The sequence below is a fragment of the Dermacentor andersoni genome, unplaced genomic scaffold, assembly GCF_023375885.2.
Source record: "Dermacentor andersoni unplaced genomic scaffold, qqDerAnde1_hic_scaffold ctg00000040.1, whole genome shotgun sequence".
Classification (NCBI taxonomy): Eukaryota; Metazoa; Arthropoda; class Arachnida; order Ixodida; family Ixodidae; genus Dermacentor; species Dermacentor andersoni.
The window spans coordinates 520,169-657,475 of NW_027314753.1; positions in this window are offsets into that span (position 1 = coordinate 520,169).

A 137,307-nucleotide genomic window follows, 5' to 3' on the forward strand; every position below is an offset into this window, starting at 1 on the left:
TTAGGTTAGGTGTTAGAAGTTAGATTAGATTAGATGTTAAGTTAGATGTTAGATGTTAGATTAGATTAGATGTTAGGTTAGGTTAGGTTAGGATTAGATGTTACGTTAGATGTTAGATGTTAGATTAGATTAGATGTTAGGTTAGGATAGGTTAGGTTAGGTTGGGTTAGGTTAGGTTAGGTTAGGTTAGGTTAGGTTAGGTTGTTAGGTTAGGTTAGGTTAGGTTAGGTTAGGTTAGGTTAGGTTAGGTCAGGTCAGGTCAGGTCAGGTCAGGTTAGGTTAGGTTAGGTTAGGTTAGGTTAGATTAGGTTAGGTTAGGTTAGGTTAGGTTAGGTGAGGTTAGGTTAGGTTAGGTCAGGTCAGGTCAGGTCAGGTCAGGTCAGGTCAGGTTAGGTTAGGTTAGGTTAGGTTAGATTAGGTTAGGTTAGGTTAGGTTAGGTTAGGTTAGGTGTTAGATGTTAGATTAAATTAGATGTTAAGTTAGATGTTAGATGTTAGATTAGATTAGATGTTAGGTTAGGTTAGGTTAGGTTAGGTTAGGTTAGGTGTTAGATGCTAGATTAGATTAGATGTTAAGTTAGATGTTAGATGTTAGATTAGATTAGATGTTAGGTTAGGTTAGGTTAGGTTAGTTTAGGTTAGGTTAGGTTAGGTTAGGTTAGGTTAGGTTAGGGTAGGTTAGGTTAGGTTAGGTTAGGTTAGGTTAGGTTAGGTTAGGTTAGCTAAGGTTAGGTTAGGTTAGGTTAGGTTAGGTTAGGTTAGGTTAGGTGTTAGAAGTTAGATTAGATTAGATGTTAAGTTAGATGTTAGATGTTAGATTAGATTAGATGTTAGGTTAGGTTAGGTTAGGATTAGATGTTACGTTAGATGTTAGATGTTAGATTAGATTAGATGTTAGGTTAGGATAGGTTAGGTTAGGTTGGGTTAGGTTAGGTTAGGTTAGGTTAGGTGAGGTGAGGTTAGGTTAGGTTAGGTTAGGTTAGGTTATGTTAGGTTAGGTTAGGTTAGGTTAGATGTTAGATGTTAGATTATATTAAATGGGAAGTTAGATGTTCGATGTTAGACTAGATTAGACGTTAGGTTAGGTTAGGTTAGGTTAGGTTAGGTTAAGTTAGGTTAGGTTAGGTTAGGATTAGATGTTAGGTTAGATGTTAGATGTTAGATTAGATTAGATGTTAGGTTAGGTCAGGTTAGGTTGCGTTAGGTTAGGTTAGGTTAGGTTAGGTGAGGTGAGGTTAGGTTAGGTTAGGTTAGGTTAGGTTAGGTTAGGTTAGGTTAGATGTTAGATGTTAGATCATATTAGATGGGAAGTTAGATGTTCGATGTTAGACTAGATTAGACGTTAGGTTAGGTTAGGTTAGGTTGTTAGGTTAGGTTAGGTTAGGTTAGGTTAGGTTAGGTTAGGTTAGGTCAGGTCAGGTCAGGTCAGGTCAGGTCAGGTTAGGTTAGGTTAGGTTAGGTTAGGTTAGATTAGGTTAGGTTAGGTTAGGTTAGGTTAGGTTAGGTGAGGTTAGGTTAGGTTAGGTCAGGTCAGGTCAGGTCAGGTCAGGTCAGGTCAGGTTAGGTTAGGTTAGGTTAGGTTAGATTAGGTTAGGTTAGGTTAGGTTAGGTTAGGTGTTAGATGTTAGATTAAATTAGATGTTAAGTTAGATGTTAGATGTTAGATTAGATTAGATGTTAGGTTAGGTTAGGTTAGGTTAGGTTAGGTTAGGTGTTAGATGCTAGATTAGATTAGATGTTAAGTTAGATGTTAGATGTTAGATTAGATTAGATGTTAGGTTAGGTTAGGTTAGGTTAGTTTAGGATTAGATGTTACGTTAGATGTTAGATGTTAGATTAGATTAGATGTTAGGTTAGGTTAGGTTAGGTTAGGTTGATTTAAGTTAGGTTAGGTTAGGTGAGGTGAGGTGAGGTGAGGTGAGGTGAGGTTAGGTTAGGTTAGGTTATGTTAGGTTAGGTTAGGTTAGGTTAGATGTTAGATGTTAGAATATGATAAATGGGAAGTTAGATGTTCGATGTTAGACTAGATTAGACGTTAGGTTAGATTAGGTTAGGTTAGGTTGTTAGGTTAGGTTAGGTTAGGTTAGGTGAGGTGAGGTTAGGTTAGGTTAGGTTAGGTTAGGTTAGGTCAGGTCAGGTCAGGTCAGGTCAGGTCAGGTCAGGTCAGGTCAGGTCAGGTTAGATTAGGTTAGCTTAGGTTAGGTTAGGTTAGGTTAGGTTAGGTTAGGTTAGGTTAGTTTAGGTTAGGTTAGGTTAGGTCAGGTCAGGTCAGGTCAGGTCAGGTCAGGTCAGGTTAGGTTGGTTAGGTTAGGTTAGGTTAGGTTAGGTTAGGCTAGGTTAGGTGTTAGATGTTAGATTAAATTAGATGTTAAGTTAGATGTTCGATGTTAGACTAGATTAGACGTTAGGTTAGGTTAGGTTAGGTTAGGTTAGGTTAGGTTAAGTTAGGTTAGGTTAGGTTAGGATTAGATGTTAGGTTAGATGTTAGATGTTAGATTAGATTAGATGTTAGGTTAGGTCAGGTTAGGTTGGGTTAGGTTAGGTTAGGTTAGGTTAGGTGAGGTGAGGTTAGGTTAGGATAGGTTATGTTAGGTTAGGTTAGGTTAGGTTAGATGTTAGATGTTAGATCATATTAGATGGGAAGTTAGATGTTCGATGTTAGACTAGATTAGACGTTAGGTTAGGTTAGGTTAGGTTGTTAGGTTAGGTTAGGTTAGGTTAAGTTAGGTTAGATTAGGTTAGGTTAGGTTAGGTTAGGTTAGGTTAGGTTAGGTCAGGTCAGGTCAGGTCAGGTCAGGTCAGGTCAGGTTAGGTTAGGTTAGGTTAGGTTAGGTTAGGTTAGGTTAGGTTAGGTTAGGTGTTAGATGTTAGATTAAATTAGATGTTAAGTTAGATGTTAGATGTTAGATTAGATTAGATGTTGGGTTAGGTTAGGTTAGGTTAGGTTAGGTTAGGTTAGGTTAGGTTGGGTTAGGTTAGGTTAGGATTAGATGTTACGTTAAATGTTAGATGTTAGATTAGATTAGATGTTAGGTTAGGTTAGGTTAGGTTAGGTTGATTTAAGTTAGGTTAGGTTAGGTGAGGTGAGGTGAGGTGAGGTTAGGTTAGGTTAGGTTAGGTTATGTTAGGTTAGGTTAGGTTAGGTTGGGTTAGATGTTAGATGTTAGAATATGATAAATGGGAAGTTAGATGTTCGATGTTAGACTAGATTAGACGTTAGGTTAGATTAGGTTAGGTTAGGTTAGGTTAGATGTTAGATGTTAGATTATATTAAATGGGAAGTTAGATGTTCGATGTTAGACTAGATTAGACGTTAGGTTAGGTTAGGTTAGGTTGTTAGGTTTGTTTAGGTTAGGTTAGGTTAGGTTAGGTTAGGTTAGGTTAGGTTAGGTTAGGTTAGGTCAGGTCAGGTCAGGTCAGGTCAGGTCAGGTCAGGTAAGATTAGGTTAGGTTAGGTTAGGTTAGGTTAGGTTAGGTTAGGTTAGGTTAGGTTAGGTCAGGTCAGGTCAGGTCAGGTCAGGTCAGGTTAGGTTGGTTAGGTTAGGTTAGGTTAGGTTAGGTTAGGTTAGGTTAGGTTAGATGTTAGATGTTAGATTATATTAAAAGGGAAGTTAGATGTTCGATGTTAGACTAGATTAGACGTTAGGTTAGGTTAGGTTAGGTTAGGTTAGGTTAAGTTAGGTTAGGTTAGGTTAGGATTAGATGTTAGGTTAGATGTTAGATGTTAGATTAGATTAGATGTTAGGTTAGGTTAGGTTAGGTTGGGTTAGGTTAGGTTAGGTTAGGTTAGGTGAGGTGAGGTTAGGTTAGGTTAGGTTTGGTTAGGTTATGTTAGGTTAGGTTAGGTTAGGTTAGGTTAGATGTTAGATGTTAGATTATATTAGATGGGAAGTTAGATGTTCGATGTTAGACTAGATTAGACGTTAGGTTAGGTTAGGTTAGGTTGTTAGGTTAGGTTAGGTTAGGTTAGGTTAGGTTAGGTTAGGTCAGGTCAGGTCAGGTCAGGTCAGGTCAGGTCAGGTCAGGTTAGGTTAGGTTAGGTTAGGTAAGGTTAGGTTAGGTTAGGTTAGGTCAGGTCAGATCAGGTCAGGTCAGGTCAGGTCAGGTCAGGTCAGGTTAGGTTAGGTTAGGTTAGGTTAGGTTAGGTTAGGTTAGGTGTTAGATGTTAGAATAAATTAGATGTTAAGTTAGATGTTAGATGTTAGATTAGATTAGATGTTAGGTTAGGTTAGGTTAGGTTAGGTTAGGTGTTAGATGCTAGATTAGATTAGATGTTAAGTTAGATGTTAGATGTTAGATTAGATTAGATGTTAGGTTAGGTTAGGTTAGGTTAGTTTAGGATTAGATGTTACGTTAGATGTTAGATGTTAGATTAGATTAGATGTTAGGTTAGGTTAGGTTAGGTTAGGTTGATTTAAGTTAGGTTAGGTGAGGTGAGGTAAGGTCAGGTTAGGTTAGGTTAGGTTATGTTAGGTTAGGTTAGGTTAGATGTTAGATGTTAGAATATGATAAATGGGAAGTTAGATGTTCGATGTTAGACTAGATTAGACGTTAGGTTAGATTAGGTTAGGTTAGGTTGTTAGGTTAGGTTAGGTTAGGTTAGGTGAGGTGAGGTTAGGTCAGGTTAGGTTAGGTTAGGTTATGTTAGGTTAGGTTAGGTTAGGTTAGGTTAGATGTTAGATGTTAGATTATATTAAATGGGAAGTTAGATGTTCGATGTTAGACTAGATTAGACGTTAGGTTAGGTTAGGTTAGGTTAGGTTAGGTTAGGTTGGGTTAGGTTAGGTTAGGTTAGGTTAGGTTAGGTTAGGATTAGATGTTAGGTTAGATGTTAGATGTTAGATTAGATTAGATGTTAGGTTAGGTTAGGTTAGGTGAGGTGAGGTTAGGTTAGGTTAGGTTAGGTTAGATGTTAGATGTTAGATTATATTAGATGGGAAGTTAGATGTTCGATGTTAGACTAGATTAGACGTTAGGTTAGGTTAGGTTAGGTTAGGTTAGGTTAGGTTAGGTTAGTTTAGGTTAGGTTAGGTTAGGTTAGGTTAGGTTAGGGTAGGTTAGGTTAGGTTAGGTTAGGTTAGGTTAGCTAAGGTTAGGTTAGGTTAGGTTAGGTTAGGTTAGGTTAGGTTAGGTGTTAGAAGTTAGATTAGATTAGATGTTAAGTTAGATGTTAGATGTTAGATTAGATTAGATGTTAGGTTAGGTTAGGTTAGGATTAGATGTTACGTTAGATGTTAGATGTTAGATTAGATTAGATGTTAGGTTAGGTTAGGTTAGGTTAGGTTGGGTTAGGTTAGGTTAGGTTAGGTTAGGTGAGGTGAGGTTAGGTTAGGTTAGGTTAGGTTATGTTAGGTTAGGTTAGGTTAGGTTAGATGTTAGATGTTAGATTATATTAAATGGGAAGTTAGATGTTCGATGTTAGACTAGATTAGACGTTAGGTTAGGTTAGGTTAGGTTAGGTTAGGTTAAGTTAGGTTAGGTTAGGTTAGGATTAGATGTTAGGTTAGATGTTAGATGTTAGATTAGATTAGATGTTAGGTTAGGTCAGGTTAGGTTGGGTTAGGTTAGGTTAGGTTAGGTTAGGTGAGGTGAGGTTAGGTTAGGTTAGGTTAGGTTAGGTTAGATGTTAGATGTTAGATCATATTAGATGGGAAGTTAGATGTTCGATGTTAGACTAGATTAGACGTTAGGTTAGGTTAGGTTAGGTTGTTAGGTTAGGTTAGGTTAGGTTAGGTTAGGTTAGGTTAGGTTAGGTCAGGTCAGGTCAGGTCAGGTCAGGTCAGGTCAGGTTAGGTTAGGTTAGGTTAGATTAGGTTAGGTTAGGTTAGGTTAGGTTAGGTTAGGTTAGGTTAGGTCAGGTCAGGTCAGGTCAGGTCAGGTCAGGTCAGGTCAGGTTAGGTTAGGTTAGGTTAGGTTAGGTTAGGTTAGGTTAGGTTAGGTTAGGTTAGGTTAGGTCAGGTCAGGTCAGGTCAGGTCAGGTCAGGTCAGGTAAGATTAGGTTAGGTTAGGTTAGGTTAGGTTAGGTTAGGTTAGGTTAGGTTAGGTTAGGTTAGGTCAGGTCAGGTCAGGTCAGGTCAGGTCAGGTTAGGTTGGTTAGGTTAGGTTAGGTTAGGTTAGGTTAGGTTAGGTTAGGTTAGATGTTAGATGTTAGATTATATTAAAAGGGAAGTTAGATGTTCGATGTTAGACTAGATTAGACGTTAGGTTAGGTTAGGTTAGGTTAGGTTAGGTTAGGTTAAGTTAGGTTAGGTTAGGTTAGGATTAGATGTTAGGTTAGATGTTAGATGTTAGATTAGATTAGATGTTAGGTTAGGTTAGGTTAGGTTGGGTTAGGTTAGGTTAGGTTAGGTTAGGTTAGGTGAGGTGAGGTTAGGTTAGGTTAGGTTAGGTTATGTTAGGTTAGGTTAGGTTAGGTTAGGTTAGATGTTAGATGTTAGATTATATTAGATGGGAAGTTAGATGTTCGATGTTAGACTAGATTAGACGTTAGGTTAGGTTAGGTTAGGTTGTTAGGTTAGGTTAGGTTAGGTTAGGTTAGGTTAGGTTAGGTCAGGTCAGGTCAGGTCAGGTCAGGTCAGGTCAGGTCAGGTTTGGTTAGGTTAGGTTAGGTTAGGTTAGGTTAGGTTAGGTCAGGTCAGGTCAGGTCAGGTCAGGTCAGGTCAGGTCAGGTCAGGTTAGGTTAGGTTAGGTTAGGTTAGGTTAGGTTAGGTTAGGTTAGGTGTTAGATGCTAGATTAGATTAGATGTTAAGTTAGATGTTAGATGTTAGATTAGATTAGATGTTAGGTTAGGTTAGGTTAGGTTAGTTTAGGATTAGATGTTACGTTAGATGTTAGATGTTAGATTAGATTAGATGTTAGGTTAGGTTAGGTTAGGTTAGGTTGATTTAAGTTAGGTTAGGTGAGGTGAGGTGAGGTTAGGTGAGGTTAGGTTAGGTTAGGTTATGTTAGGTTAGGTTAGGTTAGATGTTAGATGTTAGAATATGATAAATGGGAAGTTAGATGTTCGATGTTAGACTAGATTAGACGTTAGGTTAGATTAGGTTAGGTTAGGTTGTTAGGTTAGGTTAGGTGAGGTGAGGTTAGGTCAGGTTAGGTTAGGTTAGGTTATGTTAGGTTAGGTTAGGTTAGGTTAGGTTAGATGTTAGATGTTAGATTATATTAAATGGGAAGTTAGATGTTCGATGTTAGACTAGATTAGACGTTAGGTTAGGTTAGGTTAGGTTAGGTTAGGATTAGATGTTAGGTTAGATGTTAGATGTTAGATTAGATTAGATGTTAGGTTAGGTTAGGTTAGGTGAGGTGAGGTTAGGTTAGGTTAGGTTAGGTTAGATGTTAGATGTTAGATTATATTAGATGGGAAGTTAGATGTTCGATGTTAGACTAGATTAGACGTTAGGTTAGGTTAGGTTAGGTTAGGTTAGGTTAGTTTAGGTTAGGTTAGGTTAGGTTAGGTTAGGTTAGGGTAGGTTAGGTTAGGTTAGGTTAGGTTAGGTTAGGTTAGCTAAGGTTAGGTTAGGTTAGGTTAGGTTAGGTTAGGTTAGGTTAGGTTAGGTGTTAGAAGTTAGATTAGATTAGATGTTAAGTTAGATGTTAGATGTTAGATTAGATTAGATGTTAGGTTAGGTTAGGTTAGGATTAGATGTTACGTTAGATGTTAGATTAGATTAGATGTTAGGTTAGGTTAGGTTAGGTTAGGTTGGGTTAGGTTAGGTTAGGTTAGGTTAGGTGAGGTGAGGTTAGGTTAGGTTAGGTTAGGTTAGGTTATGTTAGGTTAGGTTAGGTTAGGTTAGATGTTAGATGTTAGATTATATTAAATGGGAAGTTAGATGTTCGATGTTAGACTAGATTAGACGTTAGGTTAGGTTAGGTTAGGTTAGGTTAAGTTAGGTTAGGTTAGGTTAGGATTAGATGTTAGGTTAGATGTTAGATGTTAGATTAGATTAGATGTTAGGTTAGGTCAGGTTAGGTTGGGTTAGGTTAGGTTAGGTTAGGTTAGGTGAGGTGAGGTGAGGTTAGGTTAGGTTAGGTTAGGTTAGGTTAGGTTAGGTTAGATGTTAGATGTTAGATCATATTAGATGGGAAGTTAGATGTTCGATGTTAGACTAGATTAGACGTTAGGTTAGGTTAGGTTAGGTTGTTAGGTTAGGTTAGGTTAGGTTAGGTTAGGTTAGGTTAGGTTAGGTTAGGTCAGGTCAGGTCAGGTCAGGTCAGGTCAGGTTAGGTTAGGTTAGGTTAGGTTAGATTAGGTTAGGTTAGGTTAGGTTAGGTTAGGTTAGGTTAGGTTAGGTTAGGTCAGGTCAGGTCAGGTCAGGTCAGGTCAGGTCAGGTCAGGTTAGGTTAGGTTAGGTTAGGTTAGGTTAGGTTAGGTGTTAGATGTTAGATTAAATTAGATGTTAAGTTAGATGTTAGATGTTAGATTAGATTAGATGTTAGGTTAGGTTAGGTTAGGTTAGGTTAGGTTAGGTGTTAGATGCTAGATTAGATTAGATGTTAAGTTAGATGTTAGATGTTAGATTAGATTAGATGTTAGGTTAGGTTAGGTTAGGTTAGTTTAGGATTAGATGTTACGTTAGATGTTAGATGTTAGATTAGATTAGATGTTAGGTTAGGTTAGGTTAGGTTAGGTTGATTTAAGTTAGGTTAGGTTAGGTGAGGTGAGGTGAGGTGAGGTTAGGTTAGGTTAGGTTATGTTAGGTTAGGTTAGGTTAGATGTTAGATGTTAGAATATGATAAATGGGAAGTTAGATGTTCGATGTTAGACTAGATTAGACGTTAGGTTAGATTAGGTTAGGTTAGGTTGTTAGGTTAGGTTAGGTTAGGTTAGGTGAGGTGAGGTTAGGTCAGGTTAGGTTAGGTTAGGTTATGTTAGGTTAGGTTAGGTTAGGTTAGGTTAGATGTTAGATGTTAGATTATATTAAATGGGAAGTTAGATGTTCGATGTTAGACTAGATTAGACGTTAGGTTAGGTTAGGTTAGGTTAGGTTAGGTTAGGTTGGGTTAGGTTAGGTTAGGTTAGGTTAGGTTAGGATTAGATGTTAGGTTAGATGTTAGATGTTAGATTAGATTAGATGTTAGGTTAGGTTAGGTTAGGTGAGGTGAGGTTAGGTTAGGTTAGGTTAGGTTAGATGTTAGATGTTAGATTATATTAGATGGGAAGTTAGATGTTCGATGTTAGACTAGATTAGACGTTAGGTTAGGTTAGGTTAGGTTAGGTTAGGTTAGGTTAGGTTAGTTTAGGTTAGGTTAGGTTAGGTTAGGTTAGGTTAGGTTAGGGTAGGTTAGGTTAGGTTAGGTTAGGTTAGGTTAGGTTAGGTTAGGTTAGCTAAGGTTAGGTTAGGTTAGGTTAGGTTAGGTTAGGTTAGGTGTTAGAAGTTAGATTAGATTAGATGTTAAGTTAGATGTTAGATGTTAGATTAGATTAGATGTTAGGTTAGGTTAGGTTAGGATTAGATGTTACGTTAGATGTTAGATGTTAGATTAGATTAGATGTTAGGTTAGGTTAGGTTAGGTTGTTAGGTTAGGTTAGGTTAGGTTAGGTTAGGTTAGGTTAGGTCAGGTCAGGTCAGGTCAGGTCAGGTCAGGTTAGGTTAGGTTAGGTTAGGTTAGGTTAGATTAGGTTAGGTTAGGTTAGGTTAGGTTAGGTTAGGTTAGGTTAGGTTAGGTTAGGTCAGGTCAGGTCAGGTCAGGTCAGGTCAGGTCAGGTCAGGTCAGGTCAGGTTAGGTTAGGTTAGGTTAGGTTAGGTTAGGTTATGTTAGGTTAGGTTAGGTTAGGTTAGATGTTAGATGTTAGATTATATTAAATGGGAAGTTAGATGTTCGATGTTAGACTAGATTAGACGTTAGGTTAGGTTAGGTTAGGTTAGGTTAAGTTAGGTTAGGTTAGGTTAGGATTAGATGTTAGGTTAGATGTTAGATGTTAGATTAGATTAGATGTTAGGTTAGGTCAGGTTAGGTTGGGTTAGGTTAGGTTAGGTTAGGTTAGGTGAGGTTAGGTTAGGTTAGGTTAGGTTAGGTTAGGTTAGATGTTAGATGTTAGATCATATTAGATGGGAAGTTAGATGTTCGATGTTAGACTAGATTAGACGTTAGGTTAGGTTAGGTTAGGTTGTTAGGTTAGGTTAGGTTAGGTTAGGTTAGGTTAGGTTAGGTCAGGTCAGGTCAGGTTAGGTTAGGTTAGGTTAGGTTAGGTTAGATTAGGTTAGGTTAGGTTAGGTTAGGTTAGGTTAGGTTAGGTTAGGTTAGGTTAGGTCAGGTCAGGTCAGGTCAGGTCAGGTCAGGTCAGGTCAGGTTAGGTTAGGTTAGGTTAGGTTAGGTTAGGTTAGGTTAGGTTAGGTTAGGTTAGGTGTTAGATGTTAGATTAAATTAGATGTTAAGTTAGATGTTAGATGTTAGATTAGATTAGATGTTAGGTTAGGTTAGGTTAGGTTAGGTGTTAGATGCTAGATTAGATTAGATGTTAAGTTAGATGTTAGATGTTAGATTAGATTAGATGTTAGGTTAGGTTAGGTTAGGTTAGGTTGATTTAAGTTAGGTTAGGTTAGGTGAGGTGAGGTGAGGTGAGGTTAGGTTAGGTTAGGTTATGTTAGGTTAGGTTAGGTTAGGTTAGGTTAGATGTTAGATGTTAGAATATGATAAATGGGAAGTTAGATGTTCGATGTTAGACTAGATTAGACGTTAGGTTAGATTAGGTTAGGTTAGGTTGTTAGGTTAGGTTAGGTTAGGTTAGGTGAGGTGAGGTTAGGTTAGGTTAGGTTAGGTTAGGTCAGGTCAGGTCAGGTCAGGTCAGGTCAGGTCAGGTCAGGTCAGGTTAGATTAGGTTAGCTTAGGTTAGGTTAGGTTAGGTTAGGTTAGGTTAGGTTAGGTTAGGTTAGGTTAGGTTAGGTTAGGTCAGGTCAGGTCAGGTCAGGTCAGGTCAGGTTAGGTTGGTTAGGTTAGGTTAGGTTAGGTTAGGTTAGGTTAGGTTAGGTGTTAGATGTTAGATTAAATTAGATGTTAAGTTAGATGTTCGATGTTAGACTAGATTAGACGTTAGGTTAGGTTAGGTTAGGTTAGGTTAGGTTAGGTTAAGTTAGGTTAGGTTAGGTTAGGATTAGATGTTAGGCTAGATGTTAGATGTTAGATTAGATTAGATGTTAGGTTAGGTCAGGTTAGGTTGGGTTAGGTTAGGTTAGGTTAGGTTAGGTGAGGTGAGGTTAGGTTAGGTTAGGTTATGTTAGGTTAGGTTAGGTTAGGTTAGATGTTAGATGTTAGATCATATTAGATGGGAAGTTAGATGTTCGATGTTAGACTAGATTAGACGTTAGGTTAGGTTAGGTTAGGTTGTTAGGTTAGGTTAGGTTAGGTTAGGTTAGGTTAGATTAGGTTAGGTTAGGTTAGGTTAGGTTAGGTTAGGTCAGGTCAGGTCAGGTCAGGTCAGGTCAGGTCAGGTTAGGTTAGGTTAGGTTAGGTTAGGTTAGGTTAGGTGTTAGATGTTAGATTAAATTAGATGTTAAGTTAGATGTTAGATGTTAGATTAGATTAGATGTTAGGTTAGGTTAGGTTAGGTTAGGTTAGGTTAGGTTAGGTTAGGTTAGGTTAGGTTAGGATTAGATGTTACGTTAGATGTTAGATGTTAGATTAGATTAGATGTTAGGTTAGGTTAGGTTAGGTTAGGTTAGGTTGATTTAAGTTAGGTTAGGTTAGGTGAGGTGAGGTGAGGTGAGGTTAGGTTAGGTTAGGTTATGTTAGGTTAGGTTAGGTTAGGTTAGGTTAGGTTAGGTTAGGTTAGGTTAGGTTAGGTTAGGTTAGGTTAGGTTAGGTTAGGTTAGGTTAGGTTAGGTTAGGTTAGGTTAGGTTAGGTTAGGTTAGGTTATGTTAGGTTAGGTAAGGTTAGGTTAGGTTAGATGTTAGATGTTAGATTATATTAAATGGGAAGTTAGATGTTCGATGTTAGACTAGATTAGACGTTAGGTTAGGTTAGGTTAGGTTGTTAGGTTTGTTTAGGTTAGGTTAGGTTAGGTTAGGTTAGGTTAGGTTAGGTTAGGTTAGGTCAGGTCAGGTCAGGTCAGGTCAGGTCAGGTAAGATTAGGTTAGGTTAGGTTAGGTTAGGTTAGGTTAGGTTAGGTTAGGTCAGGTCAGGTCAGGTCAGGTCAGGTCAGGTTAGGTTGGTTAGGTTAGGTTAGGTTAGGTTAGGTTAGGTTAGGTTAGATGTTAGATGTTAGATTATATTAAAAGGGAAGTTAGATGTTCGATGTTAGACTAGATTAGACGTTAGGTTAGGTTAGGTTAGGTTAAGTTAGGTTAGGTTAGGTTAGGATTAGATGTTAGGTTAGATGTTAGATGTTAGATTAGATTAGATGTTAGGTTAGGTTAGGTTAGGTTGGGTTAGGTTAGGTTAGGTTAGGTTAGGTGAGGTGAGGTTAGGTTAGGTTAGGTTAGGTTAGGTTAGGTTATGTTAGGTTAGGTTAGGTTAGGTTAGGTTAGATGTTAGATGTTAGATTATATTAGATGGGAAGTTAGATGTTCGATGTTAGACTAGATTAGACGTTAGGTTAGGTTAGGTTAGGTTGTTAGGTTTGTTTAGGTTAGGTTAGGTTAGGTTAGGTTAGGTTAGGTTAGGTTAGGTTAGGTTAGGTTAGGTTAGGTTAGGTTAGGTCAGGTCAGGTCAGGTCAGGTAAGATTAGGTTAGGTTAGGTTAGGTTAGGTTAGGTTAGGTTAGGTTAGGTTAGGTTAGGTTAGGTCAGGTCAGGTCAGGTCAGGTCAGGTCAGGTTAGGTTGGTTAGGTTAGGTTAGGTTAGGTTAGGTTAGGTTAGGTTAGGTTACATGTTAGATGTTAGATTATATTAGATGGGAAGTTAGATGTTCGATGTTAGACTAGATTAGACGTTAGGTTAGGTTAGGTTAGGTTGTTAGGTTAGGTTAGGTTAGGTTAGGTCAGGTCAGGTCAGGTCAGGTCAGGTCAGGTCAGGTTAGGTTAGGTTAGGTTAGGTTAGGTTAGGTTAGGTCAGGTCAGGTCAGGGCAGGTCAGGTCAGGTCAGGTCAGGTTAGGTTAGGTTAGGTTAGGTTAGGTTAGGTTAGGTGTTAGATGTTAGAATAAATTAGATGTTATGTTAGATGTTAGATGTTAGATTAGATTAGATGTTAGGTTAGGTTAGGTTAGGTTAGGTTAGGTGTTAGATGCTAGGTTAGATTAGATGTTAAGTTAGATGTTAGATGTTAGATTAGATAAGATGTTAGGTTAGGTTAGGTTAGGTTAGTTTAGGATTAGATGTTACGTTAGATGTTAGATGTTAGATTAGATTAGATGTTAGGTTAGGTTAGGTTAGGTTAGGTTGATTTAAGTTAGGTTAGGTGAGGTGAGGTGAGGTTAGGTTAGGTTAGGTTATGTTAGGTTAGGTTAGGATAGATGTTAGATGTTAGAATATGATAAATGGGATGTTAGATGTTCGATGTTAGACTAGATTAGACGTTAGGTTAGATTAGGTTAGGTTAGGTTGTTAGGTTAGGTTAGGTTAGGTTAGGTGAGGTGAGGTTAGGTCAGGTTAGGTTAGGTTAGGTTATGTTAGGTTAGGTTAGGTTAGGTTAGGTTAGATGTTAGATGTTAGATTATATTAAATGGGAAGTTAGATGTTCGATGTTAGACTAGATTAGACGTTAGGTTAGGTTAGGTTAGGTTAGGTTAGGTTAGGTTGGGTTAGGTTAGGTTAGGTTAGGTTAGGTTAGGATTAGATGTTAGGTTAGATGTTAGATGTTAGATTAGATTAGATGTTAGGTTAGGTTAGGTTAGGTGAGGTGAGGTTAGGTTAGGTTAGGTTAGGTTAGATGTTAGATGTTAGATTATATTAGATGGGAAGTTAGATGTTCGATGTTAGACTAGATTAGACGTTAGGTTAGGTTAGGTTAGGTTAGGTTAGGTTAGGTTAGGTTAGGTTAGTTTAGGTTAGGTTAGGTTAGGTTAGGTTAGGTTAGGGTAGGTTAGGTTAGGTTAGGTTAGGTTAGGTTAGGTTAGGTTAGCTAAGGTTAGGTTAGGTTAGGTTAGGTTAGGTTAGGTGTTAGAAGTTAGATTAGATTAGATGTTAAGTTAGATGTTAGATGTTAGATTAGATTAGATGTTAGGTTAGGTTAGGTTAGGATTAGATGTTACGTTAGATGTTAGATGTTAGATTAGATTAGATGTTAGGTTAGGTTAGGTTAGGTTAGGTTGGGTTAGGTTAGGTTAGGTTAGGTTAGGTGAGGTGAGGTTAGGTTAGGTTAGGTTAGGTTAGGTTATGTTAGGTTAGGTTAGGTTAGGTTAGATGTTAGATGTTAGATTATATTAAATGGGAAGTTAGATGTTCGATGTTAGACTAGATTAGACGTTAGGTTAGGTTAGGTTAGGTTAGGTTAGGTTAAGTTAGGTTAGGTTAGGTTAGGATTAGATGTTAGGTTAGATGTTAGATGTTAGATTAGATTAGATGTTAGGTTAGGTCAGGTTAGGTTGGGTTAGGTTAGGTTAGGTTAGGTTAGGTGAGGTGAGGTTAGGTTAGGTTAGGTTAGGTTAGGTTAGGTTAGGTTGATTTAAGTTAGGTTAGGTTAGGTGAGGTGAGGTGAGGTTAGGTTAGGTTAGGTTATGTTAGGTTAGGTTAGGTTAGGTTAGGTTAGATGTTAGATGTTAGAATATGATAAATGGGAAGTTAGATGTTCGATGTTAGACTAGATTAGACGTTAGGTTAGATTAGGTTAGGTTAGGTTGTTAGGTTAGGTTAGGTTAGGTTAGGTGAGGTGAGGTTAGGTTAGGTTAGGTTAGGTTAGGTTAGGTTAGGTTAGGTCAGGTCAGGTCAGGTCAGGTCAGGTCAGGTTAGGTTAGGTTAGGTTAGGTTAGGTTAGGTTAGGTGTTAGATGTTAGAATAAATTAGATGTTAAGTTAGATGTTAGATGTTAGATTAGATTAGATGTTAGGTTAGGTTAGGTTAGGTGTTAGATGCTAGATTAGATTAGATGTTAAGTTAGATGTTAGATGTTAGATTAGATTAGATGTTAGGTTAGGTTAGGTTAGTTTAGGATTAGATGTTACGTTAGATGTTAGATGTTAGATTAGATTAGATGTTAGGTTAGGTTAGGTTAGGTTAGGTTGATTTAAGTTAGGTTAGGTGAGGTGAGGTGAGGTGAGGTTAGGTTAGGTTAGGTTATGTTAGGTTAGGTTAGGTTAGATGTTAGATGTTAGAATATGATAAATGGGAAGTTAGATGTTCGATGTTAGACTAGATTAGACGTTAGGTTAGATTAGGTTAGGTTAGGTTGTTAGGTTAGGTTAGGTGAGGTGAGGTTAGGTCAGGTTAGATTAGGTTAGGTTATGTTAGGTTAGGTTAGGTTAGGTTAGGTTAGGTTAGGTTAGGTTAGGTTAGGTTAGGTTAGGTTAGGATTAGATGTTAGGTTAGATGTTAGATGTTAGATTAGATTAGATGTTAGGTTAGGTTAGGTTAGGTGAGGTGAGGTTAGGTTAGGTTAGGTTAGGTTAGATGTTAGATGTTAGATTATATTAGATGGGAAGTTAGATGTTCGATGTTAGACTAGATTAGACGTTAGGTTAGGTTAGGTTAGGTTAGGTTAGGTTAGGTTAGTTTAGGTTAGGTTAGGTTAGGTTCTGTTAGGTTAGGTTAGGTTAGGATTAGATGTTAGGTTAGATGTTAGATGTTAGATTAGATTAGATGTTAGGTTAGGTTAGGTTAGGTTAGGTGAGGTGAGGTTAGGTTAGGTTAGGTTAGGTTAGATGTTAGATGTTAGATTATATTAGATGGCAAGTTAGATGTTCGATGTTAGACTAGATTAGACGTTAGGTTAGGTTAGGTTAGGTTAGGTTAGGTTAGGTTAGGTTAGGTTAGTTTAGGTTAGGTTAGGTTAGGTTAGGTTAGGTTAGGTTAGGTTAGGTTAGGTTAGGTTAGCTAAGGTTAGGTTAGGTTAGGTTAGGTTAGGTTAGGTTAGGTGTTAGAAGTTAGATTAGATTAGATGTTACGTTAGATGTTAGATGTTAGATTAGATTAGATGTTAGGTTAGGTTAGGTTAGGTTAGGTTGGGTTAGGTTAGGTTAGGTTAGGTTAGGTGAGGTGAGGTTAGGTTAGGTTAGGTTAGGTTAGGTTATGTTAGGTTAGGTTAGGTTAGGTTAGATGTTAGATGTTAGATTATATTAAATGGGAAGTTAGATGTTCGATGTTAGACTAGATTAGACGTTAGGTTAGGTTAGGTTAGGTTAGGTTAGGTTAGGTTAGGTTAGGATTAGATGTTAGGTTAGATGTTAGATGTTAGATTAGATTAGATGTTAGGTTAGGTCAGGTTAGGTTGGGTTAGGTTAGGTTAGGTTAGGTTAGGTGAGGTTAGGTTAGGTTAGGTTAGGTTAGGTTATATGTTAGATGTTAGATCATATTAGATGGGAAGTTAGATGTTCGATGTTAGACTAGATTAGACGTTAGGTTAGGTTAGGTTAGGTTGTTAGGTTAGGTTAGGTTAGGTTAGGTTAGGTTAGGTTAGGTTAGGTTAGGTCAGGTCAGGTCAGGTCAGGTCAGGTCAGGTTAGGTTAGGTTAGGTTAGGTTAGGTTAGATTAGGTTAGGTTAGGTTAGGTTAGGTTAGGTCAGGTCAGGTCAGGTCAGGTCAGGTCAGGTCAGGTTAGGTTAGGTTAGGTTAGGTTAGGTTAGGTTAGGTTAGGTTAGGTTAGGTTAGGTGTTAGATGTTAGATTAAATTAGATGTTAAGTTAGATGTTAGATGTTAGATTAGATTAGATGTTAGGTTAGGTTAGGTTAGGTTAGGTTAGGTTAGGTGTTAGATGCTAGATTAGATTAGATGTTAAGTTAGATGTTAGATGTTAGATTAGATTAGATGTTAGGTTAGGTTAGGTTAGTTTAGGATTAGATGTTACGTTAGATGTTAGATGTTAGATTAGATTAGATGTTAGGTTAGGTTAGGTTAGGTTAGGTTGATTTAAGTTAGGTTAGGTTAGGTGAGGTGAGGTGAGGTGAGGTTAGGTTAGGTTAGGTTATGTTAGGTTAGGTTAGGTTAGGTTAGGTTAGATGTTAGATGTTAGAATATGATAAATGGGAAGTTAGATGTTCGATGTTAGACTAGATTAGACGTTAGGTTAGATTAGGTTAGGTTAGGTTGTTAGGTTAGGTTAGGTTAGGTTAGGTGAGGTGAGGTTAGGTTAGGTTAGGTTAGGTTAGGTTAGGTTAGGTCAGGTCAGGTCAGGTCAGGTCAGGTCAGGTCAGGTCAGGTCAGGTCAGGTCAGGTCAGGTCAGGTCAGGTCAGGTTAGGTTAGGTTAGGTTAGGTTAGGTTAGGTTAGGTTAGGTGTTAGATGTTAGATTAAATTAGATGTTAAGTTAGATGTTAGATGTTAGATTAGATTAGATGTTAGGTTAGGTTAGGTTAGGTTAGGTTAGGTTAGGTTAGGTTAGGTTAGGTTAGGATTAGATGTTACGTTAGATGTTAGATGTTAGATTAGATTAGATGTTAGGTTAGGTTAGGTTAGGTTAGGTTGATTTAAGTTAGGTTAGGTTAGGTGAGGTGAGGTGAGGTGAGGTTAGGTTAGGTTAGGTTATGTTAGGTTAGGTTAGGTTAGGTTAGGTTAGATGTTAGATGTTAGAATATGATAAATGGGAAGTTAGATGTTCGATGTTAGACTAGATTAGACGTTAGGTTAGATTAGGTTAGGTTAGGTTGTTAGGTTAGGTTAGGTTAGGTTAGGTGAGGTGAGGTTAGGTCAGGTTAGGCTAGGTTAGGTTATGTTAGGTTAGGTTAGGTTAGGTTAGGTTAGGTTATGTTAGGTTAGGTTAGGATAGATGTTAGATGTTAGAATATGATAAATGGGATGTTAGATGTTCGATGTTAGACTAGATTAGACGTTAGGTTAGATTAGGTTAGGTTAGGTTGTTAGGTTAGGTTAGGTTAGGTTAGGTGAGGTGAGGTTAGGTCAGGTTAGGTTAGGTTAGGTTATGTTAGGTTAGGTTAGGTTAGGTTAGGTTAGATGTTAGATGTTAGATTATATTAAATGGGAAGTTAGATGTTCGATGTTAGACTAGATTAGACGTTAGGTTAGGTTAGGTTAGGTTAGGTTAGGTTAGGTTGGGTTAGGTTAGGTTAGGTTAGGTTAGGTTAGGATTAGATGTTAGGTTAGATGTTAGATGTTAGATTAGATTAGATGTTAGGTTAGGTTAGGTTAAGTGAGGTGAGGTTAGGTTAGGTTAGGTTAGGTTAGATGTTAGATGTTAGATTATATTAGATGGGAAGTTAGATGTTCGATGTTAGACTAGATTAGACGTTAGGTTAGGTTAGGTTAGGTTAGGTTAGGTTAGGTTAGGTTAGGTTAGTTTAGGTTAGGTTAGGTTAGGTTAGGTTAGGTTAGGGTAGGTTAGGTTAGGTTAGGTTAGGTTAGGTTAGGTTAGGTTAGCTAAGGTTAGGTTAGGTTAGGTTAGGTTAGGTTAGGTTAGGTGTTAGAAGTTAGATTAGATTAGATGTTAAGTTAGATGTTAGATGTTAGATTAGATTAGATGTTAGGTTAGGTTAGGTTAGGATTAGATGTTACGTTAGATGTTAGATGTTAGATTAGATTAGATGTTAGGTTAGGTTAGGTTAGGTTAGGTTGGGTTAGGTTAGGTTAGGTTAGGTTAGGTGAGGTGAGGTTAGGTTAGGTTAGGTTAGGTTAGGTTATGTTAGGTTAGGTTAGGTTAGGTTAGATGTTAGATGTTAGATTATATTAAATGGGAAGTTAGATGTTCGATGTTAGACTAGATTAGACGTTAGGTTAGGTTAGGTTAGGTTAGGTTAGGTTAAGTTAGGTTAGGTTAGGTTAGGATTAGATGTTAGGTTAGATGTTAGATGTTAGATTAGATTAGATGTTAGGTTAGGTCAGGTTAGGTTGGGTTAGGTTAGGTTAGGTTAGGTTAGGTGAGGTGAGGTTAGGTTAGGTTAGGTTAGGTTAGGTTAGGTTAGGTTGATTTAAGTTAGGTTAGGTTAGGTGAGGTGAGGTGAGGTTAGGTTAGGTTAGGTTATGTTAGGTTAGGTTAGGTTAGGTTAGGTTAGATGTTAGATGTTAGAATATGATAAATGGGAAGTTAGATGTTCGATGTTAGACTAGATTAGACGTTAGGTTAGATTAGGTTAGGTTAGGTTGTTAGGTTAGGTTAGGTTAGGTTAGGTGAGGTGAGGTTAGGTTAGGTTAGGTTAGGTTAGGTTAGGTTAGGTTAGGTCAGGTCAGGTCAGGTCAGGTCAGGTCAGGTCAGGTCAGGTTAGGTTAGGTTAGGTTAGGTTAGGTTAGGTTAGGTGTTAGATGTTAGAATAAATTAGATGTTAAGTTAGATGTTAGATGTTAGATTAGATTAGATGTTAGGTTAGGTTAGGTTAGGTGTTAGATGCTAGATTAGATTAGATGTTAAGTTAGATGTTAGATTAGATTAGATGTTAGGTTAGGTTAGGTTAGGTTAGTTTAGGATTAGATGTTACGTTAGATGTTAGATGTTAGATTAGATTAGATGTTAGGTTAGGTTAGGTTAGGTTAGGTTGATTTAAGTTAGGTTAGGTGAGGTGAGGTGAGGTGAGGTTAGGTTAGGTTAGGTTATGTTAGGTTAGGTTAGGTTAGATGTTAGATGTTAGAATATGATAAATGGGAAGTTAGATGTTCGATGTTAGACTAGATTAGACGTTAGGTTAGATTAGGTTAGGTTAGGTTGTTAGGTTAGGTTAGGTGAGGTGAGGTTAGGTCAGGTTAGGTTAGGTTAGGTTATGTTAGGTTAGGTTAGGTTAGGTTAGGTTAGGTTAGGTTAGGTTAGGTTAGGTTAGGTTAGGTTAGGTTAGGTTAGGTTAGGATTAGATGTTAGGTTAGATGTTAGATGTTAGATTAGATTAGATGTTAGGTTAGGTTAGGTTAGGTGAGGTGAGGTTAGGTTAGGTTAGGTTAGGTTAGATGTTAGATGTTAGATTATATTAGATGGGAAGTTAGATGTTCGATGTTAGACTAGATTAGACGTTAGGTTAGGTTAGGTTAGGTTAGGTTAGGTTAGGTTAGTTTAGGTTAGGTTAGGTTAGGTTCTGTTAGGTTAGGTTAGGTTAGGATTAGATGTTAGGTTAGACGTTAGATGTTAGATTAGATTAGATGTTAGGTTAGGTTAGGTTAGGTTAGGTTAGGTGAGGTGAGGTTAGGTTAGGTTAGGTTAGGTTAGATGTTAGATGTTAGATTATATTAGATGGCAAGTTAGATGTTCGATGTTAGACTAGATTAGACGTTAGGTTAGGTTAGGTTAGGTTAGGTTAGGTTAGGTTAGGTTAGGTTAGTTTAGGTTAGGTTAGGTTAGGTTAGGTTAGGTTAGGTCAGGTCAGGTCAGGTCAGGTCAGGTCAGGTTAGGTTAGGTTAGGTTAGGTTAGGTTAGATTAGGTTAGGTTAGGTTAGGTTAGGTTAGGTCAGGTCAGGTCAGGTCAGGTCAGGTCAGGTCAGGTCAGGTTAGGTTAGGTTAGGTTAGGTTAGGTTAGGTTAGGTTAGGTTAGGTTAGGTTAGGTGTTAGATGTTAGATTAAATTAGATGTTAAGTTAGATGTTAGATGTTAGATTAGATTAGATGTTAGGTTAGGTTAGGTTAGGTTAGGTTAGGTTAGGTGTTAGATGCTAGATTAGATTAGATGTTAAGTTAGATGTTAGATGTTAGATTAGATTAGATGTTAGGTTAGGTTAGGTTAGTTTAGGATTAGATGTTACGTTAGATGTTAGATGTTAGATTAGATTAGATGTTAGGTTAGGTTAGGTTAGGTTAGGTTGATTTAAGTTAGGTTAGGTTAGGTGAGGTGAGGTGAGGTGAGGTTAGGTTAGGTTAGGTTATGTTAGGTTAGGTTAGGTTAGGTTAGGTTAGATGTTAGATGTTAGAATATGATAAATGGGAAGTTAGATGTTCGATGTTAGACTAGATTAGACGTTAGGTTAGATTAGGTTAGGTTAGGTTGTTAGGTTAGGTTAGGTTAGGTTAGGTGAGGTGAGGTTAGGTTAGGTTAGGTTAGGTTAGGTTAGGTTAGGTCAGGTCAGGTCAGGTCAGGTCAGGTCAGGTCAGGTCAGGTCAGGTCAGGTTAGGTTAGGTTAGGTTAGGTTAGGTTAGATTAGGTTAGGTTAGGTTAGGTTAGGTTAGGTCAGGTCAGGTCAGGTCAGGTCAGGTCAGGTCAGGTCAGGTTAGGTTAGGTTAGGTTAGGTTAGGTTAGGTTAGGTTAGGTTAGGTTAGGTTAGGTGTTAGATGTTAGATTAAATTAGATGTTAAGTTAGATGTTAGATGTTAGATTAGATTAGATGTTAGGTTAGGTTAGGTTAGGTTAGGTTAGGTTAGGTGTTAGATGCTAGATTAGATTAGATGTTAAGTTAGATGTTAGATGTTAGATTAGATTAGATGTTAGGTTAGGTTAGGTTAGTTTAGGATTAGATGTTACGTTAGATGTTAGATGTTAGATTAGATTAGATGTTAGGTTAGGTTAGGTTAGGTTAGGTTGATTTAAGTTAGGTTAGGTTAGGTGAGGTGAGGTGAGGTGAGGTTAGGTTAGGTTAGGTTATGTTAGGTTAGGTTAGGTTAGGTTAGGTTAGATGTTAGATGTTAGAATATGATAAATGGGAAGTTAGATGTTCGATGTTAGACTAGATTAGACGTTAGGTTAGATTAGGTTAGGTTAGGTTGTTAGGTTAGGTTAGGTTAGGTTAGGTGAGGTGAGGTTAGGTTAGGTTAGGTTAGGTTAGGTTAGGTTAGGTCAGGTCAGGTCAGGTCAGGTCAGGTCAGGTCAGGTCAGGTCAGGTCAGGTCAGGTCAGGTTAGGTTAGGTTAGGTTAGGTTAGGTTAGGTTAGGTGTTAGATGTTAGATTAAATTAGATGTTAAGTTAGATGTTAGATGTTAGATTAGATTAGATGTTAGGTTAGGTTAGGTTAGGTTAGGTTAGGTTAGGTTAGGTTAGGTTAGGTTAGGTTAGGATTAGATGTTACGTTAGATGTTAGATGTTAGATTAGATTAGATGTTAGGTTAGGTTAGGTTAGGTTAGGTTGATTTAAGTTAGGTTAGGTTAGGTGAGGTGAGGTGAGGTGAGGTTAGGTTAGGTTAGGTTATGTTAGGTTAGGTTAGGTTAGGTTAGGTTAGATGTTAGATGTTAGAATATGATAAATGGGAAGTTAGATGTTCGATGTTAGACTAGATTAGACGTTAGGTTAGATTAGGTTAGGTTAGGTTGTTAGGTTAGGTTAGGTTAGGTTAGGTGAGGTGAGGTTAGGTCAGGTTAGGCTAGGTTAGGTTATGTTAGGTTAGGTTAGGTTAGGTTAGGTTAGATGTTAGATGTTAGATTATATTAAATGGGAAGTTAGATGTTCGATGTTAGACTAGATTAGACGTTAGGTTAGGTTAGGTTGTTAGGTTTGTTTAGGTTAGGTTAGGTTAGGTTAGGTTAGGTTAGGTTAGGTCAGGTCAGGTCAGGTCAGGTCAGGTCAGGTTAGGTTGGTTAGGTTAGGTTAGGTTAGGTTAGGTTAGGTTAGATGTTAGATGTTAGATTATATTAAAAGGGAAGTTAGATGTTCGATGTTAGACTAGATTAGACGTTAGGTTAGGTTAGGTTAGGTTAGGTTAGGTTAAGTTAGGTTAGGTTAGGTTAGGATTAGATGTTAGGTTAGATGTTAGATGTTAGATTAGATTAGATGTTAGGTTAGGTTAGGTTAGGTTGGGTTAGGTTAGGTTAGGTTAGGTTAGGTGAGGTGAGGTTAGGTTAGGTTAGGTTAGGTTAGGTGAGGTGAGGTTAGGTTAGGTTAGGTTAGGTTAGATGTTAGATGTTAGATTATATTAGATGGGAAGTTAGATGTTCGATGTTAGACTAGATTAGACGTTAGGTTAGGTTAGGTTAGGTTGTTAGGTGTGTTTAGGTTAGGTTAGGTTAGGTTAGGTTAGGTTAGGTTAGGTTAGGTCAGGTCAGGTCAGGTCAGGTCAGGTCAGGTCAGGTAAGATTAGGTTAGGTTAGGTTAGGTTAGGTTAGGTTAGGTCAGGTCAGGTCAGGTCAGGTCAGGTCAGGTTAGGTTGGTTAGGTTAGGTTAGGTTAGGTTAAGTTAGGTTAGATGTTAGATGTTAGATTATATTAAAAGGGAAGTTAGATGTTCGATGTTAGACTAGATTAGACGTTAGGTTAGGTTAGGTTAGGTTAGGTTAGGTTAAGTTAGGTTAGGTTAGGTTAGGATTAGATGTTAGGTTAGATGTTAGATGTTAGATTAGATTAGATGTTAGGTTAGGTTAGGTTAGGTTGGGTTAGGTTAGGTTAGGTTAGGTGAGGTGAGGTTAGGTTAGGTTAGGTTAGGTTATGTTAGGTTAGGTTAGGTTAGGTTAGGTTAGATGTTAGATGTTAGATTATATTAGATGGGAAGTTAGATGTTCGATGTTACACTAGATTAGACGTTAGGTTAGGTTAGGTTAGGTTGTTAGGTTAGGTTAGGTTAGGTTAGGTTAGGTTAGGTTAGGTCAGGTCAGGTCAGGTCAGGTCAGGTCAGGTCAGGTCAGGTCAGGTTAGGTTAGGTTAGGTTAGGTTAGGTTAGGTTAGGTTAGGTTAGGTCAGGTCAGGTCAGGTCAGGTCAGGTCAGGTCAGGTCAGGTTAGGTTAGGTTAGGTTAGGTGTTAGATGTTAGAATAAATTAGATGTTAAGTTAGATGTTAGATGTTAGATTAGATTAGATGTTAGGTTAGGTTAGGTTAGGTTAGGTTAGGTGTTAGATGCTAGATTAGATTAGATGTTAAGTTAGATGTTAGATGTTAGATTAGATTAGATGTTAGGTTAGGTTACGTTAGGTTAGTTTAGGATTAGATGTTACGTTAGATGTTAGATTAGATTAGATGTTAGGTTAGGTTAGGTTAGGTTAGGTTGATTTAAGTTTGGTTAGGTGAGGTGAGGTGAGGTTAGGTTAGGTTAGGTTATGTTAGGTTAGGTTAGGTTAGATGTTAGATGTTAGAATATGATAAATGGGATGTTAGATGTTCGATATTAGACTAGATTAGACGTTAGGTTAGATTAGGTTAGGTTAGGTTGTTAGGTTAGGTTAGGTTAGGTTAGGTGAGGTGAGGTTAGGTCAGGTTAGGTTAGGTTAGGTTATGTTAGGTTATGTTAGGTTAGGTTAGATGTTAGATGTTAGATTATATTAAATGGGAAGTTAGATGTTCGATGTTAGACTAGATTAGACGTTAGGTTAGGTTAGGTTAGGTTAGGTTAGGTTAGGTTGGGTTAGGTTAGGTTAGGTTAGGTTAGGTTAGGATTAGATGTTAGGTTAGATGTTAGATGTTAGATTAGATTAGATGTTAGGTTAGGTTAGGTTAGGTGAGGTGAGGTTAGGTTAGGTTAGGTTAGGTTAGATGTTAGATTTTAGATTATATTAGATGGGAAGTTAGATGTTCGATGTTAGACTAGATTAGACGTTAGGTTAGGTTAGGTTAGGTTAGGCTAGGTTAGGTTAGGTTAGGTTAGTTTAGGTTAGGTTAGGTTAGGTTAGGTTAGGGTAGGTTAGGTTAGGTTAGGTTAGGTTAGGTTAGGTTAGGTTAGCTAAGGTTAGGATAGGTTAGGTTAGGTTAGGTTAGGTTAGGTTAGGTGTTAGAAGTTAGATTAGATTAGATGTTAAGTTAGATGTTAGATGTTAGATTAGATTAGATGTTAGGTTAGGTTAGGTTAGGTTAGGTTGGGTTAGGTTAGGTTAGGTTAGGTTAGGTGAGGTGAGGTTAGGTTAGGTTAGGTTAGGTTATGTTAGGTTAGGTTAGGTTAGGTTAGATGTTAGATGTTAGATTATATTAAATGGGAAGTTAGATGTTCGATGTTAGACTAGATTAGACGTTAGGTTAGGTTAGGTTAGGTTAGGTTATGTTAAGTTAGGTTAGGTTAGGTTAGGATTAGATGTTAGGTTAGATGTTAGATGTTAGATTAGATTAGATGTTAGGTTAGGTCAGGTTAGGTTGGGTTAGGTTAGGTTAGGTTAGGTTAGGTGAGGTGAGGTTAGGTTAGGTTAGGTTAGGTTAGGTTAGATGTTAGATCATATTAGATGGGAAGTTAGATGTTCGATGTTAGACTAGATTAGACGTTAGGTTAGGTTAGGTTAGGTTGTTAGGTTAGGTTAGGTTAGGTTAGGTTAGGTTAGGTTAGGTTAGGTTAGGTTAGGTCAGGTCAGGTCAGGTCAGGTCAGGTCAGGTCAGGTCAGGTTAGGTTAGGTTAGGTTAGGTTAGGTTAGATTAGGTTAGGTTAGGTTAGGTTAGGTTAGGTTAGGTCAGGTCAGGTCAGGTCAGGTCAGGTCAGGTCAGGTTAGGTTAGGTTAGGTTAGGTTAGGTTAGGTTAGGTTAGGTTAGGTGTTAGATGTTAGATTAAATTAGATGTTAAGTTAGATGTTAGATTAGATTAGATGTTAGGTTAGGTTAGGTTAGGTGTTAGATGCTAGATTAGATTAGATGTTAAGTTAGATGTTAGATGTTAGATTAGATTAGATGTTAGGTTAGGTTAGGTTAGGTTAGTTTAGGATTAGATGTTACGTTAGATGTTAGATGTTAGATTAGATTAGATGTTAGGTTAGGTTAGGTTAGGTTAGGTTGATTTAAGTTAGGTTAGGTTAGGTGAGGTGAGGTGAGGTGAGGTTAGGTTAGGTTAGGTTATGTTAGGTTAGGTTAGGTTAGGTTAGATGTTAGATGTTAGAATATGATAAATGGGAAGTTAGATGTTCGATGTTAGACTAGATTAGACGTTAGGTTAGATTAGGTTAGGTTAGGTTGTTAGGTTAGGTTAGGTTAGGTTAGGTGAGGTGAGGTTAGGTCAGGTTAGGTTAGGTTAGGTTATGTTAGGTTAGGTTAGGTTAGGTTAGGTTAGATGTTAGATGTTAGATTATATTAAATGGGAAGTTAGATGTTCGATGTTAGACTAGATTAGACGTTAGGTTAGGTTAGGTTAGGTTGTTAGGTTTGTTTAGGTTAGGTTAGGTTAGGTTAGGTTAGGTTAGGTTAGGTTAGGTTAGGTTAGGTTAGGTTAGGTTAAGTTAGGTTAGGTTAGGTTAGGATTAGATGTTAGGTTAGATGTTAGATGTTAGATTAGATTAGATGTTAGGTTAGGTCAGGTTAGGTTGGGTTAGGTTAGGTTAGGTTAGGTTAGGTGAGGTTAGGTTAGGTTAGGTTAGGTTAGGTTAGGTTAGGTTAGATGTTAGATGTTAGATCATATTAGATGGGAAGTTAGATGTTCGATGTTAGACTAGATTAGACGTTAGGTTAGGTTAGGTTAGGTTGTTAGGTTAGGTTAGGTTAGGTTAGGTTAGGTTAGGTTAGGTCAGGTCAGGTCAGGTCAGGTCAGGTCAGGTTAGGTTAGGTTAGGTTAGGTTAGGTTAGATTAGGTTAGGTTAGGTTAGGTTAGGTTAGGTTAGGTTAGGTTAGGTTAGGTCAGGTCAGGTCAGGTCAGGTTAGGTTAGGTTAGGGTTGGTTAGGTTAGGTTAGGTTAGGTTAGGTTAGGTGTTAGATGTTAGATTAAATTAGATGTTAAGTTAGATGTTAGATGTTAGATTAGATTAGATGTTAGGTTAGGTTAGGTGTTAGATGCTAGATTAGATTAGATGTTAAGTTAGATGTTAGATGTTAGATTAGATTAGATGTTAGGTTAGGTTAGTTTAGGATTACATGTTACGTTAGATGTTAGATGTTAGATTAGATTAGATGTTAGGTTAGGTTAGGTTAGGTTAGGTTGATTTAAGTTAGGTTAGGTTAGGTGAGGTGAGGTGAGGTGAGGTTAGGTTAGGTTAGGTTATGTTAGGTTAGGTTAGGTTAGGTTAGGTTAGATGTTAGATGTTAGAATATGATAAATGGGAAGTTAGATGTTCGATGTTAGACTAGATTAGACGTTAGGTTAGATTAGGTTAGGTTAGGTTGTTAGGTTAGGTTAGGTTAGGTTAGGTGAGGTGAGGTTAGGTTAGGTTAGGTTAGGTTAGGTTAGGTCAGGTCAGGTCAGGTCAGGTCAGGTCAGGTCAGGTCAGGTCAGGTCAGGTTAGATTAGGTTAGCTTAGGTTAGGTTAGGTTAGGTTAGGTTAGGTTAGGTTAGGTTAGGTTAGGTTAGGTCAGGTCAGGTCAGGTCAGGTCAGGTCAGGTCAGGTTAGGTTGGTTAGGTTAGGTTAGGTTAGGTGTTAGATGTTAGAATAAATTAGATGTTAAGTTAGATGTTCGATGTTAGACTAGATTAGACGTTAGGTTAGGTTAGGTTAGGTTAAGTTAGGTTAGGTTAGGTTAGGATTAGATGTTAGGTTAGATGTTAGATGTTAGATTAGATTAGATGTTAGGTTAGGTCAGGTTAGGTTGGGTTAGGTTAGGTTAGGTTAGGTTAGGTGAGGTGAGGTTAGGTTAGGTTAGGTTATGTTAGGTTAGGTTAGGTTAGGTTAGATGTTAGATGTTAGATCATATTAGATGGGAAGTTAGATGTTCGATGTTAGACTAGATTAGACGTTAGGTTAGGTTAGGTTAGGTTGTTAGGTTAGGTTAGGTTAGGTTAGGTTAGGTTAGATTAGGTTAGGTTAGGTTAGGTTAGGTTAGGTTAGGTTAGGTTAGGTCAGGTCAGGTCAGGTCAGGTTAGGTTAGGTTAGGTTAGGTTAGGTTAGGTTAGGTGTTAGATGTTAGATTAAATTAGATGTTAAGTTAGATGTTAGATGTTAGATTAGATTAGATGTTAGGTTAGGTTAGGTTAGGTTAGGTTAGGTTAGGTTAGGATTAGATGTTACGTTAGATGTTAGATGTTAGATTAGATTAGATGTTAGGTTAGGTTAGGTTAGGTTAGGTTGATTTAAGTTAGGTTAGGTTAGGTGAGGTGAGGTGAGGTGAGGTTAGGTTAGGTTAGGTTATGTTAGGTTAGGTTAGGTTAGGTTAGGTTAGATGTTAGATGTTAGAATATGATAAATGGGAAGTTAGATGTTCGATGTTAGACTAGATTAGACGTTAGGTTAGATTAGGTTAGGTTAGGTTGTTAGGTTAGGTTAGGTTAGGTTAGGTGAGGTGAGGTTAGGTCAGGTTAGGTTAGGTTAGGTTATGTTAGGTTAGGTAAGGTTAGGTTAGGTTAGATGTTAGATGTTAGATTATATTAAATGGGAAGTTAGATGTTCGATGTTAGACTAGATTAGACGTTAGGTTAGGTTAGGTTAGGTTGTTAGGTTTGTTTAGGTTAGGTTAGGTTAGGTTAGGTTAGGTTAGGTTAGGTTAGGTTAGGTTAGGTTAGGTCAGGTCAGGTCAGGTCAGGTCAGGTCAGGTAAGATTAGGTTAGGTTAGGTTAGGTTAGGTTAGGTTAGGTTAGGTTAGGTCAGGTCAGGTCAGGTCAGGTCAGGTCAGGTTAGGTTGGTTAGGTTAGGTTAGGTTAGGTTAGGTTAGGTTAGATGTTAGATGTTAGATTATATTATAAGGGAAGTTAGATGTTCGATGTTAGACTAGATTAGACGTTAGGTTAGGTTAGGTTAGGTTAGGTTAAGTTAGGTTAGGTTAGGTTAGGATTAGATGTTAGGTTAGATGTTAGATGTTAGATTAGATTAGATGTTAGGTTAGGTTAGGTTAGGTTGGGTTAGGTTAGGTTAGGTTAGGTTAGGTGAGGTGAGGTTAGGTTAGGTTAGGTTAGGTTAGGTTAGGTTATGTTAGGTTAGGTTAGGTTAGGTTAGGTTAGATGTTAGATGTTAGATTATATTAGATGGGAAGTTAGATGTTCGATGTTAGACTAGATTAGACGTTAGGTTAGGTTAGGTTAGGTTGTTAGGTTTGTTTAGGTTAGGTTAGGTTAGGTTAGGTTAGGTTAGGTTAGGTTAGGTTAGGTTAGGTTAGGTCAGGTCAGGTCAGGTCAGGTCAGGTAAGATTAGGTTAGGTTAGGTTAGGTTAGGTTAGGTTAGGTTAGGTTAGGTTAGGTTAGGTTAGGTCAGGTCAGGTCAGGTCAGGTCAGGTCAGGTTAGGTTGGTTAGGTTAGGTTAGGTTAGGTTAGGTTAGGTTAGGTTAGATGTTAGATGTTAGATTATATTAAAAGGGAAGTTAGATGTTCGATGTTAGACTAGATTAGACGTTAGGTTAGGTTAGGTTAGGTTAGGTTAGGTTAAGTTAGGTTAGGTTAGGTTAGGATTAGATGTTAGGTTAGATGTTAGATGTTAGATTAGATTAGATGTTAGGTTAGGTTAGGTTAGGTTGGGTTAGGTTAGGTTAGGTTAGGTTAGGTGAGGTGAGGTTAGGTTAGGTTAGGTTAGGTTAGGTTAGGTTATGTTAGGTTAGGTTAGGTTAGGTTAGGTTAGATGTTAGATGTTAGATTATATTAGATGGGAAGTTAGATGTTCGATGTTAGACTAGATTAGACGTTAGGTTAGGTTAGGTTAGGTTGTTAGGTTAGGTTAGGTTAGGTTAGGTTAGGTCAGGTCAGGTCAGGTCAGGTCAGGTCAGGTTAGGTTAGGTTAGGTTAGGTTAGGTTAGGTTAGGTCAGGTCAGGTCAGGTCAGGTCAGGTCAGGTCAGGTCAGGTTAGGTTAGGTTAGGTTAGGTTAGGTTAGGTTAGGTGTTAGATGTTAGAATAAATTAGATGTTATGTTAGATGTTAGATGTTAGATTAGATTAGATGTTAGGTTAGGTTAGGTTAGGTTAGGTTAGGTGTTAGATGCTAGGTTAGATTAGATGTTAAGTTAGATGTTAGATGTTAGATTAGATTAGATGTTAGGTTAGGTTAGGTTAGGTTAGTTTAGGATTAGATGTTACGTTAGATGTTAGATGTTAGATTAGATTAGATGTTAGGTTAGGTTAGGTTAGGTTAGGTTGATTTAAGTTAGGTTAGGTGAGGTGAGGTGAGGTTAGGTTAGGTTAGGTTATGTTAGTTTAGGTTAGGTTAGATGTTAGATGTTAGAATATGATAAATGGGATGTTAGATGTTCGATGTTAGACTAGATTAGACGTTAGGTTAGATTAGGTTAGGTTAGGTTGTTAGGTTAGGTTAGGTTAGGTTAGGTGAGGTGAGGTTAGGTCAGGTTAGGTTAGGTTAGGTTATGTTAGGTTAGGTTAGGTTAGGTTAGGTTAGATGTTAGATGTTAGATTATATTAAATGGGAAGTTAGATGTTCGATGTTAGACTAGATTAGACGTTAGGTTAGGTTAGGTTAGGTTAGGTTAGGTTGTTAGGTTAGGTTAGGTTAGGTTAGGTTAGGATTAGATGTTAGGTTAGATGTTAGATGTTAGATTAGATTAGATGTTAGGTCAGGTTAGGTTAGGTTAGGTTAGGTTAGGTTAGGTTAGGTTAGGTGTTAGATGTTAGATTAAATTAGATGTTAAGTTAGATGTTAGATGTTAGATTAGATTAGATGTTAGGTTAGGTTAGGTTAGGTTAGGTGTTAGATGCTAGATTAGATTAGATGTTAAGTTAGATGTTAGATGTTAGATTAGATTAGATGTTAGGTTAGGTTAGTTTAGGATTAGATGTTACGTTAGATGTTAGATGTTAGATTAGATTAGATGTTAGGTTAGGTTAGGTTAGGTTAGGTTGATTTAAGTTAGGTTAGGTTAGGTGAGGTGAGGTGAGGTGAGGTTAGGTTAGGTTAGGTTATGTTAGGTTAGGTTAGGTTAGGTTAGATGTTAGATGTTAGAATATGATAAATGGGAAGTTAGATGTTCGATGTTAGACTAGATTAGACGTTAGGTTAGATTAGGTTAGGTTAGGTTGTTAGGTTAGGTTAGGTTAGGTTAGGTGAGGTGAGGTTAGGTTAGGTTAGGTTAGGTTAGGTTAGGTCAGGTCAGGTCAGGTCAGGACAGGTCAGGTCAGGTCAGGTCAGGTCAGGTTAGATTAGGTTAGCTTAGGTTAGGTTAGGTTAGGTTAGGTTAGGTTAGGTTAGGTTAGGTTAGGTTAGGTTAGGTCAGGTCAGGTCAGGTCAGGTCAGGTCAGGTCAGGTTAGGTTGGTTAGGTTAGGTTAGGTTAGGTTAGGTTAGGTGTTAGATGTTAGATTAAATTAGATGTTAAGTTAGATGTTCGATGTTAGACTAGATTAGACGTTAGGTTAGGTTAGGTTAGGTTAGGTTAGGTTAGGTTAAGTTAGGTTAGGTTAGGTTAGGATTAGATGTTAGGTTAGATGTTAGATGTTAGATTAGATTAGATGTTAGGTTAGGTCAGGTTAGGTTGGGTTAGGTTAGGTTAGGTTAGGTTAGGTGAGGTGAGGTTAGGTTAGGTTAGGTTATGTTAGGTTAGGTTAGGTTAGGTTAGATGTTAGATGTTAGATCATATTAGATGGGAAGTTAGATGTTCGATGTTAGACTAGATTAGACGTTAGGTTAGGTTAGGTTAGGTTAGGTTAGGTTAAGTTAGGTTAGGTTAGGTTAGGATTAGATGTTAGGTTAGATGTTAGATGTTAGATTAGATTAGATGTTAGGTTAGGTTAGGTTAGGTTGGGTTAGGTTAGGTTAGGTTAGGTGAGGTGAGGTTAGGTTAGGTTAGGTTAGGTTAGGTTATGTTAGGTTAGGTTAGGTTAGGTTAGGTTAGATGTTAGATGTTAGATTATATTAGATGGGAAGTTAGATGTTCGATGTTAGACTAGATTAGACGTTAGGTTAGGTTAGGTTAGGTTGTTAGGTTAGGTTAGGTTAGGTTAGGTTAGGTCAGGTCAGGTCAGGTCAGGTCAGGTCAGGTTAGGTTAGGTTAGGTTAGGTCAGGTCAGGTCAGGTCAGGTCAGGTCAGGTCAGGTTAGGTTAGGTTAGGTTAGGTTAGGTGTTAGATGTTAGAATAAATTAGATGTTATGTTAGATGTTAGATGTTAGATTAGATTAGATGTTAGGTTAGGTTAGGTTAGGTTAGGTTAGGTGTTAGATGCTAGGTTAGATTAGATGTTAAGTTAGATGTTAGATGTTAGATTAGATTAGATGTTAGGTTAGGTTAGGTTAGGTTAGTTTAGGATTAGATGTTACGTTAGATGTTAGATGTTAGATTAGATTAGATGTTAGGTTAGGTTAGGTTAGGTTAGGTTGATTTAAGTTAGGTTAGGTGAGGTGAGGTGAGGTTAGGTTAGGTTAGGTTATGTTAGGTTAGGTTAGGTTAGATGTTAGATGTTAGAATATGATAAATGGGATGTTAGATGTTCGATGTTAGACTAGATTAGTCGTTAGGTTAGATTAGGTTAGGTTAGGTTGTTAGGTTAGGTTAGGTTAGGTTAGGTGAGGTGAGGTTAGGTCAGGTTAGGTTATGTTAGGTTATGTTAGGTTAGGTTAGGTTAGGTTAGGTTAGATGTTAGATGTTAGATTATATTAAATGGGAAGTTAGATGTTCGATGTTAGACTAGATTAGACGTTAGGTTAGGTTAGGTTAGGTTAGGTTAGGTTAGGTTGTTAGGTTAGGTTAGGTTAGGTTAGGTTAGGATTAGATGTTAGGTTAGATGTTAGATGTTAGATTAGATTAGATGTTAGGTCAGGTTAGGTTAGGTTAGGTTAGGTTAGGTTAGGTTAGGTTAGGTGTTAGATGTTAGATTAAATTAGATGTTAAGTTAGATGTTAGATGTTAGATTAGATTAGATGTTAGGTTAGGTTAGGTTAGGTTAGGTGTTAGATGCTAGATTAGATTAGATGTTAAGTTAGATGTTAGATGTTAGATTAGATTAGATGTTAGGTTAGGTTAGTTTAGGATTAGATGTTACGTTAGATGTTAGATGTTAGATTAGATTAGATGTTAGGTTAGGTTAGGTTAGGTTAGGTTGATTTAAGTTAGGTTAGGTTAGGTGAGGTGAGGTGAGGTGAGGTTAGGTTAGGTTAGGTTATGTTAGGTTAGGTTAGGTTAGGTTAGGTTAGATGTTAGATGTTAGAATATGATAAATGGGAAGTTAGATGTTCGATGTTAGACTAGATTAGACGTTAGGTTAGATTAGGTTAGGTTAGGTTGTTAGGTTAGGTTAGGTTAGGTTAGGTGAGGTGAGGTTAGGTTAGGTTAGGTTAGGTTAGGTTAGGTCAGGTCAGGTCAGGTCAGGTCAGGTCAGGTCAGGTCAGGTCAGGTCAGGTTAGATTAGGTTAGCTTAGGTTAGGTTAGGTTAGGTTAGGTTAGGTTAGGTTAGGTTAGGTTAGGTTAGGTTAGGTTAGGTCAGGTCAGGTCAGGTCAGGTCAGGTCAGGTCAGGTTAGGTTGGTTAGGTTAGGTTAGGTTAGGTTAGGTTAGGTGTTAGATGTTAGATTAAATTAGATGTTAAGTTAGATGTTCGATGTTAGACTAGATTAGACGTTAGGTTAGGTTAGGTTAGGTTAGGTTAGGTTAGGTTAAGTTAGGTTAGGTTAGGTTAGGATTAGATGTTAGGTTAGATGTTAGATGTTAGATTAGATTAGATGTTAGGTTAGGTCAGGTTAGGTTGGGTTAGGTTAGGTTAGGTTAGGTTAGGTGAGGTGAGGTTAGGTTAGGTTAGGTTAGATGTTAGATGTTAGATCATATTAGATGGGAAGTTAGATGTTCGATGTTAGACTAGATTAGACGTTAGGTTAGGTTAGGTTAGGTTGTTAGGTTAGGTTAGGTTAGGTTAGGTTAGGTTAGATTAGGTTAGGTTAGGTTAGGTTAGGTTAGGTTAGGTTAGGTCAGGTCAGGTCAGGTCAGGTTAGGTTAGGTTAGGTTAGGTTAGGTTAGGTGTTAGATGTTAGATTAAATTAGATGTTAAGTTAGATGTTAGATGTTAGATTAGATTAGATGTTAGGTTAGGTTAGGTTAGGTTAGGTTAGGTTAGGTTAGGTTAGGTTAGGTTAGGATTAGATGTTACGTTAGATGTTAGATGTTAGATTAGATTAGATGTTAGGTTAGGTTAGGTTAGGTTAGGTTGATTTAAGTTAGGTTAGGTTAGGTGAGGTGAGGTGAGGTGAGGTTAGGTTAGGTTAGGTTATGTTAGGTTAGGTTAGGTTAGGTTAGGTTAGATGTTAGATGTTAGAATATGATAAATGGGAAGTTAGATGTTCGATGTTAGACTAGATTAGACGTTAGGTTAGATTAGGTTAGGTTAGGTTGTTAGGTTAGGTTAGGTTAGGTTAGGTGAGGTGAGGTTAGGTCAGGTTAGGTTAGGTTAGGTTATGTTAGGTTAGGTAAGGTTAGGTTAGGTTAGATGTTAGATGTTAGATTATATTAAATGGGAAGTTAGATGTTCGATGTTAGACTAGATTAGACGTTAGGTTAGGTTAGGTTAGGTTGTTAGGTTTGTTTAGGTTAGGTTAGGTTAGGTTAGGTTAGGTTAGGTTAGGTTAGGTCAGGTCAGGTCAGGTCAGGTCAGGTCAGGTAAGATTAGGTTAGGTTAGGTTAGGTTAGGTTAGGTTAGGTTAGGTTAGGTCAGGTCAGGTCAGGTCAGGTCAGGTTAGGTTGGTTAGGTTAGGTTAGGTTAGGTTAGGTTAGGTTAGGTTAGATGTTAGATGTTAGATTATATTAAAAGGGAAGTTAGATGTTCGATGTTAGACTAGATTAGACGTTAGGTTAGGTTAGGTTAGGTTAGGTTAAGTTAGGTTAGGTTAGGTTAGGATTAGATGTTAGGTTAGATGTTAGATGTTAGATTAGATTAGATGTTAGGTTAGGTTAGGTTAGGTTGGGTTAGGTTAGGTTAGGTTAGGTTAGGTGAGGTGAGGTTAGGTTAGGTTAGGTTAGGTTAGGTTATGTTAGGTTAGGTTAGGTTAGGTTAGGTTAGATGTTAGATGTTAGATTATATTAGATGGGAAGTTAGATGTTCGATGTTAGACTAGATTAGACGTTAGGTTAGGTTAGGTTAGGTTGTTAGGTTTGTTTAGGTTAGGTTAGGTTAGGTTAGGTTAGGTTAGGTTAGGTTAGGTTAGGTTAGGTTAGGTTAGGTCAGGTCAGGTCAGGTCAGGTCAGGTAAGATTAGGTTAGGTTAGGTTAGGTTAGGTTAGGTTAGGTCAGGTCAGGTCAGGTCAGGTCAGGTCAGGTTAGGTTGGTTAGGTTAGGTTAGGTTAGGTTAGGTTAGGTTAGATGTTAGATGTTAGATTATATTAAAAGGGAAGTTAGATGTTCGATGTTAGACTAGATTAGACGTTAGGTTAGGTTAGGTTAGGTTAGGTTAGGTTAAGTTAGGTTAGGTTAGGTTAGGATTAGATGTTAGGTTAGATGTTAGATGTTAGATTAGATTAGATGTTAGGTTAGGTTAGGTTAGGTTGGGTTAGGTTAGGTTAGGTTAGGTTAGGTGAGGTGAGGTTAGGTTAGGTTAGGTTAGGTTAGGTTATGTTAGGTTAGGTTAGGTTAGGTTAGGTTAGATGTTAGATGTTAGATTATATTAGATGGGAAGTTAGATGTTCGATGTTAGACTAGATTAGACGTTAGGTTAGGTTAGGTTAGGTTGTTAGGTTAGGTTAGGTTAGGTTAGGTTAGGTCAGGTCAGGTCAGGTCAGGTCAGGTCAGGTTAGGTTAGGTTAGGTTAGGTTAGGTTAGGTTAGGTCAGGTCAGGTCAGGTCAGGTCAGGTCAGGTCAGGTCAGGTTAGGTTAGGTTAGGTTAGGTTAGGTTAGGTTAGGTGTTAGATGTTAGAATAAATTAGATGGTATGTTAGATGGTAGATGTTAGATTAGATTAGATGTTAGGTTAGGTTAGGTTAGGTGTTAGATGCTAGGTTAGATTAGATGTTAAGTTAGATGTTAGATGTTAGATTAGATTAGATGTTAGGTTAGGTTAGGTTAGGTTAGTTTAGGATTAGATGTTACGTTAGATGTTAGATGTTAGATTAGATTAGATGTTAGGTTAGGTTAGGTTAGGTTAGGTTGATTTAAGTTAGGTTAGGTGAGGTGAGGTGAGGTTAGGTTAGGTTAGGTTATGTTAGGTTAGGTTAGGTTAGATGTTAGATGTTAGAATATGATAAATGGGATGTTAGATGTTCGATGTTAGACTAGATTAGACGTTAGGTTAGATTAGGTTAGGTTAGGTTGTTAGGTTAGGTTAGGTTAGGTTAGGTGAGGTGAGGTTAGGTCAGGTTAGGTTAGGTTAGGTTATGTTAGGTTAGGTTAGGTTAGGTTAGGTTAGATGTTAGATGTTAGATTATATTAAATGGGAAGTTAGATGTTCGATGTTAGACTAGATTAGACGTTAGGTTAGGTTAGGTTAGGTTAGGTTAGGTTAGGTTAGGTTGGGTTAGGTTAGGTTAGGTTAGGTTAGGTTAGGATTAGATGTTAGGTTAGATGTTAGATGTTAGATTAGATTAGATGTTAGGTTAGGTTAGGTTAGGTGAGGTGAGGTTAGGTTAGGTTAGGTTAGGTTAGATGTTAGATGTTAGATTATATTAGATGGGAAGTTAGATGTTCGATGTTAGACTAGATTAGACGTTAGGTTAGGTTAGGTTAGGTTAGGTTAGGTTAGGTTAGTTTAGGTTAGGTTAGGTTAGGTTAGGTTAGGTTAGGTTAGGGTAGGTTAGGTTAGGTTAGGTTAGGTTAGGTTAGGTTAGGTTAGCTAAGGTTAGGTTAGGTTAGGTTAGGTTAGGTTAGGTTAGGTGTTAGAAGTTAGATTAGATTAGATGTTAAGTTAGATGTTAGATGTTAGATTAGATTAGATGTTAGGTTAGGTTAGGTTAGGATTAGATGTTACGTTAGATGTTAGATGTTAGATTAGATTAGATGTTAGGTTAGGTTAGGTTAGGTTAGGTTGGGTTAGGTTAGGTTAGGTTAGGTTAGGTGAGGTGAGGTTAGGTTAGGTTAGGTTAGGTTAGGTTATGTTAGGTTAGGTTAGGTTAGGTTAGATGTTAGATGTTAGATTATATTAAATGGGAAGTTAGATGTTCGATGTTAGACTAGATTAGACGTTAGGTTAGGTTAGGTTAGGTTAGGTTAGGTTAAGTTAGGTTAGGTTAGGTTAGGATTAGATGTTAGGTTAGATGTTAGATGTTAGGTTAGATTAGATGTTAGGTTAGGTCAGGTTAGGTTGGGTTAGGTTAGGTTAGGTTAGGTTAGGTGAGGTGAGGTTAGGTTAGGTTAGGTTAGGTTAGGTTAGGTTGATTTAAGTTAGGTTAGGTTAGGTGAGGTGAGGTGAGGTTAGGTTGGGTTAGGTTAGGTTAGATGTTAGATGTTAGAATATGATAAATGGGAAGTTAGATGTTCGATGTTAGACTAGATTAGACGTTAGGTTAGATTAGGTTAGGTTAGGTTGTTAGGTTAGGTTAGGTTAGGTTAGGTGAGGTGAGGTTAGGTTAGGTTAGGTTAGGTTAGGTTAGGTCAGGTCAGGTCAGGTCAGGTCAGGTCAGGTCAGGTTAGGTTAGGTTAGGTTAGGTTAGGTTAGGTTAGGTTAGGTTAGGTTAGGTTAGGTTAGGTTAGGTGTTAGATGTTAGAATAAATTAGATGTTAAGTTAGATGTTAGATGTTAGATTAGATTAGATGTTAGGTTAGGTTAGGTTAGGTTAGGTGTTAGATGCTAGATTAGATTAGATGTTAAGTTAGATGTTAGATGTTAGATTAGATTAGATGTTAGGTTAGGTTAGGTTAGGTTAGTTTAGGATTAGATGTTACGTTAGATGTTAGATGTTAGATTAGATTAGATGTTAGGTTAGGTTAGGTTGATTTAAGTTAGGTTAGGTGAGGTGAGGTGAGGTGAGGTTAGGTTAGGTTAGGTTATGTTAGGTTAGGTTAGGTTAGATGTTAGATGTTAGAATATGATAAATGGGAAGTTAGATGTTCGATGTTAGACTAGATTAGACGTTAGGTTAGATTAGGTTAGGTTAGGTTGTTAGGTTAGGTTAGGTTAGGTGAGGTGAGGTTAGGTCAGGTTAGGTTAGGTTAGGTTATGTTAGGTTAGGTTAGGTTAGGTTAGGTTAGGTTAGGTTAGGTTAGGTTAGGTTAGGTTAGGTTAGGATTAGATGTTAGGTTAGATGTTAGATGTTAGATTAGATTAGATGTTAGGTTAGGTTAGGTTAGGTGAGGTGAGGTTAGGTTAGGTTAGGTTAGGTTAGATGTTAGATGTTAGATTATATTAGATGGGAAGTTAGATGTTCGATGTTAGACTAGATTAGACGTTAGGTTAGGTTAGGTTAGGTTAGGTTAGGTTAGGTTAGGTTAGTTTAGGTTAGGTTAGGTTAGGTTCTGTTAGGTTAGGTTAGGTTAGGATTAGATGTTAGGTTAGATGTTAGATGTTAGATTAGATTAGATGTTAGGTTAGGTTAGGTTAGGTTAGGTTAGGTGAGGTGAGGTTAGGTTAGGTTAGGTTAGGTTAGATGTTAGATGTTAGATTATATTAGATGGCAAGTTAGATGTTCGATGTTAGACTAGATTAGACGTTAGGTTAGGTTAGGTTAGGTTAGGTTAGGTTAGGTTAGGTTAGGTTAGTTTAGGTTAGGTTAGGTTAGGTTAGGTTAGGTTAGGTTAGGGTAGGTTAGGTTAGGTTAGGTTAGGTTAGCTAAGGTTAGGTTAGGTTAGGTTAGGTTAGGTTAGGTTAGGTGTTAGAAGTTAGATTAGATTAGATGTTACGTTAGATGTTAGATGTTAGATTAGATTAGATGTTAGGTTAGGTTAGGTTAGGTTAGGTTGGGTTAGGTTAGGTTAGGTTAGGTTAGGTGAGGTGAGGTTAGGTTAGGTTGGGTTAGGTTAGGTTAGGTTAGGTTAGGTGAGGTGAGGTTAGGTTAGGTTAGGTTAGGTTAGGTTATGTTAGGTTAGGTTAGGTTAGGTTAGATGTTAGATGTTAGATTATATTAAATGGGAAGTTAGATGTTCGATGTTAGACTAGATTAGACGTTAGGTTAGGTTAGGTTAGGTTAGGTTAGGTTAAGTTAGGTTAGGTTAGGTTAGGATTAGATGTTAGGTTAGATGTTAGATGTTAGATTAGATTAGATGTTAGGTTAGGTCAGGTTAGGTCAGGTTAGGTTGGGTTAGGTTAGGTTAGGTTAGGTTAGGTGAGGTTAGGTTAGGTTAGGTTAGGTTAGGTTAGGTTAGGTTAGATGTTAGATGTTAGATCATATTAGATGGGAAGTTAGATGTTCGATGTTAGACTAGATTAGACGTTAGGTTAGGTTAGGTTAGGTTGTTAGGTTAGGTTAGGTTAGGTTAGGTCAGGTCAGGTCAGGTCAGGTCAGGTCAGGTTAGGTTAGGTTAGGTTAGGTTAGGTTAGATTAGGTTAGGTTAGGTTAGGTTAGGTTAGGTCAGGTCAGGTCAGGTCAGGTCAGGTCAGGTCAGGTCAGGTTAGGTTAGGTTAGGTTAGGTTAGGTTAGGTTAGGTTAGGTTAGGTTAGGTGTTAGATGTTAGATTAAATTAGATGTTAAGTTAGATGTTAGATGTTAGATTAGATTAGATGTTAGGTTAGGTTAGGTTAGGTTAGGTTAGGTGTTAGATGCTAGATTAGATTAGATGTTAAGTTAGATGTTAGATGTTAGATTAGATTAGATGTTAGGTTAGGTTAGGTTAGTTTAGGATTAGATGTTACGTTAGATGTTAGATGTTAGATTAGATTAGATGTTAGGTTAGGTTAGGTTAGGTTAGGTTGATTTAAGTTAGGTTAGGTTAGGTGAGGTGAGGTGAGGTTAGGTTAGGTTAGGTTATGTTAGGTTAGGTTAGGTTAGGTTAGGTTAGATGTTAGATGTTAGAATATGATAAATGGGAAGTTAGATGTTCGATGTTAGACTAGATTAGACGTTAGGTTAGATTAGGTTAGGTTAGGTTGTTAGGTTAGGTTAGGTTAGGTTAGGTGAGGTGAGGTTAGGTTAGGTTAGGTCAGGTCAGGTCAGGTCAGGTCAGGTCAGGTCAGGTCAGGTCAGGTCAGGTCAGGTTAGGTTAGGTTAGGTTAGGTTAGGTTAGGTTAGGTTAGGTTAGGTGTTAGATGTTAGATTAAATTAGATGTTAAGTTAGATGTTAGATGTTAGATTAGATTAGATGTTAGGTTAGGTTAGGTTAGGTTAGGTTAGGTTAGGTTAGGTTAGGTTAGGTTAGGTTAGGTTAGGATTAGATGTTACGTTAGATGTTAGATGTTAGATTAGATTAGATGTTAGGTTAGGTTAGGTTAGGTTAGGTTGATTTAAGTTAGGTTAGGTTAGGTGAGGTGAGGTGAGGTGAGGTTAGGTTAGGTTAGGTTATGTTAGGTTAGGTTAGGTTAGGTTAGGTTAGATGTTAGATGTTAGAATATGATAAATGGGAAGTTAGATGTTCGATGTTAGACTAGATTAGACGTTAGGTTAGATTAGGTTAGGTTAGGTTGTTAGGTTAGGTTAGGTTAGGTTAGGTGAGGTGAGGTTAGGTTAGGTTAGGTTAGGTTAGGTTAGCTAAGGTTAGGTTAGGTTAGGTTAGGTTAGGTTAGGTTAGGTGTTAGAAGTTAGATTAGATTAGATGTTAAGTTAGATGTTAGATGTTAGATTAGATTAGATGTTAGGTTAGGTTAGGTTAGGATTAGATGTTACGTTAGATGTTAGATGTTAGATTAGATTAGATGTTAGGTTAGGTTAGGTTAGGTTAGGTTGGGTTAGGTTAGGTTAGGTTAGGTTAGGTGAGGTGAGGTTAGGTTAGGTTAGGTTAGGTTAGGTTATGTTAGGTTAGGTTAGGTTAGGTTAGATGTTAGATGTTAGATTATATTAAATGGGAAGTTAGATGTTCGATGTTAGACTAGATTAGACGTTAGGTTAGGTTAGGTTAGGTTAGGTTAGGTTAAGTTAGGTTAGGTTAGGTTAGGATTAGATGTTAGGTTAGATGTTAGATGTTAGGTTAGATTAGATGTTAGGTTAGGTCAGGTTAGGTTGGGTTAGGTTAGGTTAGGTTAGGTTAGGTGAGGTGAGGTTAGGTTAGGTTAGGTTAGGTTAGGTTAGGTTGATTTAAGTTAGGTTAGGTTAGGTGAGGTGAGGTGAGGTTAGGTTGGGTTAGGTTAGGTTAGATGTTAGATGTTAGAATATGATAAATGGGAAGTTAGATGTTCGATGTTAGACTAGATTAGACGTTAGGTTAGATTAGGTTAGGTTAGGTTGTTAGGTTAGGTTAGGTTAGGTTAGGTGAGGTGAGGTTAGGTTAGGTTAGGTTAGGTTAGGTTAGGTTAGGTCAGGTCAGGTCAGGTCAGGTCAGGTCAGGTCAGGTTAGGTTAGGTTAGGTTAGGTTAGGTTAGGTTAGGTTAGGTTAGGTTAGGTTAGGTTAGGTTAGGTGTTAGATGTTAGAATAAATTAGATGTTAAGTTAGATGTTAGATGTTAGATTAGATTAGATGTTAGGTTAGGTTAGGTTAGGTTAGGTGTTAGATGCTAGATTAGATTAGATGTTAAGTTAGATGTTAGATGTTAGATTAGATTAGATGTTAGGTTAGGTTAGGTTAGGTTAGTTTAGGATTAGATGTTACGTTAGATGTTAGATGTTAGATTAGATTAGATGTTAGGTTAGGTTAGGTTAGGTTAGGTTGATTTAAGTTAGGTTAGGTGAGGTGAGGTGAGGTGAGGTTAGGTTAGGTTAGGTTATGTTAGGTTAGGTTAGGTTAGATGTTAGATGTTAGAATATGATAAATGGGAAGTTAGATGTTCGATGTTAGACTAGATTAGACGTTAGGTTAGATTAGGTTAGGTTAGGTTGTTAGGTTAGGTTAGGTTAGGTGAGGTGAGGTTAGGTCAGGTTAGGTTAGGTTAGGTTATGTTAGGTTAGGTTAGGTTAGGTTAGGTTAGGTTAGGTTAGGTTAGGTTAGGTTAGGTTAGGATTAGATGTTAGGTTAGATGTTAGATGTTAGATTAGATTAGATGTTAGGTTAGGTTAGGTTAGGTGAGGTGAGGTTAGGTTAGGTTAGGTTAGGTTAGATGTTAGATGTTAGATTATATTAGATGGGAAGTTAGATGTTCGATGTTAGACTAGATTAGACGTTAGGTTAGGTTAGGTTAGGTTAGGTTAGGTTAGGTTAGGTTAGTTTAGGTTAGGTTAGGTTAGGTTCTGTTAGGTTAGGTTAGGTTAGGATTAGATGTTAGGTTAGATGTTAGATGTTAGATTAGATTAGATGTTAGGTTAGGTTAGGTTAGGTTAGGTTAGGTGAGGTGAGGTTAGGTTAGGTTAGGTTAGGTTAGATGTTAGATGTTAGATTATATTAGATGGCAAGTTAGATGTTCGATGTTAGACTAGATTAGACGTTAGGTTAGGTTAGGTTAGGTTAGGTTAGGTTAGGTTAGGTTAGGTTAGTTTAGGTTAGGTTAGGTTAGGTTAGGTTAGGTTAGGTTAGGGTAGGTTAGGTTAGGTTAGGTTAGGTTAGCTAAGGTTAGGTTAGGTTAGGTTAGGTTAGGTTAGGTTAGGTGTTAGAAGTTAGATTAGATTAGATGTTACGTTAGATGTTAGATGTTAGATTAGATTAGATGTTAGGTTAGGTTAGGTTAGGTTAGGTTGGGTTAGGTTAGGTTAGGTTAGGTTAGGTGAGGTGAGGTTAGGTTAGGTTAGGTTAGGTTAGGTTATGTTAGGTTAGGTTAGGTTAGGTTAGATGTTAGATGTTAGATTATATTAAATGGGAAGTTAGATGTTCGATGTTAGACTAGATTAGACGTTAGGTTAGGTTAGGTTAGGTTAGGTTAGGTTAAGTTAGGTTAGGTTAGGTTAGGATTAGATGTTAGGTTAGATGTTAGATGTTAGATTAGATTAGATGTTAGGTTAGGTCAGGTTAGGTCAGGTTAGGTTGGGTTAGGTTAGGTTAGGTTAGGTTAGGTGAGGTTAGGTTAGGTTAGGTTAGGTTAGGTTAGGTTAGATGTTAGATGTTAGATCATATTAGATGGGAAGTTAGATGTTCGATGTTAGACTAGATTAGACGTTAGGTTAGGTTAGGTTAGGTTGTTAGGTTAGGTTAGGTTAGGTTAGGTCAGGTCAGGTCAGGTCAGGTCAGGTCAGGTTAGGTTAGGTTAGGTTAGGTTAGGTTAGATTAGGTTAGGTTAGGTTAGGTTAGGTTAGGTCAGGTCAGGTCAGGTCAGGTCAGGTCAGGTCAGGTCAGGTTAGGTTAGGTTAGGTTAGGTTAGGTTAGGTTAGGTTAGGTTAGGTTAGGTTAGGTGTTAGATGTTAGATTAAATTAGATGTTAAGTTAGATGTTAGATGTTAGATTAGATTAGATGTTAGGTTAGGTTAGGTTAGGTTAGGTTAGGTGTTAGATGCTAGATTAGATTAGATGTTAAGTTAGATGTTAGATGTTAGATTAGATTAGATGTTAGGTTAGGTTAGGTTAGTTTAGGATTAGATGTTACGTTAGATGTTAGATGTTAGATTAGATTAGATGTTAGGTTAGGTTAGGTTAGGTTAGGTTGATTTAAGTTAGGTTAGGTTAGGTGAGGTGAGGTGAGGTTAGGTTAGGTTAGGTTATGTTAGGTTAGGTTAGGTTAGGTTAGGTTAGATGTTAGATGTTAGAATATGATAAATGGGAAGTTAGATGTTCGATGTTAGACTAGATTAGACGTTAGGTTAGATTAGGTTAGGTTAGGTTGTTAGGTTAGGTTAGGTTAGGTTAGGTGAGGTGAGGTTAGGTTAGGTTAGGTCAGGTCAGGTCAGGTCAGGTCAGGTCAGGTCAGGTCAGGTCAGGTCAGGTTAGGTTAGGTTAGGTTAGGTTAGGTTAGGTTAGGTTAGGTTAGGTGTTAGATGTTAGATTAAATTAGATGTTAAGTTAGATGTTAGATGTTAGATTAGATTAGATGTTAGGTTAGGTTAGGTTAGGTTAGGTTAGGTTAGGTTAGGTTAGGTTAGGTTAGGTTAGGATTAGATGTTACGTTAGATGTTAGATGTTAGATTAGATTAGATGTTAGGTTAGGTTAGGTTAGGTTAGGTTGATTTAAGTTAGGTTAGGTTAGGTGAGGTGAGGTGAGGTGAGGTTAGGTTAGGTTAGGTTATGTTAGGTTAGGTTAGGTTAGGTTAGGTTAGATGTTAGATGTTAGAATATGATAAATGGGAAGTTAGATGTTCGATGTTAGACTAGATTAGACGTTAGGTTAGATTAGGTTAGGTTAGGTTGTTAGGTTAGGTTAGGTTAGGTTAGGTGAGGTGAGGTTAGGTCAGGTTAGGTTAGGTTAGGTTATGTTAGGCTAGGTTAGGTTAGGTTAGGTTGGATGTTAGATGTTAGATTATATTAAATGGGAAGTTAGATGTTCGATGTTAGACTAGATTAGACCTTAGGTTAGGTTAGGTTAGGTTGTTAGGTTTGTTTAGGTTAGGTTAGGTTAGGTTAGGTTAGGTTAGGTTAGGTTAGGTTAGGTCAGGTCAGGTCAGGTCAGGTCAGGTCAGGTTAGGTTGGTTAGGTTAGGTTAGGTTAGGTTAGGTTAGGTTAGGTTAGATATTAGATGTTAGATTATATTAAAAGGGAAGTTAGATGTTCGATGTTAGACTAGATTAGACGTTAGGTTAGGTTAGGTTAGGTTAGGTTAGGTTAAGTTAGGTTAGGTTAGGTTAGGATTAGATGTTAGGTTAGATGTTAGATGTTAGATTAGATTAGATGTTAGGTTAGGTTAGGTTAGGTTGGGTTAGGTTAGGTTAGGTTAGGTTAGGTGAGGTGAGGTTAGGTTAGGTTAGGTTAGGTTAGGTGAGGTGAGGTTAGGTTAGGTTAGGTTAGGTTAGATGTTAGATGTTAGATTATATTCGATGGGAAGTTAGATGTTCGATGTTAGACTAGATTAGACGTTAGGTTAGGTTAGGTTAGGTTGTTAGGTGTGTTTAGGTTAGGTTAGGTTAGGTTAGGTTAGGTTAGGTTAGGTTAGGTTAGGTTAGGTCAGGTCAGGTCAGGTCAGGTCAGGTCAGGTCAGGTAAGATTAGGTTAGGTTAGGTTAGGTTAGGTTAGGTCAGGTCAGGTCAGGTCAGGTCAGGTCAGGTTAGGTTGGTTAGGTTAGGTTAGGTTAGGTTAGGTTAGGTTAAGTTAGGTTAGATGTTAGATGTTAGATTATATTAAAAGGGAAGTTAGATGTTCGATGTTAGACTAGATTAGACGTTAGGTTAGGTTTGGTTAGGTTAGGTTAGGTTAAGTTAGGTTAGGTTAGGTTAGGATTAGATGTTAGGTTAGATGTTAGATGTTAGATTAGATTAGATGTTAGGTTAGGTTAGGTTAGGTTGGGTTAGGTTAGGTTAGGTTAGGTTAGGTGAGGTGAGGTTAGGTTAGGTTAGGTTAGGTTATGTTAGGTTAGGTTAGGTTAGGTTAGGTTAGATGTTAGATGTTAGATTATATTAGATGGGAAGTTAGATGTTCGATGTTAGACTAGATTAGACGTTAGGTTAGGTTAGGTTAGGTTGTTAGGTTAGGTTAGGTTAGGTTAGGTTAGGTTAGGTTAGGTCAGGTCAGGTCAGGTCAGGTCAGGTCAGGTCAGGTCAGGTCAGGTTAGGTTAGGTTAGGTTAGGTTAGGTTAGGTTAGGTTAGGTTAGGTCAGGTCAGGTCAGGTCAGGTCAGGTCAGGTCAGGTCAGGTCAGGTTAGGTTAGGTTAGGTTAGGTGTTAGATGTTAGAATAAATTAGATGTTAAGTTAGATGTTAGATGTTAGATTAGATTAGATGTTAGGTTAGGTTAGGTTAGGTTAGGTTAGGTTAGGTGTTAGATGCTAGATTAGATTAGATGTTAAGTTAGATGTTAGATGTTAGATTAGATTAGATGTTAGGTTAGGTTACGTTAGGTTAGTTTAGGATTAGATGTTACGTTAGATGTTAGATTAGATTAGATGTTACGTTAGGTTAGGTTAGGTTAGGTTGATTTAAGTTTGGTTAGGTGAGGTGAGGTGAGGTTAGGTTAGGTTAGGTTATGTTAGGTTAGGTTAGGTTAGATGTTAGATGTTAGAATATGATAAATGGGATGTTAGATGTTCGATATTAGACTAGATTAGACGTTAGGTTAGATTAGGTTAGGTTAGGTTGTTAGGTTAGGTTAGGTTAGGTTAGGTGAGGTGAGGTTAGGTCAGGTTAGGTTAGGTTAGGTTATGTTAGGTTATGTTAGGTTAGGTTAGATGTTAGATGTTAGATTATATTAAATGGGAAGTTAGATGTTCGATGTTAGACTAGATTAGACGTTAGGTTAGGTTAGGTTAGGTTAGGTTAGGTTAGGTTGGGTTAGGTTAGGTTAGGTTAGGTTAGGTTAGGATTAGATGTTAGGTTAGATGTTAGATGTTAGATTAGATTAGATGTTAGGTTAGGTTAGGTTAGGTGAGGTGAGGTTAGGTTAGGTTAGGTTAGGTTAGATGTTAGATTTTAGATTATATTAGATGGGAAGTTAGATGTTCGATGTTAGACTAGATTAGACGTTAGGTTAGGTTAGGTTAGGTTAGGTTAGGTTAGGTTAGGTTAGGTTAGTTTAGGTTAGGTTAGGTTAGGTTAGGTTAGGTTAGGTTAGGGTAGGTTAGGTTAGGTTAGGTTAGGTTAGGTTAGGTTAGGTTAGCTAAGGTTAGGTTAGGTTAGGTTAGGTTAGGTTAGGTTAGGTGTTAGAAGTTAGATTAGATTAGATGTTAAGTTAGATGTTAGATGTTAGATTAGATTAGATGTTAGGTTAGGTTAGGTTAGGTTAGGTTGGGTTAGGTTAGGTTAGGTTAGGTTAGGTGAGGTGAGGTTAGGTTAGGTTAGGTTAGGTTAGGTTATGTTAGGTTAGGTTAGGTTAGGTTAGATGTTAGATGTTAGATTATATTAAATGGGAAGTTAGATGTTCGATGTTAGACTAGATTAGACGTTAGGTTAGGTTAGGTTAGGTTAGGTTAGGTTAAGTTAGGTTAGGTTAGGTTAGGATTAGATGTTAGGTTAGATGTTAGATGTTAGATTAGATTAGATGTTAGGTTAGGTCAGGTTAGGTTGGGTTAGGTTAGGTTAGGTTAGGTGAGGTGAGGTTAGGTTAGGTTAGGTTAGGTTAGGTTGATTTAAGTTAGGTTAGGTTAGGTGAGGTGAGGTGAGGTGAGGTTAGGTTAGGTTAGGTTATGTTAGGTTAGGTTAGGTTAGGTTAGATGTTAGATGTTAGAATATGATAAATGGGAAGTTAGATGTTCGATGTTAGACTAGATTAGACGTTAGGTTAGATTAGGTTAGGTTAGGTTGTTAGGTTAGGTTAGGTTAGGTTAGGTGAGGTGAGGTTAGGTTAGGTTAGGTTAGGTTAGGTTAGGTTAGGTCAGGTCAGGTCAGGTCAGGTCAGGTCAGGTCAGGTCAGGTCAAGTTAGATTAGGTTAGCTTAGGTTAGGTTAGGTAAGGTAGGTTAGGTTAGGTTAGGTTAGGTTAGGTTAGGTCAGGTCAGGTCAGGTCAGGTCAGGTCAGGTTAGGTTGGTTAGGTTAGGTTAGGTTAGGTTAGGTTAGGTTAGGTGTTAGATGTTAGATTAAATTAGATGTTAAGTTAGATGTTCGATGTTAGACTAGATTAGACGTTAGGTTAGGTTAGGTTAGGTTAGGTTAGGTTAAGTTAGGTTAGGTTAGGTTAGGATTAGATGTTAGGTTAGATGTTAGATGTTAGATTAGATTAGATGTTAGGTTAGGTCAGGTTAGGTTGGGTTAGGTTAGGTTAGGTGAGGTGAGGTTAGGTTAGGTTAGGTTATGTTAGGTTAGGTTAGGTTAGGTTAGATGTTAGATGTTAGATCATATTAGATGGGAAGTTAGATGTTCGATGTTAGACTAGATTAGACGTTAGGTTAGGTTAGGTTAGGTTGTTAGGTTAGGTTAGGTTAGGTTAGGTTAGGTTAGGTTAGATTAGGTTAGGTTAGGTTAGGTTAGGTTAGGTTAGGTTAGGTTAGGTTAGGTTAGGTCAGGTCAGGTCAGGTCAGGTCAGGTCAGGTCAGGTCAGGTCAGGTTAGGTTAGGTTAGGTTAGGTTAGGTTAGGTTAGGTGTTAGACGTTAGATTAAATTAGATGTTAAGTTAGATGTTAGATGTTAGATTAGATTAGATGTTAGGTTAGGTTAGGTAAGGTTAGGTTAGGTTAGGTTATGTTAGGTTAGGTTAGGTTAGGTTAGGATTAGATGTTACGTTAGATGTTAGATGTTAGATTAGATTAGATGTTAGGTTAGGTTAGGTTGGGTTAGGTTGATTTAAGTTAGGTTAGGTTAGGTTAGGTGAGGTGAGGTTAGGTCAGGTTAGGTTAGGTTAGGTTAGGTTAGGTTAGGTTAGGTTAGGTTAGGTTAGGTTAGGATTAGATGTTAGGTTAGATGTTAGATTAGATTAGATGTTAGGTTAGGTTAGGTTAGGTTGGGTTAGGTTAGGTTAGGTTAGGTTAGGTTAGGTCAGGTCAGGTCAGGTCAGGTCAGGTCAGGTTAGGTTAGGTTAGGTTAGGTTAGGTTAGGTTAGGTCAGGTCAGGTCAGGTCAGGTCAGGTCAGGTCAGGTCAGGTCAGGTCAGGTTAGGTTAGGTTAGGTTAGGTTAGGTTAGGTTAGGTTAGGTTAGGTTAGGTGTTAGATGTTAGAATAAATTAGATGTTAAGTTAGATGTTAGATGTTAGATTAGATTAGATGTTAGGTTAGGTTAGGTTAGGTTAGGTGTTAGATGCTAGATTAGATTAGATGTTAAGTTAGATGTTAGATGTTAGATTAGATTAGATGTTAGGTTAGGTTAGGTTAGGTTAGGTTGATTTAAGTTAGGTTAGGTGAGGTGAGGTGAGGTGAGGTTAGGTTAGGTTAGGTTATGTTAGGTTAGGTTAGGTTAGATGTTAGATGTTAGAATATGATAAATGGGAAGTTAGATGTTCGATGTTAGACTAGATTAGACGTTAGGTTAGATTAGGTTAGGTTAGGTTGTTAGGTTAGGTTAGGTTAGGTTAGGTGAGGTGAGGTTAGGTCAGGTTAGGTTAGGTTAGGTTATGTTAGGTTAGGTTAGGTTAGGTTAGGTTAGATGTTAGATGTTAGATTATATTAAATGGGAAGTTAGATGTTCGATGTTAGACTAGATTAGACGTTAGGTTAGGTTAGGTTAGGTTAGGTTAGGTTGGGTTAGGTTAGGTTAGGTTAGGTTAGGTTAGGATTAGATGTTAGGTTAGATGTTAGATGTTAGATTAGATTAGATGTTAGGTTAGGTTAGGTTAGGTTAGGTGAGGTGAGGTTAGGTTAGGTTAGGTTAGGTTAGATGTTAGATTATATTAGATGGGAAGTTAGATGTTCGATGTTAGACTAGATTAGACGTTAGGTTAGGTTAGGTTAGGTTGGGTTAGGTTAGGTTAGGTTAGTTTAGGTTAGGTTAGGTTAGGTTAGGTTAGGTTAGGTTTGGGTAGGTTAGGTTAGGTTAGGTTAGGTTAGCTAAGGTTAGGTTAGGTTAGGTTAGGTTAGGTTAGGTTAGGTGTTAGAAGTTAGATTAGATTAGATGGTAAGTTAGATGTTAGATGTTAGATTAGATTAGATGTTAGGTTAGGTTAGGTTAGGATTAGATGTTACGTTAGATGTTAGATGTTAGATTAGATTAGATGTTAGGTTAGGTTAGGTTAGGTTAGGTTGGGTTAGGTTAGGTTAGGTTAGGTTAGGTGAGGTGAGGTTAGGTTAGGTTAGGTTAGGTTATGTTAGGTTAGGTTAGGTTAGGTTAGATGTTAGATGTTAGATTATATTAAATGGGAAGTTAGATGTTCGATGTTAGACTAGATTAGACGTTAGGTTAGGTTAGGTTAGGTTAGGTTAGGTTAAGTTAGGTTAGGTTAGGTTAGGATTAGATGTTAGGTTAGATGTTAGATGTTAGATTAGATTAGATGTTAGGTTAGGTCAGGTTAGGTTGGGTTAGGTTAGGTTAGGTTAGGTTAGGTGAGGTGAGGTTAGGTTAGGTTAGGTTAGGTTAGGTTAGGTTAGGTTAGATGTTAGATCATATTAGATGGGAAGTTAGATGTTCGATGTTAGACTAGATTAGACGTTAGGTTAGGTTAGGTTAGGTTGTTAGGTTAGGTTAGGTTAGGTTAGGTTAGGTTAGGTTAGGTTAGGTCAGGTCAGGTCAGGTCAGGTCAGGTCAGGTCAGGTCAGGTTAGGTTAGGTTAGGTTAGGTTAGGTTAGATTAGGTTAGGTTAGGTTAGGTTAGGTTAGGTTAGGTTAGGTCAGGTCAGGTCAGGTCAGGTCAGGTCAGGTCAGGTCAGGTCAGGTTAGGTTAGGTTAGGTTAGGTTAGGTTAGGTTAGGTTAGGTTAGGTGTTAGATGTTAGATTAAATTAGATGTTAAGTTAGATGTTAGATGTTAGATTAGATTAGATGTTAGGTTAGGTTAGGTTAGGTGTTAGATGCTAGATTAGATTAGATGTTAAGTTAGATGTTAGATGTTAGATTAGATTAGATGTTAGGTTAGGTTAGGTTAGGTTAGTTTAGGATTAGATGTTACGTTAGATGTTAGATGTTAGATTAGATTAGATGTTAGGTTAGGTTAGGTTAGGTTAGGTTGATTTAAGTTAGGTTAGGTTAGGTGAGGTGAGGTGAGGTTAGGTTAGGTTAGGTTATGTTAGGTTAGGTTAGGTTAGGTTAGATGTTAGATGTTAGAATATGATAAATGGGAAGTTAGATGTTCGATGTTAGACTAGATTAGACGTTAGGTTAGATTAGGTTAGGTTAGGTTGTTAGGTTAGGTTAGGTTAGGTTAGGTGAGGTGAGGTTAGGTCAGGTTAGGTTAGGTTAGGTTATGTTAGGTTAGGTTAGGTTAGGTTAGGTTAGATGTTAGATGTTAGATTATATTAAATGGGAAGTTAGATGTTCGATGTTAGACTAGATTAGACGTTAGGTTAGGTTAGGTTAGGTTGTTAGGTTTGTTTAGGTTAGGTTAGGTTAGGTTAGGTTAGGTTAGGTTAGGTTAGGTTAGGTTAGGTTAGGTTAGGTCAGGTCAGGTCAGGTCAGGTCAGGTAAGATTAGGTTAGGTTAGGTTAGGTTAGCTTAGGTTAGGTTAGGTTAGGTTAGGTTAGGTTAGGTTAGGTCAGGTAAGGTCAGGTCAGGTCAGGTCAGGTTAGGTTGGTTAGGTTAGGTTAGGTTAGGTTAGGTTAGGTTAGGTTAGGTTAGGTTAGGTGTTAGATGTTAGATTAAATTAGATGTTAAGTTAGATGTTAGATGTTAGACTAGATTAGACGTTAGGTTAGGTTAGGTTAGGTTAGGTTGTTAGGTTAGGTTAGGTTAGGTTAGGTTAGGTTAGGTTAGGATTAGATGTTAGGTTAGATGTTAGATGTTAGATTAGATTAGATGTTAGGTTAGGTTAGGTTAGGTTGGGTTAGGTTAGGTTAGGTTAGGTTAGGTGAGGTGAGGTGAGGTTAGGTTAGGTTAGGTTAGGTTATGTTAGGTTAGGTTAGGTTAGGTTAGATGTTAGATGTTAGATTATATTAGATTGGAAGTTAGATGTTCGATGTTAGACTACATTAGACGTTAGGTTAGGTTAGGTTAGGTTAGGTTAGCTAAGGTTAGGTTAGGTTAGGTTAGGTTAGGTTAGGTTAGGTGTTAGAAGTTAGATTAGATTAGATGGTAAGTTAGATGTTAGATGTTAGATTAGATTAGATGTTAGGTTAGGTTAGGTTAGGATTAGATGTTACGTTAGATGTTAGATGTTAGATTAGATTAGATGTTAGGTTAGGTTAGGTTAGGTTAGGTTGGGTTAGGTTAGGTTAGGTTAGGTTAGGTGAGGTGAGGTTAGGTTAGGTTAGGTTAGGTTATGTTAGGTTAGGTTAGGTTAGGTTAGATGTTAGATGTTAGATTATATTAAATGGGAAGTTAGATGTTCGATGTTAGACTAGATTAGACGTTAGGTTAGGTTAGGTTGGGTTAGGTTAGGTTAAGTTAGGTTAGGTTAGGTTAGGATTAGATGTTAGGTTAGATGTTAGATGTTAGATTAGATTAGATGTTAGGTTAGGTCAGGTTAGGTTGGGTTAGGTTAGGTTAGGTTAGGTTAGGTGAGGTGAGGTTAGGTTAGGTTAGGTTAGGTTAGGTTAGGTTAGGTTAGATGTTAGATCATATTAGATGGGAAGTTAGATGTTCGATGTTAGACTAGATTAGACGTTAGGTTAGGTTAGGTTAGGTTGTTAGGTTAGGTTAGGTTAGGTTAGGTTAGGTTAGGTTAGGTCAGGTCAGGTCAGGTCAGGTCAGGTCAGGTCAGGTCAGGTTAGGTTAGGTTAGGTTAGGTTAGGTTAGATTAGGTTAGGTTAGGTTAGGTTAGGTTAGGTTAGGTTAGGTCAGGTCAGGTCAGGTCAGGTCAGGTCAGGTCAGGTCAGGTCAGGTTAGGTTAGGTTAGGTTAGGTTAGGTTAGGTTAGGTTAGGTTAGGTGTTAGATGTTAGATTAAATTAGATGTTAAGTTAGATGTTAGATGTTAGATTAGATTAGATGTTAGGTTAGGTTAGGTTAGGTGTTAGATGCTAGATTAGATTAGATGTTAAGTTAGATGTTAGATGTTAGATTAGATTAGATGTTAGGTTAGGTTAGGTTAGGTTAGTTTAGGATTAGATGTTACGTTAGATGTTAGATGTTAGATTAGATTAGATGTTAGGTTAGGTTAGGTTAGGTTAGGTTGATTTAAGTTAGGTTAGGTTAGGTGAGGTGAGGTGAGGTTAGGTTAGGTTAGGTTATGTTAGGTTAGGTTAGGTTAGGTTAGATGTTAGATGTTAGAATATGATAAATGGGAAGTTAGATGTTCGATGTTAGACTAGATTAGACGTTAGGTTAGATTAGGTTAGGTTAGGTTGTTAGGTTAGGTTAGGTTAGGTTAGGTGAGGTGAGGTTAGGTCAGGTTAGGTTAGGTTAGGTTATGTTAGGTTAGGTTAGGTTAGGTTAGGTTAGATGTTAGATGTTAGATTATATTAAATGGGAAGTTAGATGTTCGATGTTAGACTAGATTAGACGTTAGGTTAGGTTAGGTTAGGTTGTTAGGTTTGTTTTGGTTAGGTTAGGTTAGGTTAGGTTAGGTTAGGTTAGGTTAGGTTAGGTTAGGTTAGGTTAGGTTAGGTCAGGTCAGGTCAGGTCAGGTCAGGTCAGGTCAGGTAAGATTAGGTTAGGTTAGGTTAGGTTAGCTTAGGTTAGGTTAGGTTAGGTTAGGTTAGGTTAGGTTAGGTCAGGTAAGGTCAGGTCAGGTCAGGTCAGGTTAGGTTGGTTAGGTTAGGTTAGGTTAGGTTAGGTTAGGTTAGGTTAGGTTAGGTTAGGTGTTAGATGTTAGATTAAATTAGATGTTAAGTTAGATGTTAGATGTTAGACTAGATTAGACGTTAGGTTAGGTTAGGTTAGGTTAGGTTGTTAGGTTAGGTTAGGTTAGGTTAGGTTAGGTTAGGTTAGGATTAGATGTTAGGTTAGATGTTAGATGTTAGATTAGATTAGATGTTAGGTTAGGTTAGGTTAGGTTGGGTTAGGTTAGGTTAGGTTAGGTTAGGTGAGGTGAGGTGAGGTTAGGTTAGGTTAGGTTAGGTTATGTTAGGTTAGGTTAGGTTAGGTTAGATGTTAGATGTTAGATTATATTAGATTGGAAGTTAGATGTTCGATGTTAGACTACATTAGACGTTAGGTTAGGTTAGGTTAGGTTGTTAGGTTAGGTTAGGTTAGGTTAGGTTAGGTTAGGTCAGGTCAGGTTGGTCAGGTCAGGTCAGGTCAGGTCAGGTTAGGTTAGGTTAGGTTAGGTTAGGTTAGGTTAGGTTAGGTTAGGATTAGATGTTACATTAGATGTTAGATGTTAGATTAGATTAGATGTTAGGTTAGGTTAGGTTAGGTTAGGTTGGGTTAGGTTAGGTTAGGTGAGGTGAGGTTAGGTTAGGTTAGGTTAGGTTAGGTTATGTTAGGTTAGGTTAGGTTAGGTTAGGTTGGGTTAGGTTAGGTTAGGTTAGGTTAGGTGAGGTGAGGTTAGGTTAGGTTAGGTTAGGTTAGGTTATGTTAGGTTAGGTTAGGTTAGGTTAGGTTAGATGTTAGATGTTAGATTATATTAAAAGGGAAGTTAGATGTTCGATGTTAGACTAGATTAGACGTTAGGTTAGGTTAGGTTAGGTTAGGTTAGGTTAGGTTAAGTTAGGTTAGGTTAGGTTAGGATTAGATGTTAGGTTAGATGTTCGATGTTAGACTAGATTAGACGTTAGGTTAGGTTAGGTTAGGTTGTTAGGTTAGGTTAGGTTAGGTTAGGTTAGGTTAGGTTAGGTTAGGTCAGGTCAGGTCAGGTCAGGTCAGGTCAGGTCAGGTCAGGTCAGGTTAGGTTAGGTTAGGTTAGGTTAGGTTAGGTTAGGTTAGGTTAGGTTAGGTCAGGTCAGGTCAGGTCAGGTCAGGTCAGGTCAGGTCAGGTTAGGTTAGGTTAGGTTAGGTTATGTTAGGTTAGGTTAGGTTAGGTTAGGTTAGGTTAGGTTAGGTTAGGTTAGGTGTTAGATGTTAGATTAAATTAGATGTTTAGATGTTAGATGTTAGATTAGATTAGATGTTAGGTTAGGTTAGGTTAGGTTAGGTTAGGTGTTAGATGCTAGATTAGATTAGATGTTAAGTTAGATGTTAGATGTTAGATTAGATTAGATGTTAGGTTAGGTTAGGTTAGGTTAGTTTAGGATTAGATGTTACGTTAGATGTTAGATGCTAGATTAGATTAGATGTTAGGTTAGGTTAGGTTAGGGGAGGTTGATTTAAGTTAGGTTAGGTTAGGTGAGGTGAGGTGAGGTGAGGTTAGGTTAGGTTAGGTTAGGTTAGATGTTAAATGTTAGAATATGATAAATGGGAAGTTAGATGTTCGATGTTAGACTAGATTAAATGGGAAGTTAGATGTTCGATGTTAGACTAGATTAGACGTTAGGTTAGGTTAGGTTAGGTTGTTAGGTTTGTTTAGGTTAGGTTAGGTTAGGTTAGGTTAGGTTAGGTTAGGTTAGGTTAGGTGAGGTCATGTCAGGTCAGGTCAGGTCAGGTCAGGTCAGGTCAGGTAAGATTAGGTTAGGTTAGGTTAGGTTAGGTTAGGTTAGGTTAGGTTAGGTTAGGTCAGGTCAGGTCAGGTCAGGTCAGGTCAGGTCAGGTTAGGTTGGTTAGGTTAGGTTAGGTTAGGTTAGGTTAGGTTAGGTTAGGTTAGGTTAGGTGTTAGATGTTAGATTAAATTAGATGTTAAGTTAGATGTTAGATGTTAGACTAGATTAGACGTTAGGTTAGGTTAGGTTAGGTTAGGTTGTTAGGTTAGGTTAGGTTAGGTTAGGTTAGGTTAGGATTAGATGTTAGGTTAGATGTTAGATGTTAGATTAGATTAGGTGTTAGGTTAGGTTAGGTTAGGTTGGGTTAGGTTAGGTTAGGTTAGGTTAGGTGAGGTTAGGTGAGGTGAGGTTAGGTTAGGTTAGGTTAGGTTATGTTAGGTTAGGTTAGGTTAGGTTAGGTTAGATGTTAGATCTTAGATTATATTAGATTGGAAGTTAGATGTTCGATGTTAGACTACATTAGACGTTAGGTTAGGTTAGGTTAGGTTAGGTTAGGTTAGGTTAGGTCAGGTCAGGTCAGGTCAGGTCAGGTCAGGTCAGGTCAGGTTAGGTTAGGTTAGGTTAGGTTAGGTTAGGTTAGGTTAGGTTAGGTCAGGTCAGGTCAGGTCAGGTCAGGTCAGGTCAGGTCAGGTTAGGTTAGGTTAGGTTAGGTTAGGTTAGGTTAGGTTAGGTTAGGTGTTAGATGTGAGATTAAATTAGATGTTAAGTTAGATGTTAGATGTTAGATTAGATTAGATGTTAGGTAAGGTTAGGTTAGGTTAGGTTAGGTTAGGTTAGGTTACGTTAGGTTAGGTTAGGTTAGGTTAGGTTAGTTTAGGTTAGGTTAGGTTAGGTTAGGTTAGGTTAGGTTAGGTTAGGTTAGGTGTTAGATGTTAGATTAAATTAGATGTTTAGATGTTAGATGTTAGATTAGATTAGATGTTAGGTTAGGTTAGGTTAGGTTAGGTTAGGTGTTAGATGCTAGATTAGATTAGATGTTAAGTTAGATGTTAGATGTTAGATTAGATTAGATGTTAGGTTAGGTTAGGTTAGGTTAGTTTAGGATTAGATGTTACGTTAGATGTTAGATGTTAGATTAGATTAGATGTTAGGTTAGGTTAGGTTAGGTTAGGTTGATTTAAGTTAGGTTAGGTTAGGTGAGGTGAGGTGAGGTGAGGTTAGGTTAGGTTAGGTTAGGTTAGATGTTAAATGTTAGAATATGATAAATGGGAAGTTAGATGTTCGATGTTAGACTAGATTAGACGTTAGGTTAGGTTAGGTTAGGTTAGGTTAGGTTAGGTGTTAGATGTTAGATTAAATTAGATGTTAAGTTAGATGTTAGATGTTAGATTAGATTAGATGTTAGGTTAGGTTAGGTTGATTTAAGTTAGGTTAGGTTAGGTGAGGTGAGGTGAGGTGAGGTTAGGTTAGGTTAGGGTATGTTAGGTTAGGTTAGGTAAGGTTAGGTTAGATGTTAGATGTTAGAATATGATAAATGGGAAGTTAGATGTTCGATGTTAGACTAGATTAGACGTTAGGTTAGATTAGGTTAGGTTAGGTTGTTAGGTTAGGTTAGGTTAGGTTAGGTGAGGTGAGGTTAGGTCAGGTTAGGTTAGGTTAGGTTATATTAGGTTAGGTTAGGTTAGGTTAGGTTAGATGTTAGATGTTAGATAATATTAAATGGGAAGTTAGATGTTCGATGTTAGACTAGATTAGACGTTAGGTTAGGTTAGGTTAGGTTATGTTAGGTTAGGTTAGGTTAGGTTAGGTTAGATGTTAGATGTTAGATTATATTAAATGGGAAGTTAGATGTTCGATGTTAGACTAGATTAGACGTTAGGTTAGGTTAGGTTAGGTTGTTAGGTTTGTTTAGGTTAGGTTAGGTTAGGTTAGGTTAGGTTAGGTTAGGTTAGGTTAGGTTAGGTCAGGTAAGGTCAGGTCAGGTCAGGTCAGGTTAGGTTGGTTAGGTTAGGTTAGGTTAGGTTAGGTTAGGTTAGGTTAGGTTAGGTTAGGTGTTAGATGTTAGATTAAATTAGATGTTAAGTTAGATGTTAGATGTTAGACTAGATTAGACGTTAGGTTAGGTTAGGTTAGGTTAGGTTGTTAGGTTAGGTTAGGTTAGGTTAGGTTAGGTTAGGTTAGGATTAGATGTTAGGTTAGATGTTAGATGTTAGATTAGATTAGATGTTAGGTTAGGTTAGGTTAGGTTGGGTTAGGTTAGGTTAGGTTAGGTTAGGTGAGGTGAGGTGAGGTTAGGTTAGGTTAGGTTAGGTTATGTTAGGTTAGGTTAGGTTAGGTTAGATGTTAGATGTTAGATTATATTAGATTGGAAGTTAGATGTTCGATGTTAGACTACATTAGACGTTAGGTTAGGTTAGGTTAGGTTGTTAGGTTAGGTTAGGTTAGGTTAGGTTAGGTTAGGTCAGGTCAGGTTGGTCAGGTCAGGTCAGGTCAGGTCAGGTTAGGTTAGGTTAGGTTAGGTTAGGTTAGGTTAGGTTAGGTTAGGATTAGATGTTACATTAGATGTTAGATGTTAGATTAGATTAGATGTTAGGTTAGGTTAGGTTAGGTTAGGTTGGGTTAGGTTAGGTTAGGTGAGGTGAGGTTAGGTTAGGTTAGGTTAGGTTAGGTTATGTTAGGTTAGGTTAGGTTAGGTTAGGTTGGGTTAGGTTAGGTTAGGTTAGGTTAGGTGAGGTGAGGTTAGGTTAGGTTAGGTTAGGTTAGGTTATGTTAGGTTAGGTTAGGTTAGGTTAGGTTAGATGTTAGATGTTAGATTATATTAAAAGGGAAGTTAGATGTTCGATGTTAGACTAGATTAGACGTTAGGTTAGGTTAGGTTAGGTTAGGTTAGGTTAGGTTAAGTTAGGTTAGGTTAGGTTAGGATTAGATGTTAGGTTAGATGTTCGATGTTAGACTAGATTAGACGTTAGGTTAGGTTAGGTTAGGTTGTTAGGTTAGGTTAGGTTAGGTTAGGTTAGGTTAGGTTAGGTTAGGTCAGGTCAGGTCAGGTCAGGTCAGGTCAGGTCAGGTCAGGTCAGGTTAGGTTAGGTTAGGTTAGGTTAGGTTAGGTTAGGTTAGGTTAGGTTAGGTCAGGTCAGGTCAGGTCAGGTCAGGTCAGGTCAGGTTAGGTTAGGTTAGGTTAGGTTATGTTAGGTTAGGTTAGGTTAGGTTAGGTTAGGTTAGGTTAGGTTAGGTTAGGTGTTAGATGTTAGAATAAATTAGATGTTTAGATGTTAGATGTTAGATTAGATTAGATGTTAGGTTAGGTTAGGTTAGGTTAGGTTAGGTGTTAGATGCTAGATTAGATTAGATGTTAAGTTAGATGTTAGATGTTAGATTAGATTAGATGTTAGGTTAGGTTAGGTTAGGTTAGTTTAGGATTAGATGTTACGTTAGATGTTAGATGTTAGATTAGATTAGATGTTAGGTTAGGTTAGGTTAGGGGAGGTTGATTTAAGTTAGGTTAGGTTAGGTGAGGTGAGGTGAGGTGAGGTTAGGTTAGGTTAGGTTAGGTTAGATGTTAAATGTTAGAATATGATAAATGGGAAGTTAGATGTTCGATGTTAGACTAGATTAAATGGGAAGTTAGATGTTCGATGTTAGACTAGATTAGACGTTAGGTTAGGTTAGGTTAGGTTGTTAGGTTTGTTTAGGTTAGGTTAGGTTAGGTTAGGTTAGGTTAGGTTAGGTTAGGTTAGGTCAGGTCAGGTCAGGTCAGGTCAGGTCAGGTCAGGTCAGGTCAGGTAAGATTAGGTTAGGTTAGGTTAGGTTAGGTTAGGTTAGGTTAGGTTAGGTCAGGTCAGGTCAGGTCAGGTCAGGTCAGGTTAGGTTGGTTAGGTTAGGTTAGGTTAGGTTAGGTTAGGTTAGGTTAGGTTAGGTTAGGTGTTAGATGTTAGATTAAATTAGATGTTAAGTTAGATGTTAGATGTTAGACTAGATTAGACGTTAGGTTAGGTTAGGTTAGGTTAGGTTGTTAGGTTAGGTTAGGTTAGGTTAGGTTAGGTTAGGTTAGGATTAGATGTTAGGTTAGATGTTAGATGTTAGATTAGATTAGGTGTTAGGTTAGGTTAGGTTAGGTTGGGTTAGGTTAGGTTAGGTTAGGTTAGGTGAGGTTAGGTGAGGTGAGGTTAGGTTAGGTTAGGTTAGGTTATGTTAGGTTAGGTTAGGTTAGGTTAGGTTAGATGTTAGATCTTAGATTATATTAGATTGGAAGTTAGATGTTCGATGTTAGACTACATTAGACGTTAGGTTAGGTTAGGTTAGGTTAGGTTAGGTTAGGTTAGGTCAGGTCAGGTCAGGTCAGGTCAGGTCAGGTCAGGTCAGGTTAGGTTAGGTTAGGTTAGGTTAGGTTAGGTTAGGTTAGGTTAGGTCAGGTCAGGTCAGGTCAGGTCAGGTCAGGTCAGGTCAGGTTAGGTTAGGTTAGGTTAGGTTAGGTTAGGTTAGGTTAGGTTAGGTGTTAGATGTGAGATTAAATTAGATGTTAAGTTAGATGTTAGATGTTAGATTAGATTAGATGTTAGGTAAGGTTAGGTTAGGTTAGGTTAGGTTAGGTTAGGTTACGTTAGGTTAGGTTAGGTTAGGTTAGGTTAGTTTAGGTTAGGTTAGGTTAGGTTAGGTTAGGTTAGGTTAGGTGTTAGATGTTAGATTAAATTAGATGTTTAGATGTTAGATGTTAGATTAGATTAGATGTTAGGTTAGGTTAGGTTAGGTTAGGTTAGGTGTTAGATGCTAGATTAGATTAGATGTTAAGTTAGATGTTAGATGTTAGATTAGATTAGATGTTAGGTTAGGTTAGGTTAGGTTAGTTTAGGATTAGATGTTACGTTAGATGTTAGATGTTAGATTAGATTAGATGTTAGGTTAGGTTAGGTTAGGTTAGGTTGATTTAAGTTAGGTTAGGTTAGGTGAGGTGAGGTGAGGTGAGGTTAGGTTAGGTTAGGTTAGGTTAGATGTTAAATGTTAGAATATGATAAATGGGAAGTTAGATGTTCGATGTTAGACTAGATTAGACGTTAGGTTAGGTTAGGTTAGGTTAGGTTAGGTTAGGTGTTAGATGTTAGATTAAATTAGATGTTAAGTTAGATGTTAGATGTTAGATTAGATTAGATGTTAGGTTAGGTTAGGTTGATTTAAGTTAGGTTAGGTTAGGTGAGGTGAGGTGAGGTGAGGTTAGGTTAGGTTAGGGTATGTTAGGTTAGGTTAGGTAAGGTTAGGTTAGATGTTAGATGTTAGAATATGATAAATGGGAAGTTAGATGTTCGATGTTAGACTAGATTAGACGTTAGGTTAGATTAGGTTAGGTTAGGTTGTTAGGTTAGGTTAGGTTAGGTTAGGTGAGGTGAGGTTAGGTCAGGTTAGGTTAGGTTAGGTTATATTAGGTTAGGTTAGGTTAGGTTAGGTTAGATGTTAGATGTTAGATAATATTAAATGGGAAGTTAGATGTTCGATGTTAGACTAGATTAGACGTTAGGTTAGGTTAGGTTAGGTTAGGTTAGGTTAGGTTAGGTTAGGTTAGGTCAGGTCAGGTCAGGTCAGGTCAGGTCAGGTTAGATTAGGTTAGGTTAGGTTAGGTTAGGTTAGGTTAGGTTAGGTGTTAGATGCTAGATTAGATTAGATGTTAAGTTAGATGTTAGATGTTAGATTAGATTAGATGTTAGGTTAGGTTAGGTTGATTTAAGTTAGGTTACTTTAGGTGAGGTGAGGTGAGGTTAGGTTAGGTTAGGTTATGTTAGGTTAGGTTAGGTTAGGTTAGGTTAGATGTTAGATGTTAGAATATGATAAATGGGAAGTTAGATGTTCGATGCTAGACTAGATTAGACGTTAGGTTAGATTAGGTTAGGTTAGGTTGTTAGGTTAGGTTAGGTTAGGTTAGGTGAGGTGAGGTTAGGTCAGGTTAGGTTAGGTTAGGTTATGTTAGGTTAGGTTAGGTTAGGTTAGGTTAGGTTAGATGTTAGATGTTAGATAATATTAAATGGGAAGTTAGATGTTCGATGTTAGACTAGATTAGACGTTAGGTTAGGTTAGGTTAGGTTGTTAGGTTTGTTTAGGTTAGGTTAGGTTAGGTTAGGTTAGGTTAGGTTAGGTTAGGTTAGGTCAGGTCAGGTCAGGTCAGGTCAGGTCAGGTCAGGTCAGGTCAGGTAAGATTAGGTTAGGTTAGGTTAGGTTAGGTTAGGTTAGGTTAGGTTAGGTTAGGTCAGGTCAGGTCAGGTCAGGTCAGGTCAGGTCAGGTTAGGTTGGTTAGGTTAGGTTAGGTTAGGTTAGGTTAGGTTAGGTTAGGTTAGGTTAGGTGTTAGATGTTAGAATAAATTAGATGTTAAGTTAGATGTTAGATGTTAGACTAGATTAGACGTTAGGTTAGGTTAGGTTAGGTTAGGTTGTTAGGTTAGGTTAGGTTAGGTTAGGTTAGGTTAGGATTAGATGTTAGGTTAGATGTTAGATGTTAGATTAGATTAGGTGTTAGGTTAGGTTAGGTTACGTTGGGTTAGGTTAGGTTAGGTTAGGTTAGGTGAGGTTAGGTGAGGTGAGGTTAGGTTAGGTTAGGTTAGGTTATGTTAGGTTAGGTTAGGTTAGGTTAGGTTAGATGTTAGATCTTAGATTATATTAGATTGGAAGTTAGATGTTCGATGTTAGACTACATTAGACGTTAGGTTAGGTTAGGTTAGGTTAGGTTAGGTTAGGTTAGGTCAGGTCAGGTCAGGTCAGGTCAGGTCAGGTCAGGTCAGGTTAGGTTAGGTTAGGTTAGGTTAGGTTAGGTTAGGTTAGGTTAGGTCAGGTCAGGTCAGGTCAGGTCAGGTCAGGTCAGGTCAGGTTAGGTTAGGTTAGGTTAGGTTAGGTTAGGTTAGGTTAGGTGTTAGATGTGAGATTAAATTAGATGTTAAGTTAGATGTTAGATGTTAGATTAGATTAGATGTTAGGTAAGGTTAGGTTAGGTTAGGTTAGGTTAGGTTAGGTTACATTAGGTTAGGTTAGGTTAGGTTAGGTTAGTTTAGGTTAGGTTAGGTTAGGTTAGGTTAGGTTAGGTTAGGTTAGGTGTTAGATGTTAGATTAAATTAGATGTTTAGATGTTAGATGTTAGATTAGATTAGATGTTAGGTTAGGTTAGGTTAGGTTAGGTTAGGTGTTAGATGCTAGATTAGATTAGATGTTAAGTTAGATGTTAGATGTTAGATTAGATTAGATGTTAGGTTAGGTTAGGTTAGGTTAGTTTAGGATTAGATGTTACGTTAGATGTTAGATGTTAGATTAGATTAGATGTTAGGTTAGGTTAGGTTAGGTTAGGTTGATTTAAGTTAGGTTAGGTTAGGTGAGGTGAGGTGAGGTGAGGTTAGGTTAGGTTAGGTTAGGTTAGATGTTAAATGTTAGAATATGATAAATGGGAAGTTAGATGTTCGATGTTAGACTAGATTAGACGTTAGGTTAGGTTAGGTTAGGTTAGGTTAGGTTAGGTGTTAGATGTTAGATTAAATTAGATGTTAAGTTAGATGTTAGATGTTAGATTAGATTAGATGTTAGGTTAGGTTAGGTTGATTTAAGTTAGGTTAGGTTAGGTGAGGTGAGGTGAGGTGAGGTTAGGTTAGGTTAGGGTATGTTAGGTTAGGTTAGGTAAGGTTAGGTTTGATGTTAGATGTTAGAATATGATAAATGGGAAGTTAGATGTTCGATGTTAGACTAGATTAGACGTTAGGTTAGATTAGGTTAGGTTAGGTTGTTAGGTTAGGTTAGGTTAGGTTAGGTGAGGTGAGGTTAGGTCAGGTTAGGTTAGGTTAGGTTATATTAGGTTAGGTTAGGTTAGGTTAGGTTAGATGTTAGATGTTAGATAATATTAAATGGGAAGTTAGATGTTCGATGTTAGACTAGATTAGACGTTAGGTTAGGTTAGGTTAGGTTAGGTTAGGTTAGGTTAGGTTAGGTTAGGTCAGGTCAGGTCAGGTCAGGTCAGGTCAGGTCAGGTCAGGTCAGGTCAGGTTAGATTAGGTTAGCTTAGGTTAGGTTAGGTTAGGTTAGGTTAGGTTAGGTTAGGTGTTAGATGCTAGATTAGATTAGATGTTAAGTTAGATGTTAGATGTTAGATTAGATTAGATGTTAGGTTAGGTTAGGTTGATTTAAGTTAGGTTACTTTAGGTGAGGTGAGGTGAGGTTAGGTTAGGTTAGGTTATGTTAGGTTAGGTTAGGTTAGGTTAGGTTAGATGTTAGATGTTAGAATATGATAAATGGGAAGTTAGATGTTCGATGCTAGACTAGATTAGACGTTAGGTTAGATTAGGTTAGGTTAGGTTGTTAGGTTAGGTTAGGTTAGGTTAGGTGAGGTGAGGTTAGGTCAGGTTAGGTTAGGTTAGGTTATGTTAGGTTAGGTTAGGTTAGGTTAGGTTAGGTTAGATGTTAGATGTTAGATAATATTAAATGGGAAGTTAGATGTTCGATGTTAGACTAGATTAGACGTTAGGTTAGGTTAGGTTAGGTTGTTAGGTTTGTTTAGGTTAGGTTAGGTTAGGTTAGGTTAGGTTAGGTTAGGTTAGGTTAGGTCAGGTCAGGTCAGGTCAGGTCAGGTCAGGTCAGGTCAGGTCAGGTCAGGTCAGGTTAGATTAGGTTAGCTTAGGTTAGGTTAGGTTAGGTTAGGTTAGGTTAGGTTAGGTCAGGTCAGGTCAGGTCAGGTCAGGTCAGGTCAGGTTAGGTTGGTTAGGTTAGGTTAGGTTAGGTTAGGTTAGGTTAGGTTAGGTTAGGTTAGGTGTTAGATGTTAGATTAAATTAGATGTTAAGTTAGATGTTAGTTGTTAGACTAGATTAGACGTTAGGTTAGGTTAGGTTAGGTTAGGTTGTTAGGTTAGGTTAGGTTAGGTTAGGTTAGGTTAGGTTAGGTCAGGTCAGGTCAGGTCAGGTCAGGTCAGGTCAGGTTAGGTTAGGTTAGGTTAGGTTAGGTTAGGTGTTAGATGTTAGATGAAATTAGATGTTAAGATAGATGTTAGATGTTAGATTAGATTAGATGTTAGGTTAGGTTAGGTTAGGTTAGGTTAGGTTAGTTTACGTTAGGTTAATTTAGGTTAGGTTAGGTTAGGTTAGGTTAGGTTAGTTTAGGTTAGGTTAGGTTAGGTTAGGTTAGGTTAGGTTAGGGTGGGTTAGGTTAGGTTAGGTTAGGTTAGGTTAGGTTAGGTTAGGTTAGGTTAGGTTAGGTGTTAGATGTTAGAATAGATTAGATGTTAAGTTAGATGTTAGATGTTAGATTAGATTAGATGTTAGGTTAGGGTAGGTTAGGATTAGATGTTACGTTAGATGTTAGATGTTAGATTAGATTAGATGTTAGGTTAGGTTAGGTTGGGTTAGGTTAGGTTAGGTTAGGTTAGGTGAGGTGAGGTTAGCTTAGGTTAGGTTAGGTTATGTTAGGTTAGGTTAGGTTAGGTTAGGTTAGATGTTAGATGTTAGATTATATTAAAAGGGAAGTTAGATGTTCGATGTTAGACTAGATTAGACGTTAGGTTAGGTTAGGTTAGGTTAGGTTAGGTTAAGTTAGGTTAGGTTAGGTTAGGATTAGATGTTAGGTTAGATGTTAGATGTTAGATTAGATTAGATGTTAGGTTAGGTTAGGTTAGGTTGGGTTAGGTTAGGTTAGGTTAGGTTAGGTGAGGTGAGGTTAGGTTAGGTTAGGTTAGGTTAGGTTATGTTAGGTTAGGTTAGGTTAGATGTTAGATGTTAGATTATATTAGATGGGAAGTTAGATGTTCGATGTTAGACTAGATTAGACGTTAGGTTAGGTTAGGTTAGGTTGTTAGGTTAGGTTAGGTTAGGTTAGGTTAGGTCAGGTCAGGTCAGGTCAGGTCAGGTCAGGTCAGGTTAGGTTAGGTTAGGTTAGGTTAGGTTAGGTTAGGTTAGGTTAGGTCAGGTCAGGTGAGGTTAGGTTAGGTTAGGTTAGGTTAGGTTAGGTTAGGTGTTAGATGTTAGATTAAATTAGATGTTAAGTTAGATGTTAGATGTTAGATTAGATTAGATGTTAGGTTAGGTTAGGTTAGGTTAGGTGTTAGATGCTAGATTAGATTAGATGTTAAGTTAGATGTTAGATGTTAGATTAGATTAGATGTTAGGTTAGGTTAGGTTAGTTTAGGATTAGATGTTATGTTAGATGTTAGATGTTAGATTAGATTAGATGTTAGGTTAGGTTAGGTTAGAATAGGTTGATTTAAGTTAGGTTAGGTTAGGTGAGGTGAGGTGAGGTGAGGTTAGGTTAGGTTAGGTTAGATGTTAAATGTTAGAATATGATAAATGGGAAGTTAGGTGTTCGATGTTAGACTAGATTAGACGTATGGTTAGGTTAGGTTAGGTTAGGTGTTAGATGTTAGATTAAATTAGATGTTAAGTTAGATGTTAGATGTTAGATTAGATTAGATGTTAGGTTTGGTTAGGTTAGGTTAGGTTAGGTTAGGTTAGGTTAGGTGTTAGATGCTAGATTAGATTAGATGTTAAGTTAGATGTTAGATGTTAGATTAGATTAGATGTTAGGTTAGGTTAGGTTGATTTAAGTTAGGTTAGGTTAGGTGAGGTGAGGTGAGGTGAGGATAGGTTAGGTTAGGTTAGGTTAGGTTAGATGTTAGATGTTAGAATATGATAATTGGGAAGTTAGATGTTCGATGTTAGACTAGATTAGACGTTAGGTTAGATTAGGTTAGGTTAGGTTGTTAGGTTAGGTTAGGTTAGGTTAGGTGAGGTGAGGTTAGGTCAGGTTAGGTTAGGTTAGGTTATGTTAGGTTAGGTTAGGTTAGGTTAGATGTTAGATGTTAGATAATATTAAATGGGAAGTTAGATGTTCGATGTTAGACTAGATTAGACGTTAGGTTAGGTTAGGTTAGGTTGTTAGGTTTGTTAAGGTTAGGTTAGGTTAGGTTAGGTTAGGTTAGGTTAGGTTAGGTCAGGTTAGGTTAGGATTAGATGTTAGGTTAGATGTTAGATGTTAGATTAGATTAGATGTTAGGTTAGGTTAGGTTAGGTTGGGTTAGGTTAGGTTAGGTTAGGTTAGGTGAGGTTAGGTGAGGTGAGGTGAGGTTAGGTTAGGTTAGGTTAGGTTATGTTAGGTTAGGTTAGGTTAGGTTAGGTTAGATGTTAGATCTTAGATTATATTAGATTGGAAGTTAGATGTTCGATGTTAGACTACATTAGACGTTAGGTTAGGTTAGGTTAGGTTGTTAGGTTAGGTTAGGTTAGGTTAGGTTAGGTTAGGTTAGGTCAGGTCAGGTCAGGTCAGGTCAGGTCAGGTCAGGTCAGGTTAGGTTAGGTTAGGTTAGGTTAGGTTAGGTTAGGTCAGGTCAGGTCAGGTCAGGTCAGGTCAGGTCAGGTCAGGTTAGGTTAGGTTAGGTTAGGTTAGGTTAGGTTAGGTTAGGTGTTAGATGTGAGATTAAATTAGATGTTAGGTTAGATGTTAGATGTTAGATTAGATTAGATGTTAGGTAAGGTTAGGTTAGGTTAGGTTAGGTTAGGTTAGGTTACGTTAGGTTAGGTTAGGTTAGGTTAGGTTAGGTTAGTTTAGGTTAGGTTAGGTTAGGTTAGGTTAGGTTAGGTTAGGGTAGGTTAGGTTAGGTTAGGTTAGGTTAGGTTAGGTTAGGTTAGCTAAGGTTAGGTTAGGTTAGGTTAGGTTAGGTTAGGTGTTAGATGTTAGATTAGATTAGATATTAAGTTAGATGTTAGATGTTAGATTAGATTAGATGTTAGATTAGGGTAGGTTAGGATTAGATGTTACGTTAGATGTTAGATGTTAGATTAGATTAGATGTTTGGTTAGGTTAGGTTAGGTTAGGTTGGGTTAGGTTAGGTTAGGTTAGGTTAGGTGAGGTGAGGTTAGGTTAGGTTAGGTTAGGTTAGGTTATGTTAGGTTAGGTTAGGTTAGGTTAGGTTAGATGTTAGATGTTAGATTATATTAAAAGGGAAGTTAGATGTTCGATGTTAGACTAGATTAGACGTTAGGTTAGGTTAGGTTAGGTTAGGTTAGGTTAGGTTAAGTTAGGTTAGGTTAGGTTAGGATTAGATGTTAGGTTAGATGTTCGATGTTAGACTAGATTAGACGTTAGGTTAGGTTAGGTTAGGTTGTTAGGTTAGGTTAGGTTAGGTTAGGTTAGGTTAGGTTAGGTCAGGTCAGGTCAGGTCAGGTCAGGTCAGGTCAGGTCAGGTTAGGTTAGGTTAGGTTAGGTTAGGTTAGGTTAGGTTAGGTTAGGTTAGGTTAGGTCAGGTCAGGTCAGGTCAGGTCAGGTCAGGTCAGGTCAGGTTAGGTTAGGTTAGGTTAGGTTATGTTAGGTTAGGTTAGGTTAGGTTAGGTTAGGTTAGGTTAGGTGTTAGATGTTAGATTAAATTAGATGTTTAGATGTTAGATGTTAGATTAGATTAGATGTTAGGTTAGGTTAGGTTAGGTTAGGTTAGGTGTTAGATGCTAGATTAGATTAGATGTTAAGTTAGATGTTAGATGTTAGATTAGATTAGATGTTAGGTTAGATTAGGTTAGGTTAGTTTAGGATTAGATGTTACGTTAGATGTTAGATGTTAGATTAGATTAGATGTTAGGTTAGGTTAGGTTAGGTTGATTTAAGTTAGGTTAGGTTAGGTGAGGTGAGGTGAGGTGAGGTGAGGTTAGGTTAGGTTAGGTTAGGTTAGATGTTAAATGTTAGAATATGATAAATGGGAAGTTAGATGTTCGATGTTAGACTAGATTAAATGGGAAGTTAGATGTTCGATGTTAGACTAGATTAGACGTTAGGTTAGGTTAGGTTAGGTTGTTAGGTTTGTTTAGGTTAGGTTAGGTTAGGTTAGGTTAGGTTAGGTTAGGTTAGGTTAGGTTAGGTCAGGTCAGGTCAGGTCAGGTCAGGTCAGGTCAGGTAAGATTAGGTTAGGTTAGGTTAGGTTAGGTTAGGTTAGGTTAGGTTAGGTTAGGTTAGGTTAGGTCAGGTCAGGTCAGGTCAGGTCAGGTCAGGTCAGGTTAGGTTGGTTAGGTTAGGTTAGGTTAGGTTAGGTTAGGTTAGGTTAGGTTAGGTTAGGTTAGGTTAGGTGTTAGATGTTAGATTAAATTAGATGTTAAGTTAGATGTTAGATGTTAGACTAGATTAGACGTTAGGTTAGGTTAGGTTAGGTTAGGTTGTTAGGTTAGGTTAGGTTAGGTTAGGTTAGGTTAGGATTAGATGTTAGGTTAGATGTTAGATGTTAGATTAGATTAGGTGTTAGGTTAGGTTAGGTTAGGTTGGGTTAGGTTAGGTTAGGTTAGGTTAGGTGAGGATAGGTGAGGTAAGGTGAGGTTAGGTTAGGTTAGGTTAGGTTATGTTAGGTTAGGTTAGGTTAGGTTAGGTTAGATGTTAGATCTTAGATTATATTAGATTGGAAGTTAGATGTTCGATGTTAGACTACATTAGACGTTAGGTTAGGTTAGGTTAGGTTGTTAGGTTAGGTTAGGTTAGGTTAGGTTAGGTTAGGTTAGGTCAGGTCAGGTCAGGTCAGGTCAGGTCAGGTCAGGTCAGGTTAGGTTAGGTTAGGTTAGGTTAGGTTAGGTTAGGTCAGGTCAGATCAGGTCAGGTCAGGTCAGGTCAGGTCAGGTTAGGTTAGGTTAGGTTAGGTTAGGTTAGGTTAGGTTAGGTTAGGTGTTAGATGTGAGATTAAATTAGATGTTAAGTTAGATGTTAGATGTTAGATTAGATTAGATGTTAGGTAAGGTTAGGTTAGGTTAGGTTAGGTTAGGTTACGTTAGGTTAGGTTAGGTTAGGTTAGGTTAGGTTAGTTTAGGTTAGGTTAGGTTAGGTTATGTTAGGTTAGGTTAGGGTAGGTTAGGTTAGGTTAGGTTAGGTTAGGTTAGCTAAGGTTAGGTTAGGTTAGGTTAGGTTAGGTGTTAGATGTTAGATTAGATTAGATGTTAAGTTAGATGTTAGATGTTAGATTAGATTAGATGTTAGGTTAGGGTAGGTTAGGATTAGATGTTACGTTAGATGTTAGATGTTAGATTAGATTAGATGTTTGGTTAGGTTAGGTTAGGTTAGGTTGGGTTAGGTTAGGTTAGGTTAGGTTAGGTGAGGTGAGGTTAGGTTAGGTTAGGTTAGGTTAGGTTATGTTAGGTTAGGTTAGGTTAGGTTAGGTTAGATGTTAGATGTTAGATTATATTAAAAGGGAAGTTAGATGTTCGATGTTAGACTAGATTAGACGTTAGGTTAGGTTAGGTTAGGTTAGGTTAGGTTAGGTTAAGTTAGGTTAGGTTAGGTTAGGATTAGATGTTAGGTTAGATGTTCGATGTTAGACTAGATTAGACGTTAGGTTAGGTTAGGTTAGGTTGTTAGGTTAGGTTAGGTTAGGTTAGGTTAGGTCAGGTCAGGTCAGGTCAGGTCAGGTCAGGTCAGGTCAGGTCAGGTTAGGTTAGGTTAGGTTAGGTTAGGTTAGGTTAGGTTAGGTCAGGTCAGGTCAGGTCAGGTCAGGTCAGGTCAGGTCAGGTTAGGTTAGGTTAGGTTAGGTTATGTTAGGTTAGGTTAGGTTAGGTTAGGTTAGGTTAGGTTAGGTGTTAGATGTTAGATTAAATTAGATGTTTAGATGTTAGATGTTAGATTAGATTAGATGTTAGGTTAGGTTAGGTTAGGTTAGGTTAGGTGTTAGATGCTAGATTAGATTAGATGTTAAGTTAGATGTTAGATGTTAGATTAGATTAGATGTTAGGTTAGGTTAGGTTAGGTTAGTTTAGGATTAGATGTTACGTTAGATGTTAGATGTTAGATTAGATTAGATGTTAGGTTAGGTTAGGTTAGGTTAGGTTGATTTAAGTTAGGTTAGGTTAGGTGAGGTGAGGTGAGGTGAGGTTAGGTTAGGTTAGGTTAGATGTTAAATGTTAGAATATGATAAATGGGAAGTTAGATGTTCGATGTTAGACTAGATTAGACGTTAGGTTAGGTTAGGTTAGGTTAGGTTAGGTGTTAGATGTTAGATTAAATTAGATGTTAAGTTAGATGTTAGATGTTAGATTAGATTAGATGTTAGGTTAGGTTAGGTTGATTTAAGTTAGGTTAGGTTAGGTGAGGTGAGGTGAGGTGAGGTTAGGTTAGGTTAGGTTATGTTAGGTTAGGTTAGGTAAGGTTAGGTTAGATGTTAGATGTTAGAATATGATAAATGGGAAGTTAGATGTTCGATGTTAGACTAGATTAGACGTTAGGTTAGATTAGGTTAGGTTAGGTTGTTAGGTTAGGTTAGGTTAGGTTAGGTGAGGTGAGGTTAGGTCAGGTTAGGTTAGGTTAGGTTATATTAGGTTAGGTTAGGTTAGGTTAGGTTAGATGTTAGATGTTAGATAATATTAAATGGGAAGTTAGATGTTCGATGTTAGACTAGATTAGACGTTAGGTTAGGTTAGGTTAGGTTAGGTTAGGTTAGGTTAGGTCAGGTCAGGTCAGGTCAGGTCAGGTCAGGTCAGGTCAGGTCAGGTCAGGTTAGATTAGGTTAGCTTAGGTTAGGTTAGGTTAGGTTAGGTTAGGTTAGGTTAGGTTAGGTTAGGTGTTAGATGCTAGATTAGATTAGATGTTAAGTTAGATGTTAGATGTTAGATTAGATTAGATGTTAGGTTAGGTTAGGTTGATTTAAGTTAGGTTAGGTTAGGTGAGGTGAGGTGAGGTGAGGTTAGGTTAGGTTAGGTTATGTTATGTTAGGTTAGGTTAGGTTAGGTTAGATGTTAGATGTTAGAATATGATAAATGGGAAGTTAGATGTTCGATGCTAGACTAGATTAGACGTTAGGTTAGATTAGGTTAGGTTAGGTTGTTAGGTTAGGTTAGGTTAGGTTAGGTGAGGTGAGGTTAGGTCAGGTTAGGTTAGGTTAGGTTATGTTAGGTTAGGTTAGGTTAGGTTAGGTTAGGTTAGATGTTAGATAATATTAAATGGGAAGTTAGATGTTCGATGTTAGACTAGATTAGACGTTAGGTTAGGTTAGGTTAGGTTGTTAGGTTTGTTTAGGTTAGGTTAGGTTAGGTTAGGTTAGGTTAGGTTAGGTTAGGTTAGGTTAGGTCAGGTCAGGTCAGGTCAGGTCAGGTCAGGTCAGGTCAGGTCAGGTTAGATTAGGTTAGCTTAGGTTAGGTTAGGTTAGGTTAGGTTAGGTTAGGTTAGGTTAGGTTAGGTTAGGTTAGGTCAGGTCAGGTCAGGTCAGGTCAGGTCAGGTCAGGTTAGGTTGGTTAGGTTAGGTTAGGTTAGGTTAGGTTAGGTTAGGTTAGGTTAGGTTAGGTGTTAGATGTTAGATTAAATTAGATGTTAAGTTAGATGTTAGATGTTAGACTAGATTAGACGTTAGGTTAGGTTAGGTTAGGTTAGGTTGTTAGGTTAGGTTAGGTTAGGTTAGGTTAGGTTAGGTTAGGTTAGGTTAGGTTAGGTTAGGTCAGGTCAGGTCAGGTCAGGTCAGGTCAGGTCAGGTTAGGTTAGGTTAGGTTAGGTTAGGTTAGGTTAGGTGTTAGATGTTAGATGAAATTAGATGTTAAGATAGATGTTAGATGTTAGATTAGATTAGATGTTAGGTTAGGTTAGGTTAGGTTAGGTTAGGTTAGTTTATGTTAGGTTAATTTAGGTTAGGTTAGGTTAGGTTAGGTTAGGTTAGTTTAGGTTAGGTTGGGTTAGGTTAGGTTAGGTTAGGGTGGGTTAGGTTAGGTTAGGTTAGGTTAGATTAGGTTAGCTAAGGTTAGGTTAGGTTAGGTTAGGTTAGGTTAGGTTAGGTTAGGTGTTAGATGTTAGAATAGATTAGATGTTAAGTTAGATGTTAGATGTTAGATTAGATTAGATGTTAGGTTAGGGTAGGTTAGGATTAGATGTTACGTTAGATGTTAGATGTTAGATTAGATTAGATGTTAGGTTAGGTTAGGTTGGGTTAGGTTAGGTTAGGTTAGGTTAGGTTAGGTGAGGTGAGGTTAGGTTAGGTTAGGTTAGGTTAGGTTATGTTAGGTTAGGTTAGGTTAGGTTAGGTTAGATGTTAGATGTTAGATTATATTAAAAGGGAAGTTAGATGTTCGATGTTAGACTAGATTAGACGTTAGGTTAGGTTAGGTTAGGTTAGGTTAGGTTAAGTTAGGTTAGGTTAGGTTAGGATTAGATGTTAGGTTAGATGTTAGATGTTAGATTAGATTAGATGTTAGGTTAGGTTAGGTTAGGTTGGGTTAGGTTAGGTTAGGTTAGGTTAGGTGAGGTGAGGTTAGGTTAGGTTAGGTTAGGTTATGTTAGGTTAGGTTAGGTTAGGTTAGGTTAGATGTTAGATGTTAGATTATATTAGATGGGAAGTTAGATGTTCGATGTTAGACTAGATTAGACGTTAGGTTAGGTTAGGTTAGGTTGTTAGGTTAGGTTAGGTTAGGTTAGGTTAGGTTAGGTCAGGTCAGGTCAGGTCAGGTCAGGTCAGGTCAGGTCAGGTCAGGTCAGGTCAGGTTAGGTTAGGTTAGGTTAGGTTAGGTTAGGTTAGGTCAGGTCAGGTCAGGTCAGGTCAGGTCAGGTCAGGTCAGGTTAGGTTAGGTTAGGTTAGGTTAGGTTAGGTTAGGTTAGGTTAGGTCAGGTCAGGTCAGGTCAAGTCAGGTCAGGTCAGGTCAGGTTAGGTTAGGTTAGGTTAGGTTAGGTTAGGTTAGGTTAGGTTAGGTTAGGTTAGGTGTTAGATGTTAGATTAAATTAGATGTTAAGTTAGATGTTAGATGTTAGATTAGATTAGATGTTAGGTTAGGTTAGGTTAGGTTAGGTGTTAGATGCTAGATTAGATTAGATGTTAAGTTAGATGTTAGATGTTAGATTAGATTAGATGTTAGGTTAGGTTAGGTTAGGTTAGTTTAGGATTAGATGTTACGTTAGATGTTAGATGTTAGATTAGATTAGATGTTAGGTTAGGTTAGGTTAGAATAGGTTGATTTAAGTTAGGTTAGGTTAGGTGAGGTGAGGTGAGGTGAGGTTAGGTTAGGTTAGGTTAGGTTAGATGTTAAATGTTAGAATATGATAAATGGGAAGTTAGATGTTCGATGTTAGACTAGATTAGACGTATGGTTAGGTTAGGTTAGGTTAGGTTAGGTGTTAGATGTTAGATTAAATTAGATGTTAAGTTAGATGTTAGATGTTAGATTAGATTAGATGTTAGGTTTGGTTAGGTTAGGTTAGGTTAGGTTAGGTTAGGTTAGGTGTTAGATGCTAGATTAGATTAGATGTTAAGTTAGATGTTAGATGTTAGATTAGATTAGATGTTAGGTTAGGTTAGGTTGATTTAAGTTAGGTTAGGTTAGGTGAGGTGAGGTGAGGTGAGGTTAGGTTAGGTTAGGTTAGGTTAGGTTAGATGTTAGATGTTAGAATATGATAATTGGGAAGTTAGATGTTCGATGTTAGACTAGATTAGACGTTAGGTTAGATTAGGTTAGGTTAGGTTGTTAGGTTAGGTTAGGTTAGGTTAGGTGAGGTGAGGTTAGGTCAGGTTAGGTTAGGTTAGGTTATGTTAGGTTAGGTTAGGTTAGGTTAGGTTAGATGTTAGATGTTAGATAATATTAAATGGGAAGTTAGATGTTCGATGTTAGACTAGATTAGACGTTAGGTTAGGTTAGGTTAGGTTGTTAGGTTTGTTTAGGTTAGGTTAGGTTAGGTTAGGTTAGGTTAGGTTAGGTTAGGTTAGGTTAGGTTAGGTTAGGTCAGGTCAGGTCAGGTCAGGTCAGGTCAGGTCAGGTCAGGTCAGGTCAGGTTAGATTAGGTTAGCTTAGGTTAGGTTAGGTTAGGTTAGGTTAGGTTAGGTTAGGTTAGGTTAGGTTAGGTCAGGTCAGGTCAGGTCAGGTCAGGTCAGGTCAGGTTAGGTTGGTTAGGTTAGGTTAGGTTAGGTTAGGTTAGGTTAGGTTAGGTGTTAGATGTTAGATTAAATTAGATGTTAAGTTAGATGTTCGATGTTAGACTAGATTAGACGTTAGGTTAGGTAGGTTAGGTTAGGTTAGGTTAGGTTAAGTTAGGTTAGGTTAGGTTAGGATTAGATGTTAGGTTAGATGTTAGATGTTAGATTAGATTAGATGTTAGGTTAGGTCAGGTTAGGTTGGGTTAGGTTAGGTTAGGTTAGGTTAGGTGAGGTTAGGTTAGGTTAGGTTATGTTAGGTTAGGTTAGGTTAGGTTAGATGTTAGATGTTAGATCATATTAGATGGGAAGTTAGATGTTCGATGTTAGACTAGATTAGACGTTAGGTTAGGTTAGGTTAGGTTGTTAGGTTAGGTTAGGTTAGGTTAGGTTAGGTTAGGTTAGGTCAGGTCAGGTCAGGTCAGGTCAGGTCAGGTCAGGTTAGGTTAGGTTAGGTTAGGTTAGGTTAGATTAGGTTAGGTTAGGTTAGGTTAGGTTAGGTTAGGTCAGGTCAGGTCAGGTCAGGTCAGGTCAGGTTAGGTTAGGTTAGGTTAGGTTAGGTTAGGTTAGGTGTTAGATGTTAGATTAAATTAGATGTTAAGTTAGATGTTAGATGTTAGATTAGATTAGATGTTAGGTTAGGTTAGGTTAGGTTAGGTTAGGTTAGGATTAGATGTTACGTTAGATGTTAGATGTTAGATTAGATTAGATGTTAGGTTAGGTTAGGTTAGGTTGATTTAAGTTAGGTTAGGTTAGGTGAGGTGAGGTGAGGTTAGGTTAGGTTAGGTTATGTTAGGTTAGGTTAGGTTAGGTTAGATGTTAGATGTTAGAATATGATAAATGGGAAGTTAGATGTTTGATGTTAGACTAGATTAGACGTTAGGTTAGATTAGGTTAGGTTAGGTTGGTAGGTTAGGTTAGGTTAGGTTAGGTGAGGTGAGGTTAGGTCAGGTTAGGTTAGGTTAGGTTATGTTAGGTTAGGTTGGGTTGGGTTAGATGTTAGATGTTAGATTATATTAAATGGGAAGTTAGATGTTCGATGTTAGACTAGATTAGACGTTAGGTTAGGTTAGGTTAGGTTGTTAGGTTTGTTTAGGTTAGGTTAGGTTAGGTTAGGTTAGGTTAGGTTAGGTTAGGTCAGGTCAGGTCAGGTCAGGTCAGGTCAGGTCAGGTAAGATTAGGTTAGGTTAGGTTAGGTTAGGTTAGGTTAGGTTAGGTTAGGTTAGGTCAGGTCAGGTCAGGTCAGGTCAGGTTAGGTTGGTTAGGTTAGGTTAGGTTAGGTTAGGTTAGGTTAGGTTAGGTTAGATGTTAGATGTTAGATTATATTAAAAGGGAAGTTAGATGTTCGATGTTAGACTAGATTAGACGTTAGGTTAGGTTAGGTTAGGTTAGGTTAAGTTAGGTTAGGTTAGGTTAGGATTAGATGTTAGGTTAGATGTTAGATGTCAGATTAGATTAGATGTTAGGTTAGGTTAGGTTAGGTTAGGTTAGGTTAGGTTAGGTGAGGTGAGGTTAGGTTAGGTTAGGTTAGGTTAGGTTATGTTAGGTTAGGTTAGGTTAGGTTAGATGTTAGATGTTAGATTATATTAGATGGGAAGTTAGATGTTCGATGTTAGACTAGATTAGACGTTAGGTTAGGTTAGGTTAGGTTGTTAGGTTAGGTTAGGTTAGGTTAGGTTAGGTTAGGTTAGGTTAAGTCAGGTCAGGTCAGGTCAGGTCAGGTCAGGTTAGGTTAGGTTAGGTTAGGTTAGGTTAGGTTAGATGTTAGATCTTAGATTATATTAGATTGGAAGTTAGATGTTCGATGTTAGACTACATTAGACGTTAGGTTAGGTTAGGTTAGGTTGTTAGGTTAGGTTAGGTTAGGTTAGGTTAGGTTAGGTTAGGTCAGGTCAGGTCAGGTCAGGTCAGGTCAGGTCAGGTCAGGTTAGGTTAGGTTAGGTTAGGTTAGGTTAGGTTAGGTTAGGTCAGGTCAGGTCAGGTCAGGTCAGGTCAGGTCAGGTCAGGTTAGGTTAGGTTAGGTTAGGTTAGGTTAGGTTAGGTTAGGTTAGGTGTTAGATGTGAGATTAAATTAGATGTTAAGTTAGATGTTAGATGTTAGATTAGATTAGATGTTAGGTAAGGTTAGGTTAGGTTAGGTTAGGTTAGGTTACGTTAGGTTAGGTTAGGTTAGGTTAGGTTAGGTTAGTTTAGGTTAGGTTAGGTTAGGTTAGGTTAGGTTAGGTTAGGGTAGGTTAGGTTAGGTTAGGTTAGGTTAGGTTAGGTTAGGTTAGCTAAGGTTAGGTTAGGTTAGGTTAGGTTAGGTTAGGTGTTAGATGTTAGATTAGATTAGATGTTAAGTTAGATTTTAGATGTTAGATTAGATTAGATGTTAGGTTAGGGTAGGTTAGGATTAGATGTTACGTTAGATGTTAGATGTTAGATTAGATTAGATGTTTGGTTAGGTTAGGTTAGGTTAGGTTGGGTTAGGTTAGGTTAGGTTAGGTTAGGTGAGGTGAGGTTAGGTTAGGTTAGGTTAGGTTAGGTTATGTTAGGTTAGGTTAGGTTAGGTTAGGTTAGGTTAGGTTAGGTTAGGTTAGGTGTTAGATGTTAGATTAAATTAGATGTTAAGTTAGATGTTAGATGTTAGATTAGATTAGATGTTAGGTTAGGTTAGGTTAGGTTAGGTGTTAGATGCTAGATTAGATTAGATGTTAAGTTAGATGTTAGATGTTAGATTAGATTAGATGTTAGGTTAGGTTAGGTTAGGTTAGTTTAGGATTAGATGTTACGTTAGATGTTAGATGTTAGATTAGATTAGATGTTAGGTTAGGTTAGGTTAGAATAGGTTGATTTAAGTTAGGTTAGGTTAGGTGAGGTGAGGTGAGGTGAGGTTAGGTTAGGTTAGGTTAGGTTAGATGTTAAATGTTAGAATATGATAAATGGGAAGTTAGATGTTCGATGTTAGACTAGATTAGACGTATGGTTAGGTTAGGTTAGGTTAGGTTAGGTGTTAGATGTTAGATTAAATTAGATGTTAAGTTAGATGTTAGATGTTAGATTAGATTAGATGTTAGGTTTGGTTAGGTTAGGTTAGGTTAGGTTAGGTTAGGTTAGGTGTTAGATGCTAGATTAGATTAGATGTTAAGTTAGATGTTAGATGTTAGATTAGATTAGATGTTAGGTTAGGTTAGGTTGATTTAAGTTAGGTTAGGTTAGGTGAGGTGAGGTGAGGTGAGGTTAGGTTAGGTTAGGTTAGGTTAGGTTAGATGTTAGATGTTAGAATATGATAATTGGGAAGTTAGATGTTCGATGTTAGACTAGATTAGACGTTAGGTTAGATTAGGTTAGGTTAGGTTGTTAGGTTAGGTTAGGTTAGGTTAGGTGAGGTGAGGTTAGGTCAGGTTAGGTTAGGTTAGGTTATGTTAGGTTAGGTTAGGTTAGGTTAGGTTAGATGTTAGATGTTAGATAATATTAAATGGGAAGTTAGATGTTCGATGTTAGACTAGATTAGACGTTAGGTTAGGTTAGGTTAGGTTGTTAGGTTTGTTTAGGTTAGGTTAGGTTAGGTTAGGTTAGGTTAGGTTAGGTTAGGTTAGGTTAGGTTAGGTTAGGTCAGGTCAGGTCAGGTCAGGTCAGGTCAGGTCAGGTCAGGTCAGGTCAGGTTAGATTAGGTTAGCTTAGGTTAGGTTAGGTTAGGTTAGGTTAGGTTAGGTTAGGTTAGGTTAGGTTAGGTCAGGTCAGGTCAGGTCAGGTCAGGTCAGGTCAGGTTAGGTTGGTTAGGTTAGGTTAGGTTAGGTTAGGTTAGGTTAGGTTAGGTGTTAGATGTTAGATTAAATTAGATGTTAAGTTAGATGTTCGATGTTAGACTAGATTAGACGTTAGGTTAGGTAGGTTAGGTTAGGTTAGGTTAGGTTAAGTTAGGTTAGGTTAGGTTAGGATTAGATGTTAGGTTAGATGTTAGATGTTAGATTAGATTAGATGTTAGGTTAGGTCAGGTTAGGTTGGGTTAGGTTAGGTTAGGTTAGGTTAGGTGAGGTTAGGTTAGGTTAGGTTATGTTAGGTTAGGTTAGGTTAGGTTAGATGTTAGATGTTAGATCATATTAGATGGGAAGTTAGATGTTCGATGTTAGACTAGATTAGACGTTAGGTTAGGTTAGGTTAGGTTGTTAGGTTAGGTTAGGTTAGGTTAGGTTAGGTTAGGTTAGGTCAGGTCAGGTCAGGTCAGGTCAGGTCAGGTCAGGTTAGGTTAGGTTAGGTTAGGTTAGGTTAGATTAGGTTAGGTTAGGTTAGGTTAGGTTAGGTTAGGTCAGGTCAGGTCAGGTCAGGTCAGGTCAGGTTAGGTTAGGTTAGGTTAGGTTAGGTTAGGTTAGGTGTTAGATGTTAGATTAAATTAGATGTTAAGTTAGATGTTAGATGTTAGATTAGATTAGATGTTAGGTTAGGTTAGGTTAGGTTAGGTTAGGTTAGGATTAGATGTTACGTTAGATGTTAGATGTTAGATTAGATTAGATGTTAGGTTAGGTTAGGTTAGGTTGATTTAAGTTAGGTTAGGTTAGGTGAGGTGAGGTGAGGTTAGGTTAGGTTAGGTTATGTTAGGTTAGGTTAGGTTAGGTTAGATGTTAGATGTTAGAATATGATAAATGGGAAGTTAGATGTTTGATGTTAGACTAGATTAGACGTTAGGTTAGATTAGGTTAGGTTAGGTTGGTAGGTTAGGTTAGGTTAGGTTAGGTGAGGTGAGGTTAGGTCAGGTTAGGTTAGGTTAGGTTATGTTAGGTTAGGTTGGGTTGGGTTAGATGTTAGATGTTAGATTATATTAAATGGGAAGTTAGATGTTCGATGTTAGACTAGATTAGACGTTAGGTTAGGTTAGGTTAGGTTGTTAGGTTTGTTTAGGTTAGGTTAGGTTAGGTTAGGTTAGGTTAGGTTAGGTTAGGTCAGGTCAGGTCAGGTCAGGTCAGGTCAGGTCAGGTAAGATTAGGTTAGGTTAGGTTAGGTTAGGTTAGGTTAGGTTAGGTTAGGTTAGGTCAGGTCAGGTCAGGTCAGGTCAGGTTAGGTTGGTTAGGTTAGGTTAGGTTAGGTTAGGTTAGGTTAGGTTAGGTTAGATGTTAGATGTTAGATTATATTAAAAGGGAAGTTAGATGTTCGATGTTAGACTAGATTAGACGTTAGGTTAGGTTAGGTTAGGTTAGGTTAAGTTAGGTTAGGTTAGGTTAGGATTAGATGTTAGGTTAGATGTTAGATGTCAGATTAGATTAGATGTTAGGTTAGGTTAGGTTAGGTTAGGTTAGGTTAGGTTAGGTGAGGTGAGGTTAGGTTAGGTTAGGTTAGGTTAGGTTATGTTAGGTTAGGTTAGGTTAGGTTAGATGTTAGATGTTAGATTATATTAGATGGGAAGTTAGATGTTCGATGTTAGACTAGATTAGACGTTAGGTTAGGTTAGGTTAGGTTGTTAGGTTAGGTTAGGTTAGGTTAGGTTAGGTTAGGTTAGGTTAAGTCAGGTCAGGTCAGGTCAGGTCAGGTCAGGTTAGGTTAGGTTAGGTTAGGTTAGGTTAGGTTAGATGTTAGATCTTAGATTATATTAGATTGGAAGTTAGATGTTCGATGTTAGACTACATTAGACGTTAGGTTAGGTTAGGTTAGGTTGTTAGGTTAGGTTAGGTTAGGTTAGGTTAGGTTAGGTTAGGTCAGGTCAGGTCAGGTCAGGTCAGGTCAGGTCAGGTCAGGTTAGGTTAGGTTAGGTTAGGTTAGGTTAGGTTAGGTTAGGTCAGGTCAGGTCAGGTCAGGTCAGGTCAGGTCAGGTCAGGTTAGGTTAGGTTAGGTTAGGTTAGGTTAGGTTAGGTTAGGTTAGGTGTTAGATGTGAGATTAAATTAGATGTTAAGTTAGATGTTAGATGTTAGATTAGATTAGATGTTAGGTAAGGTTAGGTTAGGTTAGGTTAGGTTAGGTTACGTTAGGTTAGGTTAGGTTAGGTTAGGTTAGGTTAGTTTAGGTTAGGTTAGGTTAGGTTAGGTTAGGTTAGGTTAGGGTAGGTTAGGTTAGGTTAGGTTAGGTTAGGTTAGGTTAGGTTAGCTAAGGTTAGGTTAGGTTAGGTTAGGTTAGGTTAGGTGTTAGATGTTAGATTAGATTAGATGTTAAGTTAGATTTTAGATGTTAGATTAGATTAGATGTTAGGTTAGGGTAGGTTAGGATTAGATGTTACGTTAGATGTTAGATGTTAGATTAGATTAGATGTTTGGTTAGGTTAGGTTAGGTTAGGTTGGGTTAGGTTAGGTTAGGTTAGGTTAGGTGAGGTGAGGTTAGGTTAGGTTAGGTTAGGTTAGGTTATGTTAGGTTAGGTTAGGTTAGGTTAGGTTAGATGTTAGATGTTAGATTATATTAAAAGGGAAGTTAGATGTTCGATGTTAGACTAGATTAGACGTTAGGTTAGGTTAGGTTAGGTTAGGTTAGGTTAGGTTAAGTTAGGTTAGGTTAGGTTAGGATTAGATGTTAGGTTAGATGTTCGATGTTAGACTAGATTAGACGTTAGGTTAGGTTAGGTTAGGTTGTTAGGTTAGGTTAGGTTAGGTTAGGTTAGGTTAGGTTAGGTTAGGTCAGGTCAGGTCAGGTCAGGTCAGGTCAGGTCAGGTCAGGTCAGGTTAGGTTAGGTTAGGTTAGGTTAGGTTAGGTTAGGTTAGGTTAGGTTAGGTCAGGTCAGGTCAGGTCAGGTCAGGTCAGGTCAGGTCAGGTTAGGTTAGGTTAGGTTAGGTTAGGTTATGTTAGGTTAGGTTAGGTTAGGTTAGGTTAGGTTAGGTTAGGTTAGGTGTTAGATGTTAGATTAAATTAGATGTTTAGATGTTAGATGTTAGATTAGATTAGATGTTAGGTTAGGTTAGGTTAGGTTAGTTTAGGATTAGATGTTACATTAGATGTTAGATGTTAGATTAGATTAGATGTTAGGTTAGGTTAGGTTAGGTTAGGTTGATTTAAGTTAGGTTAGGTTAGGTGAGGTGAGGTGAGGTTAGGTTAGGTTAGGTTAGATGTTAAATGTTAGAATATGATAAATGGGAAGTTAGATGTTCGATGTTAGACTAGATTAGACGTTAGGCTAGGTTAGGTTAGGTTAGGTTGGGTTAGGTGTTAGATGTTAGATTAAATTAGATGTTAAGTTAGATGTTAGATGTTAGATTAGATTAGATGTTAGGTTAGGTTAGGTTGATTTAAGTTAGGTTAGGTTAGGTGAGGTGAGGTGAGGTGAGGTTAGGTTAGGTTAGGTTATGTTAGGTTAGGTTAGGTAAGGTTAGGTTAGATGTTAGATGTTAGAATATGATAAATGGGAAGTTAGATGTTCGATGTTAGACTAGATTAGACGTTAGGTTAGATTAGGTTAGGTTAGGTTGTTAGGTTAGGTTAGGTTAGGTTAGGTGAGGTGAGGTTAGGTCAGGTTAGGTTAGGTTAGGTTATATTAGGTTAGGTTAGGTTAGGTTAGGTTAGATGTTAGATGTTAGATAATATTAAATGGGAAGTTAGATGTTCGATGTTAGACTAGATTAGACGTTAGGTTAGGTTAGGTTAGGTTAGGTTAGGTTAGGTTAGGTTAGGTCAGGTCAGGTCAGGTCAGGTCAGGTCAGGTCAGGTCAGGTCAGGTCAGGTTAGATTAGGTTAGCTTAGGTTAGGTTAGGTTAGGTTAGGTTAGGTTAGGTTAGGTTAGGTGTTAGATGCTAGATTAGATTAGATGTTAAGTTAGATGTTAGATGTTAGATTAGATTAGATGTTAGGTTAGGTTAGGTTGATTTAAGTTAGGTTAGGTTAGGTGAGGTGAGGTGAGGTGAGGTTAGGTTAGGTTAGGTTATGTTATGTTAGGTTAGGTTAGGTTAGGTTAGATGTTAGATGTTAGAATATGATAAATGGGAAGTTAGATGTTCGATGCTAGACTAGATTAGACGTTAGGTTAGATTAGGTTAGGTTAGGTTGTTAGGTTAGGTTAGGTTAGGTTAGGTGAGGTGAGGTTAGGTCAGGTTAGGTTAGGTTAGGTTATGTTAGGTTAGGTTAGGTTAGGTTAGGTTAGGTTAGATGTTAGATGTTAGATAATATTAAATGGGAAGTTAGATGTTCGATGTTAGACTAGATTAGACGTTAGGTTAGGTTAGGTTAGGTTGTTAGGTTTGTTTAGGTTAGGTTAGGTTAGGTTAGGTTAGGTTAGGTTAGGTTAGGTTAGGTCAGGTCAGGTCAGGTCAGGTCAGGTCAGGTCAGGTCAGGTCAGGTCAGGTTAGATTAGGTTAGCTTAGGTTAGGTTAGGTTAGGTTAGGTTAGGTTAGGTTAGGTTAGGTTAGGTTAGGTTAGGTTAGGTCAGGTCAGGTCAGGTCAGGTCAGGTCAGGTCAGGTTAGGTTGGTTAGGTTAGGTTAGGTTAGGTTAGGTTAGGTTAGGTTAGGTGTTAGATGTTAGATTAAATTAGATGTTAAGTTAGATGTTAGATGTTAGACTAGATTAGACGTTAGGTTAGGTTAGGTTAGGTTAGGTTGTTAGGTTAGGTTAGGTTAGGTTAGGTTAGGTTAGGTTAGGTTAGGTTAGGTTAGGTCAGGTCAGGTCAGGTCAGGTCAGGTCAGGTCAGGTTAGGTTAGGTTAGGTTAGGTTAGGTTAGGTTAGGTGTTAGATGTTAGATGAAATTAGATGTTAAGATAGATGTTAGATGTTAGATTAGATTAGATGTTAGGTTAGGTTAGGTTAGGTTAGGTTAGGTTAGTTTACGTTAGGTTAATTTAGGTTAGGTTAGGTTAGGTTAGGTTAGGTTAGTTTAGGTTAGGTTAGGTTAGGTTAGGTTAGGTTAGGTTAGGGTGGGTTAGGATAGGTTAGGTTAGGTTAGGTTAGGTTAGGTTAGCTAAGGTTAGGTTAGGTTAGGTTAGGTTAGGTTAGGTTAGGTGTTAGATGTTAGAATAGATTAGATGTTAAGTTAGATGTTAGATGTTAGATTAGATTAGATGTTAGGTTAGGGTAGGTTAGGATTAGATGTTACGTTAGATGTTAGATGTTAGATTAGATTAGATGTTAGGTTAGGTTAGGTTGGGTTAGGTTAGGTTAGGTTAGGTTAGGTGAGGTGAGGTTAGGTTAGGTTAGGTTAGGTTAGGTTATGTTAGGTTAGGTTAGGTTAGGTTAGGTTAGATGTTAGATGTTAGATTATATTAAAAGGGAAGTTAGATGTTCGATGTTAGACTAGATTAGACGTTAGGTTAGGTTAGGTTAGGTTAGGTTAGGTTAGGTTAAGTTAGGTTAGGTTAGGTTAGGATTAGATGTTAGGTTAGATGTTAGATGTTAGATTAGATTAGATGTTAGGTTAGGTTAGGTTAGGTTGGGTTAGGTTAGGTTAGGTTAGGTTAGGTGAGGTGAGGTTAGGTTAGGTTAGGTTAGGTTAGGTTAGGTTATGTTAGGTTAGGTTAGGTTAGGTTAGGTTAGATGTTAGATGTTAGATTATATTAGATGGGAAGTTAGATGTTCGATGTTAGACTAGATTAGACGTTAGGTTAGGTTAGGTTAGGTTGTTAGGTTAGGTTAGGTTAGGTTAGGTTAGGTTAGGTCAGGTCAGGTCAGGTCAGGTCAGGTCAGGTCAGGTCAGGTCAGGTTAGGTTAGGTTAGGTTAGGTTAGGTTAGGTTAGGTTAGGTTAGGTTAGGTCAGGTCAGGTCAGGTCAGGTCAGGTCAGGTCAGGTCAGGTTAGGTTAGGTTAGGTTAGGTTAGGTTAGGTTAGGTTAGGTTAGGTCAGGTCAGGTCAGGTCAGGTCAGGTCAGGTCAGGTTAGGTTAGGTTAGGTTAGGTTAGGTTAGGTTAGGTTAGGTTAGGTTAGGTTAGGTTAGGTGTTAGATGTTAGATTAAATTAGATGTTAAGTTAGATGTTAGATGTTAGATTAGATTAGATGTTAGGTTAGGTTAGGTTAGGTTAGGTTAGGATTAGATGTTACGTTATATGTTAGATGTTAGATTAGATTAGATGTTAGGTTAGGTTAGGTTAGAATAGGTTGATTTAAGTTAGGTTAGGTTAGGTGAGGTGAGGTGAGGTGAGGTTAGGTTAGGTTAGGTTAGGTTAGATGTTAAATGTTAGAATATGATAAATGGGAAGTTAGATGTTCGATGTTAGACTAGATTAGACGTATGGTTAGGTTAGGTTAGGTTAGGTTAGGTTAGGTGTTAGATGTTAGATTAAATTAGATGTTAAGTTAGATGTTAGATGTTAGATTAGATTAGATGTTAGGTTTGGTTAGGTTAGGTTAGGTTAGGTTAGGTTAGGTTAGGTGTTAGATGCTAGATTAGATTAGATGTTAAGTTAGATGTTAGATGTTAGATTAGATTAGATGTTAGGTTAGGTTGATTTAAGTTAGGTTAGGTTAGGTGAGGTGAGGTGAGGTGAGGTTAGGTTAGGTTAGGTTAGGTTAGGTTAGATGTTAGATGTTAGAATATGATAATTGGGAAGTTAGATGTTCGATGTTAGACTAGATTAGACGTTAGGTTAGATTAGGTTAGGTTAGGTTGTTAGGTTAGGTTAGGTTAGGTTAGGTGAGGTGAGGTTAGGTCAGGTTAGGTTAGGTTAGGTTATGTTAGGTTAGGTTAGGTTAGGTTAGGTTAGATGTTAGATGTTAGATAATATTAAATGGGAAGTTAGATGTTCGATGTTAGACTAGATTAGACGTTAGGTTAGGTTAGGTTAGGTTGTTAGGTTTGTTTAGGTTAGGTTAGGTTAGGTTAGGTTAGGTTAGGTTAGGTTAGGTTAGGTTAGGTTAGGTTAGGTTAGGTTAGGTTAGGTCAGGTCAGGTCAGGTCAGGTCAGGTCAGGTCAGGTCAGGTCAGGTCAGGTTAGATTAGGTTAGCTTAGGTTAGGTTAGGTTAGGTTAGGTTAGGTTAGGTTAGGTTAGGTTAGGTTAGGTTAGGTTAGGTCAGGTCAGGTCAGGTCAGGTCAGGTCAGGTCAGGTTAGGTTGGTTAGGTTAGGTTAGGTTAGGTTAGGTTAGGTTAGGTTAGGTTAGGTGTTAGATGTTAGATTAAATTAGATGTTAAGTTAGATGTTCGATGTTAGACTAGATTAGACGTTAGGTTAGGTAGGTTAGGTTAGGTTAGGTTAGGTTAAGTTAGGTTAGGTTAGGTTAGGATTAGATGTTAGGTTAGATGTTAGATGTTAGATTAGATTAGATGTTAGGTTAGGTCAGGTTAGGTTGGGTTAGGTTAGGTTAGGTTAGGTTAGGTGAGGTTAGGTTAGGTTGGGTTATGTTAGGTTAGGTTAGGTTAGGTTAGATGTTAGATGTTAGATCATATTAGATGGGAAGTTAGATGTTCGATGTTAGACTAGATTAGACGTTAGGTTAGGTTAGGTTAGGTTGTTAGGTTAGGTTAGGTTAGGTTAGGTTAGGTTAGGTTAGGTCAGGTCAGGTCAGGTCAGGTCAGGTCAGGTCAGGTTAGGTTAGGTTAGGTTAGGTTAGGTTAGATTAGGTTAGGTTAGGTTAGGTTAGGTTAGGTTAGGTCAGGTCAGGTCAGGTCAGGTCAGGTCAGGTCAGGTTAGGTTAGGTTAGGTTAGGTTAGGTTAGGTTAGGTTAGGTGTTAGATGTTAGATTAAATTAGATGTTAAGTTAGATGTTAGATGTTAGATTAGATTAGATGTTAGGTTAGGTTAGGTTAGGTTAGGTTAGGTTAGGTTAGGTTAGGTTAGGATTAGATGTTACGTTAGATGTTAGATGTTAGATTAGATTAGATGTTAGGTTAGGTTAGGTTAGGTTGATTTAAGTTAGGTTAGGTTAGGTGAGGTGAGGTGATGTGAGGTTAGGTTAGGTTAGGTTATGTTAGGTTAGGTTAGGTTAGGTTAGATGTTAGATGTTAGAATATGATAAATGGGAAGTTAGATGTTCGATGTTAGACTAGATTAGACGTTAGGTTAGATTAGGTTAGGTTAGGTTGGTAGGTTAGGTTAGGTTAGGTTAGGTGAGGTGAGGTTAGGTCAGGTTAGGTTAGGTTAGGTTATGTTAGGTTAGGTTAGGTTAGGTTAGATGTTAGATGTTAGATTATATTAAATGGGAAGTTAGATGTTCGATGTTAGACTAGATTAGACGTTAGGTTAGGTTAGGTTAGGTTGTTAGGTTTGTTTAGGTTAGGTTAGGTTAGGTTAGGTTAGGTTATGTTAGGTTAGGTTAGGTTAGGTTAGGTTAGGTTAGGTTAGGTCAGGTCAGGTCAGGTCAGGTCAGGTCAGGTCAGGTAAGATTAGGTTAGGTTAGGTTAGGTTAGGTTAGGTTAGGTTAGGTTAGGTTAGGTTAGGTCAGGTCAGGTCAGGTCAGGTCAGGTTAGGTTGGTTAGGTTAGGTTAGGTTAGGTTAGGTTAGGTTAGGTTAGATGTTAGATGTTAGATTATATTAAAAGGGAAGTTAGATGTTCGATGTTAGACTAGATTAGACGTTAGGTTAGGTTAGGTTAGGTTAGGTTAAGTTAGGTTAGGTTAGGTTAGGATTAGATGTTAGGTTAGATGTTAGATGTCAGATTAGATTAGATGTTAGGTTAGGTTAGGTTAGGTTGGGTTAGGTTAGGTTAGGTTAGGTTAGGTGAGGTGAGGTTAGGTTAGGTTAGGTTAGGTTAGGTTATGTTAGGTTAGGTTAGGTTAGGTTAGATGTTAGATGTTAGATTGTATTAGATGGGAAGTTAGATGTTCGATGTTAGACTAGATTAGACGTTAGGTTAGGTTAGGTTAGGTTGTTAGGTTAGGTTAGGTTAGGTTAGGTCAGGTCAGGTCAGGTCAGGTCAGGTCAGGTCAGGTCAGGTCAGGTTAGGTTAGGTTAGGTTAGGTTAGGTTAGGTTAGGTTAGGTTAGGTTAGGTTAGGTGTTAGATGTTAGAATAAATTAGATGTTAAGTTAGATGTTAGATGTTAGATTAGATTAGATGTTAGGTTAGGTTAGGTTAGGTTAGGTGTTAGATGCTAGATTAGATTAGATGTTAAGTTAGATGTTAGATGTTAGATTAGATTAGATGTTAGGTTAGGTTAGGTTAGGTTAGTTTAGGATTAGATGTTACGTTAGATGTTAGATGTTAGATTAGATTAGATGTTAGGTTGGGTTAGGTTAGGTTAGGTTGATTTAAGTTAGGTTAGGTGAGGTGAGGTGAGGTGAGGTTAGGTTAGGTTAGGTTATGTTAGGTTAGGTTAGGTTAGATGTTAGATGTTAGAATATGATAAATGGGAAGTTAGATGTTCGATGTTAGACTAGATTAGACGTTAGGTTAGATTAGGTTAGGTTAGGTTGTTAGGTTAGGTTAGGTTAGGTGAGGTGAGGTTAGGTCAGGTTAGGTTAGGTTAGGTTATGTTAGGTTAGGTTAGGTTAGGTTAGGTTAGATGTTAGATGTTAGATTATATTAAATCAGAAAGTTAGATGTTCGATGTTAGACTAGATTAGACGTTAGGTTAGGTTAGGTTAGGTTAGGTTAGGTTAGGTTAGGTTAGGTTGGGTTAGGTTAGGTTAGGTTAGGTTAGGTTAGGATTAGATGTTAGGTTAGATGTTAGATGTTAGATTAGATTAGATGTTAGGTTAGGTTAGGTTAGGTGAGGTGAGGTTAGGTTAGGTTAGGTTAGGTTAGATGTTAGATGTTAGATTATATTAGATGGGAAGTTAGATGTTCGATGTTAGACTAGATTAGACGTTAGGTTAGGTTAGGTTAGGTTAGGTTAGGTTAGGTTAGTTTAGGTTAGGTTAGGTTAGGTTAGGTTAGGTTAGGTTAGGGTAGGTTAGGTTAGGTTAGGTTAGCTTAGGTTAGGTTAGGTTAGCTAAGGTTAGGTTAGGTTAGGTTAGGTTAGGTTAGGTTAGGTTAGGTTAGGTGTTAGAAGTTAGATTAGATTAGATGTTAAGTTAGATGTTAGATGTTAGATTAGATTAGATGTTAGGTTAGGTTAGGTTAGGATTAGATGTTACGTTAGATGTTAGATGTTAGATTAGATTAGATGTTAGGTTAGGTTAGGTTAGGTTAGGTTGGGTTAGGTTAGGTTAGGTTAGGTTAGGTGAGGTGAGGTTAGGTTAGGTTAGGTTAGGTTAGGTTATGTTAGGTTAGGTTAGGTTAGGTTAGATGTTAGATGTTAGATTATATTAAATGGGAAGTTAGATGTTCGATGTTAGACTAGATTAGACGTTAGGTTAGGTTAGGTTAGGTTAGGTTAGGTTAAGTTAGGTTAGGTTAGGTTAGGATTAGATGTTAGGTTAGATGTTAGATGTTAGATTAGATTAGATGTTAGGTTAGGTCAGGTTAGGTTGGGTTAGGTTAGGTTAGGTTAGGTTAGGTGAGGTGAGGTTAGGTTAGGTTAGGTTAGGTTAGGTTAGGTTAGATGTTAGATGTTAGATCATATTAGATGGGAAGTTAGATGTTCGATGTTAGACTAGATTAGACGTTAGGTTAGATTAGGTTAGGTTAGGTTAGGTTAGGTTAGGTTAGGTGAGGTGAGGTTAGGTCAGGTTAGGTTAGGTTAGGTTATGTTAGGTTAGGTTAGGTTAGGTTAGGTTAGATGTTAGATGTTAGATTATATTAAATGGGAAGTTAGATGTTCGATGTTAGACTAGATTAGACGTTAGGTTAGGTTAGGTTAGGTTGTTAGGTTTGTTTAGGTTAGGTTAGGTTAGGTTAGGTTAGGTTAGGTTAGGTTAGGTTAGGTTAGGTCAGGTCAGGTCAGGTCAGGTCAGGTCAGGTAAGATTAGGTTAGGTTAGGTTATGTTAGCTTAGGTTAGGTTAGGTTAGGTTAGGTTAGGTTAGGTCAGGTCAGGTCAGGTCAGGTCAGGTCAGGTTAGGTTGGTTAGGTTAGGTTAGGTTAGGTTAGGTTAGGTTAGGTTAGGTTAGGTGTTAGATGTTAGATTAAATTAGATGTTAAGTTAGATGTTAGATGTTAGACTAGATTAGACGTTAGGTTAGGTTAGGTTAGGTTAGGTTGTTAGGTTAGGTTAGGTTAGGTTAGGTTAGGTTAGGTGAGGTGAGGTGAGGTTAGGTTAGGTTAGGTTAGGTTATGTTAGATTAGGTTAGGTTAGGTTAGATGTTAGATGTTAGATTATATTAGATTGGAAGTTAGATGTTCGATGTTAGACTACATTAGACGTTAGGTTAGGTTAGGTTAGGTTGTTAGGTTAGGTTAGGTTAGGTTAGGTTAAGTTAGGTTAGGTTAGGTTAGGTCAGGTCAGGTTGGTCAGGTCAGGTCAGGTCAGGTCAGGTTAGGTTAGGTTAGGTTAGGTTAGGTTAGGTTAGGATTAGATGTTACGTTAGATGTTAGATGTTAGATTAGATTAGATGTTAGGTTAGGTTAGGTTAGGTTAGGTTGGGTTAGGTTAGGTTAGGTTAGGTTAGGTGAGGTGAGGTTAGGTTAGGTTAGGTTAGGTTAGGTTAGGTTATGTTAGGTTAGGTTAGGTTAGGTTAGATGTTAGATGTTAGATTATATTAAATGGGAAGTTAGATGTTCGATGTTAGACTAGATTAGACGTTAGGTTAGGTTAGGTTAGGTTAAGTTAGGTTAGGTTAGGTTAGGATTAGATGTTAGGTTAGATGTTAGATGTTAGATTAGATTAGAAGTTAGGTTAGGTTAGGTTAGGTTGGGTTAGGTTAGGTTAGGTTAGGTTAGGTGAGGTGAGGTTAGGTTAGGTTAGGTTAGGTTAGGTTATGTTAGGTTAGGTTAGGTTAGGTTAGGTTAGATGTTAGATGTTAGATTATATTAGATGGGAAGTTAGATGTTCGATGTTAGACTAGATTAGACGTTAGGTTAGGTTAGGTTAGGTTGTTAGGTTAGGTTAGGTTAGGTTAGGTTAGGTTAGGTCAGGTCAGGTCAGGTCAGGTCAGGTCAGGTCAGGTCAGGTTAGGTTAGGTTAGGTTAGGTTAGGTTAGGTTAGGTTAGGTCCGGTCAGGTCAGGTCAGGTCAGGTCAGGTCAGGTCAGGTCAGGTCAGGTCAGGTCAGGTTAGGTTAGGTTAGGTTAGGTTAGGTTAGGTTAGGTTAGGTTAGGTTAGGTTAGGTTAGGTTAGGTGTTAGATGTTAGAATAAATTAGATGTTAAGTTAGATGTTAGATGTTAGATTAGATTAGATGTTAGGTTAGGTTAGGTTAGGTTAGGTTAGGTGTTAGATGCTAGATTAGATTAGATGTTAAGTTAGATGTTAGATGTTAGATTAGATTAGATGTTAGGTTAGGTTAGGTTAGGTTAGTTTAGGATTAGATGTTACGTTAGATGTTAGATGTTAGATTAGATTAGATGTTAGGTTAGGTTAGGTTAGGTTAGGTTGATTTAGGTTAGGTTAGGTGAGGTGAGGTGAGGTTAGGTTAGGTTAGGTTATGTTAGGTTAGGTTAGGTTAGATGTTAGATGTTAGAATATGATAAATGGGAAGTTAGATGTTCGATGTTAGACTAGATTAGACGTTAGGTTAGATTAGGTTAGGTTAGGTTGTTAGGTTAGGTTAGGTGAGGTGAGGTTAGGTCAGGTTAGGTTAGGTTAGGTTATGTTAGGTTAGGTTAGGTTAGGTTAGGTTAGATGTTAGATGTTAGATTATATTAAATGGGAAGTTAGATGTTCGATGTTAGACTAGATTAGACGTTAGGTTAGGTTAGGTTAGGTTGTTAGGTTTGTTTAGGTTAGGTTAGGTTAGGTTAGGTTAGGTTAGGTTAGGTTAGGTTAGGTTAGGTTAGGTTAGGTCAGGTCAGGTCAGGTCAGGTCAGGTCAGGTCAGGTCAGGTAAGATTAGGTTAGGTTAGGTTAGGTTAGGTTAGGTTAGGTTAGGTTAGGTTAGGTTAGGTTAGGTCAGGTCAGGTCAGGTCAGGTCAGGTCAGGTCAGGTTAGGTTGGTTAGGTTAGGTTAGGTTAGGTTAGGTTAGGTTAGGTTAGGTTAGGTTAGGTTAGGTGTTAGATGTTAGATTAAATTAGATGTTAAGTTAGATGTTAGATGTTAGACTAGATTAGACGTTAGGTTAGGTTAGGTTAGGCTGGGGTTAGGTTAAGTTAGGTTAGGTTAGGTTAGGATTAGATGTTAGGTTAGATGTTAGATGTTAGATTAGATTAGATGTTAGGTTAGGTAAGGTTAGGTTGGGTTGTTTAGGTTAGGTTAGGTTAGGTGAGGTGAGGTTAGGTTAGGTTAGGTTAGGTTAGGTGAGGTGAGGTTAGGTTAGGTTAGATGTTAGATGTTAGATTATATTAGATGGGAAGTTAGATGTTCGATGTTAGACTAGATTAGACGTTAGGTTAGGTTAGGTTGTTAGGTGTGTTTAGGTTAGGTTAGGTTAGGTTAGGTTAGGTTAGGTTAGGTTAGGTTAGGTTAGGTCAGGTCAGGTCAGGTCAGGTCAGGTCAGGTCAGGTAAGATTAGGTTAGGTTAGGTTAGGTTAGGTTAGGTTAGGTCAGGTCAGGTCAGGTCAGGTCAGGTCAGGTTAGGTTGGTTAGGTTAGGTTAGGTTAGGTTAGGTTAGGTTAAGTTAGGTTAGATGTTAGATGTTAGATTATATTAAAAGGGAAGTTAGATGTTCGATGTTAGACTAGATTAGACGTTAGGTTAGGTTAGGTTAGGTTAGGTTAGGTTAAGTTAGGTTAGGTTAGGTTAGGATTAGATGTTAGGTTAGATGTTAGATGTTAGATTAGATTAGATGTTAGGTTAGGTTAGGTTAGGTTGGGTTAGGTTAGGTTAGGTTAGGTTAGGTGAGGTGAGGTTAGGTTAGGTTAGGTTAGGTTATGTTAGGTTAGGTTAGGTTAGGTTAGGTTAGATGTTAGATGTTAGATTATATTAGATGGGAAGTTAGATGTTCGATGTTAGACTAGATTAGACGTTAGGTTAGGTTAGGTTAGGTTGTTAGGTTAGGTTAGGTTAGGTTAGGTTAGGTTAGGTTAGGTCAGGTCAGGTCAGGTCAGGTCAGGTCAGGTCAGGTCAGGTCAGGTTAGGTTAGGTTAGGTTAGGTTAGGTTAGGTTAGGTTAGGTTAGGTCAGGTCAGGTCAGGTCAGGTCAGGTCAGGTCAGGTCAGGTTAGGTTAGGTTAGGTTAGGTGTTAGATGTTAGAATAAATTAGATGTTAAGTTAGATGTTAGATGTTAGATTAGATTAGATGTTAGGTTAGGTTAGGTTAGGTTAGGTTAGGTTAGGTGTTAGATGCTAGATTAGATTAGATGTTAAGTTAGATGTTAGATGTTAGATTAGATTAGATGTTAGGTTAGGTTACGTTAGGTTAGTTTAGGATTAGATGTTACGTTAGATGTTAGATTAGATTAGATGTTAGGTTAGGTTAGGTTAGGTTAGGTGGATTTAAGTTTGGTTAGGTGAGGTGAGGTGAGGTTAGGTTAGGTTAGGTTATGTTAGGTTAGGTTAGGTTAGATGTTAGATGTTAGAATATGATAAATGGGATGTTAGATGTTCGATATTAGACTAGATTAGACGTTAGGTTAGATTAGGTTAGGTTAGGTTGTTAGGTTAGGTTAGGTTAGGTTAGGTGAGGTGAGGTTAGGTCAGGTTAGGTTAGGTTAGGTTATGTTAGGTTATGTTAGGTTAGGTTAGATGTTAGATGTTAGATTATATTAAATGGGAAGTTAGATGTTCGATGTTAGACTAGATTAGACGTTAGGTTAGGTTAGGTTAGGTTAGGTTAGGTTGGGTTAGGTTAGGTTAGGTTAGGTTAGGTTAGGATTAGATGTTAGGTTAGATGTTAGATGTTAGATTAGATTAGATGTTAGGTTAGGTTAGGTTAGGTGAGGTGAGGTTAGGTTAGGTTAGGTTAGGTTAGATGTTAGATTTTAGATTATATTAGATGGGAAGTTAGATGTTCGATGTTAGACTAGATTAGACGTTAGGTTAGGTTAGGTTAGGTTAGGTTAGGTTAGGTTAGGTTAGGTTAGGTTAGTTTAGGTTAGGTTAGGTTAGGTTAGGTTAGGTTAGGTTAGGGTAGGTTAGGTTAGGTTAGGTTAGGTTAGGTTAGCTAAGGTTAGGTTAGGTTAGATTAGGTTAGGTGTTAGAAGTTAGATTAGATTAGATGTTAAGTTAGATGTTAGATGTTAGATTAGATTAGATGTTAGGTTAGGTTAGGTTAGGTTAGGTTGGGTTAGGTTAAGTTAGGTTAGGTTAGGTGAGGTGAGGTTAGGTTAGGTTAGGTTAGGTTAGGTTATGTTAGGTTAGGTTAGGTTAGGTTAGATGTTAGATGTTAGATTATATTAAATGGGAAGTTAGATGTTCGATGTTAGACTAGATTAGACGTTAGGTTAGGTTAGGTTAGGTTAGGTTAGCTTAAGTTAGGTTAGGTTAGGTTAGGATTAGATGTTAGGTTAGATGTTAGATGTTAGATTAGATTAGATGTTAGGTTAGGTCAGGTTAGGTTGGGTTAGGTTAGGTTAGGTTAGGTGAGGTGAGGTTAGGTTAGGTTAGGTTAGGTTAGGTTAGGTTAGGTTGATTAAGGTTAGGTTAGGTTAGGTGAGGTGAGGTGAGGTGAGGTTAGGTTAGGTTAGGTTATGTTAGGTTAGGTTAGGTTAGGTTAGGTTAGATGTTAGATGTTAGAATATGATAAATGGGAAGTTAGATGTTCGATGTTAGACTAGATTAGACGTTAGGTTAGATTAGGTTAGGTTAGGTTGTTAGGTTAGGTTAGGTTAGGTTAGGTGAGGTGAGGTTAGGTTAGGTTAGGTTAGGTTAGGTTAGGTCAGGTCAGGTCAGGTCAGGTCAGGTCAGGTCAGGTCAGGTCAGGTTAGATTAGGTTAGCTTAGGTTAGGTTAGGTTAGGTTAGGTTAGGTTAGGTTAGGTTAGGTCAGGTCAGGTCAGGTCAGGTCAGGTCAGGTTAGGTTGGTTAGGTTAGGTTAGGTTAGGTTAGGTTCGGTTAGGTGTTAGATGTTATATTAAATTAGATGTTAAGTTAGATGTTCGATGTTAGACTAGATTAGACGTTAGGTTAGGTTAGGTTAGGTTAGGTTAGGTTAAGTTAGGTTAGGTTAGGTTAGGATTAGATGTTAGGTTATATGTTAGATGTTAGATTAGATTAGATGTTAGGTTAGGTCAGGTTAGGTTGGGTTAGGTTAGGTTAGGTTAGGTGAGGTGAGGTTAGGTTAGGTTAGGTTATGTTAGGTTAGGTTAGGTTAGGTTAGATGTTAGATGTTAGATCATATTAGATGGGAAGTTAGATGTTCGATGTTAGACTAGATTAGACGTTAGGTTAGGTTAGGTTAGGTTAGGTTAGGTTAGGTTAGGTTAGGTTAGGTTAGGTCAGGTCAGGTCAGGTCAGGTCAGGTTAGGTTAGGTTAGGTTAGGTTAGGTTAGGTTAGGTGTTAGACGTTAGATTAAATTAGATGTTAAGTTAGATGTTAGATGTTAGATTAGATTAGATGTTAGGTTAGGTTAGGTAAGGTTAGGTTAGGTTAGGTTAGGTTAGGTTAGGTTAGGTTAGGTTAGGATTAGATGTTACGTTAGATGTTAGATGTTAGATTAGATTAGATGTTAGGTTAGGTTAGGTTGATTTAAGTTAGGTTAGGTTAGGTTAGGTGAGGTGAGGTTAGGTCAGGTTAGGTTAGGTTAGGTTATGTTAGGTTAGGTTAGGTTAGGTTAGGTTAGATGTTAGATGTTAGATTATATTAAATGGGAAGTTAGATGTTCGATGTTAGACTAGATTAGACGTTAGGTTAGGTTAGGTTAGGTTGTTAAGTTTGTTTAGGTTAGGTTAGGTTAGGTTAGGTTAGGTTAGGTTAGGTTAGGTTAGGTTAGGTCAGGTCAGGTCAGGTCAGGTCAGGTCAGGTCAGGTCAGGTAAGATTAGGTTAGGTTAGGTTAGGTTAGGTTAGGTTAGGTTAGGTTAGGTTAGGTTAGGTTAGGTTAGGTTAGGTTAGGTCAGGTCAGGTCAGGTCAGGTCAGGTCAGGTTAGGTTGGTTAGGTTAGGTTAGGTTAGGTTAGGTTAGGTTAGATGTTAGATGTTAGATTATATTAAAAGGGAAGTTAGATGTTCGATGTTAGACTAGATTAGACGTTAGGTTAGGTTAGGTTAGGTTAGGTTAGGTTAAGTTAGGTTAGGTTAGGTTAGGATTAGATGTTAGGTTAGATGTTAGATGTTAGATTAGATTAGATGTTAGGTTAGGTTAGGTTAGGTTGGGTTAGGTTAGGTTAGGTTAGGTTAGGTGAGGTGAGGTTAGGTTAGGTTAGGTTAGGTTATGTTAGGTTAGGTTAGGTTAGGTTAGGTTAGATGTTAGATGTTAGATTATATTAGATGGGAAGTTAGATGTTCGATGTTAGACTAGATTAGACGTTAGGTTAGGTTAGGTTAGGTTGTTAGGTTAGGTTAGGTTAGGTTAGGTTAGGTTAGGTTAGGTCAGGTCAGGTCAGGTCAGGTCAGGTCAGGTCAGGTCAGGTCAGGTTAGGTTAGGTTAGGTTAGGTTAGGTTAGGTTAGGTTAGGTTAGGTCAGGTCAGGTCAGGTCAGGTCAGGTCAGGTCAGGTCAGGTTAGGTTAGGTTAGGTTAGGTGTTAGATGTTAGAATAAATTAGATGTTAAGTTAGATGTTAGATGTTAGATTAGATTAGATGTTAGGTTAGGTTAGGTTAGGTTAGGTTAGGTGTTAGATGCTAGATTAGATTAGATGTTAAGTTAGATGTTAGATGTTAGATTAGATTAGATGTTAGGTTAGGTTACGTTAGGTTAGTTTAGGATTAGATGTTACGTTAGATGTTAGATTAGATTAGATGTTAGGTTAGGTTAGGTTAGGTTAGGTTGATTTAAGTTTGGTTAGGTGAGGTGAGGTGAGGTTAGGTTAGGTTAGGTTATGTTAGGTTAGGTTAGGTTAGATGTTAGATGTTAGAATATGATAAATGGGATGTTAGATGTTCGATATTAGACTAGATTAGACGTTAGGTTAGATTAGGTTAGGTTAGGTTGTTAGGTTAGGTTAGGTTAGGTTAGGTGAGGTGAGGTTAGGTCAGGTTAGGTTAGGTTAGGTTATGTTAGGTTATGTTAGGTTAGGTTAGATGTTAGATGTTAGATTATATTAAATGGGAAGTTAGATGTTCGATGTTAGACTAGATTAGACGTTAGGTTAGGTTAGGTTAGGTTAGGTTAGGTTAGGTTGGGTTAGGTTAGGTTAGGTTAGGTTAGGTTAGGTTAGGATTAGATGTTAGGTTAGATGTTAGATGTTAGATTAGATTAGATGTTAGGTTAGGTTAGGTTAGGTGAGGTGAGGTTAGGTTAGGTTAGGTTAGGTTAGATGTTAGATTTTAGATTATATTAGATGGGAAGTTAGATGTTCGATGTTAGACTAGATTAGACGTTAGGTTAGGTTAGGTTAGGTTAGGTTAGGTTAGGTTAGGTTAGGTTAGGTTAGTTTAGGTTAGGTTAGGTTAGGTTAGGTTAGGTTAGGTTAGGGTAGGTTAGGTTAGGTTAGGTTAGGTTAGGTTAGGTTAGGTTAGCTAAGGTTAGGTTAGGTTAGGTTAGGTTAGGTGTTAGAAGTTAGATTAGATTAGATGTTAAGTTAGATGTTAGATGTTAGATTAGATTAGATGTTAGGTTAGGTTAGGTTAGGTTAGGTTGGGTTAGGTTAGGTTAGGTTAGGTTAGGTGAGGTGAGGTTAGGTTAGGTTAGGTTAGGTTAGGTTATGTTAGGTTAGGTTAGGTTAGGTTAGATGTTAGATGTTAGATTATATTAAATGGGAAGTTAGATGTTCGATGTTAGACTAGATTAGACGTTAGGTTAGGTTAGGTTAGGTTAGGTTAGCTTAAGTTAGGTTAGGTTAGGTTAGGATTAGATGTTAGGTTAGATGTTAGATGTTAGATTAGATTAGATGTTAGGTTAGGTCAGGTTAGGTTGGGTTAGGTTAGGTTAGGTTAGGTGAGGTGAGGTTAGGTTAGGTCAGGTTAGGTTAGGTTAGGTTAGGTTGATTAAGGTTAGGTTAGGTTAGGTGAGGTGAGGTGAGGTGAGGTTAGGTTAGGTTAGGTTATGTTAGGTTAGGTTAGGTTAGGTTAGGTTAGATGTTAGATGTTAGAATATGATAAATGGGAAGTTAGATGTTCGATGTTAGACTAGATTAGACGTTAGGTTAGATTAGGTTAGGTTAGGTTGTTAGGTTAGGTTAGGTTAGGTTAGGTGAGGTGAGGTTAGGTTAGGTTAGGTTAGGTTAGGTTAGGTCAGGTCAGGTCAGGTCAGGTCAGGTCAGGTCAGGTCAGGTCAGGTTAGATTAGGTTAGCTTAGGTTAGGTTAGGTTAGGTTAGGTTAGGTTAGGTTAGGTTAGGTCAGGTCAGGTCAGGTCAGGTCAGGTCAGGTTAGGTTGGTTAGGTTAGGTTAGGTTAGGTTAGGTTAGGTTAGGTGTTAGATGTTATATTAAATTAGATGTTAAGTTAGATGTTCGATGTTAGACTAGATTAGACGTTAGGTTAGGTTAGGTTAGGTTAGGTTAGGTTAAGTTAGGTTAGGTTAGGTTAGGATTAGATGTTAGGTTAGATGTTAGATGTTAGATTAGATTAGATGTTAGGTTAGGTCAGGTTAGGTTGGGTTAGGTTAGGTTAGGTTAGGTGAGGTGAGGTTAGGTTAGGTTAGGTTATGTTAGGTTAGGTTAGGTTAGGTTAGATGTTAGATGTTAGATCATATTAGATGGGAAGTTAGATGTTCGATGTTAGACTAGATTAGACGTTAGGTTAGGTTAGGTTAGGTTAGGTTAGGTTAGGTTAGGTTAGGTTAGGTTAGGTCAGGTCAGGTCAGGTCAGGTCAGGTCAGGTCAGGTTAGGTTAGGTTAGGTTAGGTTAGGTTAGGTTAGGTGTTAGACGTTAGATTAAATTAGATGTTAAGTTAGATGTTAGATGTTAGATTAGATTAGATGTTAGGTTAGGTTAGGTAAGGTTAGGTTAGGTTAGGTTAGGTTAGGTTAGGTTAGGTTAGGTTAGGTTAGGATTAGATGTTACGTTAGATGTTAGATGTTAGATTAGATTAGATGTTAGGTTAGGTTAGGTTGATTTAAGTTAGGTTAGGTTAGGTTAGGTGAGGTGAGGTTAGGTCAGGTTAGGTTAGGTTAGGTTATGTTAGGTTAGGTTAGGTTAGGTTAGGTTAGATGTTAGATGTTAGATTATATTAAATGGGAAGTTAGATGTTCGATGTTAGACTAGATTAAACGTTAGGTTAGGTTAGGTTAGGTTGTTAAGTTTGTTTAGGTTAGGTTAGGTTAGGTTAGGTTAGGTTAGGTTAGGTTAGGTTAGGTTAGGTTAGGTCAGGTCAGGTCAGGTCAGGTCAGGTCAGGTCAGGTCAGGTAAGATTAGGTTAGGTTAGGTTAGGTTAGGTTAGGTTAGGTTAGGTTAGGTTAGGTTAGGTTAGGTTAGGTCAGGTCAGGTCAGGTCAGGTCAGGTCAGGTTAGGTTGGTTAGGTTAGGTTAGGTTAGGTTAGGTTAGGTTAGATGTTAGATGTTAGATTATATTAAAAGGGAAGTTAGATGTTCGATGTTAGACTAGATTAGACGTTAGGTTAGGTTAGGTTAGGTTAGGTTAGGTTAGGTTAGGTTAGGTTAAGTTAGGTTAGGTTAGGTTAGGATTAGATGTTAGGTTAGATGTTAGATTAGATTAGATGTTAGGTTAGGTTAGGTTAGGTTGGGTTAGGTTAGGTTAGGTGAGGTGAGGTTAGGTTAGGTTAGGTTAGGTTAGGTTATGTTAGGTTAGGTTAGGTTAGGTTAGGTTAGATGTTAGATGTTAGATTATATTAGATGGGAAGTTAGATGTTCGATGTTAGACTAGATTAGACGTTAGGTTAGGTTAGGTTAGGTTGTTAGGTTAAGTTAGGTTAGGTTAGGTTAGGTTAGGTCAGGTCAGGTCAGGTCAGGTCAGGTCAGGTTAGGTTAGGTTAGGTTAGGTTAGGTTAGGTTAGGTTAGGTTAGGTCAGGTCAGGTCAGGTCAGGTCAGGTCAGGTCAGGTCAGGTCAGGTCAGGTTAGGTTAGGTTAGGTTAGGTTAGGTTAGGTTAGGTTAGGTTAGGTTACGTGTTAGATGTTAGAATAAATTAGATGTTAAGTTAGATGTTAGATGTTAGATTAGATTAGATGTTAGGTTAGGTTAGGTTAGGTTAGGTGTTAGATGCTAGATTAGATTAGATGTTAAGTTAGATGTTAGATGTTAGATTAGATTAGATGTTAGGTTAGGTTAGGTTAGGTTAGGTTGATTTAAGTTAGGTTAGGTGAGGTGAGGTGAGGTGAGGTTAGGTTAGGTTAGGTTATGTTAGGTTAGGTTAGGTTAGATGTTAGATGTTAGAATATGATAAATGGGAAGTTAGATGTTCGATGTTAGACTAGATTAGACGTTAGGTTAGATTAGGTTAGGTTAGGTTGTTAGGTTAGGTTAGGTTAGGTTAGGTGAGGTGAGGTTAGGTCAGGTTAGGTTAGGTTAGGTTATGTTAGGTTAGGTTAGGTTAGGTTAGGTTAGATGTTAGATGTTAGATTATATTAAATGGGAAGTTAGATGTTCGATGTTAGACTAGATTAGACGTTAGGTTAGGTTAGGTTAGGTTAGGATTAGATGTTAGGTTAGATGTTAGATGTTAGATTAGATTAGATGTTAGGTTAGGTTAGGTTAGGTGAGGTGAGGTTAGGTTAGGTTAGGTTAGGTTAGATGTTAGATTATATTAGATGGGAAGTTAGATGTTCGATGTTAGACTAGATTAGACGTTAGGTTAGGTTAGGTTAGGTTGGGTTAGGTTAGGTTAGGTTAGTTTAGGTTAGGTTAGGTTAGGTTAGGTTAGGTTAGGTTAGGGTAGGTTAGGTTAGGTTAGGTTAGGTTAGCTAAGGTTAGGTTAGGTTAGGTTAGGTTAGGTTAGGTTAGGTGTTAGAAGTTAGATTAGATTAGATGGTAAGTTAGATGTTAGATGTTAGATTAGATTAGATGTTAGGTTAGGTTAGGTTAGGATTAGATGTTACGTTAGATGTTAGATGTTAGATTAGATTAGATGTTAGGTTAGGTTAGGTTAGGTTAGGTTGGGTTAGGTTAGGTTAGGTTAGGTTAGGTGAGGTGAGGTTAGGTTAGGTTAGGTTAGGTTATGTTAGGTTAGGTTAGGTTAGGTTAGATGTTAGATGTTAGATTATATTAAATGGGAAGTTAGATGTTCGATGTTAGACTAGATTAGACGTTAGGTTAGGTTAGGTTAGGTTAGGTTAGGTTAAGTTAGGTTAGGTTAGGTTAGGATTAGATGTTAGGTTAGATGTTAGATGTTAGATTAGATTAGATGTTAGGTTAGGTCAGGTTAGGTTGGGTTAGGTTAGGTAAGGTTAGGTTAGGTGAGGTGAGGTTAGGTTAGGTTAGGTTAGGTTAGGTTAGGTTAGGTTAGATGTTAGATCATATTAGATGGGAAGTTAGATGTTCGATGTTAGACTAGATTAGACGTTAGGTTAGGTTAGGTTAGGTTGTTAGGTTAGGTTAGGTTAGGTTAGGTTAGGTTAGGTTAGGTTAGGTCAGGTCAGGTCAGGTCAGGTCAGGTCAGGTCAGGTCAGGTTAGGTTAGGTTAGGTTAGGTTAGGTTAGGTTAGGTTAGGTTAGGTTAGGTCAGGTCAGGTCAGGTCAGGTCAGGTCAGGTCAGGTCAGGTCAGGTTAGGTTAGGTTAGGTTAGGTTAGGTTAGGTTAGGTTAGGTGTTAGATGTTAGATTAAATTAGATGTTAAGTTAGATGTTAGATGTTAGATTAGATTAGATGTTAGGTTAGGTTAGGTTAGGTGTTAGATGCTAGATTAGATTAGATGTTAAGTTAGATGTTAGATGTTAGATTAGATTAGATGTTAGGTTAGGTTAGGTTAGGTTAGTTTAGGATTAGATGTTACGTTAGATGTTAGATGTTAGATTAGATTAGATGTTAGGTTAGGTTAGGTTAGGTTAGGTTGATTTAAGTTAGGTTAGGTTAGGTGAGGTGAGGTGAGGTGAGGTTAGGTTAGGTTAGGTTATGTTAGGTTAGGTTAGGTTAGGTTAGATGTTAGATGTTAGAATATGATAAATGGGAAGTTAGATGTTCGATGTTAGACTAGATTAGACGTTAGGTTAGATTAGGTTAGGTTAGGTTGTTAGGTTAGGTTAGGTTAGGTTAGGTGAGGTGAGGTTAGGTCAGGTTAGGTTAGGTTAGGTTATGTTAGGTTAGGTTAGGTTATGTTAGGTTAGATGTTAGATGTTAGATTATATTAAATGGGAAGTTAGATGTTCGATGTTAGACTAGATAGACGTTAGGTTAGGTTAGGTTAGGTTGTTAGGTTTGTTTAGGTTAGGTTAGGTTAGGTTAGGTTAGGTTAGGTTAGGTTAGGTTAGGTTAGGTTAGGTTAGGTTAGGTTAGGTCAGGTCAGGTCAGGTCAGGTCAGGTCAGGTAAGATTAGGTTAGGTTAGGTTAGGTTAGCTTAGGTTAGGTTAGGTTAGGTTAGGTTAGGTTAGGTTAGGTCAGGTAAGGTCAGGTCAGGTCAGGTCAGGTTAGGTTGGTTAGGTTAGGTTAGGTTAGGTTAGGTTAGGTTAGGTTAGGTTAGGTTAGGTGTTAGATGTTAGATTAAATTAGATGTTAAGTTAGATGTTAGATGTTAGACTAGATTAGACGTTAGGTTAGGTTAGGTTGTTAGGTTAGGTTAGGTTAGGTTAGGTTAGGTTAGGTTAGGATTAGATGTTAGGTTAGATGTTAGATGTTAGATTAGATTAGATGTTAGGTTAGGTTAGGTTAGGTTGGGTTAGGTTAGGTTAGGTTAGGTTAGGTGAGGTGAGGTGAGGTTAGGTTAGGTTAGGTTAGGTTATGTTAGGTTAGGTTAGGTTAGGTTAGATGTTAGATTATATTAGAGTGGAAGTTAGATGTTCGATGTTAGACTACATTAGACGTTAGGTTAGGTTAGGTTAGGTTGTTAGGTTAGGTTAGGTTAGGTTAGGTTAGGTTAGGTTAGGTCAGGTCAGGTTGGTCAGGTCAGGTCAGGTCAGGTCAGGTTAGGTTAGGTTAGGTTAGGTTAGGTTAGGTTAGGTTAGGTTAGGTTAGGATTAGATGTTACGTTAGATGTTAGATGTTAGATTAGATTAGATGTTAGGTTAGGTTAGGTTAGGTTAGGTTGGGTTAGGTTAGGTTAGGTGAGGTGAGGTTAGGTTAGGTTAGGTTAGGTTAGGTTATGTTAGGTTAGGTTAGGTTAGGTTAGATGTTAGATGTTAGATTATATTAAATGGGAAGTTAGATGTTCGATGTTAGACTAGATTAGACGTTAGGTTAGGTTAGGTTAGGTTAGGTTAAGTTAGGTTAGGTCAGGTTAGGATTAGATGTTAGGTTAGATGTTAGATGTTAGATTAGATTAGATGTTAGGTTAGGTTAGGTTAGGTTGGGTTAGGTTAGGTTAGGTTAGGTTAGGTGAGGTGAGGTTAGGTTAGGTTAGGTTAGATGTTAGATGTTAGATTATATTAGATGGGAAGTTAGATGTTCGATGTTAGACTAGATTAGACGTTAGGTTAGGTTAGGTTAGGTTGTTAGGTTAGGTTAGGTTAGGTTAGGTTAGGTCAGGTCAGGTCAGGTCAGGTCAGGTCAGGTCAGGTCAGGTTAGGTTAGGTTAGGTTAGGTTAGGTTAGGTTAGGTTAGGTCCGGTCAGGTCAGGTCAGGTCAGGTCAGGTCAGGTCAGGTCAGGTTAGGTTAGGTTAGGTTAGGTTAGGTTAGGTTAGGTGTTAGATGTTAGAATAAATTAGATGTTAAGTTAGATGGTAGATGTTAGATTAGATTAGATGTTAGGTTAGGTTAGGTTAGGTTAGGTTAGGTTAGGTGTTAGATGCTAGATTAGATTAGATGTTAAGCTAGATGTTAGATGTTAGATTAGATTAGATGTTAGGTTAGGTTAGGTTAGGTTAGTTTAGGATTAGATGTTACGTTAGATGTTAGATGTTAGATTAGATTAGATGTTAGGTTAGGTTAGGTTAGGTTAGGTTGATTTAAGTTAGGTTAGGTGAGGTGAGGTGAGGTTAGGTTAGGTTAGGTTATGTTAGGTTAGGTTAGGTTAGATGTTAGATGTTAGAATATGATAAATGGGAAGTTAGATGTTCGATGTTAGACTAGATTAGACGTTAGGTTAGATTAGGTTAGGTTAGGTTGTTAGGTTAGGTTAGGTTAGGTGAGGTGAGGTTAGGTCAGGTTAAGTTAGGTTAGGTTATGTTAGGTTAGGTTAGGTTAGGTTAGGTTAGATGTTAGATGTTAGATTATATTAAATGGGAAGTTAGATGTTCGATGTTAGACTAGATTAGACGTTAGGTTAGGTTAGGTTAGGTTGTTAGGTTTGTTTAGGTTAGGTTAGGTTAGGTTAGGTTAGGTTAGGTTAGGTCAGGTCAGGTCAGGTCAGGTCAGGTCAGGTCAGGTAAGATTAGGTTAGGTTAGGTTAGGTTAGGTTAGGTTAGGTTAGGTTAGGTCAGGTCAGGTCAGGTCAGGTCAGGTTAGGTTGGTTAGGTTAGGTTAGGTTAGGTTAGGTTAGGTTAGGTTAGGTTAGGTTAGGTTAGGTGTTAGATGTTAGATTAAATTAGATGTTAAGTTAGATGTTAGATGTTAGACTAGATTAGACGTTAGGTTAGGTTAGGTTAGGTTAGGTTGTTAGGTTAGGTTAGGTTAGGTTAGGTTAGGTTAGGATTAGATGTTAGGTTAGATGTTAGATGTTAGATTAGATTAGATGTTAGGTTAGGTTAGGTTAGGTTGGGTTAGGTTAGGTTAGGTTAGGTAAGGTGAGGTGAGGTGAGGTTAGGTTAGGTTAGGTTAGGTTATGTTAGGTTAGGTTAGGTTAGGTTAGGTTAGATGTTAGATGTTAGATTATATTAGATTGGAAGTTAGATGTTCGATGTTAGACTACATTAGACGTTAGGTTAGGTTAGGTTAGGTTGTTAGGTTAGGTTAGGTTAGGTTAGGTTAGGTTAGGTTAGGTCAGGTCAGGTCAGGTCAGGTCAGGTCAGGTCAGGTCAGGTTAGGTTAGGTTAGGTTAGGTTAGGTTAGGTTAGGTTAGGTTAGGTTAGGTCAGGTCAGGTCAGGTCAGGTCAGGTCAGGTCAGGTCAGGTTAGGTTAGGTTAGGTTAGGTTAGGTCAGGTTAGGTTAGGTGTTAGATGTTAGATTAAATTAGATGTTAAGTTAGATGTTAGATGTTAGATTAGATTAGATGTTAGGTAAGGTTAGGTTAGGTTAGGTTAGGTTAGGTTAGGTTAGGTTAGGGTAGGTTAGGTTAGGTTAGGTTAGGTTAGGTTAGGTTAGCTAAGGTTAGGTTAGGTTAGGTTAGGTTAGGTTAGGTTAGGTGTTAGATGTTAGATTAGATTAGATGTTAAGTTAGATGTTAGATGTTAGATTAGATTAGATGTTAGGTTAGGGTAGGTTAGGATTAGATGTTACGTTAGATGTTAGATGTTAGATTAGATTAGATGTTAGGTTAGGTTAGGTTAGGTTGGGTTAGGTTAGGTTAGGTTAGGTTAGGTGAGGTGAGGTTAGGTTAGGTTAGGTTAGGTTAGGTTATGTTAGGTTAGGTTAGGTTAGGTTAGGTTAGATGTTAGATGTTAGATTATATTAAAAGGGAAGTTAGATGTTCGATGTTAGACTAGATTAGACGTTAGGTTAGGTTAGGTTAGGTTAGGTTAAGTTAGGTTAGGTTAGGTTAGGATTAGATGTTAGGTTAGATGTTAGATGTTAGATTAGATTAGATGTTAGGTTAGGTTAGGTTAGGTTGGGTTAGGTTAGGTTAGGTTAGGTTAGGTGAGGTGAGGTTAGGTTAGGTTAGGTTAGGTTAGGTTATGTTAGGTTAGGTTAGGTTAGGTTAGGTTAGATGTTAGATGTTAGATTATATTAGATGGGAAGTTAGATGTTCGATGTTAGACTAGATTAGACGTTAGGTTAGGTTAGGTTAGGTTGTTAGGTTAGGTTAGGTTAGGTTAGGTTAGGTTAGGTTAGGTTAGGTCAGGTCAGGTCAGGTCAGGTCAGGTCAGGTCAGGTTAGGTTAGGTTAGGTTAGGTTAGGTTAGGTTAGGTTAGGTTAGGTTAGGTTAGGTCAGGTCAGGTCAGGTCAGGTCAGGTCAGGTCAGGTTAGGTTAGGTTAGGTTAGGTTATGTTAGGTTAGGTTAGGTTAGGTTAGGTTAGGTTAGGTGTTAGATGTTAGATTAAATTAGATGTTTAGATGTTAGATGTTAGATTAGATTAGATGTTAGGTTAGGTTAGGTTAGGTTAGGTTAGGTTAGGTTAGGTGTTAGATGCTAGATTAGATTAGATGTTAAGTTAGATGTTAGATGTTAGATTAGATTAGATGTTAGGTTAGGTTAGGTTAGGTTAGTTTAGGATTAGATGTTACGTTAGATGTTAGATGTTAGATTAGATTAGATGTTAGGTTAGGTTAGGTTAGGTTAGGTTGATTTAAGTTAGGTTAGGTTAGGTGAGGTGAGGTGAGGTGAGGTTAGGTTAGGTTAGGTTAGGTTAGATGTTAAATGTTAGAATATGATAAATGGGAAGTTAGATGTTCGATGTTAGACTATATTAGACGTTAGGTTAGGTTAGGTTAGGTTAGGTTAGGTGTTAGATGTTAGATTAAATTAGATGTTAAGTTAGATGTTAGATGTTAGATTAGATTAGATGTTAGGTTAGGTTAGGTTGATTTAAGTTAGGTTAGGTTAGGTGAGGTGAGGTGAGGTTAGGTTAGGTTAGGTTATGTTAGGTTAGGTTAGGTTAGGTTAGGTTAGATGTTAGATGTTAGAATATGATAAATGGGAAGTTAGATGTTCGATGTTAGACTAGATTAGACGTTAGGTTAGATTAGGTTAGGTTAGGTTGTTAGGTTAGGTTAGGTTAGGTGAGGTGAGGTTAGGTCAGGTTAGGTTAGGTTAGGTTATATTAGGTTAGGTTAGGTTAGGTTAGGTTAGATGTTAGATGTTAGATAATATTAAATGGGTAGTTAGATGTTCGATGTTAGACTAGATTAGACGTTAGGTTAGGTTAGGTTAGGTTGTTAGGTTTGTTTAGGTTAGGTTAGGTTAGGTTAGGTTAGGTTAGGTTAGGTTAGGTCAGGTCAGGTCAGGTCAGGTCAGGTCAGGTCAGGTCAGGTTAGATTAGGTTAGCTTAGGTTAGGTTAGGTTAGGTTAGGTTAGGTTAGGTTAGGTGTTAGATGCTAGATTAGATTAGATGTTAAGTTAGATGTTAGATGTTAGATTAGATTAGATGTTAGGTTAGGTTAGGTTGATTTAAGTTAGGTTAGGTTAGGTGAGGTGAGGTGAGGTGAGGTTAGGTTAGGTTAGGTTATGTTAGGTTAGGTTAGGTTAGGTTAGGTTAGATGTTAGATGTTAGAATATGATAAATGGGAAGTTAGATGTTCGATGTTAGACTAGATTAGACGTTAGGTTAGATTAGGTTAGGTTAGGTTGTTAGGTTAGGTTAGGTTAGGTGAGGTGAGGTTAGGTCAGGTTAGGTTAGGTTAGGTTATGTTAGGTAAGGTTAGGTTAGGTTAGGTTAGATGTTAGATGTTAGATAATATTAAATGGGAAGTTAGATGTTCGATGTTAGACTAGATTAGACGTTAGGTTAGGTTAGGTTAGGTTGTTAGGTTTGTTTAGGTTAGGTTAGGTTAGGTTAGGTTAGGTTAGGTTAGGTTAGGTTAGGTTAGGTTAGGTTAGGTCAGGTCAGGTCAGGTCAGGTCAGGTCAGGTCAGGTCAGGTTAGATTAGGTTAGCTTAGGTTAGGTTAGGTTAGGTTAGGTTAGGTTAGGTTAGGTTAGGTTAGGTTAGGTCAGGTCAGGTCAGGTCAGGTCAGGTCAGGTCAGGTTAGGTTGGTTAGGTTAGGTTAGGTTAGGTTAGGTTAGGTTAGGTGAGGTTAGGTTAGGTTAGGTTATGTTAGGTTAGGTTAGGTTAGATGTTAGATGTTAGATTATATTAGATTGGAAGTTAGATGTTTGATGTTAGACTACATTAGACGTTAGGTTAGGTTAGGTTAGGTTGTTAGGTTAGGTTAGGTTAGGTTAGGTTAGGTTAGGTTAGGTTAGGTTAGGTCAGGTCAGGTTGGTCAGGTCAGGTCAGGTCAGGTCAGGTTAGGTTAGGTTAGGTTAGGTTAGGTTAGGTTAGGATTAGATGTTACGTTAGATGTTAGATGTTAGATTAGATTAGATGTTAGGTTAGGTTAGGTTAGGTTAGGTTGGGTTAGGTTAGGTTAGGTTAGGTTAGGTGAGGTGAGGTTAGGTTAGGTTAGGTTAGGTTAGGTTATGTTAGGTTAGGTTAGGTTAGATGTTAGATGTTAGATTATATTAAATGGGAAGTTAGATGTTCGATGTTAGACTAGATTAGACGTTAGGTTAGGTTAGGTTAGGTTAGGTTAAGTTAGGTTAGGTCAGGTTAGGATTAGATGTTAGGTTAGATGTTAGATGTTAGATTAGATTAGATGTTAGGTTAGGTTAGGTTAGGTTGGGTTAGGTTAGGTTAGGTTAGGTTAGGTGAGGTGAGGTTAGGTTAGGTTAGGTTAGGTTAGATGTTAGATGTTAGATTATATTAGATGGGAAGTTAGATGTTCGATGTTAGACTAGAAAAGACGTTAGGTTAGGTTAGGTTAGGTTGTTAGGTTAGGTTAGGTTAGGTTAGGTTAGGTTAGGTCCGGTCAGGTCAGGTCAGGTCAGGTCAGGTCAGGTTAGGTTAGGTTAGGTTATGTTAGGTTAGGTTAGGTTAGGTTAGGTTAGGTTAGGTTAGGTCCGGTCAGGTCAGGTCAGGTCAGGTCAGGTCAGGTCAGGTCAGGTCAGGTTAGGTTAGGTTAGGTTAGGTTAGGTTAGGTTAGGTTAGGTTAGGTTAGGTGTTAGATGTTAGAATAAATTAGATGTTAAGTTAGATGTTAGATGTTAGATTAGATTAGATGTTAGGTTAGGTTAGGTGTTAGATGCTAGATTAGATTAGATGTTAAGTTAGATGTTAGATGTTAGATTAGATTAGATGTTAGGTTAGGTTAGGTTAGGTTAGTTTAGGATTAGATGTTACGTTAGATGTTAGGTTAGGTTAGGTTAGGTTAGGTTGATTTAAGTTAGGTTAGGTGAGGTGAGGTGAGGTTAGGTTAGGTTAGGTTATGTTAGGTTAGGTTAGGTTAGATGTTAGATGTTAGAATATGATAAATGGGAAGTTAGATGTTCGATGTTAGACTAGATTAGACGTTAGGTTAGATTAGGTTAGGTTAGGTTGTTAGGTTAGGTTAGGTTAGGTGAGGTGAGGTTAGGTCAGGTTAGGTTATGTTAGGTTATGTTAGGTTAGGTTAGGTTAGGTTAGATGTTAGATGTTAGATTATATTAAATGGGAAGTTAGATGTTCGATGTTAGACTAGATTAGACGTTAGGTTAGGTTAGGTTAGGTTGTTAGGTTTGTTTAGGTTAGGTTAGGTTAGGTTAGGTTAGGTTAGGTTAGGTTAGGTCAGGTCAGGTCAGGTCAGGTCAGGTCAGGTCAGGTCAGGTCAGGTCAGGTAAGATTAGGTTAGGTTAGGTTAGGTTAGGTTAGGTTAGGTTAGGTTAGGTCAGGTCAGGTCAGGTCAGGTCAGGTCAGGTCAGGTTAGGTTGGTTAGGTTAGGTTAGGTTAGGTTAGGTTAGGTTAGGTTAGGTTAGGTTAGGTTAGGTGTTAGATGTTAGATTAAATTAGATGTTAAGTTAGATGTTAGATGTTAGACTAGATTAGACGTTAGGTTAGGTTAGGTTAGGTTAGGTTGTTAGGTTAGGTTAGGTTAGGTTAGGTTAGGTTAGGTTAGGTTAGGATTAGATGTTAGGTTAGATGTTAGATGTTAGATTAGATTAGATGTTAGGTTAGGTTAGGTTAGGTTGGGTTAGGTTAGGTTAGGTTAGGTTAGGTGAGGTTAGGTGAGGTGAGGTGAGGTTAGGTTAGGTTAGGTTAGGTTATGTTAGGTTAGGTTAGGTTAGGTTAGGTTAGATGTTAGATCTTAGATTATATTAGATTGGAAGTTAGATGTTCGATGTTAGACTACATTAGACGTTAGGTTAGGTTAGGTTAGGTTGTTAGGTTAGGTTAGGTTAGGTTAGGTTAGGTTAGGTTAGGTCAGGTCAGGTCAGGTCAGGTCAGGTCAGGTCAGGTCAGGTTAGGTTAGGTTAGGTTAGGTTAGGTTAGGTTAGGTTAGGTCAGGTCAGGTCAGGTCAGGTCAGGTCAGGTCAGGTCAGGTTAGGTTAGGTTAGGTTAGGTTAGGTTAGGTTAGGTTAGGTGTTAGATGTGAGATTAAATTAGATGTTAGGTTAGATGTTAGATGTTAGATTAGATTAGATGTTAGGTAAGGTTAGGTTAGGTTAGGTTAGGTTAGGTTAGGTTACGTTAGGTTAGGTTAGGTTAGGTTAGGTTAGTTTAGGTTAGGTTAGGTTAGGTTAGGTTAGGTTAGGGTAGGTTAGGTTAGGTTAGGTTAGGTTAGGTTAGCTAAGGTTAGGTTAGGTTAGGTTAGGTTAAGTTAGGTGTTAGATGTTAGATTAGATTAGATGTTAAGTTAGATGTTAGATGTTAGATTAGATTAGATATTAGGTTAGGGTAGGTTAGGATTAGATGTTACGTTAGATGTTAGATGTTAGATTAGATTAGATGTTTGGTTAGGTTAGGTTAGGTTAGGTTGGGTTAGGTTAGGTTAGGTTAGGTTAGGTGAGGTGAGGTTAGGTTAGGTTAGGTTAGGTTAGGTTATGTTAGGTTAGGTTAGGTTAGGTTAGGTTAGATGTTAGATGTTAGATTATATTAAAAGGGAAGTTAGATGTTCGATGTTAGACTAGATTAGACGTTAGGTTAGGTTAGGTTAGGTTAGGTTAAGTTAGGTTAGGTTAGGTTAGGATTAGATGTTAGGTTAGATGTTCGATGTTAGACTAGATTAGACGTTAGGTTAGGTTAGGTTAGGTTGTTAGGTTAGGTTAGGTTAGGTTAGGTTAGGTTAGGTTAGGTCAGGTCAGGTCAGGTCAGGTCAGGTCAGGTCAGGTCAGGTTAGGTTAGGTTAGGTTAGGTTAGGTTAGGTTAGGTTAGGTTAGGTTAGGTCAGGTCAGGTCAGGTCAGGTCAGGTCAGGTCAGGTCAGGTTAGGTTAGGTTAGGTTAGGTTATGTTAGGTTAGGTTAGGTTAGGTTAGGTTAGGTTAGGTGTTAGATGTTAGATTAAATTAGATGTTTAGATGTTAGATGTTAGATTAGATTAGATGTTAGGTTAGGTTAGGTTAGGTTAGGTTAGGTGTTAGATGCTAGATTAGATTAGATGTTAAGTTAGATGTTAGATGTTAGATTAGATTAGATGTTAGGTTAGGTTAGGTTAGGTTAGTTTAGGATTAGATGTTACGTTAGATGTTAGATGTTAGATTAGATTAGATGTTAGGTTAGGTTAGGTTAGGTTAGGTTGATTTAAGTTAGGTTAGGTTAGGTGAGGTGAGGTGAGGTGAGGTTAGGTTAGGTTAGATGTTAAATGTTAGAATATGATAAATGGGAAGTTAGATGTTCGATGTTAGACTAGATTAAATGGGAAGTTAGATGTTCGATGTTAGACTAGATTAGACGTTAGGTTAGGTTAGGTTAGGTTGTTAGGTTTGTTTAGGTTAGGTTAGGTTAGGTTAGGTTAGGTTAGGTTAGGTTAGGTTAGGTCAGGTCAGGTCAGGTCAGGTCAGGTCAGGTCAGGTAAGATTAGGTTAGGTTAGGTTAGGTTAGGTTAGGTTAGGTTAGGTTAGGTCAGGTCAGGTCAGGTCAGGTCAGGTTAGGTTGGTTAGGTTAGGTTAGGTTAGGTTAGGTTAGGTTAGGTTAGGTGTTAGATGTTAGATTAAATTAGATGTTAAGTTAGATGTTAGATGTTAGACTAGATTAGACGTTAGGTTAGGTTAGGTTAGGTTAGGTTGTTAGGTTAGGTTAGGTTAGGTTAGGTTAGGTTAGGTTAGGTTAGGATTAGATGTTAGGTTAGATGTTAGATGTTAGATTAGATTAGGTGTTAGGTTAGGTTAGGTTAGGTTGGGTTAGGTTAGGTTAGGTTAGGTTAGGTGAGGTTAGGTGAGGTGAGGTGAGGTTAGGTTAGGTTAGGTTAGGTTATGTTAGGTTAGGTTAGGTTAGGTTAGGTTAGATGTTAGATCTTAGATTATATTAGATTGGAAGTTAGATGTTCGATGTTAGACTACATTAGACGTTAGGTTAGGTTAGGTTAGGTTGTTAGGTTAGGTTAGGTTAGGTTAGGTTAGGTTAGGTTAGGTCAGGTCAGGTCAGGTCAGGTCAGGTCAGGTCAGGTCAGGTTAGGTTAGGTTAGGTTAGGTTAGGTTAGGTTAGGTTAGGTCAGGTCAGGTCAGGTCAGGTCAGGTCAGGTCAGGTCAGGTTAGGTTAGGTTAGGTTAGGTTAGGTTAGGTTAGGTTAGGTTAGGTGTTAGATGTGAGATTAAATTAGATGTTAAGTTAGATGTTAGATGTTAGATTAGATTAGATGTTAGGTAAGGTTAGGTTAGGTTAGGTTAGGTTAGGTTAGGTTACGTTAGGTTAGGTTAGATTAGGTTAGGTTAGGTTAGTTTAGGTTAGGTTAGGTTAGGTTAGGTTAGGGTAGGTTAGGTTAGGTTAGGTTAGGTTAGGTTAGGTTAGCTAAGGTTAGGTTAGGTTAGGTTAGGTTAGGTTAGGTGTTAGATGTTAGATTAGATTAGATGTTAAGTTAGATGTTAGATGTTAGATTAGATTAGATGTTAGGTTAGGGTAGGTTAGGATTAGATGTTACGTTAGATGTTAGATGTTAGATTAGATTAGATGTTTGGTTAGGTTAGGTTAGGTTAGGTTGGGTTAGGTTAGGTTAGGTTAGGTTAGGTGAGGTGAGGTTAGGTTAGGTTAGGTTAGGTTAGGTTATGTTAGGTTAGGTTAGGTTAGGTTAGGTTAGATGTTAGATGTTAGATTATATTAAAAGGGAAGTTAGATGTTCGATGTTAGACTAGATTAGACGTTAGGTTAGGTTAGGTTAGGTTAGGTTAGGTTAAGTTAGGTTAGGTTAGGTTAGGATTAGATGTTAGGTTAGATGTTCGATGTTAGACTAGATTAGACGTTAGGTTAGGTTAGGTTAGGTTAGGTTAGGTTAGGTTAGGTTAGGTCAGGTCAGGTCAGGTCAGGTCAGGTCAGGTCAGGTCAGGTCAGGTTAGGTTAGGTTAGGTTAGGTTAGGTTAGGTTAGGTTAGGTTAGGTTAGGTCAGGTCAGGTCAGGTCAGGTCAGGTCAGGTCAGGTCAGGTTAGGTTAGGTTAGGTTAGGTTATGTTAGGTTAGGTTAGGTTAGGTTAGGTTAGGTTAGGTTAGGTTAGGTGTTAGATGTTAGATTAAATTAGATGTTTAGATGTTAGATGTTAGATTAGATTAGATGTTAGGTTAGGTTAGGTTAGGTTAGGTTAGGTGTTAGATGCTAGATTAGATTAGATGTTAAGTTAGATGTTAGATGTTAGATTAGATTAGATGTTAGGTTAGGTTAGGTTAGGTTAGTTTAGGATTAGATGTTACGTTAGATGTTAGATGTTAGATTAGATTAGATGTTGGGTTAGGTTAGGTTAGGTTAGGTTGATTTAAGTTAGGTTAGGTTAGGTGAGGTGAGGTGAGGTGAGGTTAGGTTAGGTTAGGTTAGGTTAGATGTTAAATGTTAGAATATGATAAATGGGAAGTTAGATGTTCGATGTTAGACTAGATTAGACGTTAGGTTAGGTTAGGTTAGGTTAGGTTAGGTTAGGTTAGGTGTTAGATGTTAGATTAAATTAGATGTTAAGTTAGATGTTAGATGTTAGATTAGATTAGATGTTAGGTTAGGTTAGGTTGATTTAAGTTAGGTTAGGTTAGGTGAGGTGAGGTGAGGTTAGGTTAGGTTAGGTTATGTTAGGTTAGGTTAGGTTAGGTAAGGTTAGGTTAGATGTTAGATGTTAGAATATGATAAATGGGAAGTTAGATGTTCGATGTTAGACTAGATTAGACGTTAGGTTAGATTAGGTTAGGTTAGGTTGTTAGGTTAGGTTAGGTTAGGTTAGGTGAGGTGAGGTTAGGTCAGGTTAGGTTAGGTTAGGTTATATTAGGTTAGGTTAGGTTAGGTTAGGTTAGATGTTAGATGTTAGATAATATTAAATGGGAAGTTAGATGTTCGATGTTAGACTAGATTAGACGTTAGGTTAGGTTAGGTTAGGTTAGGTTAGGTTAGGTTAGGTTAGGTCAGGTCAGGTCAGGTCAGGTCAGGTCAGGTCAGGTCAGGTCAGGTCAGGTTAGATTAGGTTAGCTTAGGTTAGGTTAGGTTAGGTTAGGTTAGGTTAGGTTAGGTTAGGTTAGGTGTTAGATGCTAGATTAGATTAGATGTTAAGTTAGATGTTAGATGTTAGATTAGATTAGATGTTAGGTTAGGTTAGGTTGATTTAAGTTAGGTTAGGTTAGGTGAGGTGAGGTGAGGTTAGGTTAGGTTAGGTTATGTTAGGTTAGGTTAGGTTAGGTTAGATGTTAGATGTTAGAATATGATAAATGGGAAGTTAGATGTTCGATGCTAGACTAGATTAGACGTTAGGTTAGATTAGGTTAGGTTAGGTTGTTAGGTTAGGTTAGGTTAGGTTAGGTGAGGTGAGGTTAGGTCAGGTTAGGTTAGGTTAGGTTATGTTAGGTTAGGTTAGGTTAGGTTAGGTTAGGTTAGATGTTAGATGTTAGATAATATTAAATGGGAAGTTAGATGTTCGATGTTAGACTAGATTAGACGTTAGGTTAGGTTAGGTTAGGTTGTTAGGTTTGTTTAGGTTAGGTTAGGTTAGGTTAGGTTAGGTTAGGTTAGGTTAGGTCAGGTCAGGTCAGGTCAGGTCAGGTTAGGTCAGGTCAGGTCAGGTCAGGTTAGATTAGGTTAGCTTAGGTTAGGTTAGGTTAGGTTAGGTTAGGTTAGGTTAGGTTAGGTTAGGTTAGGTTAGGTCAGGTCAGGTCAGGTCAGGTCAGGTCAGGTCAGGTTAGGTTGGTTAGGTTAGGTTAGGTTAGGTTAGGTTAGGTTAGGTTAGGTTAGGTGTTAGATGTTAGATTAAATTAGATGTTAAGTTAGATGTTAGATGTTAGACTAGATTAGACGTTAGGTTAGGTTAGGTTAGGTTAGGTTGTTAGGTTAGGTTAGGTTAGGTTAGGTTAGGTTAGGTTAGGTTAGGTTAGGTTAGGTCAGGTCAGGTCAGGTCAGGTCAGGTCAGGTCAGGTTAGGTTAGGTTAGGTTAGGTTAGGTTAGGTTAGGTGTTAGATGTTAGATGAAATTAGATGTTAAGATAGATGTTAGATGTTAGATTAGATTAGATGTTAGGTTAGGTTAGGTTAGGTTAGGTTAGGTTAGGTTAGTTTACATTAGGTTAATTTAGGTTAGGTTAGGTTAGGTTAGGTTAGGGTGGGTTAGGTTAGGTTAGGTTAGGTTAGGTTAGGTTAGCTAAGGTTAGGTTAGGTTAGGTTAGGTTAGGTTAGGTTAGGTTAGGTGTTATGTGTTAGAATAGATTAGATGTTAAGTTAGATGTTAGATGTTAGATTAGATTAGATGTTAGGTTAGGGTAGGTTAGGATTAGATGTTACGTTAGATGTTAGATGTTAGATTAGATTAGATGTTAGGTTAGGTTAGGTTGGGTTAGGTTAGGTTAGGTTAGGTTAGGTTAGGTGAGGTGAGGTTAGGTTAGGTTAGGTTAGGTTATGTTAGGTTAGGTTAGGTTAGGTTAGGTTAGATGTTAGATGTTAGATTATATTAAAAGGGAAGTTAGATGTTCGATGTTAGACTAGATTAGACGTTAGGTTAGGTTAGGTTAGGTTAGGTTAGGTTAAGTTAGGTTAGGTTAGGTTAGGATTAGATGTTAGGTTAGATGTTAGATGTTAGATTAGATTAGATGTTAGGTTAGGTTAGGTTAGGTTGGGTTAGGTTAGGTTAGGTTAGGTTAGGTGAGGTGAGGTTAGGTTAGGTTAGGTTAGGTTAGGTTATGTTAGGTTAGGTTAGGTTAGGTTAGGTTAGATGTTAGATGTTAGATTATATTAGATGGGAAGTTAGATGTTCGATGTTAGACTAGATTAGACGTTAGGTTAGGTTAGGTTAGGTTGTTAGGTTAGGTTAGGTTAGGTTAGGTTAGGTCAGGTCAGGTCAGGTCAGGTCAGGTCAGGTTAGGTTAGGTTAGGTTAGGTTAGGTTAGGTTAGGTTAGGTTAGGTCAGGTCAGGTCAGGTCAGGTCAGGTCAGGTCAGGTCAGGTTAGGTTAGGTTAGGTTAGGTTAGGTTTGGTTAGGTTAGGTTAGGTTAGGTTAGGTGTTAGATGTTAGATTAAATTAGATGTTAAGTTAGATGTTAGATGTTAGATTAGATTAGATGTTAGGTTAGGTTAGGTTAGGTTAGGTTAGGTGTTAGATGCTAGATTAGATTAGATGTTAAGTTAGATGTTAGATGTTAGATTAGATTAGATGTTAGGTTAGGTTAGGTTAGTTTAGGATTAGAGGTTACGTTAGATGTTAGATGTTAGATTAGATTAGATGTTAGGTTAGGTTAGGTTAGAATAGGTTGATTTAAGTTAGGTTAGGTTAGGTGAGGTGAGGTGAGGTGAGGTTAGGTTAGGTTAGGTCAGGTTAGATGTTAAATGTTAGAATATGATAAATGGGAAGTTAGATGTTCGATGTTAGACTAGATTAGACGTATGGTTAGGTTAGGTTAGGTTAGGTGTTAGATGTTAGATTAAATTAGATGTTAAGTTAGATGTTAGATGTTAGATTAGATTAGATGTTAGGTTTGGTTAGGTTAGGTTAGGTTAGGTTAGGTTAGGTGTTAGATGCTAGATTAGATTAGATGTTAAGTTAGATGTTAGATGTTAGATTAGATTAGATGTTAGGTTAGGTTAGGTTGATTTAAGTTAGGTTAGGTTAGGTGAGGTGAGGTGAGGTGAGGTTAGGTTAGGTTAGGTTAGGTTAGGTTAGATGTTAGATGTTAGAATATGATAATTGGGAAGTTAGATGTTCGATGTTAGACTAGATTAGACGTTAGGTTAGATTAGGTTAGGTTAGGTTGTTAGGTTAGGTTAGGTTAGGTTAGGTGAGGTGAGGTTAGGTCAGGTTAGGTTAGGTTAGGTTATGTTAGGTTAGGTTAGGTTAGGTTAGGTTATATGTTAGATGTTAGATAATATTAAATGGGAAGTTAGATGTTCGATGTTAGACTAGATTAGACGTTAGGTTAGGTTAGGTTAGGTTGTTAGGTTTGTTTAGGTTAGGTTAGGTTAGGTTAGGTTAGGTTAGGTTAGGTTAGGTTAGGTTAGGTCAGGTTAGGTTAGGATTAGATGTTAGGTTAGATGTTAGATGTTAGATTAGATTAGATGTTAGGTTAGGTTAGGTTAGGTTGGGTTAGGTTAGGTTAGGTTAGGTTAGGTGAGGTTAGGTGAGGTGAGGTGAGGTTAGGTTAGGTTAGGTTAGGTTATGTTAGGTTAGGTTAGGTTAGGTTAGGTTAGATGTTAGATCTTAGATTATATTAGATTGGAAGTTAGATGTTCGATGTTAGACTACATTAGACGTTAGGTTAGGTTAGGTTAGGTTGTTAGGTTAGGTTAGGTTAGGTTAGGTTAGGTTAGGTTAGGTCAGGTCAGGTCAGGTCAGGTCAGGTCAGGTCAGGTCAGGTTAGGTTAGGTTAGGTTAGGTTAGGTTAGGTTAGGTCAGGTCAGGTCAGGTCAGGTCAGGTCAGGTCAGGTCAGGTTAGGTTAGGTTAGGTTAGGTTAGGTTAGGTTAGGTTAGGTTAGGTGTTAGATGTGAGATTAAATTAGATGTTAGGTTAGATGTTAGATGTTAGATTAGATTAGATGTTAGGTAAGGTTAGGTTAGGTTAGGTTAGGTTAGGTTAGGTTACGTTAGGTTAGGTTAGGTTAGGTTAGGTTAGGTTAGTTTAGGTTAGGTTAGGTTAGGTTAGGTTAGGTTAGGTTAGGGTAGGTTAGGTTAGGTTAGGTTAGGTTAGGTTAGGTTAGCTAAGGTTAGGTTAGGTTAGGTTAGGTTAGGTTAGGTGTTAGATGTTAGATTAGATTAGATGTTAAGTTAGATGTTAGATTAGATTAGATGTTAGGTTAGGGTAGGTTAGGATTAGATGTTACGTTAGATGTTAGATGTTAGATTAGATTAGATGTTTGGTTAGGTTAGGTTAGGTTAGGTTGGGTTAGGTTAGGTTAGGTTAGGTTAGGTGAGGTGAGGTTAGGTTAGGTTAGGTTAGGTTAGGTTATGTTAGGTTAGGTTAGGTTAGGTTAGGTTAGATGTTAGATGTTAGATTATATTAAAAGGGAAGTTAGATGTTCGATGTTAGACTAGATTAGACGTTAGGTTAGGTTAGGTTAGGTTAGGTTAAGTTAGGTTAGGTTAGGTTAGGATTAGATGTTAGGTTAGATGTTCGATGTTAGACTAGATTAGACGTTAGGTTAGGTTAGGTTAGGTTGGGTTAGGTTAGGTTAGGTTAGGTTAGGTGAGGTGAGGTTAGGTTAGGTTAGGTTAGGTTAGGTTATGTTAGGTTAGGTTAGGTTAGGTTAGATGTTAGATGTTAGATTGTATTAGATGGGAAGTTAGATGTTCGATGTTAGACTAGATTAGACGTTAGGTTAGGTTAGGTTAGGTTGTTAGGTTAGGTTAGGTTAGGTTAGGTCAGGTCAGGTCAGGTCAGGTCAGGTCAGGTCAGGTCAGGTCAGGTTAGGTTAGGTTAGGTTAGGTTAGGTTAGGTTAGGTTAGGTTAGGTGTTAGATGTTAGAATAAATTAGATGTTAAGTTAGATGTTAGATGTTAGATTAGATTAGATGTTAGGTTAGGTTAGGTTAGGTTAGGTGTTAGATGCTAGATTAGATTAGATGTTAAGTTAGATGTTAGATGTTAGATTAGATTAGATGTTAGGTTAGGTTAGGTTAGGTTAGTTTAGGATTAGATGTTACGTTAGATGTTAGATGTTAGATTAGATTAGATGTTAGGTTGGGTTAGGTTAGGTTAGGTTGATTTAAGTTAGGTTAGGTGAGGTGAGGTGAGGTGAGGTTAGGTTAGGTTAGGTTATGTTAGGTTAGGTTAGGTTAGATGTTAGATGTTAGAATATGATAAATGGGAAGTTAGATGTTCGATGTTAGACTAGATTAGACGTTAGGTTAGATTAGGTTAGGTTAGGTTGTTAGGTTAGGTTAGGTTAGGTGAGGTGAGGTTAGGTCAGGTTAGGTTAGGTTAGGTTATGTTAGGTTAGGTTAGGTTAGGTTAGGTTAGATGTTAGATGTTAGATTATATTAAATCAGAAAGTTAGATGTTCGATGTTAGACTAGATTAGACGTTAGGTTAGGTTAGGTTAGGTTAGGTTAGGTTAGGTTAGGTTAGGTTGGGTTAGGTTAGGTTAGGTTAGGTTAGGTTAGGATTAGATGTTAGGTTAGATGTTAGATGTTAGATTAGATTAGATGTTAGGTTAGGTTAGGTTAGGTGAGGTGAGGTTAGGTTAGGTTAGGTTAGGTTAGGTCAGGTCAGGTCAGGTCAGGTCAGGTCAGGTCAGGTTAGGTTAGGTTAGGTTAGGTTAGGTTAGGTTAGGTTAGGTTAGGTCAGGTCAGGTCAGGTCAGGTCAGGTCAGGTCAGGTCAGGTTAGGTTAGGTTAGGTTAGGTTAGGTTAGGTTAGGTTAGGTTAGGTTAGGTTAGGTGTTAGATGTTAGATTAAATTAGATGTTAAGTTAGATGTTAGATGTTAGATTAGATTAGATGTTAGGTTAGGTTAGGTTAGGTTAGGTTAGGTGTTAGATGCTAGATTAGATTAGATGTTAAGTTAGATGTTAGATGTTAGATTAGATTAGATGTTAGGTTAGGTTAGGTTAGTTTAGGATTAGATGTTACGTTAGATGTTAGATGTTAGATTAGATTAGATGTTAGGTTAGGTTAGGTTAGAATAGGTTGATTTAAGTTAGGTTAGGTTAGGTGAGGTGAGGTGAGGTTAGGTTAGGTTAGGTCAGGTTAGATGTTAAATGTTAGAATATGATAAATGGGAAGTTAGATGTTCGATGTTAGACTAGATTAGACGTATGGTTAGGTTAGGTTAGGTTAGGTGTTAGATGTTAGATTAAATTAGATGTTAAGTTAGATGTTAGATGTTAGATTAGATTAGATGTTAGGTTTGGTTAGGTTAGGTTAGGTTAGGTTAGGTTAGGTTAGGTGTTAGATGCTAGATTAGATTAGATGTTAAGTTAGATGTTAGATGTTAGATTAGATTAGATGTTAGGTTAGGTTAGGTTGATTTAAGTTAGGTTAGGTTAGGTGAGGTGAGGTGAGGTGAGGTTAGGTTAGGTTAGGTTAGGTTAGGTTAGATGTTAGATGTTAGAATATGATAATTGGGAAGTTAGATGTTCGATGTTAGACTAGATTAGACGTTAGGTTAGATTAGGTTAGGTTAGGTTGTTAGGTTAGGTTAGGTTAGGTTAGGTGAGGTGAGGTTAGGTCAGGTTAGGTTAGGTTAGGTTATGTTAGGTTAGGTTAGGTTAGGTTAGGTTAGATGTTAGATGTTAGATAATATTAAATGGGAAGTTAGATGTTCGATGTTAGACTAGATTAGACGTTAGGTTAGGTTAGGTTAGGTTGTTAGGTTTGTTTAGGTTAGGTTAGGTTAGGTTAGGTTAGGTTAGGTTAGGTTAGGTTAGGTTAGGTTAGGTCAGGTTAGGTTAGGATTAGATGTTAGGTTAGATGTTAGATGTTAGATTAGATTAGATGTTAGGTTAGGTTAGGTTAGGTTGGGTTAGGTTAGGTTAGGTTAGGTTAGGTGAGGTTAGGTGAGGTGAGGTGAGGTTAGGTTAGGTTAGGTTAGGTTATGTTAGGTTAGGTTAGGTTAGGTTAGGTTAGATGTTAGATCTTAGATTATATTAGATTGGAAGTTAGATGTTCGATGTTAGACTACATTAGACGTTAGGTTAGGTTAGGTTAGGTTGTTAGGTTAGGTTAGGTTAGGTTAGGTTAGGTTAGGTTAGGTCAGGTCAGGTCAGGTCAGGTCAGGTCAGGTCAGGTCAGGTTAGGTTAGGTTAGGTTAGGTTAGGTTAGGTTAGGTCAGGTCAGGTCAGGTCAGGTCAGGTCAGGTCAGGTCAGGTTAGGTTAGGTTAGGTTAGGTTAGGTTAGGTTAGGTTAGGTTAGGTGTTAGATGTGAGATTAAATTAGATGTTAGGTTAGATGTTAGATGTTAGATTAGATTAGATGTTAGGTAAGGTTAGGTTAGGTTAGGTTAGGTTAGGTTAGGTTACGTTAGGTTAGGTTAGGTTAGGTTAGGTTAGGTTAGTTTAGGTTAGGTTAGGTTAGGTTAGGTTAGGTTAGGTTAGGGTAGGTTAGGTTAGGTTAGGTTAGGTTAGGTTAGGTTAGCTAAGGTTAGGTTAGGTTAGGTTAGGTTAGGTTAGGTGTTAGATGTTAGATTAGATTAGATGTTAAGTTAGATGTTAGATTAGATTAGATGTTAGGTTAGGGTAGGTTAGGATTAGATGTTACGTTAGATGTTAGATGTTAGATTAGATTAGATGTTTGGTTAGGTTAGGTTAGGTTAGGTTGGGTTAGGTTAGGTTAGGTTAGGTTAGGTGAGGTGAGGTTAGGTTAGGTTAGGTTAGGTTAGGTTATGTTAGGTTAGGTTAGGTTAGGTTAGGTTAGATGTTAGATGTTAGATTATATTAAAAGGGAAGTTAGATGTTCGATGTTAGACTAGATTAGACGTTAGGTTAGGTTAGGTTAGGTTAGGTTAAGTTAGGTTAGGTTAGGTTAGGATTAGATGTTAGGTTAGATGTTCGATGTTAGACTAGATTAGACGTTAGGTTAGGTTAGGTTAGGTTGGGTTAGGTTAGGTTAGGTTAGGTTAGGTGAGGTGAGGTTAGGTTAGGTTAGGTTAGGTTAGGTTATGTTAGGTTAGGTTAGGTTAGGTTAGATGTTAGATGTTAGATTGTATTAGATGGGAAGTTAGATGTTCGATGTTAGACTAGATTAGACGTTAGGTTAGGTTAGGTTAGGTTGTTAGGTTAGGTTAGGTTAGGTTAGGTCAGGTCAGGTCAGGTCAGGTCAGGTCAGGTCAGGTCAGGTCAGGTTAGGTTAGGTTAGGTTAGGTTAGGTTAGGTTAGGTTAGGTTAGGTGTTAGATGTTAGAATAAATTAGATGTTAAGTTAGATGTTAGATGTTAGATTAGATTAGATGTTAGGTTAGGTTAGGTTAGGTTAGGTGTTAGATGCTAGATTAGATTAGATGTTAAGTTAGATGTTAGATGTTAGATTAGATTAGATGTTAGGTTAGGTTAGGTTAGGTTAGTTTAGGATTAGATGTTACGTTAGATGTTAGATGTTAGATTAGATTAGATGTTAGGTTGGGTTAGGTTAGGTTAGGTTGATTTAAGTTAGGTTAGGTGAGGTGAGGTGAGGTGAGGTTAGGTTAGGTTAGGTTATGTTAGGTTAGGTTAGGTTAGATGTTAGATGTTAGAATATGATAAATGGGAAGTTAGATGTTCGATGTTAGACTAGATTAGACGTTAGGTTAGATTAGGTTAGGTTAGGTTGTTAGGTTAGGTTAGGTTAGGTGAGGTGAGGTTAGGTCAGGTTAGGTTAGGTTAGGTTATGTTAGGTTAGGTTAGGTTAGGTTAGGTTAGATGTTAGATGTTAGATTATATTAAATCAGAAAGTTAGATGTTCGATGTTAGACTAGATTAGACGTTAGGTTAGGTTAGGTTAGGTTAGGTTAGGTTAGGTTAGGTTGGGTTAGGTTAGGTTAGGTTAGGTTAGGTTAGGATTAGATGTTAGGTTAGATGTTAGATGTTAGATTAGATTAGATGTTAGGTTAGGTTAGGTTAGGTGAGGTGAGGTTAGGTTAGGTTAGGTTAGGTTAGGTCAGGTCAGGTCAGGTCAGGTCAGGTCAGGTCAGGTTAGGTTAGGTTAGGTTAGGTTAGGTTAGGTTAGGTTAGGTTAGGTCAGGTCAGGTCAGGTCAGGTCAGGTCAGGTCAGGTCAGGTTAGGTTAGGTTAGGTTAGGTTAGGTTAGGTTAGGTTAGGTTAGGTTAGGTTAGGTGTTAGATGTTAGATTAAATTAGATGTTAAGTTAGATGTTAGATGTTAGATTAGATTAGATGTTAGGTTAGGTTAGGTTAGGTTAGGTTAGGTGTTAGATGCTAGATTAGATTAGATGTTAAGTTAGATGTTAGATGTTAGATTAGATTAGATGTTAGGTTAGGTTAGGTTAGTTTAGGATTAGATGTTACGTTAGATGTTAGATGTTAGATTAGATTAGATGTTAGGTTAGGTTAGGTTAGAATAGGTTGATTTAAGTTAGGTTAGGTTAGGTGAGGTGAGGTGAGGTGAGGTTAGGTTAGGTTAGGTCAGGTTAGATGTTAAATGTTAGAATATGATAAATGGGAAGTTAGATGTTCGATGTTAGACTAGATTAGACGTATGGTTAGGTTAGGTTAGGTTAGGTGTTAGATGTTAGATTAAATTAGATGTTAAGTTAGATGTTAGATGTTAGATTAGATTAGATGTTAGGTTTGGTTAGGTTAGGTTAGGTTAGGTTAGGTTAGGTTAGGTGTTAGATGCTAGATTAGATTAGATGTTAAGTTAGATGTTAGATGTTAGATTAGATTAGATGTTAGGTTAGGTTAGGTTGATTTAAGTTAGGTTAGGTTAGGTGAGGTGAGGTGAGGTGAGGTTAGGTTAGGTTAGGTTAGGTTAGGTTAGATGTTAGATGTTAGAATATGATAATTGGGAAGTTAGATGTTCGATGTTAGACTAGATTAGACGTTAGGTTAGATTAGGTTAGGTTAGGTTGTTAGGTTAGGTTAGGTTAGGTTAGGTGAGGTGAGGTTAGGTCAGGTTAGGTTAGGTTAGGTTATGTTAGGTTAGGTTAGGTTAGGTTAGGTTAGATGTTAGATGTTAGATAATATTAAATGGGAAGTTAGATGTTCGATGTTAGACTAGATTAGACGTTAGGTTAGGTTAGGTTAGGTTGTTAGGTTTGTTTAGGTTAGGTTAGGTTAGGTTAGGTTAGGTTAGGTTAGGTTAGGTCAGGTTAGGTTAGGATTAGATGTTAGGTTAGATGTTAGATGTTAGATTAGATTAGATGTTAGGTTAGGTTAGGTTAGGTTGGGTTAGGTTAGGTTAGGTTAGGTTAGGTGAGGTTAGGTGAGGTGAGGTGAGGTTAGGTTAGGTTAGGTTAGGTTATGTTAGGTTAGGTTAGGTTAGGTTAGGTTAGGTTAGATGTTAGATCTTAGATTATATTAGATTGGAAGTTAGATGTTCGATGTTAGACTACATTAGACGTTAGGTTAGGTTAGGTTAGGTTGTTAGGTTAGGTTAGGTTAGGTTAGGTTAGGTTAGGTTAGGTCAGGTCAGGTCAGGTCAGGTCAGGTCAGGTCAGGTCAGGTTAGGTTAGGTTAGGTTAGGTTAGGTTAGGTTAGGTCAGGTCAGGTCAGGTCAGGTCAGGTCAGGTCAGGTTAGGTTAGGTTAGGTTAGGTTAGGTTAGGTTAGGTTAGGTTAGGTGTTAGATGTGAGATTAAATTAGATGTTAGGTTAGATGTTAGATGTTAGATTAGATTAGATGTTAGGTAAGGTTAGGTTAGGTTAGGTTAGGTTAGGTTAGGTTACGTTAGGTTAGGTTAGGTTAGGTTAGGTTAGGTTAGTTTAGGTTAGGTTAGGTTAGGTTAGGTTAGGTTAGGTTAGGGTAGGTTAGGTTAGGTTAGGTTAGGTTAGGTTAGGTTAGCTAAGGTTAGGTTAGGTTAGGTTAGGTTAGGTTAGGTGTTAGATGTTAGATTAGATTAGATGTTAAGTTAGATGTTAGATTAGATTAGATGTTAGGTTAGGGTAGGTTAGGATTAGATGTTACGTTAGATGTTAGATGTTAGATTAGATTAGATGTTTGGTTAGGTTAGGTTAGGTTAGGTTGGGTTAGGTTAGGTTAGGTTAGGTTAGGTGAGGTGAGGTTAGGTTAGGTTAGGTTAGGTTAGGTTATGTTAGGTTAGGTTAGGTTAGGTTAGGTTAGATGTTAGATGTTAGATTATATTAAAAGGGAAGTTAGATGTTCGATGTTAGACTAGATTAGACGTTAGGTTAGGTTAGGTTAGGTTAGGTTAGGTTAAGTTAGGTTAGGTTAGGTTAGGATTAGATGTTAGGTTAGATGTTCGATGTTAGACTAGATTAGACGTTAGGTTAGGTTAGGTTAGGTTGGGTTAGGTTAGGTTAGGTTAGGTTAGGTGAGGTGAGGTTAGGTTAGGTTAGGTTAGGTTAGGTTATGTTAGGTTAGGTTAGGTTAGGTTAGATGTTAGATGTTAGATTGTATTAGATGGGAAGTTAGATGTTCGATGTTAGACTAGATTAGACGTTAGGTTAGGTTAGGTTAGGTTGTTAGGTTAGGTTAGGTTAGGTTAGGTCAGGTCAGGTCAGGTCAGGTCAGGTCAGGTCAGGTCAGGTCAGGTTAGGTTAGGTTAGGTTAGGTTAGGTTAGGTTAGGTTAGGTTAGGTTAGGTTAGGTGTTAGATGTTAGAATAAATTAGATGTTAAGTTAGATGTTAGATGTTAGATTAGATTAGATGTTAGGTTAGGTTAGGTTAGGTTAGGTGTTAGATGCTAGATTAGATTAGATGTTAAGTTAGATGTTAGATGTTAGATTAGATTAGATGTTAGGTTAGGTTAGGTTAGGTTAGTTTAGGATTAGATGTTACGTTAGATGTTAGATGTTAGATTAGATTAGATGTTAGGTTGGGTTAGGTTAGGTTAGGTTGATTTAAGTTAGGTTAGGTGAGGTGAGGTGAGGTGAGGTTAGGTTAGGTTAGGTTATGTTAGGTTAGGTTAGGTTAGATGTTAGATGTTAGAATATGATAAATGGGAAGTTAGATGTTCGATGTTAGACTAGATTAGACGTTAGGTTAGATTAGGTTAGGTTAGGTTGTTAGGTTAGGTTAGGTTAGGTGAGGTGAGGTTAGGTCAGGTTAGGTTAGGTTAGGTTATGTTAGGTTAGGTTAGGTTAGGTTAGGTTAGATGTTAGATGTTAGATTATATTAAATCAGAAAGTTAGATGTTCGATGTTAGACTAGATTAGACGTTAGTTTAGGTTAGGTTAGGTTAGGTTAGGTTAGGTTAGGTTAGGTTGGGTTAGGTTAGGTTAGGTTAGGTTAGGTTAGGATTAGATGTTAGGTTAGATGTTAGATGTTAGATTAGATTAGATGTTAGGTTAGGTTAGGTTAGGTGAGGTGAGGTTAGGTTAGGTTAGGTTAGGTTAGATGTTAGATGTTAGATTATATTAGATGGGAAGTTAGATGTTCGATGTTAGACTAGATTAGACGTTAGGTTAGGTTAGGTTAGGTTAGGTTAGGTTAGGTTAGGTTAGGTTAGTTTAGGTTAGGTTAGGTTAGGTTAGGTTAGGTTAGGGTAGGTTAGGTTAGGTTAGGTTAGGTTAGGTTAGGTTAGGTTAGCTAAGGTTAGGTTAGGTTAGGTTAGGTTAGGTTAGGTTAGGTTAGGTTAGGTGTTAGAAGTTAGATTAGATTAGATGTTAAGTTAGATGTTAGATGTTAGATTAGATTAGATGTTAGGTTAGGTTAGGTTAGGATTAGATGTTACGTTAGATGTTAGATGTTAGATTAGATTAGATGTTAGGTTAGGTTAGGTTAGGTTAGGTTGGGTTAGGTTAGGTTAGGTTAGGTTAGGTGAGGTGAGGTTAGGTTAGGTTAGGTTAGGTTAGGTTATGTTAGGTTAGGTTAGGTTAGGTTAGATGTTAGATGTTAGATTATATTAAATGGGAAGTTAGATGTTCGATGTTAGACTAGATTAGACGTTAGGTTAGGTTAGGTTAGGTTAGGTTAGGTTAAGTTAGGTTAGGTTAGGTTAGGATTAGATGTTAGGTTAGATGTTAGATGTTAGATTAGATTAGATGTTAGGTTAGGTCAGGTTAGGTTGGGTTAGGTTAGGTTAGGTTAGGTTAGGTGAGGTGAGGTTAGGTTAGGTTAGGTTAGGTTAGGTTAGGTTAGGTTAGGTTAGATGTTAGATGTTAGATCATATTAGATGGGAAGTTAGATGTTCGATGTTAGACTAGATTAGACGTTAGGTTAGATTAGGTTAGGTTAGGTTAGGTTAGGTTAGGTTAGGTGAGGTGAGGTTAGGTCAGGTTAGGTTAGGTTAGGTTATGTTAGGTTAGGTTAGGTTAGGTTAGGTTAGATGTTAGATGTTAGATTATATTAAATGGGAAGTTAGATGTTCGATGTTAGACTAGATTAGACGTTAGGTTAGGTTAGGTTAGGTTGTTAGGTTTGTTTAGGTTAGGTTAGGTTAGGTTAGGTTAGGTTAGGTTAGGTTAGGTTAGGTTAGGTCAGGTCAGGTCAGGTCAGGTCAGGTCAGGTCAGGTCAGGTAAGATTAGGTTAGGTTAGGTTATGTTAGCTTAGGTTAGGTTAGGTTAGGTTAGGTTAGGTTAGGTCAGGTCAGGTCAGGTCAGGTCAGGTCAGGTTAGGTTGGTTAGGTTAGGTTAGGTTAGGTTAGGTTAGGTTAGGTTAGGTTAGGTGTTAGATGTTAGATTAAATTAGATGTTAAGTTAGATGTTAGATGTTAGACTAGATTAGACGTTAGGTTAGGTTAGGTTAGGTTAGGTTGTTAGGTTAGGTTAGGTTAGGTTAGGTTAGGATTAGATGTTAGGTTAGATGTTAGATGTTAGATTAGATTAGATGTTAGGTTAGGTTAGGTTAGGTTAGGTTAGGTGAGGTGAGGTGAGGTGAGGTTAGGTTAGGTTAGGTTAGGTTATGTTAGATTAGGTTAGGTTAGGTTAGATGTTAGATGTTAGATTATATTAGATTGGAAGTTAGATGTTCGATGTTAGACTACATTAGACGTTAGGTTAGGTTAGGTTAGGTTGTTAGGTTAGGTTAGGTTAGGTTAGGTTAGGTTAGGTTAGGTTAGGTTAGGTCAGGTCAGGTTGGTCAGGTCAGGTCAGGTCAGGTCAGGTTAGGTTAGGTTAGGTTAGGTTAGGTTAGGTTAGGATTAGATGTTACGTTAGATGTTAGATGTTAGATTAGATTAGATGTTAGGTTAGGTTAGGTTAGGTTAGGTTGGGTTAGGTTAGGTTAGGTTAGGTTAGGTGAGGTGAGGTTAGGTTAGGTTAGGTTAGGTTAGGTTAGGTTATGTTAGGTTAGGTTAGGTTAGGTTAGATGTTAGATGTTAGATTATATTAAATGGGAAGTTAGATGTTCGATGTTAGACTAGATTAGACGTTAGGTTAGGTTAGGTTAGGTTAGGTTAAGTTAGGTTAGGTTAGGTTAGGATTAGATGTTAGGTTAGATGTTAGATGTTAGATTAGATTAGAAGTTAGGTTAGGTTAGGTTAGGTTGGGTTAGGTTAGGTTAGGTTAGGTGAGGTGAGGTTAGGTTAGGTTAGGTTAGGTTAGGTTATGTTAGGTTAGGTTAGGTTAGGTTAGGTTAGATGTTAGATGTTAGATTATATTAGATGGGAAGTTAGATGTTCGATGTTAGACTAGATTAGACGTTAGGTTAGGTTAGGTTAGGTTGTTAGGTTAGGTTAGGTTAGGTTAGGTTAGGTCAGGTCAGGTCAGGTCAGGTCAGGTCAGGTCAGGTCAGGTTAGGTTAGGTTAGGTTAGGTTAGGTTAGGTTAGGTTAGGTCCGGTCAGGTCAGGTCAGGTCAGGTCAGGTCAGGTCAGGTCAGGTCAGGTCAGGTCAGGTTAGGTTAGGTTAGGTTAGGTTAGGTTAGGTTAGGTTAGGTTAGGTTAGGTTAGGTTAGGTGTTAGATGTTAGAATAAATTAGATGTTAAGTTAGATGTTAGATGTTAGATTAGATTAGATGTTAGGTTAGGTTAGGTTAGGTTAGGTTAGGTGTTAGATGCTAGATTAGATTAGATGTTAAGTTAGATGTTAGATGTTAGATTAGATTAGATGTTAGGTTAGGTTAGGTTAGGTTAGTTTAGGATTAGATGTTACGTTAGATGTTAGATGTTAGATTAGATTAGATGTTAGGTTAGGTTAGGTTAGGTTAGGTTGATTTAGGTTAGGTTAGGTGAGGTGAGGTGAGGTTAGGTTAGGTTAGGTTATGTTAGGTTAGGTTAGGTTAGATGTTAGATGTTAGAATATGATAAATGGGAAGTTAGATGTTCGATGTTAGACTAGATTAGACGTTAGGTTAGATTAGGTTAGGTTAGGTTGTTAGGTTAGGTTAGGTGAGGTGAGGTTAGGTCAGGTTAGGTTAGGTTAGGTTATGTTAGGTTAGGTTAGGTTAGGTTAGATGTTAGATGTTAGATTATATTAAATGGGAAGTTAGATGTTCGATGTTAGACTAGATTAGACGTTAGGTTAGGTTAGGTTAGGTTGTTAGGTTTGTTTAGGTTAGGTTAGGTTAGGTTAGGTTAGGTTAGGTTAGGTTAGGTTAGGTTAGGTTAGGTCAGGTCAGGTCAGGTCAGGTCAGGTCAGGTCAGGTCAGGTCAGGTAAGATTAGGTTAGGTTAGGTTAGGTTAGGTTAGGTTAGGTTAGGTTAGGTTAGGTTAGGTTAGGTCAGGTCAGGTCAGGTCAGGTCAGGTCAGGTCAGGTTAGGTTGGTTAGGTTAGGTTAGGTTAGGTTAGGTTAGGTTAGGTTAGGTTAGGTTAGGTGTTAGATGTTAGATTAAATTAGATGTTAAGTTAGATGTTAGATGTTAGACTAGATTAGACGTTAGGTTAGGTTAGGTTAGGCTGGGGTTAGGTTAAGTTAGGTTAGGTTAGGTTAGGATTAGATGTTAGGTTAGATGTTAGATGTTAGATTAGATTAGATGTTAGGTTAGGTAAGGTTAGGTTGGGTTGTTTAGGTTAGGTTAGGTTAGGTGAGGTGAGGTTAGGTTAGGTTAGGTTAGGTTAGGTGAGGTGAGGTTAGGTTAGGTTAGATGTTAGATGTTAGATTATATTAGATGGGAAGTTAGATGTTCGATGTTAGACTAGATTAGACGTTAGGTTAGGTTAGGTTGTTAGGTGTGTTTAGGTTAGGTTAGGTTAGGTTAGGTTAGGTTAGGTTAGGTTAGGTTAGGTTAGGTCAGGTCAGGTCAGGTCAGGTCAGGTCAGGTCAGGTAAGATTAGGTTAGGTTAGGTTAGGTTAGGTTAGGTTAGGTCAGGTCAGGTCAGGTCAGGTCAGGTCAGGTTAGGTTGGTTAGGTTAGGTTAGGTTAGGTTAGGTTAGGTTAGGTTAAGTTAGGTTAGATGTTAGATGTTAGATTATATTAAAAGGGAAGTTAGATGTTCGATGTTAGACTAGATTAGACGTTAGGTTAGGTTAGGTTAGGTTAGGTTAGGTTAAGTTAGGTTAGGTTAGGTTAGGATTAGATGTTAGGTTAGATGTTAGATGTTAGATTAGATTAGATGTTAGGTTAGGTTAGGTTAGGTTGGGTTAGGTTAGGTTAGGTTAGGTTAGGTGAGGTGAGGTTAGGTTAGGTTAGGTTAGGTTATGTTAGGTTAGGTTAGGTTAGGTTAGGTTAGATGTTAGATGTTAGATTATATTAGATGGGAAGTTAGATGTTCGATGTTAGACTAGATTAGACGTTAGGTTAGGTTAGGTTAGGTTGTTAGGTTAGGTTAGGTTAGGTTAGGTTAGGTTAGGTTAGGTCAGGTCAGGTCAGGTCAGGTCAGGTCAGGTCAGGTCAGGTCAGGTTAGGTTAGGTTAGGTTAGGTTAGGTTAGGTTAGGTTAGGTTAGGTCAGGTCAGGTCAGGTCAGGTCAGGTCAGGTCAGGTCAGGTTAGGTTAGGTTAGGTTAGGTGTTAGATGTTAGAATAAATATAGATGTTAAGTTAGATGTTAGATGTTAGATTAGATTAGATGTTAGGTTAGGTTAGGTTAGGTTAGGTTAGGTGTTAGATGCTAGATTAGATTAGATGTTAAGTTAGATGTTAGATGTTAGATTAGATTAGATGTTAGGTTAGGTTACGTTAGGTTAGTTTAGGATTAGATGTTACGTTAGATGTTAGATTAGATTAGATGTTAGGTTAGGTTAGGTTAGGTTAGGTTGATTTAAGTTTGGTTAGGTGAGGTGAGGTGAGGTTAGGTTAGGTTAGGTTATGTTAGGTTAGGTTAGGTTAGATGTTAGATGTTAGAATATGATAAATGGGATGTTAGATGTTCGATATTAGACTAGATTAGACGTTAGGTTAGATTAGGTTAGGTTAGGTTGTTAGGTTAGGTTAGGTTAGGTTAGGTGAGGTGAGGTTAGGTCAGGTTAGGTTAGGTTAGGTTATGTTAGGTTATGTTAGGTTAGGTTAGATGTTAGATGTTAGATTATATTAAATGGGAAGTTAGATGTTCGATGTTAGACTAGATTAGACGTTAGGTTAGGTTAGGTTAGGTTAGGTTAGGTTAGGTTGGGTTAGGTTAGGTTAGGTTAGGTTAGGTTAGGATTAGATGTTAGGTTAGATGTTAGATGTTAGATTAGATTAGATGTTAGGTTAGGTTAGGTTAGGTGAGGTGAGGTTAGGTTAGGTTAGGTTAGGTTAGATGTTAGATTTTAGATTATATTAGATGGGAAGTTAGATGTTCGATGTTAGACTAGATTAGACGTTAGGTTAGGTTAGGTTAGGTTAGGGTAGGTTAGGTTAGGTTAGGTTAGGTTAGGTTAGCTAAGGTTAGGTTAGGTTAGGTGTTAGATGTTAGATTAGATTAGATGTTAAGTTAGATGTTAGATTAGATTAGATGTTAGGTTAGGGTAGGTTAGGATTAGATGTTACGTTAGATGTTAGATGTTAGATTAGATTAGATGTTTGGTTAGGTTAGGTTAGGTTAGGTTGGGTTAGGTTAGGTTAGGTTAGGTTAGGTGAGGTGAGGTTAGGTTAGGTTAGGTTAGGTTAGGTTATGTTAGGTTAGGTTAGGTTAGGTTAGGTTAGATGTTAGATGTTAGATTATATTAAAAGGGAAGTTAGATGTTCGATGTTAGACTAGATTAGACGTTAGGTTAGGTTAGGTTAGGTTAGGTTAGGTTAAGTTAGCTTAGGTTAGGTTAGGATTAGATGTTAGGTTAGATGTTCGATGTTAGACTAGATTAGACGTTAGGTTAGGTTAGGTTAGGTTGGGTTAGGTTAGGTTAGGTTAGGTTAGGTGAGGTGAGGTTAGGTTAGGTTAGGTTAGGTTAGGTTATGTTAGGTTAGGTTAGGTTAGGTTAGATGTTAGATGTTAGATTGTATTAGATGGGAAGTTAGATGTTCGATGTTAGACTAGATTAGACGTTAGGTTAGGTTAGGTTAGGTTGTTAGGTTAGGTTAGGTTAGGTTAGGTCAGGTCAGGTCAGGTCAGGTCAGGTCAGGTCAGGTCAGGTCAGGTTAGGTTAGGTTAGGTTAGGTTAGGTTAGGTTAGGTTAGGTTAGGTTAGGTTAGGTGTTAGATGTTAGAATAAATTAGATGTTAAGTTAGATGTTAGATGTTAGATTAGATTAGATGTTAGGTTAGGTTAGGTTAGGTTAGGTTAGGTGTTAGATGCTAGATTAGATTAGATGTTAAGTTAGATGTTAGATGTTAGATTAGATTAGATGTTAGGTTAGGTTAGGTTAGGTTAGTTTAGGATTAGATGTTACGTTAGATGTTAGATGTTAGATTAGATTAGATGTTAGGTTGGGTTAGGTTAGGTTAGGTTGATTTAAGTTAGGTTAGGTGAGGTGAGGTGAGGTTAGGTTAGGTTAGGTTATGTTAGGTTAGGTTAGGTTAGATGTTAGATGTTAGAATATGATAAATGGGAAGTTAGATGTTCGATGTTAGACTAGATTAGACGTTAGGTTAGATTAGGTTAGGTTAGGTTGTTAGGTTAGGTTAGGTTAGGTGAGGTGAGGTTAGGTCAGGTTAGGTTAGGTTAGGTTATGTTAGGTTAGGTTAGGTTAGGTTAGGTTAGATGTTAGATGTTAGATTATATTAAATCAGAAAGTTAGATGTTCGATGTTAGACTAGATTAGACGTTAGGTTAGGTTAGGTTAGGTTAGGTTAGGTTAGGTTAGGTTAGGTTGGGTTAGGTTAGGTTAGGTTAGGTTAGGTTAGGATTAGATGTTAGGTTAGATGTTAGATGTTAGATTAGATTAGATGTTAGGTTAGGTTAGGTTAGGTGAGGTGAGGTTAGGTTAGGTTAGGTTAGGTTAGATGTTAGATGTTAGATTATTGGAATGCATCATGTAACCGCACTGAAAAACAAGGGACAAGGAAGGAACACACAAGACAGGCGCGGAACTCCGCGCCTGTTCCGCGCCTGTCTTGTGTGTTCCTTCCTTGTCCCTTGTTTTTCAGTGCGGTTACATGATGCATTCCATTAACGACCACCAACTAGCCCGCTTATCCCTGTTAAATATGTTAGATTATATTAGATGGGAAGTTAGATGTTCGATGTTAGACTAGATTAGACGTTAGGTTAGGTTAGGTTAGGTTAGGTTAGGTTAGGTTAGGTTAGGTTAGTTTAGGTTAGGTTAGGTTAGGTTAGGTTAGGTTAGGTTAGGGTAGGTTAGGTTAGGTTAGGTTAGGTTAGGTTAGGTTAGCTAAGGTTAGGTTAGGTTAGGTTAGGTTAGGTTAGGTTAGGTTAGGTTAGGTGTTAGAAGTTAGATTAGATTAGATGTTAAGTTAGATGTTAGATGTTAGATTAGATTAGATGTTAGGTTAGGTTAGGTTAGGATTAGATGTTACGTTAGATGTTAGATGTTAGATTAGATTAGATGTTAGGTTAGGTTAGGTTAGGTTAGGTTGGGTTAGGTTAGGTTAGGTTAGGTTAGGTGAGGTGAGGTTAGGTTAGGTTAGGTTAGGTTAGGTTATGTTAGGTTAGGTTAGGTTAGGTTAGATGTTAGATGTTAGATTATATTAAATGGGAAGTTAGATGTTCGATGTTAGACTAGATTAGACGTTAGGTTAGGTTAGGTTAGGTTAGGTTAGGTTAAGTTAGGTTAGGTTAGGTTAGGATTAGATGTTAGGTTAGATGTTAGATGTTAGATTAGATTAGATGTTAGGTTAGGTCAGGTTAGGTTGGGTTAGGTTAGGTTAGGTTAGGTTAGGTGAGGTGAGGTTAGGTTAGGTTAGGTTAGGTTAGGTTAGGTTAGGTTAGGTTAGATGTTAGATGTTAGATCATATTAGATGGGAAGTTAGATGTTCGATGTTAGACTAGATTAGACGTTAGGTTAGATTAGGTTAGGTTAGGTTAGGTTAGGTTAGGTGAGGTGAGGTTAGGTCAGGTTAGGTTAGGTTAGGTTATGTTAGGTTAGGTTAGGTTAGGTTAGATGTTAGATGTTAGATTATATTAAATGGGAAGTTAGATGTTCGATGTTAGACTAGATTAGACGTTAGGTTAGGTTAGGTTAGGTTGTTAGGTTTGTTTAGGTTAGGTTAGGTTAGGTTAGGTTAGGTTAGGTTAGGTTAGGTTAGGTTAGGTCAGGTCAGGTCAGGTCAGGTCAGGTCAGGTCAGGTAAGATTAGGTTAGGTTAGGTTATGTTAGCTTAGGTTAGGTTAGGTTAGGTTAGGTTAGGTTAGGTCAGGTCAGGTCAGGTCAGGTCAGGTCAGGTTAGGTTGGTTAGGTTAGGTTAGGTTAGGTTAGGTTAGGTTAGGTTAGGTTAGGTGTTAGATGTTAGATTAAATTAGATGTTAAGTTAGATGTTAGATGTTAGACTAGATTAGACGTTAGGTTAGGTTAGGTTAGGTTAGGTTGTTAGGTTAGGTTAGGTTAGGTTAGGTTAGGATTAGATGTTAGGTTAGATGTTAGATGTTAGATTAGATTAGATGTTAGGTTAGGTTAGGTTAGGTTAGGTTAGGTTAGGTGAGGTGAGGTGAGGTTAGGTTAGGTTAGGTTAGGTTATGTTAGATTAGGTTAGGTTAGGTTAGATGTTAGATGTTAGATTATATTAGATTGGAAGTTAGATGTTCGATGTTAGACTACATTAGACGTTAGGTTAGGTTAGGTTAGGTTGTTAGGTTAGGTTAGGTTAGGTTAGGTTAGGTTAGGTTAGGTCAGGTCAGGTTGGTCAGGTCAGGTCAGGTCAGGTCAGGTTAGGTTAGGTTAGGTTAGGTTAGGTTAGGTTAGGATTAGATGCTACGTTAGATGTTAGATGTTAGATTAGATTAGATGTTAGGTTAGGTTAGGTTAGGTTAGGTTGGGTTAGGTTAGGTTAGGTTAGGTTAGGTGAGGTGAGGTTAGGTTAGGTTAGGTTAGGTTAGGTTAGGTTATGTTAGGTTAGGTTAGGTTAGGTTAGATGTTAGATGTTAGATTATATTAAATGGGAAGTTAGATGTTCGATGTTAGACTAGATTAGACGTTAGGTTAGGTTAGGTTAGGTTAGGTTAAGTTAGGTTAGGTTAGGTTAGGATTAGATGTTAGGTTAGATGTTAGATGTTAGATTAGATTAGAAGTTAGGTTAGGTTAGGTTAGGTTGGGTTAGGTTAGGTTAGGTTAGGTTAGGTGAGGTGAGGTTAGGTTAGGTTAGGTTAGGTTAGGTTATGTTAGGTTAGGTTAGGTTAGGTTAGGTTAGATGTTAGATGTTAGATTATATTAGATGGGAAGTTAGATGTTCGATGTTAGACTAGATTAGACGTTAGGTTAGGTTAGGTTAGGTTGTTAGGTTAGGTTAGGTTAGGTTAGGTTAGGTCAGGTCAGGTCAGGTCAGGTCAGGTCAGGTCAGGTCAGGTTAGGTTAGGTTAGGTTAGGTTAGGTTAGGTTAGGTTAGGTCCGGTCAGGTCAGGTCAGGTCAGGTCAGGTCAGGTCAGGTCAGGTCAGGTCAGGTCAGGTTAGGTTAGGTTAGGTTAGGTTAGGTTAGGTTAGGTTAGGTTAGGTTAGGTTAGGTTAGGTGTTAGATGTTAGAATAAATTAGATGTTAAGTTAGATGTTAGATGTTAGATTAGATTAGATGTTAGGTTAGGTTAGGTTAGGTTAGGTTAGGTGTTAGATGCTAGATTAGATTAGATGTTAAGTTAGATGTTAGATGTTAGATTAGATTAGATGTTAGGTTAGGTTAGGTTAGGTTAGTTTAGGATTAGATGTTACGTTAGATGTTAGATGTTAGATTAGATTAGATGTTAGGTTAGGTTAGGTTAGGTTAGGTTGATTTAGGTTAGGTTAGGTTGATTTAGGTTAGGTTAGGTGAGGTGAGGTGAGGTTAGGTTAGGTTAGGTTATGTTAGGTTAGGTTAGGTTAGATGTTAGATGTTAGAATATGATAAATGGGAAGTTAGATGTTCGATGTTAGACTAGATTAGACGTTAGGTTAGATTAGGTTAGGTTAGGTTGTTAGGTTAGGTTAGGTGAGGTGAGGTTAGGTCAGGTTAGGTTAGGTTAGGTTATGTTAGGTTAGGTTAGGTTAGGTTAGGTTAGATGTTAGATGTTAGATTATATTAAATGGGAAGTTAGATGTTCGATGTTAGACTAGATTAGACGTTAGGTTAGGTTAGGTTAGGTTGTTAGGTTTGTTTAGGTTAGGTTAGGTTAGGTTAGGTTAGGTTAGGTTAGGTTAGGTTAGGTTAGGTTAGGTTAGGTCAGGTCAGGTCAGGTCAGGTCAGGTCAGGTCAGGTCAGGTCAGGTAAGATTAGGTTAGGTTAGGTTAGGTTAGGTTAGGTTAGGTTAGGTTAGGTTAGGTTAGGTTAGGTCAGGTCAGGTCAGGTCAGGTCAGGTCAGGTCAGGTTAGGTTGGTTAGGTTAGGTTAGGTTAGGTTAGGTTAGGTTAGGTTAGGTTAGGTTAGGTTAGGTGTTAGATGTTAGATTAAATTAGATGTTAAGTTAGATGTTAGATGTTAGACTAGATTAGACGTTAGGTTAGGTTAGGTTAGGCTGGGGTTAGGTTAAGTTAGGTTAGGTTAGGTTAGGATTAGATGTTAGGTTAGATGTTAGATGTTAGATTAGATTAGATGTTAGGTTAGGTAAGGTTAGGTTGGGTTGTTTAGGTTAGGTTAGGTTAGGTGAGGTGAGGTTAGGTTAGGTTAGGTTAGGTTAGGTGAGGTGAGGTTAGGTTAGGTTAGATGTTAGATGTTAGATTATATTAGATGGGAAGTTAGATGTTCGATGTTAGACTAGATTAGACGTTAGGTTAGGTTAGGTTGTTAGGTGTGTTTAGGTTAGGTTAGGTTAGGTTAGGTTAGGTTAGGTTAGGTTAGGTTAGGTTAGGTCAGGTCAGGTCAGGTCAGGTCAGGTCAGGTCAGGTAAGATTAGGTTAGGTTAGGTTAGGTTAGGTTAGGTTAGGTTAGGTCAGGTCAGGTCAGGTCAGGTCAGGTCAGGTTAGGTTGGTTAGGTTAGGTTAGGTTAGGTTAGGTTAGGTTAGGTTAAGTTAGGTTAGATGTTAGATGTTAGATTATATTAAAAGGGAAGTTAGATGTTCGATGTTAGACTAGATTAGACGTTAGGTTAGGTTAGGTTAGGTTAGGTTAGGTTAAGTTAGGTTAGGTTAGGTTAGGATTAGATGTTAGGTTAGATGTTAGATGTTAGATTAGATTAGATGTTAGGTTAGGTTAGGTTAGGTTGGGTTAGGTTAGGTTAGGTTAGGTTAGGTGAGGTGAGGTTAGGTTAGGTTAGGTTAGGTTATGTTAGGTTAGGTTAGGTTAGGTTAGGTTAGATGTTAGATGTTAGATTATATTAGATGGGAAGTTAGATGTTCGATGTTAGACTAGATTAGACGTTAGGTTAGGTTAGGTTAGGTTGTTAGGTTAGGTTAGGTTAGGTTAGGTTAGGTTAGGTCAGGTCAGGTCAGGTCAGGTCAGGTCAGGTCAGGTCAGGTCAGGTTAGGTTAGGTTAGGTTAGGTTAGGTTAGGTTAGGTTAGGTCAGGTCAGGTCAGGTCAGGTCAGGTCAGGTCAGGTCAGGTTAGGTTAGGTTAGGTTAGGTGTTAGATGTTAGAATAAATTAGATGTTAAGTTAGATGTTAGATGTTAGATTAGATTAGATGTTAGGTTAGGTTAGGTTAGGTTAGGTTAGGTTAGGTGTTAGATGCTAGATTAGATTAGATGTTAAGTTAGATGTTAGATGTTAGATTAGATTAGATGTTAGGTTAGGTTACGTTAGGTTAGTTTAGGATTAGATGTTACGTTAGATGTTAGATTAGATTAGATGTTAGGTTAGGTTAGGTTAGGTTAGGTTGATTTAAGTTTGGTTAGGTGAGGTGAGGTGAGGTTAGGTTAGGTTAGGTTATGTTAGGTTAGGTTAGGTTAGATGTTAGATGTTAGAATATGATAAATGGGATGTTAGATGTTCGATATTAGACTAGATTAGACGTTAGGTTAGATTAGGTTAGGTTAGGTTGTTAGGTTAGGTTAGGTTAGGTTAGGTGAGGTGAGGTTAGGTCAGGTTAGGTTAGGTTAGGTTATGTTAGGTTATGTTAGGTTAGGTTAGATGTTAGATGTTAGATTATATTAAATGGGAAGTTAGATGTTCGATGTTAGACTAGATTAGACGTTAGGTTAGGTTAGGTTAGGTTAGGTTAGGTTAGGTTGGGTTAGGTTAGGTTAGGTTAGGTTAGGTTAGGATTAGATGTTAGGTTAGATGTTAGATGTTAGATTAGATTAGATGTTAGGTTAGGTTAGGTTAGGTGAGGTGAGGTTAGGTTAGGTTAGGTTAGGTTAGATGTTAGATTTTAGATTATATTAGATGGGAAGTTAGATGTTCGATGTTAGACTAGATTAGACGTTAGGTTAGGTTAGGTTAGGTTAGGTTAGGTTAGGTTAGGTTAGGTTAGGTTATGTTAGGTTAGGTTAGGTTAGGTTAGGTTAGATGTTAGATGTTAGATTATATTAGATGGGAAGTTAGATGTTCGATGTTAGACTAGATTAGACGTTAGGTTAGGTTAGGTTAGGTTGTTAGGTTAGGTTAGGTTAGGTTAGGTTAGGTCAGGTCAGGTCAGGTCAGGTCAGGTCAGGTCAGGTCAGGTTAGGTTAGGTTAGGTTAGGTTAGGTTAGGTTAGGTTAGGTCCGGTCAGGTCAGGTCAGGTCAGGTCAGGTCAGGTCAGGTCAGGTCAGGTCAGGTCAGGTTAGGTTAGGTTAGGTTAGGTTAGGTTAGGTTAGGTTAGGTTAGGTTAGGTTAGGTTAGGTGTTAGATGTTAGAATAAATTAGATGTTAAGTTAGATGTTAGATGTTAGATTAGATTAGATGTTAGGTTAGGTTAGGTTAGGTTAGGTTAGGTGTTAGATGCTAGATTAGATTAGATGTTAAGTTAGATGTTAGATGTTAGATTAGATTAGATGTTAGGTTAGGTTAGGTT